Genomic DNA, 144,179 nt, shown 5'->3' with positions numbered 1-144,179 from the left:
CATTGAGATTTCACATCTCATGCTATCGGAAGGGTATCAGGATTGGATTTGGAAGTAGTTGGATATCCCATCTCATGCTATAGGAAGGGTCTCAGGTTGGACTGGGAAGGAGTTGGATATCACATCTCATGTTACAGGAAGGGTCTCAGGATTGGAATGGGAAATACTTCGATATCACATCTCATGCTATAGGAAGGTTCTCAGGTTTGGAAGGGGAAGGAGTTGGATATCACATTTCATGTTAGAGGTAAGATCTCAGGTTTGGTATTAGAGGCATTGAGATATCACATCTCATGCTATCAGAAGGGTCTCAGGATTGGAATGGGAAGGAGTTGGATATCACATCTCACGCTAAAGGGAGGGTCTCAGGTTTGGAAGGGGAAGGATTTGGATATCACATCTCGTGTTATAGGAATGATCTCAGGTTTGGTATTAGAAGCATTGAGATATCACATCTCATGCTATCGGAAGGATCTCAGGTTTGGTATTAGAAGCATTGAGATATCAAATCTCATGCTATAGGAAGGGTCTCAGGATTGGAATGGGGAGGAGTTGGATTTCACATCTCATGCTATAGGAAGGGTCTCAGGATTGGAATGTGAAGGAGTTGGATGTCACATCTCATGCTAAAGGAAGGGTCTCAGTTTTGGTAGAAGCATTGCGATATCACATCTCATGCTATAGGAAGGGTCTCAGGATTGGAATTGGAAGGAGTTGGATATCACATCTCATGCTATAGGAAGGGTCTCAGGTTTGGTGTAAGCATTGAAATATCACATCTCTGCTATCGGAAGGGTCTCAGGATTGGAATGGGAAGGACTTAGATATCAAATCTCATGCTATAGGGAGGGTCTCAGTTTTGATATTAGAAACATTGAGATATCACATCTCATGCTATCTGAAGGGTCTCAGGATTGGAATGGGAGGAGCTGGATATCACATCTCATGCTAAAGGAAGGGTCTCAGGTTTAGAAGGGGAAGGATTTGGATATCACATCTCATGTTATAGGAAGGGTCTCAGGTTTGGTATTAGAAGCATTGTGATATCACTTCTCATGCTATAGGATGTGTCTCAGGATTGGAATGGGAAGGAGTTGGATATCACATCTCATGCTATAGGAAGGGTTTCAGGTTTGGTAGAAGCATTGAGATATCACATCTCATGCTATAGGAAGAGTCTCAGGTTTGGGAAGGGAAGGATTTGGATTTCACATCTCATGTTATAGGATGGTTCTCATGTTTGGTTTTTGAACCATTGAGATATCACATCTCATGCTATCGGAAGGGTCTCAGGTTTGGAATGGGAAGGAGTTTGATATCACATCTCATGTTATAGGAAGGATCTCAGGTTTGGTATTAGAAGCATTGAGATATCACATCTCATGCTATAGGAAGGGTCTCCGGATTGGAATGTGAAGGATTTGGATATCACATCTCATGCTAAAGGAAGGGTCTCAGGTTTGGAATGGGAAGGAGTTGGATATGACATCTCTTGTTATAGGGAGGGTCTCAGGATTTGAATGGCAAGGAGTTGGATATCACATCTCTGCTATCGGAAGGGTCTCAGGATTGGATTGGGAAGGAGTTGGATATCCCTTCTCATGCTATAGGAAGGGTCTCGGGTTGGAATGGGAAGGAGTTGGATATCACATCTCATGTTATAGGAAGGGTCTCAGGATTGGAATGGGAAGGATTTGGATATCACATCTCTTGCTATAGGAAGGGTCTCAGGTTTTTTATTAGAAACATTGAGATACCACATCTCATGCTATAGGAAAGGTTTTAGGATTGGAATGGGAAGTATTTGTATATCACATCTCATGCTAAAGGAAGGGTCTCAGGTTTGGAAGGGGATTGATTTGGATATCATATCTCATGTTATAGGACGGGTCCCAGGTTTGGTATTAGAAGCATTGAGATATCACATCTCATGGTATAGGAAGGGTCTCAGGGTTGGAATGGGAAGGAGTTGGATATCACATCTCATCCAATAGGAAGGGTCTCAGGTTTGGAATGGGAAGGAATTGGATATCACATCTCATGTTATAGGAAGGATCTCAGGTTTGGTATTAGAAGCATTGAGATATCACATCTCATGCTATAGGAAGGGTCTCAGGATTGGAATGTGAAGGATTTGGATATCACATCTCATGCTAAAGGAAGGGTCTCAGGTTTGGTAGAAGCATTGAGATATCACATCTCATGCTATAGGAAGGGTCTCAGGATTTGAATGGCAAGGAGTTGGATATCACATCTCATGCCTTAGGAAGGGTCTCAGGTTTGGTATAAGCATTGCGATATCACATATCTGCTATCGGAAGGGTCTCAGGATTGGATTGGGAAGGAGTTGGATATCACATCTCATGTTATAGGAAGGATCTCAGGTTTGGTATTAGAAGCATTGAGATATCACATCTCATGCTATAGGAAGGGTCTCAGGATTGGAATGTGAAGGATTTGGATATCACATCTCATGCTAAAGGAAGGGTCTCAGGTTTGGTAGAAGCATTGAGATATCACATCTCATGCTATAGGAAGGGTCTCAGGATTTGAATGGCAAGGAGTTGGATATCACATCTCATGCCTTAGGAAGGGTCTCAGGTTTGGTATAAGCATTGCGATATCACATATCTGCTATCGGAAGGGTCTCAGGATTGGATTGGGAAGGAGTTGGATATCCCTTCTCATGCTATAGGAAGTGTCTCAGGTTGGAATGGGAAGGATTTGGATATCACATCTCATGCTATAGGAAGGGTCTCAGGTTTGGTATAAGCATGGAGATATCACTTCTCATGCTATAGGAAGGGTCTCAGGATTGGAATGGGAAGAAGTTGGATATCACATCTCATGCTAAAGGAAGGGTCTCAGGTTTGGTATAAGCATTGAGATATCACATCTCTGCTATCGGAAGGGTCTCAGGATTGGAATGTGAACGATTTGGATATCACATCTCATGCTAAAGGAAGGGTCTCAGGTTTGCTAGAAGCATTGAGATATCACATCTCATACTATAGGAAGGGTCTCAGGATTTGAATGGCAAGGAGTTGGATATCACATCTCATGCCATAGGAAGGGTCTCAGGTTTGGTATAAGCATTGAGATATCACATCTCTGCTATCGGAAGGGTCTCAGGATTGGATTGGGAAGGATTTGGATATCCCTTCTCATGCTATAGGAAGTGTCTCAGGTTGGAATGGGAATGAGTTGGATATCACATCTCATGTTATAGGAAGGGTCTCAGGATTGGAATGGGAAGGATTTGGATATCACATCTCTTGCTATAGGAAGGGTCTCAGGATTGGAATGGGAAGGATTTGGATATCACATCTCATGTCATAGGAAGGATCTCAGGTTTGGTATTAGAAGCATTGATATATCACATCTCATGCTATAGGAATGGTCTCAGGATTGGAATGGGTAGGAGTTGGAAATTACATTCTTGCTATAGGAAGGGTCTCATGTTTGGAATGGGAAGGAGTTGGATATCACATATGCTATAGGAAGTGTCTCAGGTTTGGAACGGGAAGGAGTTGGATATCCCATCTCATGTTATAGGAAGGGTCTCAGGTTTGGTATAAGCATTGAGATATCACATCTCTGCTATCGGAAGTGGCTCAGGATTGGAATGGGAAGGATTTGGATATCCCATCTCATGTTATAGGACGGGTCTCTGGTTTGGTATTAGAATCATTGAGATATCACATTGCATGCTGTAGGAAGGGTCTAAGGATTGGAATGGGAAGGAGTTGGATATCACATCTCGTTATAGGAAGGGTCTCAGGATTGGAATGGGAAGGATTTGGATATCACATCTCTTGCTATAGGAAGAGTCTCAGGTTTTTTATTAGAAACATTGAGATATCACATCTCATGCTATAGGAAGGGTTTCAGGATTGGAATGGGAAGGATTTGGATATCACATCTCATGCTAAAGGAAGGGTCTCAGGTTTGGAAGGGGAAGGATTTGGATATCATATCTCATGTTATAGGACGGGTCCCAGGTTTGGTATTAGAAGCATTGAGATATCACATCTCATGCTATAGGAGGAGTCTCAGGATTGGAATGGGAAGGAGTTGGATATCACGTCTCATGTTATAGGAAGGGTCTCAGGATTGGAATGGCAAGGAGTTGGATATCACATCTCATGCTAAAGGAAGGGTCTCAGGTTCGATAGAAGCATTGAGATATCACATCTCATGCTATAGGAAGGAACTCAGGATTGGAATGGGAAGGAGTTGGATATCACATCTCATGCCATAGGAAGGGTCATCAGGTTTGGTATAAGCATTGAGATATCACATCTCTGCTATCGGAAGGGTCTCAGGATAGGAATGGGAAGGACTTAGATATCACATCTCATACTATAGGGAGGGTCTCAGTTTTGATATTAGAAGCATTGAGCTATCACATCTCATGCTATCGGAAGGGTCTCAGGATTGGAATGGGATGGAGTCGGATATCACATCTCAAGCTATCTCAGGATTGGAATGGGAAGGAGTTTGATATCACATCTCAAGCTATAGGAAGGGTCTCAGGTTTGGAAGGGGAAGGATTTGGATCTCACATCTCATGTTTTAGGACGGGTCTCAAGTTTGGTATTAGAAGCATTGAGATATCACATCTCCTGGTGTAGGAAGGGTCTCAGGATTGGAATGGGAAGGAGTTGGCTATCACATCTCAAGCTATCTCAGGATTGGAATGGGAAGGAGATGATATCACATCTCAAGCTATAGGAAGGGTCTCAGGTTTGGAAAGGGAAGGATTTGGATTTCACATCTCATGTTATAGGATGGTTCTCATGTTTGGTTTTAGTAGCATTGAGATATCACATCTCATGCTATCGGAAGGGTCTCAGGTTTGGAAGGGAAGGATTTGGATTTCACATGTTATAGGATGGTTCTCAGGTTTGGTTTTAGAAGCATTAAGATATAACATCTCATGCTATAGGAAGGGTCTCAGGTTTGGAAAGGGAAGGATTTGGATTTCACATCTCATGTTATAGGATGGTTCTCATGTTTGGTTTTAGTAGCATTGAGATATCACATCTCATGCTATCGGAAGGGTCTCAGGTTTGGAAGGGAAGGATTTGGATTTCACATGTTATAGGATGGTTCTCAGGTTTGGTTTTAGAAGCATTAAGATATAACATCTCATGCTATAGGAAGGGTCTCAGGTTTGGAATGGGAAGGAGTTGGATATCACATCTCATGCTAAAGGAAAGGTCTCAGGTTTGGAAGGGGTAGGATTTGGATCTCACATCTCATGTTTTAGGACGGGTCTCAGGTTTGGTATTAGAAGCTTTGAAATATCACATCTCATGGTATAGGAAGGGTCTCAGGATAGGAATGGGAAGGAGTTGGATATCACATTGAATGGAAAGGAGTTTGATATCACATCTCAAGCTATAGGAAGGGTCTCAGGTTTGGAAAGGGAATGATTTGGATTTCACATCTCATGTTATAGGATGGTTCTCATGTTTGGTTTTAGAAGCATTGAGATATCACATCTCATGCTATCGGAAGGGTCTCAGGTTTGGAATGGGAAGGAGTTTGATATCACATCTCATGTTATAGGAAGGATCTCAGGTTTGGTATTAGAAGCATTGAGATATCACATCTCATGCTATAGGAAGGGTCTCAGGATTGGAATCGGAAGGAGTTGTATATGACATCTCATGCCATAGGAAGGGTCTCAGGTTTGGTATAAGCATTGAGATATCACATCTCTGCTATCGGAAGGGTCTCAGGATTGGAATGGGAAGGAGTTGGATATCCCATCTCGTTATAGGAAGGGTCTCAGGTTTGGTATTAGAAGCATTGAGATATCACATCTCATGCTATAGGAAGGGTCTAAGGTTTGGAAGGGGAAGGATTTGGGTATCACATCTCATGTTATAGGATGGGTCTCAGGTTTGGTATTAGAAGCATTGAGATATCACATCTCATGGTATAGGAAGGGTCTCAGGATTGGAATGGAAAGGAGTTGGCTATCACATCTCAAGCTATCTCAGGATTGGAATGGGAAGGAGTTTGATATCACATCTCAAGCTATAGGAAGGGTCTCAGGTTTGGAAAGGGAAGGATTTGGATTTCACATCTCATGTTATAGGATGGTTCTCATGTTTGGTTTTAGTAGCATTGAGATACCACATCTCATGCTATCGGAAGGGTCTCAGGTTTGGAAAGGGAAGGATTTGGAGTTCACATGTCATAGGATGGTTCTCAGGTTTGGTTTTAGAAGCATTAAGATATAACATCTCATGCTATAGGAAGGGTCTCAGGTTTGGAATGGGAAGGAGTTGGATATCACATCTCATGCTAAAGGAAAGGTCTCAGGTTTGGAAGGGGAAGGATTTGGATCTCACATCTCATGTTTTAGGATGGGTCTCAGGTTTGGTATTAGAAGCATTGAAATATCACATCTCATGGTATAGGAAGGGTCTCAGGATTGGAATGGGAAGGAGTTGGATATCACATTGAATGGGAAGGAGTTTGATATCACATCTCAAGCTATAGGAAGGGTCTCAGGATTGGAATCGGAAGGAGTTGTATAAGACATCTCATGCCATAGGAAGGGTCTCAGGTTTGGTATAAGCATTGAGATATCACATCTCTGCTATCGGAAGGGTCTCAGGATTGGAATGGGAAGGAGTTGGATATCCCATCTCGTTATAGGAAGGGTCTCAGGTTTGGTATTAGAAGCATTGAGATATCACATCTCATGCTATAGGAAGGGTCTAAGGTTTGGAAGGGGAAGGATTTGGGTATCACATCTCATGTTATAGGACCGGTCTCAGGTTTGGTATTAGAAGCATTGAGATATCAAGTCTCATGGTATAGGACGGGTCTCAGAATTGGAATGGGAAGGAGTTGGATATCACATCTCAAGCTATAGGAAGGGTCTCAGGATTGGAATGGGAAGGAGTTTGATATCACATCTCATGCCATGGTATGGGTCTCAGGTTTTGTAGAAGCATTGGGATATCACATCTCATGCTATCGGAAGGGTATCGGGATTGGATTTGGAAGGAGTTGGATATCCCATCTCATGCTATAGGAAGGGTCTAAGGTTGGAATGGGAAGGAGTTGGATATCACATCTCATGTTATAGGAAGGGTCTCAGGATTGGAATGGGAAGGACTTGGATATCACATCTCATTCTATAGGAAGGCTCTCAGGGTTGGAAGGGGAAGGAGTTGGATATCACATTTCATGTTAGAGGTAGGATCTCAGGTTTGGTATTAGAGGCATTGAGATATCACATCTCATGCCATCAGAAGGGTCTCAGGATTGGAATGGGAAGGAGTTGGATATCACATCTCATGCTAAAGGGAGGGTCTAAGGTTTGGAAGGGGAAGGATTTGGACATCACATCTCATGTTATAGGAAGGATCTCAGGTTTGGTATTAGAAGCATTGAGATATCACATCTCATGCTATCGGAAGGGTCTCAGGTTTGGTATAAGCATTGAGATATCACATCTCTGCTATCGGAAGGGTCTCAGGATTGGAATGGGAAGGACTTGGATATCACAATTCATGTTATAGGAAGGGTCTCAGGTTTGGTATTAGAAGCATTGAGATATCACATCTCATGCTATAGGAAGGGTCTCAGGATTGGAATGGGAAGGACTTGGATATCACATCTCATGTTATAGGAAGATTCTCAGGTTTGGTATTAGAAGCATTGAGATATCACATCTCATGCTATAGGAAGGGTGTCAGGAATGGAATGGGAAGGACTTGGATATCACATCTCATGATAAAGGAAGGGTCTAAGGTTTGGAAGGGGGAGGATTTGGATATCACATCTGATGTTATTGGTCCGGTCTCAGGTTTGGTATTAGAAGCATTGAGATATCAAGTCTCATGGTATAGGACGGGAGTTTGATATCACATCTCATGCCATGGTATGGGTCTCAGGTTTTGTAGAAGCATTGGGATATCACATCTCATGCTATCAGAAGGGTATCAGGATTGGATTTGGAAGGAGTTGGATATCCCATCTCATGCTATAGGAAGGGTCTCAGGTTGGAATGGGAAGGAGTTGGATATCACATCTCATGTTATAGGAAGGGTCTCAGGATTGGAATGGGAAGGACTTGGATATCACATCTCATGCTGTAGGAAGGCTCTCAGGTTTGGAAAGTGAAGGAGTTGGATATCACATTTCATGTTAGAGGTAGGATCTCAGGTTTGGTATTAGAGGCATTGAGATATCACATCTCATGCTATCAGAAGGGTATCAGGATTGGAATGGGAAGGAGTTGGATATCACATCTCATGCTAAAGGGAGGGTCTCAGGTTTGGAAGGGGAAGGATTTGGATATCACATCTCATGTTATAGGAAGGATCTCAGGTTTGGTATTAGAAGCATTGAGATATCACATCTCATGCTATCGGAAGGATCTCAGGTTTGGTATTAGAAGCATTGAGATATCACATCTCATGCTATAGGAAGGATCTCAGGTTTGGAATGGGAAGGAGTTGGATATCACATCTCATGCTAAAGGAAGGGTCTCAGGTTTGGTATAAGCATTGAGATATCACATCTCTGCTATCGGAAGGGTCTCAGGATTGGAATGGGAAGGACTTAGATATCACATCTCATGCTATAGGGAGGGTCTAAGTTTTGATATTAGAAGCATTGAGATATCACATCTCATGCTATCGGAAGGGTCTCAGGATTGGAATGGGAGGAGCTGGATATCACATTTCATGCTAAAGGAAGGGTCTCAGGTTTGGAAGGGGAAGGATTTGGATATCACATCTCATGTTATAGGATGGTTCTCATGTTTGGTTTTTGACGCATTGAGATATCACATCTCATGCTATCGGAAGGGTCTCAGGTTTGGAATGGGAAGGAGTTGGATATCACATCTCATGTTATAGGACGGATCTCAGGTTTGGTATTAGAAGCATTGAGATATCACATCTCATGCTATAGGAAGGGTCTCCGGATTGGAATGTGAAGGATTTGGATATCACATCTCATGCTAAAGGAAGGGTCTCAGGTTTGGAATGGGAAGGAGTTGGATATGACATCTCTTGTTATAGGGAGGGTCTCAGGATTTGAATGGCAAGGAGTTGGATATCACATCTCATGCCATAGGAAGGGTCTCAGGTTTGGTATAAGCATTGAGATATCACATCTCTGCTATCGGAAGGGTCTCGGGATTGGATTGGGAAGGAGTTGGATATCCCTCCCTATGCTATAGGAAGGGTCTCAGGTTGGAATGGGAAGGATTTGGATATCACATCTCATGCTAAAGGAAGGGTCTCAGGTTTGGTAGAAGCATTGAGATATCACATCTCATGCTATAGGAAGGGTCTCAGGATTTGAATGGCAAGGAGTTGGATATCACATCTCATGCCATAGGAAGGGTCTCAGGTTTGGTATAAGCATTGAGATATCACATCTCTGCTATCGGAAGGGTCTCAGGATTGGATTGGGAAGGAGTTGGATATCCCTTCTCATGCTATAGGAAGTGTCTCAGGTTGGAATGGGAAGGAGTTGGATATCACATCTCATGTTATAGGAAGGGTCTCAGGATTGTAATGGGAAGGATTTGGATATCACATCTCTTGCTATAGGAAGGGTCTCAGGATTGGAATAGGAAGGATTTGGAAATCACATCTCATGTCATAGGAAGGATCTCAGGTTTGGTATTAGAAGCATTGATATATCACATCTCATGCTATAGGAAGGGTCTCATGTTTGGAATGGGAAGGAGTTGGATATCACATATGCTATAGGAAGTGTCTCAGGTTTGGAACGGGAAGGAGTTGGATATCACATCTCATGTTATAGGAAGGGTCTCAGGTTTGGTATAAGCATTGAGATATCACATCTCTGCTATCGGAAGTGGCTCAGGATTGGAATGGGAAGGAGTTGGATATCCCATCTCATGCTATAGGAAGGGTCTCAGGTTTGGTATAAGCATTGAGATATCACATCTCTGCTATCGGAGGTGTCTCAGGATTGGGATGGGAAGGAGTTGGATATCACATCTCATGCTGTAGGAAGGGTCTCAGGTTTGGAATGGGAAGGAATTGGATATTACATCTCATGTCATTGGAAGTATCTCAGGTTTGATATTAGAAGCATTAAGATATCACATCTCATGCTATAGGAATGGTCTCAGGATTGGAATGGGTAGGAGTTGGATATTACATTCTTGCTATAGGAAGGGTCTCATGTTTGGAATGGGAAGGAGTTGGATATCACATATGCTATAGGAAGGGTCTCAGGTTTGGAACGGGAAGGAGTTGGATATCACATCTCATGTTATAGGACGGGTCTCTGGTTTGGTATTAGAATCATTGAGATATTACATCGCATGCTGTAGGAAGGGCCTAAGGATTGGAATGGGATGGACTTGGATATCACATCTCATGCTATAGGTAGGCTCTCAGGTTTGGTATAAGCATTGAGATATCACATCTCATGCTATAGGAAGGGTCTCAGGATTGGAATGGGAAGGATTTGGATATCACATCTCATGCTATAGGAAGGGTCTCAGGTTTGGTATAAGCATGGAGATATCACTTCTCATGCTATAGGAAGTGTCTCAGGATTGGAATGGGAAGGAGTTGGATATCACATCTCATGTTATAGGAAGGATCTCAGGTTTGGTATTAGAAGCATTGAGACATCACATCTCATGCTATAGGAAGGGTCTCAGGATTGGAATGGGAAGGAGTTGTATATGACATCTCATGCCATAGGAAGGGTCTCAGGTTTGGTATAAGCATTGAGATATCACATCTCTGCAATCGGAAGGGTCTCAGGATTGGAATGGGAAGGAGTTGTATATCCCATCTCATGTTATAGGAAGGGTCTCAGGTTTGGTATTAGAAGCATTGAGATATCACAACTCGTGCTATAGGAAGGGTCTCAGGATTGGAATGGTAAGGACTTGGATATCATATCTCATGCTATAGGGAGGGTGTCAAGTTTGATATCAGAAGCATTGAGATAACAAATCTCATGATATCGGAAGGGTCTCAGGATTGGAATGGGAAGGTGTTGGATATCACATCTCATGATAAAGTAAGGGTCTAAGGTTTGGAAGGGGAAGGATTTGGATATCACATCTCATGTTATAGGAAGGGTCTCAGGATTGGAATGGGAAGGAGTTTGATATTGCATCTCATGCCATAGTATGGGTCTCAGGTTTGGTAGAAGCATTGAGATATCAAGTCTCATGGTATAGGAAGGGTCTCAGAATTGGAAAGGGAAGGAGTTGGATATCACATCTCAAGCTATAGGAAGGGTCTCAGGATTGGAATTTGAAGGAGTTTGATATCAGATCTCATGTCATAGTATGGGTCTCAGGTTTGGTAGAAGCATTGGGATATCACATCTCATGCTATCGGAAGGGTATCAGGATTGGATTTGGAAGGAGTTGGATATCCCATCTCATGCTATAGGAAGGCTCTCAGGTTGGAATCGGAAGGAGTTGGATATCACATCTCATGTTATAGGAAGGGTCTCCGGATTGGAATGAGAAGGACTTGGATATCACATCTCATGGTATAGGAAGGCTCTCAGGTTTGGAAAGGGAAGGAGTTGGATATCACATTTCATGTTAGAGGTAGGATCTCAGGTTTGGTATTAGAGGCATTGAGATATCACATCTCATGCTATCAGAAGGGTCTCAGGATTGGAATGGGAACGAGTTGGATATCAAATCTCATGCTAAAGGGAAGGTCTCAGGTTTGGAAGGGGAAGGATTTGGATATCACATCTCATGTTATAGGAAGGATCTCAGGTTTGGTATTAGAAGCATTGAGATATCACATCTCGTGCTATCGGAAGGATCTCAGGTTTGGTATTAGAGGCATTGAGATATCACATCTCATGCTATCGGAAGGGTCTCAGGATTGGAATGGGAAGGAGTTGGATATCACATCTCATGTTATAGGAAGGGTCTCAGGTTTGGTATTAGAAGCATTGAGATATCACATCACATGCTGTAGGAAGGGTCTCAGGTTTGGAATGGGAAGGAATTGGATATCACATCTCATGTCATAGGAAGGATCTCAGGTTTGGTATTAGAAGCATTGAGATATCACATCTCATGCTATAGGAATGGTCTCAGGATTGGAATGGTAAGGAGTTGGATATTACATTCTTGCTATAGGAAGGGTCTCATGTTTGGAATGGGAAGGAGTTGGATATAACATATGCTATTGGAAGGGTCTCAGGTTTGGAACGGGAAGGAGTTGGATATCACATCTCATGTTATAGGAAGGGTCTCAGGTTTGGTATAAGCATTGAGATATCACATCTCTGCTATCAGAAGTGTCTCAGGATTGAAATGGGAAGGAGTTGGATATCCCATCTCATGTTATAGGACGGGTCTCAGGTTTGGTAATAGAATCATTGAGATATCACATCTCATGCTGTAGGAAGTGTCTAAGGATTGGAATGGGAAGGACTTGGATATCACATCTCACGCTATAGGTAGGCTCTCAGGTTTGGAAAGGGAAGGAGTTGGATATCACATTTCATGTTAGAGGAAGGATCTCAGGTTTGGTATTAGAGGCATTGAGATATCACATCTCATGTTATAGGAAGGGTCTCAGGATTGGAATGGGAAGGAGTTGGATATCACATCTCATGCTATAGGAAGGGTCTCAGGTTTGGTATAAGCATTGAGATATCACATATCATGCTATAGGAAGGGTCTCAGGATTGGAATGGGAAGGAGTTGTATATGACATCTCATGCCATAGGAAGGGTCTCAGGTTTGGTATAAGCATTGAGATATCACATCTCTGCTATCGGAAGGGTCTCAGGATTGGAATGGGAAGGAGTTGGATATCCCATCTTATGTTATAGGAAGGGTCTCAGGTTTGGTATTAGAAGCATTGAGATATCACATCTCATGCTATAGGAAGGGTCTCAGGATTGGAATGGGAAGGACTTGAATATCACATCTCATGCTATATGGAGGCTCTCACGTTTGGAAAGGGAAGGAGTTGGATATCACATTTCATGTTAGAGGTAGGATCTCAGGTTTGGTATTAGAGGCATTAAATATCACATCTCATGCTATCAGAAGGGTCTCAGGATTGGAATGGGAAGGAGTTGGATATCACATCTCATGCTAAAGGGAGGGTCTCAGGTTTGGAAGGGGAAGGATTTGGATATCACATCTCATGTTATAGGAATGATCTCAGGTTTGGTATTAGAAGCATTGAGATATCACATCTCATGATATCGGAAGGATCTCAGGTTTGGTATTAGAAGCATTGAGATATCACATCTCATGCTATAGGAAGGGTCTCAGGATTGGAATGGGAAGGATTTGGATATCACATTTCATGCTATAGGAAGGGTCTCAGGTTTGGTATAAGCATTGAGATATCACATCTCATGCTATAGGAAGGGTCTCAGGATTGGAATGGGAAGGAGTTGGATATCACACCTCATGTTATAGGAAGGATCTCAGATTTGGTATTAGAAGCATTGAGACATCACATCTCATGCTATAGGAAGGGTCTCAGGATTGGAATGGGAAGGAGTTGGATATCACATTTCATGTTAGAGGAAGGATCTCAGGTTTGGTATTAGAGGCATTGAGATATCACATCTCATGTTATAGGAAGGGTCTCAGGATTGGAATGGGAAGGAGTTGGATATCACATCTCATGCTATAGGAAGGGTCTCAGGTTTGGTATAAGCATTGAGATATCACATATCATGCTATAGGAAGGGTCTCAGGATTGGAATGGGAAGGAGTTGTATATGACATCTCATGCCATAGGAAGGGTCTCAGGTTTGGTATAAGCATTGAGATATCACATCTCTGCTATCGGAAGGGTCTCAGGATTGGAATGGGAAGGAGTTGGATATCCCATCTTATGTTATAGGAAGGGTCTCAGGTTTGGTATTAGAAGCATTGAGATATCACATCTCATGCTATAGGAAGGGTCTCAGGATTGGAATGGGAAGGACTTGAATATCACATCTCATGCTATATGGAGGCTCTCACGTTTGGAAAGGGAATGAGTTGGATATCACATTTCATGTTAGAGGTAGGATCTCAGGTTTGGTATTAGAGGCATTAAATATCACATCTCATGCTATCAGAAGGGTCTCAGGATTGGAATGGGAAGGAGTTGGATATCACATCTCATGCTAAAGGGAGGGTCTCAGGTTTGGAAGGGGAAGGATTTGGATATCACATCTCATGTTATAGGAATGATCTCAGGTTTGGTATTAGAAGCATTGAGATATCACATCTCATGATATCGGAAGGATCTCAGGTTTGGTATTAGAAGCATTGAGATATCAGATCTCATGCTATAGGAAGGGTCTCAGGATTGGAATGGGAAGGATTTGGATATCACATTTCATGCTATAGGAAGGGTCTCAGGTTTGGTATAAGCATTGAGATATCACATCTCATGCTATAGGAAGGGTCTCAGGATTGGAATGGGAAGGAGTTGGATATCACACCTCATGTTATAGGAAGGATCTCAGATTTGGTATTAGAAGCATTGAGACATCACATCTCATGCTATAGGAAGGGTCTCAGGATTGGAATGGGAAGGAGTTGGATATCACATTTCATGTTAGAGGAAGGATCTCAGGTTTGGTATTAGAGGCATTGAGATATCACATCTCATGCTATAGGAAGGGTCTCAGGATTGGAATGGGAAGGACTTGGATATCACATCTCATGCTATAGGAAGGGTCTCAGGTTTGGTATAAGCATTGAGATATCACATCTCATGCTACAGGAAGGGTCTCAGGATTGGAATGGGAAGGAGTTGGATATCACATCTCATGTTATAGGAAGGATCTCAGATTTGGTATTAGAAGCATTGAGACATCACATCTCATGCAATAGGAAGGGTCTCAGGATTGGAATGGGAAGGAGTTGGATATCACATCTCATGTTATAGGAAGGGTCTCACGTTTGTTATTAGAAGAATTGAGATATCACATCTCATGCTATCGGAAGGATCTCAGGTTTGGTATTAGAGCGATTGAGATATCACATCTCATGCTATCGGAAGGGTATCAGGATTGGATTTGGAAGTAGTTGGATATCCCATCTCATGCTAAAGGGAGGGTCTCAGGTTTGGAAGGGGAAGGATTTGGATATCACATCTCGTGTTATAGGAAGGATCTCAGGTTTGGTATTAGAAGCATTGAGATATCACATCTCATGCTATCAGAACGGTCTCAGGATTGGAATGGAAAGGAGTTGGATATCACATCTCATGCTAAAGGGAGGGTCTCTGGTTTGGAAGGGGAAGGATTTGGATATCACATCTCATGTCATAGGAAGGATCTCAGGTTTGGTAATAGAAGCATTGAGATATCACATCTCATGCTATAGGAAGGGTCTCAGGTTTGGAATGGGAAGGAATTGGATATCACATCTCATGTCATAGGAAGGATCTCAGGTTTGGTATTAGAAGCATTGAGATATCACATCTCATGCTATAGGAATGGTCTCAGGATTGGAATGGGAAGGAGTTGGATATGACATTCTTGCTATAGAAAGGGTCTCATGTTTGTAATGGGAAGGAGTTGGATATCACATATGCTATAGGAAGGGTCTCAGGTTTGGAACGGGAAGGAGTTGGATATCACATCTCATGTTAGAGGAAGGGTCTCAGGTTTGGAATAAGCATTGAGATATCACATCTCTGCTATCAGAAGTGTCTCAGGATTGAAATGGGAAGGAGTTGGATATCCCATCTCATGTTATAGTGCGGGTCTCAGGTTTGGTATTAGAATCATTGAGATATCACATCTCATGCTGTAGGAAGTGTCTAAGGATTGGAATGGGAAGGACTTGGATATCACATCTCATGATATAGGTAGGCTCTCAGGTTTGGAAAGGGAAGGAGTTGGATATCACATTTCATGTTAGAGGAAGGATCTCAGGTTTGGTATTATAGGCATTGAGATATCACATCTCATGCTATAGGAAGGGTCTCAGGATTGGAATGGGAGGGATTTGGATATCACATCTCATGCTATAGGAAGGGTCTCAGGTTTGGTATAAGCATTGAGATATCACATCTCATGCTATAGGAAGGGTCTCAGGATTGGAATGGGAAGGAGTTGGATATCACATCTCATGCTATAGGTAGGCTCTCAGGTTTGGAAAGGGAAGGATTTGGATATCACATTTCATGTTAGAGGAAGGATATCAGGTTTGGTATTAGAGGCATTGAGATATCACATCTCATGCTATAGGAAGGGTCTCAGGATTGGAATGGGTAGGATTTGGATATCACATCTCGCGCTATAGGAAGGGTCTCAGGTTTGGTATAAGCATTGAGATATCACATCTCATGCTATAGGAAGGGTATCAGGATTGGAATGGGAAGGAGTTGGATATCACATCTCATGTTATAGGAAGGATCTCAGATTTGGTATTAGAAGCATTGAGACATCACATCTCATGCTATAGGAAGGGTCTCAGGATTGGAATGGGAAGGAATTGGATATCACATCTCATGTTATAGGAAGGGTCTCAGGATTGGAATGGGAAGGACTTTGATATCACATCTCATGTTATAGGAAGGCTCCAAGGTTTGGAAGGGGAAGGAGTTGGATATCACATTTCATGTTAGAGGTAGGATCTCAGGTTTGGTATTAGAGGCAATGAGATATAACATCTCATGCTATCAGAAGGGTCCCAGGATTGGAATGGGAAGGAGTTGGATATCACATCTCATGCTAAAGGGAGGGTCTCAGGTTTGTAAGGGGAAGGATTTGGATATCACATCTCGTGTTATAGGAAGGATCTCAGGTTTGGTATTAGAAGAATTGAAATATCACATCTCATGCTATCGGAAGGATCTCAGGTTTGGAATGGGAAGGATTTGGATATCACATCTCATGCTATAGGAAGGGTCTCAGGTTTGGTATAAGCATTGAGATTTCACATCTCATGCTATAGGAAGGGTCTCAGGATTGGAATGGGAAGGACGTGGATATCACATCTCACGCTATAGGTAGGCTCTCAGGTTTGGAAAGGGAAGGAGTTGGATATCACATTTCATGTTAGAGGAAGAATCTCAGGTTTGGTATTAGAGGCATTGAGATATCACATCTCATGTTATAGGAAGGGTCTCAAGATTGGAATGGGAAGGAGCTGGATATCACATCTCATGCTATAGGAAGGGTCTCAGGTTTGGTATAAGCATTGAGATATCACATATCATGCTATAGGAAGGGTCGCAGGATTGGAATGGGAAGGAGTTGTATATGACATCTCATGCCATAGGAAGGGTCTCAGGTTTGGTATAAGCATTGAGATATCACATCTCTGCTATCGGAAGGGTCTCAGGATTGGAATGGGAAGGAGTTGGATATCCCATCTTATGTTATAGGAAGGGTCTCAGGTTTGGTATTAGAAGCATTGGGATATCACATCTCATGCTATAGGAAGGGTCTCAGGATTGGAATGGGAAGGACTTGAATATCACATCTCATGCTATATGGAGGCTCTCACGTTTGGAAAGGGAAGGAGTTGGATATCACATTTCATGTTAGAGGTAGGATCTCAGGTTTGGTATTAGAGGCATTGAATATCACATCTCATGCTATCAGAAGGGTCTCAGGATTGGAATGGGAAGGAGTTGGATATCACATCTCATGCTAAAGGGAGGGTCTCAGGTTTGGAAGGGGAAGGATTTGGATATCACATCTTGTGTTATAGGAATGATCTCAGGTTTGGTATTAGAAGCATTGAGATATCACATCTCATGATATCGGAAGGATCTCAGGTTTGGTATTAGAAGCATTGAGATATCACATCTCATGCTATAGGAAGGGTCTCAGGATTGGAATGGGAAGGATTTGGATATCACATTTCATGCTATAGGAAGGCTCTCAGGTTTGGTATAAGCATTGAGATATCACATCTCATGCTATAGGGAGGGTCTCAGGATTGGAATGGGAAGGAGTTGGATATCACACCTCATGTTATAGGAAGGATCTCAGATTTGGTATTAGAAGCATTGAGACATCACATCTCATGCTATAGGAAGGGTCTCAGGATTGGAATGGGAAGGAGTTGGATATCACATTTCATGTTAGAGGAAGGATCTCAGGTTTGGTATTAGAGGCATTGAGATATCACATCTCATGCTATAGGAAGGGTCTCAGGATTGGAATGGCAAGGACTTGGATATCACATCTCATGCTATAGGAAGGGTCTCAGGTTTGGTATAAGCATTGAGATATCACATCTCATGCTACAGGAAGGGTCTCAGGATTGGAATGGGAAGGAGTTGGATATCACATCTCATGTTATAGGAAGGATCTCAGATTTGGTATTAGAAGCATTGAGACATCACATCTCATGCAATAGGAAGGGTCTCAGGATTGGAATGGGAAGGAGTTGGATATCACATCTCATGTTATAGGAAGGGTCTCAGGATTGGAAGGGGAAGGAGTTGGATATCACATTTCATGTTAGGGGTAGGATCTCAGGTTTGGTATTAGAGGCATTGAGATATAACATCTCATGCTATCAGAAGGGTCTCGGGATTGGAATGGGAAGGAGTTGGATATCACATCTCATGCTAAAGGGAGGGTCTCAGGTTTGGAAGGGGAAGGATTTGGATATCACATCTTGTGTTATAGGAATGATCTCAGGTTTGGTATTAGAAGCATTGAGATATCACATTTCATGCTATAGGAAGGCTCTCAGGTTTGGTATAAGCATTGAGATATCACATCTCATGCTATAGGAAGGGTCTCAGGATTGGAATGGGAAGGAGTTGGATATCACACCTCATGTTATAGGAAGGATCTCAGATTTGGTATTAGAAGCATTGAGACATCACATCTCATGCTATAGGAAGGGTCTCAGGATTGGAATGGGAAGGGGTTGGATATCACATTTCATGTTAGAGGAAGGATCTCAGGTTTGGTATTAGAGGCATTGAGATATCACATCTCATGCTATAGGAAGGGTCTCAGGATTGGAATGGGAAGGACTTGGATATCACATCTCATGCTATAGGAAGGGTCTCAGGTTTGGTATAAGCATTGAGATATCACATCTCATGCTACAGGAAGGGTCTCAGGATTGGAATGGGAAGGAGTTGGATATCACATCTCATGTTATAGGAAGGATCTCAGATTTGGTATTAGAAGCCTTGAGACATCACATCTCATGCAATAGGAAGGGTCTCAGGATTGGAATGGGAAGGAGTTGGATATCACATCTCATGTTATAGGAAGGCTCCCAGGTTTGGAAGGGGAAGGAGTTGGATATCACATTTCATGTTAGAGGTAGGATCTCAGGTTTGGTATTAGAGGCATTGAGATATAACATCTCATGCTATCAGAAGGGTCTCAGGATTGGAATGGGAAGGAGTTGGATATCACATCTCATGCTAAAGGGAGGGTCTCAGGTTTGGAAGGGGAAGGATTTGGATATCACATCTCGTGTTATAGGAAGGATCTCAGGTTTGGTATTAGAAGAATTAAATATCACATCTCATGCTATTGGAAGAATCTCAGGTTTGGTATTAGAAGCATTGAGATATCACATCTCATGCTATCAGAACGGTCTCAGGATTGGAATGGGAAGGAGTTGGATATCACATCTCATGCTAAAGGGAGGGCCTCTGGTTTGGAAGGGGAAGGATTTGGATATCACATCTCATGTTATAGGAAGGATCTCAGGTTTGTTATTAGAAGCATTGAGATATCACATCTCATGCTATAGGAAGGGTCTCAGGATTGGAATGGGAAGGAGTTGGATATCACATCTCATGCTATAGGAAGGGTCTCAGGAATGGAATGGGAAGGAGTTTTATATGACATCTCATGCCATAGAAAGGATCTCAGGTTTGGTATTAGAAGCATTGAGACATCACATCTCATGTTATAGGAAGGGTCTCAGGATTGGAATGGGAAGGAGTTGGATATCACATCTCATGCTATAGGAAGGGTCTCAGGTTTGGTATAAGCATTGAGATATCACATCTCATGCTATAGGAAGGGTCTCAGGATTGGAATGGGAAGGAGTTGGATATCACATCTCATGTTATAGGAAGGATCTCAGATTTGGTATTAGAAGCATTGAGACATCACATCTCATGCTATAGGAAGGGTCTCAGGATTGGATTGGGAAGGAGTTGGATATCACATCTCATGTTATAGGAAGGGTCTCAGGATTGGAATGGGAAGGACTTCGATATCACATCTCATGTTATAGGAAGGCTCCCAGGTTTGGAAGGGGAAGGAGTTGGATATCACATTTCATGTTAGAGGTAGGATCTCAGGTTTGGTATTAGAGGCATTGAGATATAACATCTCATGCTATCAGAAGGGTCTCAGGATTGGACTGGGAAGGAGTTGGATATCACATCTCATGCTAAAGGGAGGGTCTCAGGTTTGGAAGGGGAAGGATTTTGATATCACATCTCATGTTATGGGAAGGATCTCACGTTTGGTATTAGAAGCATTGAGATATCACATCTCATGCTATCGGAAGGATCTAATGTTTGGTATTAGAGGGATTGAGATATCACATCTCATGCTATTGGAAGGGTCTCAGGATTGGATTTGGAAGTAGTTGGATATCCCATCTCATGCTAAAGGGAGGGTCTCAGGTTTGGAAGGGGAAGGATTTGGATATCACATCTCGTGTTATAGGAAGGATCTCAGGTTTGGTATTAGAAGAATTGAAATATCACATCTCATGCTATCGGAAGGATCTCAGGTTTGGTATTAGAAGCATTGAGATATCACATCTCATGCTATCAGAACGGTCTCAGGATTGGAATGGAAAGGAGTTGTATATCACATCTCATGCTAAAGGGAAGGTCTCTGGTTTGGAAGGGGAAGGATTTGGATATCACATCTCATGTTATAGGAAGGATCTCAGGTTTGGTATTAGAAGCATTGAGATATCACATCTCATGCTATAGGAAGGGTCTCAGGTTTGGAATGGGAAGGAATTGGATATCACATCTCATGTCATAGGAAGGATCTCAGGTTTGGTATTAGAAGCATTGAGATATCAAATCTCATGCTATAGGAATGGTCTCAGGATTGGAATGGGAAGGAGTTGGATATTACATTCTTGCTATAGAAAGGGTCTCATGTTTGTAATGGGAAGGAGTTGGATATCACATATGCTATAGGAAGGGTCTCAGGTTTGGAACGGGAAGGAGTTGGATATCACATCTCATGTTAGAGGAAGGGTCTCAGGTTTGGAATAAGCATTGAGATATCACATCTCTGCTATCGGAAGTGTCTCAGGATTGAAATGGGAAGGAGTTGGATATCCCATCTCATGTTATAGGACGGGTCTCAGGTTTGGTATTAGAATCATTCAGATATCACATCTCATGCTGTAGGAAGTGTCTAAGGATTGCAATGGGAAGGACTTGGATATCACATCTCATGCTATAGGTAGGCTCTCAGGTTTGGAAAGGGAAGGAGTTGGATATCACATTTCATGTTAGAGGAAGGATCTCAGGTTTGGTATAAGCATTGAGATATCACATCTCTGCTATCGGAAAGGTCTCAGGATTGGAATGGGAAGAAGTTGGATATCCCATCTTATGTTATAGGAAGGGTCTCAGGTTTGGTATTAGAAGCATTGAGATATCACATCTCATGCTATAGGAAGGGTCTCAGGATTGGAATGGGAAGGACTTGAATATCACATCTCATGCTATATGGAGGCTCTCACGTTTGGAAAGGGAAGGAGTTGGATATCACATTTCATGTTATAGGAAGGATCTCAGATTTGGTATTAGAAGCATTGAGACATCACATCTCATGCTATAGGAAGGGTCTCAGGATTGGAATGGGAAGGAGTTGGATATCACATCTCATGTTATAGGAAGGATCTCAGATTTGGTATTAGAAGCATTGAGACATCACATCTCATGCTATAGGAAGGGTCTCAGGATTGGAATGGGAAGGAGTTGGATATCACATCTCATGTTATAGGAAGGCTCCCAGGTTTGGAAGGGGAAGGAGGTGGATATCACATTTCATGTTAGAGGTAGGATCTCAGGTTTGGTATTAGAGGCATTGAGATATAACATCTCATGCTATCAGAAGGGTCTCAGGATTGGAATGGGAAGGAGTTGGATATCACATCTCATGCTAAAGGGAGGGTCTCAGGTTTGGAAGGGGAAGGATTTGGATATCACATCTCGTGTTATAGGAAGGATCTCAGGTTTGGTATTAGAAGAATTAAATATCACATCTCATGCTATAGGAAGGATCTCAGGTTTGGTATTAGAAGCATTGAGATATCACATCTCATGCTATCAGAACGGTCTCAGGATTGGAATAGGAAGGAGTTGGATATCACATCTCATGCTAAAGGGAGGGTCTCGGGTTTGGAAGGGGAAGGATTTGGATATCACATCTCATGTTATAGGAAGGATCTCAGGTTTGGTATTAGAAGAATTAAATATCACATCTCATGCTATTGGAAGGATCTCAGGTTTGGTATTAGAAGCATTGAGATATCACATCTCATGCTATAGGAAGGGTCTCAGGATTGGAATGGAAAGGAGTTGGATATCACATCTCATGCTATCAGAAGGGTCTCAGGAATGGAATGGGAAGGAGCTTTATATGACATCTCATGCCATAGGAAGGATCTCAGGTTTGGTATTAGAAGCATTGAGACATCACATCTCATGCTATAGGAAGGGTCTCAGGATTGGAATGGGAAGGAGTTGGATATCACATCTCATGTTATAGGAAGGATCTCAGATTTGGTATTAGAAGCATTGAGACATCACATCTCATGCTATAGGAAGGGTCTCAGGATTGGAATGGGAAGGAGTTGGATATCACATCTCATGTTATAGGAAGGCTCCCAGGTTTGGAAGGGGAAGGAGGTGGATATCACATTTCATGTTAGAGGTAGGATCTCAGGTTTGGTATTAGAGGCATTGAGATATAACATCTCATGCTATCAGAAGGGTCTCAGGATTGGAATGGGAAGGAGGTGGATATCACATCTCATGCTAAAGGGAGGGTCTCAGGTTTGGAAGGGGAAGGATTTGGATATCACATCTCGTGTTATAGGAAGGATCTCAGGTTTGGTATTAGAAGAATTAAATATCACATCTCATGCTATAGGAAGGATCTCAGGTTTGGTATTAGAAGCATTGAGATATCACATCTCATGCTATCAGAACGGTCTCAGGATTGGAATGGGAAGGAGTTGGATATCACATCTCATGCTAAAGGGAGGGTCTCTGGTTTGGAAGGGGAAGGATTTGGATATCACATCTCATGTTATAGGAAGGATCTCAGGTTTGGTATTAGAAGAATTAAATATCACATCTCATGCTATTGGAAGGATCTCAGGTTTGGTATTAGAAGCATTGAGATATCACATCTCATGCTATAGGAAGGGTCTCAGGATTGGAATGGAAAGGAGTTGGATATCACATCTCATGCTATCAGAAGGGTCTCAGGAATGGAATGGGAAGGAGCTTTATATGACATCTCATGCCATAGGAAGGATCTCAGGTTTGGTATTAGAAGCATTGAGACATCACATCTCATGTTATAGGTAGGGTCTCAGGATTGGAATGGGAAGAAGTTGGATATCACATCTCATGCTATAGGAAGGATCTCAGGTTTGGTATTAGAAGCATTGAGATATCACATCTCATGCTATCTGAAGGATCTCAGGTTTGGTATTAGAGGGATTGAGATATCACATCTCATGCTATCGGAAGGGTATCAGGATTGGAATGGGAAATACTTCGATATCACATCTCATGCTATAGGAAGGCTCTCAGGTTTGGAAAGGGAAGGAGTTGGATATCAAATTTCATGTTAGAGGTAGGATCTCAGGTTTGGTATTAGAGGCATTGAGATATCACATCTCATGCTATCAGAAGGGTCTCAGGATAGGAATGGGAAGGAGTTGGATATCACATCTCATGCTAAAGGGAGGGTCTCAGGTTTGGAAGGCGAAGGATTTGGATATCACATTTCGTGTTATAGGAATGATCTCAGGTTTGGTATTAGAAGCATTGAGATATCACATCTCATGCTATCGGAAGGATCTCAGGTTTGGTATTAGAAGCATTGAGATATCAAATCTCATGCTATAGGAAGGGTCTCAGGATTGGAATGGGAAGGAGTTGGATATCACATCTCATGCTATAGGAAGGGTCTCAGGATTGGAATGGTAAGGAGTTTTATATGACATCTCATGCCATAGGAAGGATCTCAGGTCTGGTATTAGAAGCATTGAGACATCACATCTCATGTTATAGGAAGGGTCTCAGGATTGGAATGGGAAGAAGTTGGATATCACATCTCATGCTATAGGAAGGGTCTCAGGTTTGGTATAAGCATTGAGATATCACATCTCATACTATAGGAAGGGTCTCAGGATTGGAATGGGAAGGAGTTGTATATGACATCTCATGCCATAGGAAGGGTCTCAGGTTTGGTATAAGCATTGAGATATCACATCTCTGCTATCGGAAGGGTCTCAGGATTGGAACGGGAAGGAGTTGGATATCCCATCTCATGTTATAGGAAGGGTCTCAGGTTTGGTATTAGAAGCATTGAGATATCACATCTCATGCTATAGGAAGGGTCTCAGGATTGGAATGGGAAGGAGTTGGATATCACATCTCATGCTATAGGAAGGTTCTCAGGTTTGCAACGGGAAGGAGTTGGATATCACATCTCATGTTATAGGAAGGGTCTCAGGTTTGGTATAAGAATTGAGATATCACATCTCTGCTATCGAAAGTGTCTCAGTATTGGGATGGGAAGAAGTTGAATATCACATCTCATGCTATAGGAAGGGTCTCAGGTTTGGAACGGGAAGGAGTTGGATATCCCAACTCATGTTATAGGACGGGTCTCAGGTTTGGTATTAGAAGCATTGAGATATCACATCACATGCTGTAGGAAGGGTCTCAGGTTTGGAATGGGAAGGAATTGGATATCACATCTCATGTCATAGGAAGGATCTCAGGTTTGGTATTAGAAGCATTGAGATATCACATCTCATGCTATAGGAATGATCTCAGGATTGGAATGGTAAGGAGTTGGATATTACATTCTTGCTATAGGAAGGGTCTCAGGTTTGGAACGGGAAGGAGTTGGATATCACATCTCATGTTATAGGAAGGGTCTCAGGTTTGGTATAAGCATTGAGATATCACATCTCTGCTATCGGAAGTGTCTCAGGATTGAAATGGGATGGAGTTGGATATCCCATCTCATGTTATAGGACGGGTCTCAGGTTTGGTATTAGAATCATTGAGATATGACATCTCATGCTGTAGGAAGTGTCTAAGGATTGGAATGGGAAGGACTTGGATATAACATCTCATGCTATTGGGAGGCTCTCAGGTTTGGAAAGGGAATGAGTTGGATATCACATTTCATGTTAGAGGAAGGATCTCAGGTTTGGTATTAGAGGGATTGAGATATCACATCTCATGCTATCGGAAGGGTATCAGGATTGGAATGGGAAATACTTCGATATCACATCTCATGCTATAGGAAGGCTCTCAGGTTTGGAAGGGGAAGGAGTTAGATATCACATTTCATGTTAGAGGTAGGATCTCAGGTTTGGTATTAGAGGCATTGAGATATCACATCTCATGCTATCAGAAGGGTCTCAGGATAGGAATGGGAAGGAGTTGGATATCACATCTCATGCTAAAGGGAGGGTCTCAGGTTTGGAAGGCGAAGGATTTGGATATCACATTTCGTGTTATAGGAATGATCTCAGGTTTGGTATTAGAAGCATTGAGATATCACATCTCATGCTATCGGAAGGATCTCAGGTTTGGTATTAGAAGCATTGAGATATCAAATCTCATGCTATAGGAAGGGTCTCAGGATTGGAATGGGAAGGAGTTGGATATCACATCTCATGCTATAGGAAGGGTCTCAGGATTGGAATGGTAAGGAGTTTTATATGACATCTCATGCCATAGGAAGGAGCTCAGGTCTGGTATTAGAAGCATTGAGACATCACATCTCATGTTATAGGAAGGGTCTCAGGATTGGAATGGGAAGAAGTTGGATATCACATCTCATGCTATAGGAAGGGTCTCAGGTTTGGTATAAGCATTGAGATATCACATCTCATACTATAGGAAGGGTCTCAGGATTGGAATGGGAAGGAGTTGTATATGACATCTCATGCCATAGGAAGGGTCTCAGGTTTGGTATAAGCATTGAGATATCACATCTCTGCTATCGGAAGGGTCTCAGGATTGGAACGGGAAGGAGTTGGATATCCCATCTCATGTTATAGGAAGGGTCTCAGGTTTGGTATTAGAAGCATTGAGATATCACATCTCATGCTATAGGAAGGGTCTCAGGATTGGAATGGGAAGGAGTTGGATATCACATCTCATGCTATAGGAAGGTTCTCAGGTTTGCAACGGGAAGGAGTTGGATATCACATCTCATGTTATAGGAAGGGTCTCAGGTTTGGTATAAGAATTGAGATATCACATCTCTGCTATCGAAAGTGTCTCAGTATTGGGATGGGAAGAAGTTGAATATCACATCTCATGCTATAGGAAGGGTCTCAGGTTTGGAACGGGAAGGAGTTGGATATCCCAACTCATGTTATATGACGGGTCTCAGGTTTGGTATTAGAAGCATTGAGATATCACATCACATGCTGTAGGAAGGGTCTCAGGTTTGGAATGGGAAGGAATTGGATATCACATCTCATGTCATAGGAAGGATCTCAGGTTTGGTATTAGAAGCATTGAGATATCACATCTCATGCTATAGGAATGATCTCAGGATTGGAATGGTAAGGAGTTGGATATTACATTCTTGCTATCGGAAGGGCCTCAGGTTTGGAACGGGAAGGAGTTGGATATCACATCTCATGTTATAGGAAGGGTCTCAGGTTTGGTATAAGCATTGAGATATCACATCTCTGCTATCGGAAGTGTCTCAGGATTGAAATGGGATGGAGTTGGATATCCCATCTCATGTTATAGGACGGGTCTCAGGTTTGGTATTAGAATCATTGAGATATGACATCTCATGCTGTAGGAAGTGTCTAAGGATTGGAATGGGAAGGACTTGGATATAACATCTCATGCTATTGGGAGGCTCTCAGGTTTGGAAAGGGAATGAGTTGGATATCACATTTCATGTTAGAGGAAGGATCTCAGGTTTGGTATTAGAGGCATTGAGATATCACATCTCATGCTATAGGAAGGGTCTCAGGATTGGAATGGGAAGGATTTGGATATCACATCTCATGCTATAGGAAGGGTCTCAGGTTTGGTATAAGCTTTGAGATATCACATCTCATGCTATAGGAAGGGTCTCAGGATTGGAATGGGAAGGAGTTGGATATCACATCTCATGCTATAGGTAGGCTCTCAGGTTTGGAAAGGGAAGGAGTTGGATATCACATTTCATGTTAGAGGAAGGATTTCAGGTTTGGTATTAGAGGCATTGAGATATCACATCTCATGCTATAGGAAGGGTCTCAGGATTGGAATGGGAAGGATTTGGATATCACATCTCATGCTATAGGAAGGGTCTCAGGTTTGGTATAAGCATTGAGATATCACATCTCATGCTATAGGAAGGGTCTCAGGATTGGAATGGGAAGGAGTTGGATATCACATCTCATGCCCTAGGAAGGGTCTCAGGTTTGGTATAAGCATTGAGATATCACATCTCTGCAATCGGAAGGGTCTCAGGATTGGAATGGGAAGGAGTTGTATATCCCATCTCATGTTATAGGAAGGGTCTCAGGTTTGGTATTAGAAGCATTGAGATATCACATCTCATGCTATAGGAAGGGTCTCAGGATTGGAATGGTAAGGACTTGGATATCACATCTCATGCTATAGGGAGGGTGTCAAGTTTGATATCAGAAGCATTGAGATAACAAATCTCATGATATCGGAAGGGTCTCAGGATTGGAATGGGAAGGTGTTGGATATCACATCTCATGATAAAGTAAGGGTCTAAGGTTTGGAAGGGGAAGCATTTGGATTTCACATCTCATGTTATAGGAAGGGTCTCAGGATTGGAATGGGAAGGAGTTTGATATCGCATCTCATGCCATAGTATGGGTCTCAGGTTTGGTAGAAGCATTGAGATATCAAGTCTCATGGTATAGGAAGGGTCTCAGAATTGGAAAGGGAAGGAGTTGGATTTCACATCTCAAGCTATAGGAAGGGTCTCAGGATTGGAATGGGATGGAGTTTGATATCAGATCTCATGTCATAGTATGGGTCTCAGGTTTGGTAGAAGCATTGGGATATCACATCTCATGCTATCGGAAGGGTATCAGGATTGGATTTGGAAGGAGTTGGATATCCCATCTCATGCTATAGGAAGGCTCTCAGGTTGGAATCGGAAGGAGTTGGATATCACATCTCATGTTATAGGAAGGGTCTCCGGATTGGAATGAGAAGGAGTTGGATATCACATCTCATGTTATAGGAAGGATCTCAGATTTGGTATTAGAAGCATTGAGACATCACATCTCATGCTATAGGAAGGGTCTCAGGATTGGAATGGGAAGGAATTGGATATCACATCTCATGTTATAGGAAGGGTCTCAGGATTGGAATGGGAAGGACTTTGATATCACATCTCATGTTATAGGAAGGCTCCAAGGTTTGGAAGGGGAAGGAGTTGGATATCACATCTCATGCTAAAGGGAGGGTCTCAGGTTTGTAAGGGGAAGGATTTGGATATCACATCTCGTGTTATAGGAAGGATCTCAGGTTTGGTATTAGAAGAATTGAAATATCACATCTCATGCTATCGGAAGGATCTCAGGTTTGGTATTAGAAGCATTGAGATATCACATCTCATGTTATAAGAACGGTCTCAGGATTGGAATGGGAAGGAGTTGGATATCACATCTCATGCTAAAGGGAGGGTCTCTGGTTTGGAAGGGGAAGCATTTGGATATTCCATCTCATGTTATAGGAAGGATCTCAGGTTTGTTATTAGAAGCATTGAGATATCACATCTCATGCTATTGGAAGGGTCTCAGGATTGGAATGGGAAGGAGTTGGATATCACATCTCATGCTATAGGAACGGTCTCAGGTTTGGTATAAGCATTCAGATATCACATATCATGCTATAGGAAGGGTCTCAGGATTGGAATGGGAAGGAGTTGTATATGACATCCCATGCCATAGGAAGGGTCTCAGGATTGGAATGGGAAGGAGTTGGATATCACATCTCATGTTATAGGAAGGATCTCAGATTTGGTATTAGAAGCATTGAGACATCACATCTCATGCTATAGGAAGGGTCTCAGGATTGGAATGGGAAGGAGTTGGATATCACATCTCATGTTATAGGAAGGCTCCCAGGTTTGGAAGGGGAAGGAGGTGGATATCACATTTCATGTTAGAGGTAGGATCTCAGGTTTGGTATTAGAGGCATTGAGATATAACATCTCATGCTATCAGAAGGGTCTCAGGATTGGAATGGGAAGGAGTTGGATATCACATCTCATGCTAAAGGGAGGGTCTCAGGTTTGGAAGGGGAAGGATTTGGATATCACATCTCGTGTTATAGGAAGGATCTCAGGTTTGGTATTAGAAGAATTAAATATCACATCTCATGCTATTGGAAGGATCTCAGGTTTGGTATTAGAAGCATTGAGATATCACATCTCATGCTATCAGAACGGTCTCAGGATTGGAATGGGAAGGAGTTGGATATCACATCTCATGCTAAAGGGAGGGTCTCTGGTTTGGAAGGGGAAGGATTTGGATATCACATCTCATGTTATAGGAAGGATCTCAGGTTTGGTATTAGAAGAATTAAATATCACATCTCATGCTATTGGAAGGATCTCAGGTTTGGTATTAGAAGCATTGAGATATCACATCTCATGCTATAGGAAGGGTCTCAGGATTGGAATGGAAAGGAGTTGGATATCACATCTCATGCTATCAGAAGGGTCTCAGGAATGGAATGGGAAGGAGTTTTATATGACATCTCATGCCATAGGAAGGATCTCAGGTTTGGTATTAGAAGCATTGAGACATCACATCTCATGTTATAGGAAGGGTCTCAGGATTGGAATGGGAAGAAGTTGGATATCACATCTCATGCTATAGGAAGGATCTCAGGTTTGGTATTAGAAGCATTGAGATATCACATCTCATGCTATCTGAAGGATCTCAGGTTTGGTATTAGAGGGATTGAGATATCACATCTCATGCTATCGGAAGGGTATCAGGATTGGAATGGGAAATACTTCGATATCACATCTCATGCTATAGGAAGGCTCTCAGGTTTGGAAGGGGAAGGAGTTGGATATCACATTTCATGTTAGAGGTAGGATCTCAGGTTTGGTATTAGAGGCATTGAGATATCACATCTCATGCTATCAGAAGGGTCTCAGGATTGGAATGGGAAGGAGTTGGATATCACATCTCATGCTAAAGGGAGGGTCTCAGGTTTGGAAGGCGAAGGATTTGGATATCACATTTCGTGTTATAGGAATGATCTCAGGTTTGGTATTAGAAGCATTGAGATATCACATCTCATGCTATCGGAAGGATCTCAGGATTGGAATGGGAAGGAGTTGGATATCACATCTCATGCTATAGGAAGGGTCTCAGGATTGGAATGGTAAGGAGTTTTATATGACATCTCATGCCATAGGAAGGATCTCAGGTCTGGTATTAGAAGCATTGAGACATCACATCTCATGTTATAGGAAGGGTCTCAGGATTGGAATGGGAAGAAGTTGGATATCACATCTCATGCTATAGGAAGGGTCTCAGGTTTGGTATAAGCATTGAGATATCACATCTCATACTATAGGAAGGGTCTCAGGATTGGAATGGGAAGGAGTTGTATATGACATCTCATGCCATAGGAAGGGTCTCAGGTTTGGTATAAGCATTGAGATATCACATCTCTGCTATCGGAAGGGTCTCAGGATTGGAACGGGAAGGAGTTGGATATCCCATCTCATGTTATAGGAAGGGTCTCAGGTTTGGTATTAGAAGCATTGAGATATCACATCTCATGCTATAGGAAGGGTCTCAGGATTGGAATGGGAAGGAGTTGGATATCACATCTCATGCTATAGGAAGGTTCTCAGGTTTGCAACGGGAAGGAGTTGGATATCACATCTCATGTTATAGGAAGGGTCTCAGGTTTGGTATAAGAATTGAGATATCACATCTCTGCTATCGAAAGTGTCTCAGTATTGGGATGGGAAGAAGTTGAATATCACATCTCATGCTATAGGAAGGGTCTCAGGTTTGGAACGGGAAGGAGTTGGATATCCCAACTCATGTTATAGGACGGGTCTCAGGTTTGGTATTAGAAGCATTGAGATATCACATCACATGCTGTAGGAAGGGTCTCAGGTTTGGAATGGGAAGGAATTGGATATCACATCTCATGTCATAGGAAGGATCTCAGGTTTGGTATTAGAAGCATTGAGATATCACATCTCATGCTATAGGAATGGTCTCAGGATTGGAATGGTAAGGAGTTGGATATTACATTCTTGCTATAGGAAGGGTCTCAGGTTTGGAACGGGAAGGAGTTGGATATCACATCTCATGTCATAGGAAGGGTCTCAGGTTTGGTATAAGCATTGAGATATCACATCTCTGCTATCGGAAGTGTGTCAGGATTGAAATGGGATGGAGTTGGATATCCCATCTCATGTTATAGGACAGGTCTCAGGTTTGGTATTAGAATCATTGAGATATGACATCTCATGCTGTAGGAAGTGTCTAAGGATTGGAATGGGAAGTACTTGGATATAACATCTCATGCTATTGGGAGGCTCTCAGGTTTGGAAAGGGAATGAGTTGGATATCACATTTCATGTTAGAGGAAGGATCTCAGGTTTGGTATTAGAGGCATTGAGATATCACATCTCATGCTATAGGAAGGGTCTCAGGATTGGAATGGGAAGGATTTGGATATCACATCTCATGCTATAGGAAGGGTCTCAGGTTTGGTATAATCATTGAGATATCACATCTCATGCTATAGGAAGGGTCTCAGGTTTGGAAAGGGAAGGAGTTGGATATCACATTTCATGTTAGAGGAAGGATTTCAGGTTTGGTATTAGAGGCATTGAGATATCACATCTCATGCTATAGGAAGGGTCTCAGGATTGGAATGGGAAGGATTTGGATATCACATCTCATGCTATAGGAAGGGTCTCAGGTTTGGTATAAGCATTGAGATATCACATCTCATGCTATAGGAAGGGCCTCAGGATTGGAATGGGAAGGAGTTGTATATGACATCTCATGCCATAGGAAGGGTCTCAGGATTGGAATGGGAAGGAGTTGGATATCACATCTCATGTTATAGGAAGGATCTCAGATTTGGTATTAGAAGCATTGAGACATCACATCTCATGCTATAGGAAGGGTCTCAGGATTGGAATGGGAAGGAGTTGGATATCACATCTCATGTTATAGGAAGGCTCCCAGGTTTGGAAGGGGAAGGAGGTGGATATCACATTTCATGTTAGAGGTAGGATCTCAGGTTTGGTATTAGAGGCATTGAGATATAACATCTCATGCTATCAGAAGGGTCTCAGGATTGGAATGGGAAGGAGTTGGATATCACATCTCATGCTAAAGGGAGGGTCTCAGGTTTGGAAGGGGAAGGATTTGGATATCACATCTCGTGTTATAGGAAGGATCTCAGGTTTGGTATTAGAAGAATTAAATATCACATCTCATGCTATTGGAAGGATCTCAGGTTTGGTATTAGAAGCATTGAGATATCACATCTCATGCTATCAGAACGGTCTCAGGATTGGAATGGGAAGGAGTTGGATATCACATCTCATGCTAAAGGGAGGATCTCTGGTTTGGAAGGGGAAGGATTTGGATATCACATCTCATGTTATAGGAAGGATCTCAGGTTTGGTATTAGAAGAATTAAATATCACATCTCATGCTATTGGAAGGATCTCAGGTTTGGTATTAGAAGCATTGAGATATCACATCTCATGCTATAGGAAGGGTCTCAGGATTGGAATGGAAAGGAGTTGGATATCACATCTCATGCTATCAGAAGGGTCTCAGGAATGGAATGGGAAGGAGTTTTATATGACATCTCATGCCATAGGAAGGATCTCAGGTTTGGTATTAGAAGCATTGAGACATCACATCTCATGTTATAGGAAGGGTCTCAGGATTGGAATGGGAAGAAGTTGGATATCACATCTCATGCTATAGGAAGGATCTCAGGTTTGGTATTAGAAGCATTGAGATATCACATCTCATGCTATCTGAAGGATCTCAGGTTTGGTATTAGAGGGATTGAGATATCACATCTCATGCTATCGGAAGGGTATCAGGATTGGAATGGGAAATACTTCGATATCACATCTCATGCTATAGGAAGGCTCTCAGGTTTGGAAGGGGAAGGAGTTGGATATCACATTTCATGTTAGAGGTAGGATCTAGGTTTGGTATTAGAGGCATTGAGATATCACATCTCATGCTATCAGAAGGGTCTCAGGATTGGAATGGGAAGGAGTTGGATATCACATCTCATGCTAAAGGGAGGGTCTCAGGTTTGGAAGGCGAAGGATTTGGATATCACATTTCGTGTTATAGGAATGATCTCAGGTTTGGTATTAGAAGCATTGAGATATCACATCTCATGCTATCGGAAGGATCTCAGGATTGGAATGGGAAGGAGTTGGATATCACATCTCATGCTATAGGAAGGGTCTCAGGATTGGAATGGTAAGGAGTTTTATATGACATCTCATGCCATAGGAAGGATCTCAGGTCTGGTATTAGAAGCATTGAGACATCACATCTCATGTTATAGGAAGGGTCTCAGGATTGGAATGGGAAGAAGTTGGATATCACATCTCATGCTATAGGAAGGGTCTCAGGTTTGGTATAAGCATTGAGATATCACATCTCATACTATAGGAAGGGTCTCAGGATTGGAATGGGAAGGAGTTGTATATGACATCTCATGCCATAGGAAGGGTCTCAGGTTTGGTATAAGCATTGAGATATCACATCTCTGCTATCGGAAGGGTCTCAGGATTGGAACGGGAAGGAGTTGGATATCCCATCTCATGTTATAGGAAGGGTCTCAGGTTTGGTATTAGAAGCATTGAGATATCACATCTCATGCTATAGGAAGGGTCTCAGGATTGGAATGGGAAGGAGTTGGATATCACATCTCATGCTATAGGAAGGTTCTCAGGTTTGCAACGGGAAGGAGTTGGATATCACATCTCATGTTATAGGAAGGGTCTCAGGTTTGGTATAAGAATTGAGATATCACATCTCTGCTATCGAAAGTGTCTCAGTATTGGGATGGGAAGAAGTTGAATATCACATCTCATGCTATAGGAAGGGTCTCAGGTTTGGAACGGGAAGGAGTTGGATATCCCAACTCATGTTATAGGACGGGTCTCAGGTTTGGTATTAGAAGCATTGAGATATCACATCACATGCTGTAGGAAGGGTCTCAGGTTTGGAATGGGAAGGAATTGGATATCACATCTCATGTCATAGGAAGGATCTCAGGTTTGGTATTAGAAGCATTGAGATATCACATCTCATGCTATAGGAATGGTCTCAGGATTGGAATGGTAAGGAGTTGGATATTACATTCTTGCTATAGGAAGGGTCTCAGGTTTGGAACGGGAAGGAGTTGGATATCACATCTCATGTCATAGGAAGGGTCTCAGGTTTGGTATAAGCATTGAGATATCACATCTCTGCTATCGGAAGTGTGTCAGGATTGAAATGGGATGGAGTTGGATATCCCATCTCATGTTATAGGACAGGTCTCAGGTTTGGTATTAGAATCATTGAGATATGACATCTCATGCTGTAGGAAGTGTCTAAGGATTGGAATGGGAAGGACTTGGATATAACATCTCATGCTATTGGGAGGCTCTCAGGTTTGGAAAGGGAATGAGTTGGATATCACATTTCATGTTAGAGGAAGGATCTCAGGTTTGGTATTAGAGGCATTGAGATATCACATCTCATGCTATAGGAAGGGTCTCAGGATTGGAATGGGAAGGATTTGGATATCACATCTCATGCTATAGGAAGGGTCTCAGGTTTGGTATAATCATTGAGATATCACATCTCATGCTATAGGAAGGGTCTCAGGTTTGGAAAGGGAAGGAGTTGGATATCACATTTCATGTTAGAGGAAGGATTTCAGGTTTGGTATTAGAGGCATTGAGATATCACATCTCATGCTATAGGAAGGGTCTCAGGATTGGAATGGGAAGGATTTGGATATCACATCTCATGCTATAGGAAGGGTCTCAGGTTTGGTATAAGCATTGAGATATCACATCTCATGCTATAGGAAGGGCCTCAGGATTGGAATGGGAAGGAGTTGGATATCACATCTCATGCCCTAGGAAGGGTCTCAGGTTTGGTATAAGCATTGAGATATCACATCTCTGCAATCGGAAGGGTCTCAGGATTGGAATGGGAAGGAGTTGTATATCCCATCTCATGTTATAGGAAGGGTCTCAGGTTTGGTATTAGAAGCATTGAGATATCACATCTCATGCTATAGGAAGGGTCTCAGGATTGGAATGGTAAGGACTTGGATATCACATCTCATGCTATAGGGAGGGTGTCAAGTTTGATATCAGAAGCATTGAGATAACAAATCTCATGATATCGGAAGGGTCTCAGGATTGGAATGGGAAGGTGTTGGATATCACATCTCATGATAAAGTAAGGGTCTAAGGTTTGGAAGGGTAAGGATTTGGATTTCACATCTCATGTTATAGGAAGGGTCTCAGGATTGGAATGGGAAGGAGTTTGATATCACATCTCATGCCATAGTATGGGTCTCAGGTTTGGTAGAAGCATTGAGATATCAAGTCTCATGGTATAGGAAGGGTCTCAGAATTGGAAAGGGAAGGAGTTGGATATCACATCTCAAGCTATAGGAAGGGTCTCAGGATTGGAATGGGAAGGAGTTTGATATCAGATCTCATGTCATAGTATGGGTCTCAGGTTTGGTAGAAGCATTGGGATATCACATCTCATGCTATCGGAAGGGTATCAGGATTGGATTTGGAAGGAGTTGGATATCCCATCTCATGCTATAGGAAGGCTCTCAGGTTGGAATCGGAAGGAGTTGGATATCACATCTCATGTTATAGGAAGGGTCTCCGGATTGGAATGAGAAGGACTTGGATATCACATCTCATGCTATAGGAAGGCTCTCAGGTTTGGAAAGGGCAGGAGTTGGATATCACATTTCATGTTAGAGGTAGGATCTCAGGTTTGGTATTAGAGGCATTGAGATATCACATCTCATGCTATCAGAAGGGTCTCAGGATTGGAAAGGGAACGAGTTGGATATCAAATCTCATGCTAAAGGGAAGGTCTCAGGTTTGGAAGGGGAAGGATTTGGATATCACATCTCATGTTATAGGAAGGATCTCAGGTTTGGTATTAGAAGCAATGAGATATCACATCTCGTGCTATCGGAAGGATCTCAGGTTTGGTATTAGAGGCATTGAGATATCACATCTCATGCTATCGGAAGGGTCTCAGGATTGGAATGGGAAGGATTTGGATATCACATCTCATGCTATAGGAAGGTTCTCAGGTTTGGAACGGGAAGGAGTTGGATATCACATCTCATGTTATAGGAAGGGTCTCAGGTTTGGTATTAGAAGCATTGAGATATCACATCACATGCTGTAGGAAGGGTCTCAGGTTTGGAATGGGAAGGAATTGGATATCACATCTCATGTCATAGGAAGGATCTCAGGTTTGGTATTAGAAGCATTGAGATATCACATCTCATGCTATAGGAATGGTCTCAGGATTGGAATGGTAAGGAGTTGGATATTACATTCTTGCTATAGGAAGGGTCTCATGTTTGGAATGGGAAGGAGTTGGATATAACATATGCTATTGGAAGGGTCTCAGGTTTGGAACGGGAAGGAGTTGGATATCACATCTCATGTTATAGGAAGGGTCTCAGGTTTGGTATAAGCATTGAGATATCACATCTCTGCTATCGGAAGTGTCTCAGGATTGAAATGGGAAGAAGTTGGATATCCCATCTCATGTTATAGGACGGGTCTCAGGTTTGGTATTAGAATCATTGAGATATCACATCTCATGCTGTAGGAAGTGTCTAAGGATTGGAATGGGAAGGACTTGGATATCACATCTCACGCTATAGGTAGGCTCTCAGGTTTGGAAAGGGAAGGAGTTGGATATCACATTTCATGTTAGAGGAAGGATCTCAGGTTTGGTATTAGAGGCATTGAGATATCACATCTCATGTTATAGGAAGGGTCTCAGGATTGGAATGGGAAGGAGTTGGATATCACATCTCATGCTATAGGAAGGGTCTCAGGTTTGGTATAAGCATTGAGATATCACATATCATGCTATAGGAAGGGTCTCAGGATTGGAATGGGAAGGAGTTGTATATGACATCTCATGCCATAGGAAGGGTCTCAGGTTTGGTATAAGCATTGAGATATCACATCTCTGCTATCGGAAGGGTCTCAGGATTGGAATGGGAAGGAGTTGGATATCCCATCTTATGTTATAGGAAGGGTCTCAGGTTTGGTATTAGAAGCATTGAGATATCACATCTCATGCTATAGGAAGGGTCTCAGGATTGGAATGGGAAGGACTTGAATATCACATCTCATGCTATATGGAGGCTCTCACGTTTGGAAAGGGAAGGAGTTGGATATCACATTTCATGTTAGAGGTAGGATCTCAGGTTTGGTATTAGAAGCATTGAATATCACATCTCATGCTATCAGAAGGGTCTCAGGATTGGAATGGGAAGGAGTTGGATATCACATCTCATGCTAAAGGGAGGGTCTCAGGTTTGGAAGGGGAAGGATTTGAATATCACATCTCGTGTTATAGGAATGATCTCAGGTTTGGTATTAGAAGCATTGAGATATCACATCTCATGATATCGGAAGGATCTCAGGTTTGGTATTAGAAGCATTGAGATATCACATCTCATGCTATAGGAAGGGTCTCAGGATTGGAATGGGAAGGATTTCGATATCACATTTCATGCTATAGGAAGGGTCTCAGGTTTGGTATAAGCATTGAGATATCACATCTCATGCTATAGGAAGGGTCTCAGGATTGGAATGGGAAGGAGTTGGATATCACACCTCATGTTATAGGAAGGATCTCAGATTTGGTATTAGAAGCATTGAGACATCACATCTCATGCTATAGGAAGGGTCTCAGGATTGGAATGGGAAGGAGTTGGATATCACATTTCATGTTAGAGGAAGGATCTCAGGTTTGGTATTAGAGGCATTGAGATATCACATCTCATGCTATAGGAAGGGTCTCAGGATTGGAATGGGAAGGACTTGGATATCACATCTCATGCTATAGGAAGGGTCTCAGGTTTGGTATAAGCATTGAGATATCACATCTCATGCTACAGGAAGGGTCTCAGGATTGGAATGGGAAGGAGTTGGATATCACATCTCATGTTATAGGAAGGATCTCAGATTTGGTATTACAAGCATTGAGACATCACATCTCATGCAATAGGAAGGGTCTCAGGATTGGAATGGGAAGGAGTTGGATATCACATCTCATGTTATAGGAAGGGTCTCAGGATTGGAATGGGAAGGACTTCGATATCACATCTCATGCTATAGGAAGGCTCCCAGGTTTGGAAGGGGAAGGAGTTGGATATCACATTTCATGATAGAGGTAGGATCTCAGGTTTGGTATTAGAGGCATTGAGATATAACATCTCATGCTATCAGAAGGGTCTCAGGTTTGGAATGGGAAGGAGTTGGATATCACATCTCATGCTAAAGGGAGGGTCTCAGGTTTGGAAGGGGAAGGATTTGGATATCACATCTCGTGTTATAGGAAGGATCTCAGGTTTGGTATTAGAAGAATTAAATATCACATCTCATGCTATTGGAAGAATCTCAGGTTTGGTATTAGAAGCATTGAGATATCACATCACATGCTATCAGAACGGTCTCAGGATTGGAATGGGAAGGAGTTGGATATCACATCTCATGCTAAAGGGAGGGCCTCTGGTTTGGAAGGGGAAGGATTTGGATATCACATCTCATGTTATAGGAAGGATCTCAGGTTTGTTATTAGAAGCATTGAGATATCACATCTCATGTTATAGGAAGTGTCTCAGGATTGGAATGGGAAGGAGTTGGATATCACATCTCATGCTATAGGAAGGGTCTCAGGTTTGGTATAAGCATTGAGATATCACATCTCATGCTATAGGAAGGGTCTCAGGAATGGAATGGGAAGGAGTTTTATATGACATCTCATGCCATAGGAAGGATCTCAGGTTTGGTATTAGAAGCATTGAGACATCACATCTCATGTTATAGGAAGTGTCTCAGGATTGGAATGGGAAGGAGTTGGATATCACATCTCATGCTATAGGAAGGGTCTCAGGTTTGGTATAAGCATTGAGATATCACATCTCATGCTATAGGAAGGGTCTCAGGATTGGAATGGGAAGGAGTTGGATATCACATCTCATGTTATAGGAAGGATCTCAGATTTGGTATTAGAAGCATTGAGACATCACATCTCATGCTATAGGAAGGGTCTCAGGATTGGAATGGGAAGGAGTTGGATATCACATCTCATGTTATAGGAAGGGTCTCAGGATTGGAATGGGAAGGACTTCGATATCACATCTCATGTTATAGGAAGGCTTTCAGGTTTGGAAGGGGAAGGAGTTGGATATCACATTTCATGTTAGAGGTAGGATCTCAGGTTTGGTATTAGAGGCATTGAGATATAACATCTCATGCTATCAGAAGGGTCTCAGGTTTGGAATGGGAAGGAGTTGGATATCACATCTCATGCTAAAGGGAGGGTCTCAGGTTTGGAAGGGGAAGGATTTGGATATCACATCTCGTGTTATAGGAAGGATCTCAGGTTTGGTATTAGAAGAATTAAATATCACATCTCATGCTATTGGAAGAATCTCAGGTTTGGTATTAGAAGCATTGAGATATCACATCACATGCTATCAGAACGGTCTCAGGATTGGAATGGGAAGGAGTTGGATATCACATCTCATGCTAAAGGGAGGGCCTCTGGTTTGGAAGGGGAAGGATTTGGATATCACATCTCATGCTATAGGAAGGGTCTCAGGATTGGAATGGGAAGGAGTTGGATATCACATCTCATGTTATAGGAAGGGTCTCAGGATTGGAATGGGAAGGACTTCGATATCACATCTCATGTTATAGGAAGGCTCCCAGGTTTGGAATGGGAAGGACTTCGATATCACATCTCATGTTATAGGAAGGCTCCCAGGTTTGGAAGGGGAAGGAGTTGGATATCACATTTCATGTTAGAGGTAGGATCTCAGGTTTGGTATTAGAGGCATTGAGATATAACATCTCATGCTATCAGAAGGGTCTCAGGTTTGGAATGGGAAGGAGTTGGATATCACATCTCATGCTAAAGGGAGGGTCTCAGGTTTGGAAGGGGAAGGATTTGGATATCACATCTCGTGTTATAGGAAGGATCTCAGGTTTGGTATTAGAAGAATTAAATATCACATCTCATGCTATTGGAAGAATCTCAGGTTTGGTATTAGAAGCATTGAGATATCACATCACATGCTATCAGAACGGTCTCAGGATTGGAATGGGAAGGAGTTGGATATCACATCTCATGCTAAAGGGAGGGCCTCTGGTTTGGAAGGGGAAGGATTTGGATATCACATCTCATGTTATAGGAAGGATCTCAGGTTTGTTATTAGAAGCATTGAGATATCACATCTCATGCTATAGGAAGGGTCTCAGGATTGGAATGGGAAGGAGTTCGATATCACATCTCATGCTATAGGAAGGGTCTCAGGAATGGAATGGGAAGGAGTTTTATATGACATCTCATGCCATAGGAAGGATCTCAGGTTTGGTATTAGAAGCATTGAGACATCACATCTCATGTTATAGGAAGTGTCTCAGGATTGGAATGGGAAGGAGTTGGATATCACATCTCATGCTATAGGAAGGGTCTCAGGTTTGGTATAAGCATTGAGATATCACATCTCATGCTATAGGAAGGGTCTCAGGATTGGAATGGGAAGGAGTTGGATATCACATCTCATGTTATAGGAAGGATCTCAGATTTGGTATTAGAAGCATTGAGACATCACATCTCATGCTATAGGAAGGGTCTCAGGATTGGAATGGGAAGGAGTTGGATATCACATCTCATGTTATAGGAAGGGTCTCAGGATTGGAATGGGAAGGACTTCGATATCACATCTCATGTTATAGGAAGGCTCCCAGGTTTGGAAGGGGAAGGAGTTGGATATCACATTTCATGTTAGAGGTAGGATCTCAGGTTTGGTATTAGAGGCATTGAGATATAACATCTCATGCTATCAGAAGGGTCTCAGGATTGGACTGGGAAGGAGTTGGATATCACATCTCATGCTAAAGGGAGGGTCTCAGGTTTGGAAGGGGAAGGATTTTGATATCACATCTCATGTTATGGGAAGGATCTCACGTTTGGTATTAGAAGCATTGAGATATCACATCTCATGCTATCGGAAGGATCTCAGGTTTGGTATTAGAGCGATTGAGATATCACATCTCATGCTATCGGAAGGGTATCAGGATTGGATTTGGAAGTAGTTGGAAATCCCATCTCATGCTAAAGGGAGGGTCTCAGGTTTGGAAGGGGAAGGATTTGGATATCACATCTCGTGTTATAGGAAGGATCTCAGGTTTGGTATTAGAAGAATTGAAATATCACATCTTATGCTATCGGAAGGATCTCAGGTTTGGTATTAGAAGCATTGAGATATCACATCTCATGCTATCAGAACGGTCTCAGGATTTTAATGGAAAGGAGTTGGATATCACATCTCATGCTAAAGGGAAGGTCTCTGGTTTGGAAGGGGAAGGATTTGGATATCACATCTCATGTTGTAGGAAGGATCTCAGGTTTGGTATTAGAAGCATTGAGATATCACATCTCATGCTATAGGAAGGGTCTCAGGTTTGGAATGGGAAGGAATTGGATATCACATCTCATGTCATAGGAAGGATCTCAGGTTTGGTATTAGAAGCATTGAGATATCACATCTCATGCTATAGGAATGGTCTCAGGATTGGAATGGGAAGGAGTTGGATATGACATTCTTGCTATAGAAAGGGTCTCATGTTTGTAATGGGAAGGAGTTGGATATCACATATGCTATAGGAAGGGTCTCAGGTTTGGAACGGGAAGGTGTTGGATATCACATCTCATGTTAGAGGAAGGTTCTCAGGTTTGGAATAAGCATTGAGATATCACATCTCTGCTATCGGAAGTGTCTCAGGATTGAAATGGGAAGGAGTTGGATATCCCATCTCATGTTATAGTGCGGGTCTCAGGTTTGGTATTAGAATCATTGAGATATCACATCTCATGCTGTAGGAAGTGTCTAAGGATTGGAATGGGAAGGACTTGGATATCACATCTCATGCTATAGGTAGGCTCTCAGGTTTGGAAAGGGAAGGAGTTGGATATCACATTTCATGTTAGAGGAAGTATCTTAGGTTTGGTATTATAGGCATTGAGATATCACATCTCATGCTATAGGAAGGGTCTCAGGATTGGAATGGGAGGGATTTGGATATCACATCTCATGCTATAGGAAGGGTCTCAGGTTTGGTATAAGCATTGAGATATCACATCCCATGCTATAGGAAGGGTCTCAGGATTGGAATGGGAAGGAGTTGGATATCACATCTCATGCTATAGGTAGGCTCTCAGGTTTGGAAAGGGAAGGATTTGGATATCACATTTCATGTTAGAGGAAGGATCTCAGGTTTGGTATTAGAGGCATTGAGATATCACATCTCATGCTATAGGAAGGGTCTCAGGATTGGAATGGGAAGGATTTGGATATCACATCTCATGCTATAGGAAGGGTCTCAGGTTTGTTATAAGCATTGAGATATCACATCTCATGCTATAGGAAGGGTCTCAGGATTGGAATGGGAAGGAGTTGGATATCACATCTCATGTTATAGGAAGGATCTCAGATTTGGTATTAGAAGCATTGAGACATCACATCTCATGCTATAGGAAGGGTCTCAGGATTGGAATGGGAAGGAATTGGATATCACATCTCATGTTATATTAAGGGTCTCAGGATTGGAATGGGAAGGACTTTGATATCACATCTCATGTTATAGGAAGGCTCCAAGGTTTGGAAGGGGAAGGAGTTGGATATCACATTTCATGTTAGAGGTAGGATCTCAGGTTTGGTATTAGAGGCATTGAGATATAACATTTCATGCTATCAGAAAGGTCTCAGGATTGGAATGGGAAGGAGTTGGATATCACATCTCATGCTAAAGGGAGGGTCTCAGGTTTGTAAGGGGAAGGATTTGGATATCACATCTCGTGTTATAGGAAGGATCTCAGGTTTGGTATTAGAAGAATTGAAATATCACATCTAATGCTATCGGAAGGATCTCAGGTTTGGAATGGGAAGGATTTGGATATCACATCTCATGCTATAGGAAGGGTCTCAGGTTTGGTATAAGCAATGAGATTTCACATCTCATGCTATAGGAAGGGTCTCAGGATTGGAATGGGAAGGACTTGGATATCACATCTCACGCTATAGGTAGGCTCTCAGGTTTGGAAAGGGAAGGAGTTGAATATCACATTTCATGTTAGAGGCAGGATCTCAGGTTTGGTATTAGAGGCATTGAGATATCACATCTCATGTTATAGGAAGGGTCTCAGGATTGGAATGGGAAGGAGTTGGATATCACATCTCATGCTATAGGAAGGGTCTCAGGTTTGGTATAAGCATTGAGATATCACATATCATGCTATAGGAAGGGTCGCAGGATTGGAATGGGAAGGAGTTGTATATAACATCTCATGCCATAGGAAGGGTCTCAGGTTTGGTATAAGCATTGAGATATAGCATCTCTGCTATCGGAAGGGTCTCAGGATTGGAATGGGAAGGAGTTGGATATCCCATCTTATGTTATAGGAAGGGTCTCAGGTTTGGTATTAGGAGCATTGAGATATCACATCTCATGCTATAGGAAGGGTCTCAGGATTGGAATGGGAAGGAGTTGGATATCACATCTCATGCTATAGGAAGGGTCTCAGGTTTGGTATAAGCATTGAAATATCACATATCATGCTATAGGAAGGGTCGCAGGATTGGAATGGGAAGGAGTTGTATATGACATCTCATGCCATAGGAAGGGTCTCAGGTTTGGTATAAGCATTGAGATATCACATCTCTGCTATCGGAAGGGTCTCAGGATTGGAATGGGAAGGAGTTGGATATCCCATCTTATGTTATAGGAAGGGTCTCAGGTTTGGTATTAGAAGCATTGAGATATCACATCTCATGCTATAGGAAGGGTCTCAGGATTGGAATGGGAAGGACTTGAATATCACATCTCATGCTATATGGAGGCTCTCAAGTTTGGAAAGGGAAGGAGTTGGATATCACATTTCATGTTAGAGGTAGGATCTCGGGTTTGGTATTAGAGGCATTGAATATCACATCTCATGCTATCAGAAGGGTCTCAGGATTGGAATGGGAAGGAGTTGGATATCACATCTCATGCTAAAGGGAGGGTCTCAGGTTTGGAAGGGGAAGGATTTGGATATCACATCTCGTGTTATAGGAATGATCTCAGGTTTGGTATTAGAAGCATTGAGATATCACATCTCATGATATCGGAAGGATCTCAGGTTTGGTATTAGAAGCATTGAGATATCACATCTCATGCTATAGGAAGGGTCTCAGGATTGGAATGGGAAGGATTTGGATATCACATTTCATGCTATAGGAAGGCTCTCAGGTTTGGTATAAGCATTGAGATATCACATCTCATGCTATAGGAAGGGTCTCAGGATTGGAATGGGAAGGAGTTGGATATCACACCTCATGTTATAGGAAGGATCTCAGATTTGGTATTAGAAGCATTGCGACATCACATCTCATGCTATAGGAAGGGTCTCAGGATTGGAATGGGAAGGAGTTGGATATCACATTTCATGTTAGAGGAAGGAAATCAGGTTTGGTATTAGAGGCATTGAGATATCACATCTCATGCTATAGGAAGGGTCTCAGGATTGGAATGGGAAGGACTTGGATATCACATCTCATGCTATAGGAAGGGTCTCAGGTTTGGTATAAGCATTGAGATATCACATCTCATGCTATAGGAAGGGTCTCAGGATTGGAATGGGAAGGAGTTGGATATCACACCTCATGTTATAGGAAGGATCTCAGATTTGGTATTAGAAGCATTGCGACATCACATCTCATGCTATAGGAAGGGTCTCAGGATTGGAATGGGAAGGAGTTGGATATCACATCTCATGTTATAGGAAGGATCTCAGATTTGGTATTAGAAGCATTGAGACATCACATCTCATGCAATAGGAAGGGTCTCAGGATTGGAATGGGAAGGAGTTGGATATCACATCTCATGTTATAGGAAGGGTCTCAGGATTGGAATGGGAAGGACTTCGATATCACATCTCATGTTATAGGAAGGGTCCCAGGTTTGGAAGGGGAAGGAGTTGGATATCACATTTCATGTTAGAGGTAGGATCTCAGGTTTGGTATTAGAGGCATTGAGATATAACATCTCATGCTATCAGAAGGGTCTCAGGATTGGACTGGGAAGGAGTTGGATATCACATCTCATGCTAAAGGGAGGGTCTCAGGTTTGGAAGGGGAAGGATTTTGATATCACATCTCATGTTATGGGAAGGATCTCACGTTTGGTATTAGAAGCATTGAGATATCACATCTCATGCTATCGGAAGGATCTAATGTTTGGTATTAGAGGGATTGAGATATCACATCTCATGCTATCGGAAGGGTTTCAGGATTGGATTTGGAAGTAGTTGGATATCCCATCTCATGCTAAAGGGAGGGTCTCAGGTTTGGAAGGGGAAGGATTTGGATATCACATCTCGTGTTATAGGAAGGATCTCAGGTTTGGTATTAGAAGAATTGAAATATCACATCTCATGCTATCGGAAGGATCTCAGGTTTGGTATTAGAAGCATTGAGATATCACATCTCATGCTATCAGAACTGTCTCAGGATTGGAATGGAAAGGAGTTGGATATCACATCTCATGCTAAAGGGAGGGTCTCTGGTTTGGAAGGGGAAGGATTTGGATATCACATCTCGTGTTATAGAAAGGATCTCAGGTTTGGTATTAGAAGCATTGAGATATCACATCTCATGCTATAGGAAGGGTCTCAGGTTTGGAATGGGAAGGAATTGGATATCACATCTCATGTCATAGGAAGGATCTCAGGTTTGGTATTAGAAGCATTGAGATATCAAATCTCATGCTATAGGAATGGTCTCAGGATTGGAATGGGAAGGAGTTGGATATTACATTCTTGCTATAGAAAGGGTCTCATGTTTGTAATGGGAAGGAGTTGGATATCACATATGCTATAGGAAGGGTCTCAGGTTTGGAACGGGAAGGAGTTGGATATCACATCTAATGTTAGAGGAAGGGTCTCAGGTTTGGAATAAGCATTGAGATATCATATCTCTGCTATCGGAAGTGTCTCAGGATTAAAATGGGAAGGAGTTGGATATCCCATCTCATGTTATAGGACGGGTCTCAGGTTTGGTATTAGAATCATTGAGATATCACATCTCATGCTGTAGGAAGTGTCTAAGGATTGGAATGGGAAGGACTTGGATATCACATCTCATGCTATAGGTAGGCTCTCAGGTTTGGAAAGGGAAGGAGTTGGATATCACATTTCATGTTAGAGGAAGGATCTCAGGTTTGGTATTATAGGCATTGAGATATCACATCTCATGCTATAGGAAGGGTCTCAGGATTGGAATGGGAGGGATTTGGATATCACATCTCATGCTATAGGACGGGTCTCAGGTTTGGTATAAGCATTGAGATTTCACATCTCATGCTATAGGAAGGGTCTCAGGATTGGAATGGGAAGGAGTTGGATATCACATCTCATGCTATAGGTAGGCTCTCAGGTTTGGAAAGAGAAGGATTTGGATATCACATTTCATGTTAGAGGAAGGATCTCAGGTTTGGTATTAGAGGCATTGAGATATCACATCTCATGCTATAGGAAGGGTCTCAGGATTGGAATGGGAAGGATTTGGATATCACATCTCATGCTATAGGAAGGGTCTCAGGTTTGGTATAAGCATTGAGATATCACATCTCATGCTATAGGAAGGGTCTCAGGATTGGAATGGGAAGGATTTGGATATCACATCTCATGCTATAGGAAGGGTCTCAGGTTTGGTATAAGCATTGAGATATCACATCTCATGCTATAGGAAGGGTTTCAGGATTGGAATGGGAAGGAATTGGATATCACATCTCATGTTATAGGAAGGGTCTCAGGATTGGAATGGGAAGGACTTTGATATCACATCTCATGTTATAGGAAGGCTCCAAGGTTTGGAAGGGGAAGGGGTTGGATATCACATTTCATGTTAGAGGTAGGATCTCAGGTTTGGTATTAGAGGTATTGAGATATAACATCTCATGCTATCAGAAGGGTCTCAGGATTGGAATGGGAAGGAGTTGGATATCACATCTCATGCTAAAGGGAGGGTCTCAGGTTTGTAAGGGGAAGGATTTGGATATCACATCTCGTGTTATAGGAAGGATCTCAGGTTTGGTATTAGAAGAATTGAAATATCACATCTCATGCTATAGGAAGGGTCTCAGGATTGGAATGGGAAGGAGTTGGATATCACATCTCATGCTATAGGAAGGGTCTCAGGTTTGGTATAAGCATTGAGATATCACATATCATGCTATAGGAAGGGTCGCAGGATTGGAATGGGAAGGAGTTGGATATCACATCTCATGTTATAGGAAGTGTCTCAGGATTGGAATGGGAAGGAGTTGGATATCACATCTCATGCTATAGGAAGGGTCTCAGGTTTGGTATAAGCATTGAGATATCACATCTCATGCTATAGGAAAGGTCTCAGGATTGGAATGGGAAGGAGTTGGATATCACATCTCATGTTATAGGAAGGATCTCAGATTTGGTATTAGAAGCATTGAGACATCACATCTCATGCTATAGGAAGGGTCTCAGGATTGGAATGGGAAGGAGTTGGATATCACATCTCATGTTATAGGAAGGGTCTCAGGATTGGAATGGGAAGGACTTCGATATCACATCTCATGTTATAGGAAGGCTCCCAGGTTTGGAAGGGGAAGGAATTGGATATCACATTTCATGTTAGAGGTAGGATCTCAGGTTTGGTATTAGAGGCATTGAGATATAACATCTCATGCTATCAGAAGGGTCTCAGGATTGGACTGGGAAGGAGTTGGATATCACATCTCATGCTAAAGGGAGGGTCTCAGGTTTGTTATAAGCATTGAGATATCACATCTCATGCTATAGGAAGGGTCTCAGGATTGGATTTGGAAGTAGTTGGAAATCCCATCTCATGCTAAAGGGAGGGTCTCAGGTTTGGAAGGGGAAGGATTTGGATATCACATCTCGTGTTATAGGAAGGATCTCAGGTTTGGTATTAGAAGAATTGAAATATCACATCTCATGCTATCGGAAGGATCTCAGGTTTGGTATTAGAAGCATTGAGATATCACATCTCATGCTATCAGAACGGTCTCAGGATTTTAATGGAAAGGAGTTGGATATCACATCTCATGCTAAAGGGAGGGTCTCTGGTTTGGAAGGGGAAGGATTTGGATATCACATCTCATGTTATAGGAAGGATCTCAGGTTTGGTATTAGAAGCATTGAGATATCACAACTCATGCTATAGGAAGGGTCTCAGGTTTGGAATGGGAAGGAATTGGATATCACATCTCATGTCATAGGAAGGATCTCAGGTTTGGTTTTAGAAGCATTGAGATATCACATCTCATGCTATAGGAATGGTCTCAGGATTGGAATGGGAAGGAGTTGGATATGACATTCTTCCTATAGAAAGGGTCTCATGTTTGTAATGGGAAGGAGTTGGATATCACATATGCTATAGGAAGGGTCTCAGGTTTGGAACGGGAAGGTGTTGGATATCACATCTCATGTTAGAGGAAGGGTCTCAGGTTTGGAATAAGCATTGAGATATCACATCTCTGCTATCGGAAGTGTCTCAGGATTGAAATGGGAAGGAGTTGGATATCCCATCTCATGTTATAGTGCGGGTCTCAGGTTTGGTATTAGAATCATTGAGATATCACATCTCATGCTGTAGGAAGTGTCTAAGGATTGGAATGGGAAGGACTTGGATATCACATCTCATGCTATAGGTAGGCTCTCAGGTTTGGAAAGGGAAGGAGTTGGATATCACATTTCATGTTAGAGGAAGGATCTCAGGTTTGGTATTATAGGCATTGAGATATCACATCTCATGCTAAAGGAAGGGTCTCGGGATTGGAATGGGAGGGATTTGGATATCACATCTCATGCTATAGGAAGGGTCTCAGGTTTGGTATAAGCATTGAGATATCACATCTCATGCTATAGGAAGGGTCTCAGGATTGGAATGTGAAGGAGTTGGATATCACATCTCATGCTATAGGTAGGCTCTCAGGTTTGTAAAGGGAAGAATTTGGATATCACATTTCATGTTAGAGGAAGGATCTCAGGTTTGGTATTAGAGGCATTGAGATATCACATCTCATGCTATAGGAAGAGTCTCAGGATTGGAATGGGAAGGATTTGGATATCACATCTCATGCTATAGGAAGGGTCTCAGGTTTGTTATAAGCATTGAGATATCACATCTCATGCTATAGGAAGGGTCTCAGGATTGGAATGGGAAGGAGTTGGATATCACATCTCATGTTATAGGAAGGATCTCAGATTTGGTATTAGAAGCATTGAGACATCACATCTCATGCTATAGGAAGGGTCTCAGGATTGGAATGGGAAGGAATTGGATATCACATCTCATGTTATAGGAAGGGTGTCAGGATTGGAATGGGAAGGACTTTGATATCACATCTCATGTTATAGGAAGGCTCCAAGGTTTGGAAGGGGAAGGAGTTGGATATCACATTTCATGTTAGAGGTAGGATCTCAGGTTTGGTATTAGAGGCATTGAGATATAACATCTCATGCTATCAGAAAGGTCTCAGGATTGGAATTGGAAGGAGTTGGATATCACATCTCATGCTAAAGGGAGGGTCTCAGGTTTGTAAGGGGAAGGATTTGGATATCACATCTCGTGTTATAGGAAGGATCTCAGGTTTGGTATTAGAAGAATTGAAATATCACATCTCATGCTATCGGAAGGATCTCAGGTTTGGAATGGGAAGGATTTGGATATCACATCTCATGCTATAGGAAGGGTCTCAGGTTTGGTATAAGCATTGAGATTTCACATCTCATGCTATAGGAAGGGTCTCAGGATTGGAATGGGAAGGACTTGGATATCACATCTCACGCTATAGGTAGGCTCTCAGGTTTGGAAAGGGAAGGAGTTGAATATCACATTTCATGTTAGAGGAAGGATCTCAGGTTTGGTATTAGAGGCATTGAGATATCACATCTCATGTTATAGGAAGGGTCTCAGGATTGGAATGGGAAGGAGTTGGATATCATATCTCATGCTATAGGAAGGGTCTCAGGTTTGGTATAAGCATTGAGATATCACATATCATGCTATAGGAAGGGTCGCAGGATTGGAATGGGAAGGAGTTGTATATGACATCTCATGCCATAGGAAGGGTCTCAGGTTTGGTATAAGCATTGAGATATCACATCTCTGCTATCGGAAGTGTCTCAGGATTGAAATGGGAAGGAGTTGGATATCCCATCTCATGTTATAGTGCGGGTCTCAGGTTTGGTATTAGAATCATTGAGATATCACATCTCATGCTGTAGGAAGTGTCTAAGGATTGGAATGGGAAGGACTTGGATATCACATCTCATGCTATAGGTAGGCTCTCAGGTTTGGAAAGGGAAGGAGTTGGATATCACATTTCATGTTAGAGGAAGGATCTCAGGTTTGGTATTATAGGCATTGAGATATCACATCTCATGCTAAAGGAAGGGTCTCAGGATTGGAATGGGAGGGATTTGGATATCACATCTCATGCTATAGGAAGGGTCTCAGGTTTGGTATAAGCATTGAAATATCACATCTCATGCTATAGGAAGGGTCTCAGGATTGGAATGTGAAGGAGTTGGATATCACATCTCATGCTATAGGTAGGCTCTCAGGTTTGGAAAGGGAAGGATTTGGATATCACATTTCATGTTAGAGGAAGGATCTCAGGTTTGGTATTAGAGGCATTGAGATATCACAGCTCATGCTATAGGAAGAGTCTCAGGATTGGAATGGGAAGGATTTGGATATCACATCTCATGCTATAGGAAGGGTCTCAGGTTTGTTATAAGCATTGAGATATCACATCTCATGCTATAGGAAGGGTCTCAGGATTGGAATGGGAAGGAGTTTGATATCACATCTCATGTTATAGGAAGGATCTCAGATTTGGTATTAGAAGCATTGAGACATCACATCTCATGCTATAGGAAGGGTCTCAGGATTGGAATGGGAAGGAATTGGATATCACATCTCATGTTATAGGAAGGGTGTCAGGATTGGAATGGGAAGGACTTTGATATCACATCTCATGTTATAGGAAGGCTCCAAGGTTTGGAAGGGGAAGGAGTTGGATATCACATTTCATGTTAGAGGTAGGATCTCAGGTTTGGTATTAGAGGCATTGAGATATAACATCTCATGCTATCAGAAAGGTCTCAGGATTGGAATGGGAAGGAGTTGGATATCACATCTCATGCTAAAGGGAGGGTCTCAGGTTTGTAAGGGGAAGGATTTGGATATCACATCTCGTGTTATAGGAAGGATCTCAGGTTTGGTATTAGAAGAATTGAAATATCACATCTCATGCTATCGGAAGGATCTCAGGTTTGGAATGGGAAGGATTTGGATATCACATCTCATGCTATAGGAAGGGTCTCAGGTTTGGTATAAGCATTGAGATTTCACATCTCATGCTATAGGAAGGGTCTCAGGATTGGAATGGGAAGGAGTTGAATATCACATTTCATGTTAGAGGAAGGATCTCAGGTTTGGTATTAGAGGCATTGAGATATCACATCTCATGTTATAGGAAGGGTCTCAGGATTGGAATGGGAAGGAGTTGGATATCATATCTCATGCTATAGGAAGGGTCTCAGGTTTGGTATAAGCATTGAGATATCACATATCATGCTATAGGAAGGGTCGCAGGATTGGAATGGGAAGGAGTTGTATATGACATTTCATGCCATAGGAAGGGTCTCAGGTTTGGTATAAGCATTGAGATATCACATCTCTGCTATCGGAAGGGTCTCAGGATTGGAATGGGAAGGAGTTGGATATCCCATCTTATGTTATAGGAAGGGTCTCAGGTTTGGTATTAGAAGCATTGAGATATCACATCTCATGCTATAGGAAGGGTCTCAGGATTGGAATGGGAAGGAGTTGGATATCACATCTCATGCTATAGGAAGGGTCTCAGGTTTGGTATAAGCATTGAGATATCACATATCATGCTATAGGAAGGGTCGCAGGATTGGAATGGGAAGGAGTTGCATATGACATCTCATGCCATAGGAAGGGTCCAGGTTTGGTATAAGCATTGAGATATCACATCTCTGCTATCGGAAGGGTCTCAGGATTGGAATGGGAAGGAGTTGGATATCCCATCTTATGTTATAGGAAGGGTCTCAGGTTTGGTATTAGAAGCATTGAGATATCACATCTCATGCTATAGGAAGGGTCTCAGGATTGGAATGGGAAGGACTTGAATATCACATCTCATGCTATATGGAGGCTCACACGTTTGGAAAGGGAAGGAGTTGGATATCACATTTCATGTTAGAGGTAGGATCTCAGGTTTGGTATTAGAGGCATTGAATATCAGATCTCATGCTATCAGAAGGGTCTCAGGATTGGAATGGGAAGGAGTTGGATATCACATCTCATGCTAAAGGAGGGTCTCAGGTTTGGAAGGGGAAGGATTTGGATATCACATCTCGTGTTATAGGAATGATCTCAGGTTTGGTATTAGAAGCATTGAGATATCACATCTCATGATATCGGAAGGATCTCAGGTTTGGTATTAGAAGCATTGAGATATCACATCTCATGCTATAGGAAGGGTCTCAGGATTGGAATGGGAAGGATTTGGATATCACATTTCATGCTATAGGAAGGCTCACAGGTTTGGTATAAGCATTGAGATATCACATCTCATGCTATAGGAAGGGTCTCAGGATTGGAATGGGAAGGAGTTGGATATCACACCTCATGTTATAGGAAGGATCTCAGCTTTGGTATTAGAAGCATTGAGACATCACATCTCATGCTATAGGAAGGGTCTCAGGATTGGAATGGGAAGGAGTTGGATATCACATTTCATGTTAGAGGAAGGATCTCAGGTTTGGTATTAGAGGCATTGAGATATCACATCTCATGCTATAGGAAGGGTCTCAGGATTGGAATGGGAAGGACTTGGATATCACATCTCATGCTATAGGAAGGGTCTCAGGTTTGGTATAAGCATTGAGATATCACATCTCATGCTACAGGAAGGGTCTCAGGATTGGAATGGGAAGGAGTTGGATATCACATCTCATGTTATAGGAAGGATCTCAGATTTGGTATTGGAAGCATTGAGACATCACATCTCATGCAATAGGAAGGGTCTCAGGATTGGAATGGGAAGGAGTTGGATATCACATCTCATGTTATAGGAAGGGTCTTAGGATTGGAATGGGAAGGACTTCGATATCACATCTCATGTTATAGGAAGGCTCCCAGGTTTGGAAGGGGAAGGAGTTGGATATCACATTTCATGTTAGAGGTAGGATCTCAGGTTTGGTATTAGAGGCATTGAGATATAACATCTCATGCTATCAGAAGGGTCTCAGGATTGGAATGGGAAGGAGTTTGATATCACACCTCATGCTAAAGGGAGGGTCTCAGGTTTGGAAGGGGAAGGATTTGGATATCACATCTCGTGTTATAGGAAGGATCTCAGGTTTGGTATTAGAAGAATTAAATATCACATCTCATGCTATTGGAAGAATCTCAGGTTTGGTATTAGAAGCATTGAGATATCACATCTCATGCTATCAGAACGGTCTCAGGATTGGAATGGGAAGGAGTTGGATATCACATCTCATGCTAAAGGGAGGGCCTCTGGTTTGGAAGGGGAAGGATTTGGATATCACATCTCATGTTATAGGAAGGATCTCAGGTTTGTTATTAGAAGCATTGAGATATCACATCTCATGCTATAGGAAGGGTCTCAGGATTGGAATGGGAAGGAGTTGGATATCACATCTCATGCTATAGGAAGGGTCTCAGGAATGGAATGGGAAGGAGTTTTATATGACATCTCATGCCATAGGAAGGATCTCAGGTTTGGTATTAGAAGCATTGAGACATCACATCTCATGTTATAGGAAGGGTCTCAGGATTGGAATGGGAAGGAGTTGGATATCACATCTCATGCTATAGGAAGGGTCTCAGGTTTGGTATAAGCATTGAGATATCACATCTCATGCTATAGGAAGGGTCTCAGGATTGGAATGGGAAGGAGTTGGATATCACATCTCATGTTATAGGAAGGATCTCAGATTTGGTATTAGAATCATTGAGACATCACATCTCATGCTATAGGAAGGGTCTCAGGATTGGATTGGGAAGGAGTTGGATATCACATCTCATGTTATAGGAAGGGTCTCAGGATTGGAATGGGAAGGACTTCGATATCACATCTCATGTTATAGGAAGGCTCCCAGGTTTGGAAGGGGAAGGAGTTGGATATCACATTTCATGTTAGAGGTAGGATCTCAGGTTTGGTATTAGAGGCATTGAGATATAACATCTCATGCTATCAGAAGGGTCTCAGGATTGGACTGGGAAGGAGTTGGATATCACATCTCATGCTAAAGGGAGGGTCTCAGGTTTGGAAGGGGAAGGATTTTGATATCACATCTCATGTTATGGGAAGGATCTCACGTTTGGTATTAGAAGCATTGAGATATCACATCTCATGCTATCGGAAGGATCTAATGTTTGGTATTAGAGGGATTGAGATATCACATCTCATGCTATCGGAAGGTTATCAGGATTGGATTTGGAAGTAGTTGGATATCCCATCTCATGCTAAAGGGAGGGTCTCAGGTTTGGAAGGGGAAGGATTTGGATATCACATCTCGTGTTATAGGAAGGATCTCAGGTTTGGTATTAGAAGAATTGAAATATCACATCTCATGCTATCGGAAGGATCTCAGGTTTGGTATTAGAAGCATTGAGATATCACATCTCATGCTATCAGAACGGTCTCAGGATTGGAATGGAAAGGAGTTGGATATCACATCTCATGCTAAAGGGAGGGTCTCTGGTTTGGAAGGGGAAGGATTTGGATATCACATCTCATGTTATAGGAAGGATCTCAGGTTTGGTATTAGAAGCATTGAGATATCACATCTCATGCTATAGGAAGGGTCTCAGGTTTGGAATGGGAAGGAATTGGATATCACATCTCATGTCATAGGAAGGATCTCAGGTTTGGTATTAGAAGCATTGAGATATCAAATCTCATGCTATAGGAATGGTCTCAGGATTGGAATGGGAAGGAGTTGGATATTACATTCTTGCTATAGAAAGGGTCTCATGTTTGTAATGGGAAGGAGTTGGATATCACATATGCTATAGGAAGGGTCTCAGGTTTGGAACGGGAAGGAGTTGGATATCACATCTCATGTTAGAGGAAGGGTCTCAGGTTTGGAATAAGCATTGAGATATCACATCTCTGCTATCAGAAGTGTCTCAGGATTAAAATGGGAAGGAGTTGGATATCCCATCTCATGTTATAGGACGGGTCTCAGGTTTGGTATTAGAATCATTGAGATATCACATCTCATGCTGTAGGAAGTGTCTAAGGATTGGAATGGGAAGGACTTGGATATCACATCTCATGCTATAGGTAGGCTCTCAGGTTTGGAAAGGGAAGGAGTTGGATATCACATTTCATGTTAGAGGAAGGATCTCAGGTTTGGTATTATAGGCATTGAGATATCACATCTCATGCTATAGGAAGGGTCTCAGGATTGGAATGGGAGGGATTTGGATATCACATCTCATGCTATAGGAAGGGTCTCAGGTTTGGTATAAGCATTGAGATATCACATCTCATGCTATAGGAAGGGTCTCAGGATTGGAATGGGAAGGAGTTGGATATCACATCTCATGCTATAGGTAGGCTCTCAGGTTTGGAAAGGGAAGGATTTGGATATCACATTTCATGTTAGAGGAAGGATCTCAGGTTTGGTATTAGAGGCATTGAGATATCACATCTCATGCTATAGGAAGGGTCTCAGGATTGGAATGGGAAGGATTTGGATATCACATCTCATGCTATAGGAAGGGTCTCAGGTTTGGTATAAGCATTGAGATATCACATCTCATGCTATAGGAAGGGTCTCAGGATTGGAATGGGAAGGATTTGGATATCACATCTCATGCTATAGGAAGGGTCTCAGGTTTGGTATAAGCATTGAGATATCACATCTCATGCTATAGGAAGGGTCTCAGGATTGGAATGGGAAGGAATTGGATATCACATCTCATGTTATAGGAAGGGTCTCAGGATTGGAATGGGAAGGACTTTGATATCACATCTCATGTTATAGGAAGGCTCCAAGGTTTGGAAGGGGAAGGAGTTGGATATCACATTTCATGTTAGAGGTAGGATCTCAGGTTTGGTATTAGAGGCATTGAGATATAACATCTCATGCTGTCAGAAGGGTCTCAGGATTGGAATGGGAAGGAGTTGGATATCACATCTCATGCTAAAGGGAGGGTCTCAGGTTTGTAAGGGGAAGGATTTGGATATCACATCTCGTGTTATAAAAGGATCTCAGGTTTGGTATTAGAAGAATTGAAATATCACATCTCATGCTATCGGAAGGATCTCAGGTTTGGTATTAGAAGCATTGAGATATCACATCTCATGCTATAAGAACGGTCTCAGGATTGGAATGGGAAGGAGTTGGATATCACATCTCATGCTAAAGGGAGGGTCTCTGGTTTGGAAGGGGAAGCATTTGGATATCACATCTCATGTTATAGGAAGGATCTCAGGTTTGTTATTAGAAGCATTGAGATATCACATCTCATGCTATTGGAAGGGTCTCAGGATTGGAATGGGAAGGAGTTGGATATCACATCTCATGCTATAGGAAGGGTCTCAGGTTTGGTATAACCATTCAGATATCACATATCATGCTATAGGAAGGGTCTCAGGATTGGAATGGGAAGGAGTTGTATATGACATCTCATGCCATAGGAAGGGTCTCAGGTTTGGTATAAGCATTGAGATATCACATCTCTGCTATCGGAAGGATCTCAGGATTGGAATGGGAAGGAGTTGGCTATCCCATCTTATGTTATAGGAAGGGTCTCAGGTTTGGTATTAGAAGCATTGAGATATCACATCTCATGCTATAGGAAGGGTCTCAGGATTGCAATGGGAAGGACTTGAATATCACATCTCATGCTATATGGAGGCTCTCACATTTGGAAAGGGAAGGAGTTGGATATCACATTTCATGTTATAGGAAGGATCTCAGATTTGGTATTAGAAGCATTGAGACATCACATCTCATGCTATAGGAAGGGTCTCAGGATTGGAATGGGAAGGAGTTGGATATCACATCTCATGTTATAGGAAGGATCTCAGATTTGGTATTAGAAGCATTGAGACATCACATCTCATGCTATAGGAAGGGTCTCAGGATTGGAATGGGAAGGAGTTGGATATCACATCTCATGTTATAGGAAGGGTCTCAGGATTGGAATGGGAAGGACTTCGATATCACATCTCATGTTATAGGAAGGCTCCCAGGTTTGGAAGGGGAAGGAGGTGGATATCACATTTCATGTTAGAGGTAGGATCTCAGGTTTGGTATTAGAGGCATTGAGATATAACATCTCATGCTATCAGAAGGGTCTCAGGATTGGAATGGGAAGGAGTTGGATATCACATCTCATGCTAAAGGGAGGGTCTCAGGTTTGGAAGGGGAAGGATTTAGATATCACATCTCGTGTTATAGGAAGGATCTCAGGTTTGGTATTAGAAGAATTAAATATCACATCTCATGCTATTGGAAGGATCTCAGGTTTGGTATTAGAAGCATTGAGATATCACATCTCATGCTATCAGAACGGTCTCAGGATTGGAATGGGAAGGAGTTGGATATCACATCTCATGCTAAAGGGAGGGTCTCTGGTTTGGAAGGGGAAGGATTTGGATATCACATCTCATGTTATAGGAAGGATCTCAGGTTTGGTATTAGAAGAATTAAATTTCACATCTCATGCTATTGGAAGGATCTCAGGTTTGGTATTAGAAGCATTGAGACATCACATCTCATGTTATAGGAAGGGTCTCAGGATTGGAATGGGAAGAATTTGGATATCACATCTCATGCTATAGGAAGGATCTCAGGTTTGGTATTAGAAGCATTGAGATATCACATCTCATGCTATCTGAAGGATCTCAGGTTTGGTATTAGAGGGATTGAGATATCACATCTCATGCTATCGGAAGGGTATCAGGATTGGAATGGGAAATACTTCGATATCACATCTCATGCTATAGGAAGGCTCTCAGGTTTGGAAGGGGAAGGAGTTGGATATCACATTTCATGTTAGAGGTAGGATCTCAGGTTTGGTATTAGAGGCATTGAGATATCACATCTCATGCTATCAGAAGGGTCTCAGGATTGGAATGGGAAGGAGTTGGATATCACATCTCATGCTAAAGGGAGGGTCTCAGGTTTGGAAGGCGAAGGATTTGGATATCACATTTCGTGTTATAGGAATGATCTCAGGTTTGGTATTAGAAGCATTGAGATATCACATCTCATGCTATCGGAAGGATCTCAGGTTTGGTATTAGAAGCATTGAGATATCAAATCTCATGCTATAGGAAGGGTCTCAGGATTGGAATGGGAAGGAGTTGGATATCACATCTCATGCTATAGGAAGGGTCTCAGGATTGGAATGGTAAGGAGTTTTATATGACATCTCATGCCATAGGAAGGATCTCAGGTCTGGTATTAGAAGCATTGAGACATCACATCTCATGTTATAGGAAGGGTCTCAGGATTGGAATGGGAAGAAGTTGGATATCACATCTCATGCTATAGGAAGGGTCTCAGGTTTGGTATAAGCATTGAGATATCACATCTCATACTATAGGAAGGGTCTCAGGATTGGAATGGGAAGGAGTTGTATATGACATCTCATGCCATAGGAAGGGTCTCAGGTTTGGTATTAGCATTGAGATATCACATCTCTGCTATCGGAAGGGTCTCAGGATTGGAACGGGAAGGAGTTGGATATCCCATCTCATGTTATAGGAAGGGTCTCAGGTTTGGTATTAGAAGCATTCAGATATCTCATCTCATGCTATAGGAAGGGTCTCAGGATGGGAATGGGAAGGAGTTGGATATCACATCTAATGCTATAGGAAGGTTCTCAGGTTTGCAACGGGAAGGAGTTGGATATCACATCTCATGTTATAGGAAGGGTCTCAGGTTTGGTATAAGAATTGAGATATTACATCTCTGCTATCGAAAGTGTCTCAGTATTGGGATGGGAAGAAGTTGAATATCACATCTCATGCTATAGGAAGGGTCTCAGGTTTGGAACGGGAAGGAGTTGGATATCCCAACTCATGTTATAGGACGGGTCTCAGGTTTGGTATTAGAAGCATTGAGATATCACATCACATGCTGCAGGAAGGGTCTCAGGTTTGGAATGGGAAGGAATTGGATATCACATCTCATGTCATAGGAAGGGTCTCAGGTTTGGTATAAGCATTGAGATATCACATCTCTGCTATCGGAAGTGTCTCAGGATTGAAATGGGAAGGAGTTGGATATCCCATCTCATGTTATAGGACGGGTCTCAGGTTTGGTATTAGAATCATTGAGATATGACATCTCATGCTGTAGGAAGTGTCTAAGGATTGGAATGGGAAGGACTTGGATATAACTGTTAGGAAAGATTTCGTAATTGTAGGGAATTTTCCTTCCATGTGGCAACCCCTAAACTTTTTGCTATTGTTTTTAACCTTGTTCTTGACTTTGCCAGGGAAGTACAGCCTTCTGCCGCACTTCTCTGGGCTTTCGCTCCTTTCTTACGGGGAAACTGACATGCCCTTAAGACAGTCAGTACCGGGGAACGCTGTTTCCCGTAGTTTCTTTTATCGTGTTGCAGCGTTAGTGCAACATGACACAAGAGGGCACTGTAAGCTAAGTTACAGCTCTCTTGGGTCTCTAGCCTTCTACAGGCCCTAGATACTCTTTTAGGATGGTATTTGATCGGTGCAAGTCATTCAGGGACTGGAATGGTGGCAGCGATCGTTTTGTATATTTTGAGCTCCTTTTGCCGTTCTGAGCACGTTTTTGCCCTGAACCCAAAATGGTGGCCTGGCTCCCAAAATGGCCAGACCACGAGGCTCCTTTGTCTTGTCCACTGACCGTCTTGCTCCCTTCACCTTCCCCAGGTCGAGGCGACCCGGGGCCTTCCTTATTTGGGCATGTACTTTCCCGCGAAACACGGATGCTTTCGCGGGCTTCTACATGTCGTTTGTGTGCCTCCAGGGTGTGGGCTGGGATGTCTGGTCCCAATACACATCCTGGGTGCCAGAGAGTCTAGGGTGGTGTGAATGCCTGGGACCACCGTGGTCCGTGATTGGTCCACGTATGGTATGTGTGTTGATGAGCGGATCTCCCATTGGCTCCCTTCCGTTTTGGCGCGAAGGGAACCGTGGATAAGAGGGGGCTGGAAACACCACTACCATGTCGATCTCCTGAGTTCTCACGAACGAAGGAATACAGGAGCCAAGTATCCTGCAACCAAGAGGCTGGACCGAGGAATCGCTGGTGACCCGCTGAAGGAATCCTCCTTTGCACTGCTGTCATCCTGTGAGCCACTATCCTCCTTTGATCGAACCAGAAGGCCTGTACTGGTGCTTCGACCTTTGGAATAGCAGGAACAGCTATTCCCGGCATCTACATCATCTCCTGCCAAGTAAGCCTTCGGAAGCGTCTCTGGGCCATCCAGTTGACTGACCAGCTTACAAGGGAGCCCTGCTCTGTAACCGCCGCCAGGTTGTGCAGTATCTCGAGTCCTTGTCACTCTCCCACGCTTCGTGCACTTGGCATTCCCAGGTCTGAAGGGAGGAGTGTACTTTTGACTCAGATACGCACGGCCGCTCCGTTGTCCTGCTGCGGCAACAAAACTGTGCCGGTTTCGTCAATTGGGACGTCTTTTTGCTCTACACGACTACGAGGCGTTCCCTGCTCTTCTGAACCTGCCAGCTGCTGAAACTAACGTGGAGAAGCCTGGGTCTGCTTGCTTCGGGGACTGGTGAGTAGCATAGCTAGGATCTGGTCGCCCTCCTGCAGTAGCCCATTGCTTTTCCCCGCTGTGTAAAAACAGCACCCTTTTCGTCCGTACTCGTGCTTTGCTTCTACTTTCTGTGGAAGCTGCGTTTGAGTTGCGGAACCTGTTCTTCTTCTGCTGTGCACTAACCCGAACTGCCTGACTTCCTCCGAAGAGCTCCTCCTTTTGCCCGTTGGCACCAGCGCGTGCAGGTACTTTGAGCACAAGGCTCCACTCTTCGCAGGGCTCGGACTTCCATCTAGTTAGGTGCCTATGAAGGCGAACTAAGTCTAAAGCATTATCGCACTGCCTGTTTTCCTTCCCTTTCAGGTGGTCTACATATTTCGTGCTGTAAACGCTTATGACTGTGTATTTGTATATATATTGTGTGGATATGGTATGTGTTGGTTTAATATTGTGATATTGTGATTTTCTCGCTACGGTCGTTGTTTTAAAGGCCTTAAAATAAATGTGTTTATATTTTTGATATAACACCTGTTTGGAGTAGTTTGTAAGCGCTCTTGCTTTGTGTGCTCATTGCGGGCTTTCAGTCACCCTCACCCCTCTTGAGACCTAGTCTTGACCGCCGTGATCGCTACCTTGATTGGTCTGGCTCGTCCAGAGGTTACCCTGTTCCAAGTAATTAGGTTGGCCTTCTGAACTTCTGCGCCACCAGGACAGAGTTCAGAAATCCGTCTTAACAAATTGGTGGCAGCAGTGGGATACGACTGAAGGTATCCAGTGTTGCGCAAGAACTAGGGCAATTCAGGTTATTCCAAACAGTACACGTAGTGAATTGTTGTAATATAACTTTAAAAAGGCCATAGTCCTATCACACAGTATGGAAACAAGTACGTTGTTAACTTTAAATGCTTCCAAATCAGAAACGCTGAAAAAGATATGTGCGGAGAGAGGTGTTTCCTCTCAAGGCACAAAATTGGAAATGATCCAGAGAATCGTGGCGTGGCAAGAAGCGCAGCTGGACGCTATAACTTCTGAGGACAGTGCGGAAGGTGGTGTGGCTGCTCTCACTGGTAGAACCGACGGTTCTGCCGCCGCACTGATCCATCGCGACCACGAGGACAGGGAGGACAAGATGTCTAATGTTTCCTCTGCCAGTGCTGATGGGGAGGCTATGCTTGAATTCAAGAAGCAAGAGCTGCGGTTTAGGCAGCAGGAGCTTGAATTCAGCATAGCCAAACTAAAAATCGAACAGGCAGAAAAACAGAAAGACAGGGATCACCAGTTGGAACTGGCCAAGCTTCAGGTTGCAAATGGGTCCACGGGTCCTGGACATGGGTCTGGGGCCTCCTCTCATCCACGGTTTCCAAAAGATCTGCTCAGTGTGTATGAGGAACGGAATGACATTATGGACTGGCTGAATGCGTTTGAGTATGCCTGCGAAGTTCAGAAAGTTGACAATGCTGATAAGATTGCGTGGTTACTCAGCAGACTGCCCCATTCTGGCTGTAGTGCCATTATGGAGATGTCGAAGGCTGAGCGAGCTGATTTCGCAATGTTGAAGCAAACTCTCATTTTAAAGTTTGGGAAGACTCCGGCCCAATATTTAAAACGTTTTAGAGAGTATAAGAAAAAGGAAGGTGGTACTTGGGTATCTTATGTCACTGAATCCTTGAAAAACTTAACTGGCTGGGTCGAAGGCTATAAGGTTTCTACCTTCGCCGGCATGATAAATCTTGTCATGCTGGAACACATTTTTGCTTCTTCTTCCCCGGAGCTTAAGCAGCACTTGGCCGATTCAAAGGAGATAGATCCTAAGAAGCTGGCCATGGCCGCCGACTTATGGGTGTCACATCGAGTGTCCCATAAGGACAAAACTCATCCTGGTAAGCAGGAGGAAGGGAAAAAGTCCAAAGATATGGAGGGTGGAGAATCTGCTAAATCTTCTTCCCATAAGGGCCACAAAAAGAAAAACAAGGGTAAGACACAAGAGAACTCACAGGGTAGTGGAGGTCCGCCTCCGAAACAGAACTCTGGTTACAATAAGCCTCCCTATGTAAACAGACCCATTGGATCTTGTTTTGCTTGTGGAGCAACTGACCATGTGAAGGGGGATCCCCGTTGTAAGGTTAGACCTTTGGGGGTCCACTCCGCTAATCTGGCCTTCTCCTCCTACGAGGAAGAAGAGATTACAGGAGCATCCTTCTCCTCAGACTCATTTCCCAGCAGAATAGAGGCTGAGGTATTTTTCGTGTCCCTGGGTTCCTGGGAGCCTAAAGTCGCAGAGGGGTATGCTAGGATTCCGGTTAATACCAAGCACTACTTTAAAGACAGTGTGCTGATCAATGGAGTAGATACTCCAGCTCTTAGGGATAGTGGGTGCAGTCGCACTGTAGTGGATTCTACCTTGGTAGACTCAGAGGAAGTGGCCAGAGCTACTCTGATGCCCACTAAGTTGGCTGACGGCCCCCTCCGTATGTTTCCCGTGATCCCTGTAAATCTTACTTTAAATGGTACAGCAGTTAGGATTCCAGTGAGCATTCAGAGAAACGTCCCGGGAAAGGTCTTGTTAGGTAATGATCTCAGAGCTTTAGGGCTCGTAGGAGATACTGCCGAAAGACCCTACACACGGTCTCAAGCACGGGCAGCATTGGCCAAGTCCAATACGCCGCCCCCGCCGAAGGGGAAACCCAAGGCGAAAGGAGTCTACAAGTCAAGACGAGGGAAAGAGAATATTCCCCCGAGCTCGCCTACCACTGCGGTGGAGGAAGTTGGTCAATCGCCCGGGCCTGACGAGGAAGTGGCGATGCCTGAAGTATTCGACCCCAACGATCATCCTGAACTAAAAGACTTGTTAGTTGAAGGAGGTCCTGATAGGGACGAATTCAGTAAAGGCCAACGTGAGTGCCCATCTCTGGAAGGCCTAAGGAGACAGGCCTGCTCCCAGCTTGAGGGTGAACCTCCTGGGACGCATAGGATTTATTGGGAAGGTGGACTCCTGTATAGTGAGCCCACAGGGTCTACAGAAGGAGACCATAGGAGGTTGGTGGTTCCCCTTGTTGTTAGGCCCTTCCTCCTGCAGTTGGCGCATGAAGTTCCCCTTGCTGGTCACCTTGGTATGAAGAGGACCAAGCAAAGGTTATCCATGCACTTCTACTGGCCCAAGATGGGGGTGCAAGTAGAAAGTCACTGCAGGAGTTGTGCCTCCTGCCAGTTGTCTGGTAAGGTTGGCGCGACAATCCAAGCTCCGTTGGTACCGCTCCCAGTTGTGGGGGTACCATTTGAAAGGGTAGGGATCGACATCGTCGGTCCCCTTGACCCGCAAACATCCTCAGGCAATAGGTTTATCCTGGTGCTGGTCGACCATGCAACCAGGTATCCTGAGGCCATCCCATTAAAAACTGTAACTGCCAAGTCAGTTGCAAAAGCTTTACTCGGCATATTTACTAGGGTTGGCTTCCCTAAAGAAGTTGTGTCAGATCGTGGCAGCAACTTTATGTCGAAGTATATGCAGGCTATGTGGAAAGAATGTGGGGTCACCTACAAGTTCTCTTCTGCATACCACCCCCAGACCAATGGTCTGGTGGAACGCTTCAACAGAACGTTAAAGAGCATGATTGGGGCTCTGGAGGAGCCCCAGAGAAGAAAATGGGATCTTCTTTTACCATGTTTACTGTTTGCCTACCGAGAGGTACCACAGGAGGGTGTTGGCTTCAGCCCCTTCGAACTTCTGTTCGGTCATCCCGTACGGGGACCCTTAGCCATCGTCAAAGAGGGATGGGAGATGCCCACTCCCCCTGTTACTACCAACGTAGTTGATTATGTGCTAGGGCTCAGAAAACGGATGGTACTTCTGATGGGCTTGGCTAGTGATAAATTGAAGGCAGGGCAAGCGCTGGTGAAACATTGGTACGACCAGAAAGCTTCCCTCATCAACTTTACACCTGGTCAGCAAGTCCTGATCATGAATCCCATAAGGCCTCGAGCTTTACAGGACAAATGGTCAGGCCCTTACACAGTGGTGGAGCCCCTGGGTGAGGTGAACTATTTAGTGGATCTTGGAAGGCCTGGACAGGCCCCAAAAGTGTTCCACGTGAATAGGCTGAAGGCTTTCGTCCCAAGAGTCGAAATCGCAGCACTGCTACTGGCTTCAGACGTTGAGGAAGAGGAGTCTGAACCTCTCCCCGACCTGTTCCAAGGCGGTCCTTCAGATAGCTCCTTTGAGGGTGTCCGTGTGGCCCCTCACCTGACTTCTGATCAGCAAGCTGAGGTGAAAAGTTTGCTTAGGCAGTTTTCCCCCCTGTTTTCACAGTCGCCTGGTTTGACACCTTGGTGCAAACATAACATTGACACAGGAGACAGTGTACCTACCAAAAGTAGGGGATACAGGATGTCGGATAAAGTTCGGTCTTATATTAAGACCGAGGTCAACAAGATGTTAGACCTTGGGGTGATTGAACCCTCTAGTAGTCCTTGGTCCAGCCCTGTGGTTTTGGTTCCAAAGGCAGGCACTTCTGAATTGAGGTTCTGCGTGGATTACAGGGCTCTGAATGCTGTCACCAAGACAGATGCACACCCCTTGCCTCGAACAGATGAGCTGGTGGATACTTTGGGTGCCTCCAAGTACCTCAGCACGTTTGACCTCACTGCTGGCTATTGGCAAATAGCTTTAGCAGAACATGCCAAGGAGAAGACAGCATTTTCTACTCCAGACGGCCTTTACCAATTCCGGGTAATGCCGTTCGGGTTGAAGAATGCACCTGCCACTTTCCAGAGGCTTGTGAATCATGTGTTGAATGGGTTGGACGAATTCTGATTTGCATATCTGGACGATATAGCAGTTTTCAGTGCCACCTGGGAAGACCATGTGAAACACCTCGGGATTGTGCTCCAGGCTCTTCAGAAAGCCCACTTGACCATAAAGGCTAGTAAATGCCAGATTGGACAAGGCTCAGTGGTTTACCTTGGACATGGAGTAGGTGGAGGGAGGATACAGCCTCTACCCAGTAAAGTACAAGCAGTACAAGACTGGCCTACCCCCACTACGCAAACCCAAGTGAGAGCCTTCTTAGGACTCACGGGGTATTATCGGAATTTTATGGCAGACTATGGCACCATAGCTGCTCCTCTGACTGCCCTCACAACTCCGAAGAAACCCAAGAAGGTAACTTGGACCGACGAGTGTGAGAAGGCCTTCAATGGCTTGAAAGACTCCTTGTGCCAGGCCCCTGTCCTCAGGGCCCCTGATTATCAAAGACCTTTTATCGTGCAGACGGACGCCTCTGACACTGGGATAGGAGCTGTACTATCACAAGTAGATGAGAAGGGTAAGGAACACCCTATCGGTTTTATTAGTCGCCAGCTTAAGGACAGAGAGCTCAGATGGTCCACGGTAGAGAAAGAATGTTTCTCTGTTGTGTGGGCCCTAAGGAAGCTGAGGCCCTACCTCTATGGGACCCACTTCACTGTGCAAACTGACCATAAGCCGTTAAAGTGGCTAATGAACATGAAGGGGGAGAATCCAAAGTTGCTTAGGTGGTCCATAAGTCTACAAGGCTTCGACTTCACTATTGAGCATAGGCCAGGTGTCCAACATAGCAATGCTGATGTGTTGTCCAGAATGTTTAACCGACCTGAACAAGAGACTCATCCAGGGGTGGATTAGTTCCCCCTGTCCATAGTCTGGGAGGGGCGAGTGTTAGGAAAGATTTCGTAATTGTAGGGAATTTTCCTTCCATGTGGCAACCCCTAAACTTTTTGCTATTGTTTTTAACCTTGTTCTTGACTTTTCCAGGGAAGTACAGCCTTCTGCCACACTTCTCTGGGCTTTCGCTCCTTTCTTACGGGGAAACTGACATGCCCTTAAGACAGTCAGTACCGGGGAACGCTGTTTCCCGTAGTTTCTTTTATCGTGTTGCAGCGTTAGTGCAACATGACACAAGAGGGCACTGTAAGCTAAGTTACAGCTCTCTTGGGTCTCTAGCCTTCTACAGGCCCTAGATACTCTTTTAGGATGGTATTTGATCGGTGCAAGTCATTCAGGGACTGGAATGGTGGCAGCGATCGTTTTGTATATTTTGAGCTCCTTTTGCCGTTCTGAGCACGTTTTTGCCCTGAACCCAAAATGGTGGCCTGGCTCCCAAAATGGCCAGACCACGAGGCTCCTTTGTCTTGTCCACTGACCGTCTTGCTCCCTTCACCTTCCCCAGGTCGAGGCGACCCGGGGCCTCCCTTATTTGGGCATGTACTTTCCCGCGAAACACGGATGCTTTCGCGGGCTTCTACATGTCGTTTGTGTGCCTCCAGGGTGTGGGCTGGGATGTCTGGTCCCAATACACATCCTGGGTGCCAGAGAGTCTAGGGTGGTGTGAATGCCTGGGACCACCGTGGTCCGTGATTGGTCCACGTATGGTATGTGTGTTGATGAGCGGATCTCCCATTGGCTCCCTTCCGTTTTGGCACGAAGGGAACCGTGGATAAGAGGGGGCTGGAAACACCACTACCATGTCGATCTCCTGAGTTCTCACGAACGAAGGAATACAGGAGCCAAGTATCCTGCAACCAAGAGGCTGGACCGAGGAATCGCTGGTGACCCGCTGAGGGAATCCTCCTTTGCACTGCTGTCGTCCTGTGAGCCACTATCCTCCTTTGATCGAACCAGAAGGCCTGTACTGGTGCTTCGACCTTTGGAATAGCAGGAACAGCTATTCCCGGCATCTACATCATCTCCTGCCAAGTAAGCCTTCGGAAGCGTCTCTGGGCCATCCAGTTGACTGACCAGCTTACAAGGGAGCCCTGCTCTGTAACCGCCGCTAGGTTGTGCAGTATCTCGAGTCCTTGTCACTCTCCCACGCTTCGTGCACTTGGCATTCCCAGGTCTGAAGGGAGGAGTGTACTTTTGACTATGATACGCACGGCCGCTCCGTTGTCCTGCTGCGGCAACAAAACTGTGCCGGTTTCGTCGATTGGGACGTCTTTTTGCTCTACACGACTACGAGGCGTTCCCTGCTCTTCTGAACCTGCCAGCTGCTGAAACTAACGTGGAGAAGCCTGGGTCTGCTTGCTTCGGGGACCGGTGAGTAGCATAGCTAGGATCTGGTCGCCCTCCTGCAGTAGCCCATTGCTTTTCCCCGCTGTGTAAAAACAGCACCCTTTTCGTCCGTACTCGCGCTTTGCTTCTACTTGCTGTGGAAGCTGCGTTTGAGTTGCGGAACCTGTTCTTCTTCTGCTGTGCACTAACCCGAACTGCCTGACTTCCTCCGAAGAGCTCCTCCTTTTGCCCGTTGGCACCAGCGCGTGCAGGTACTTTGAGCACAAGGCTCCACTCTTCGCAGGGCTCGGACTTCCATCTAGTTAAGTGCCTATGAAGGCGAACTAAGTCTAAAGCATTATCGCACTGCCTGCTTTCCTTCCCTTTCAGGTGGTCTACATATTTCGTGCTGTAAACGCTTATGACTGTGTATTTGTATATATATTGTGTGGATATGGTATGTGTTGGTTTAATATTGTGATATTGTGATTTTCTCGCTACGGTCGTTGTTTTAAAGGCCTTAAAATAAATGTGTTTATATTTTTGATATAACACCTGTTTGGAGTAGTTTGTAAGCGCTCTTGCTTTGTGTGCTCATTGCGGGCTTTCAGTCACCCTCACCCCTCTTGAGACCTAGTCTTGACCGCCGCGATCGCTACCTTGATTGGTCTGGCTCGTCCAGAGGTTACCCTGTTCCAAGTAATTAGGTTGGCCTTCTGAACTTCTGCGCCACCAGGACAGAGTTCAGAAATCCGTCTTAACAGTAACATCTCATGCTATTGGGAGGCTCTCAGGTTTGGAAAGGGAAGGAGTTGGATATCACATTTCATGTTAGAGGAAGGATCTCAGGTGTGGTATTAGAAGCATTGAGATATCACATCTCATGCTATAGGAAGGGTCTCAGGATTGGAATGGGAAGGATTTGGATATCACATCTCATGCTATAGGAAGGGTCTCAGGTTTGGTATAAGCATTGAGATATCACATCTTATGCTATAGGAAGGGTCTCAGGATTGGAATGGGAAGGAGTTGGATATCACATCTCATGCTATAGGTAGGCTCTCAGGTTTGGAAAGGGAAGGAGTTGGATATCACATTTCATGTTAGAGGAAGGATTTCAGGTTTGGTATTAGAGGCATTGAGATATCACATCTCATGCTATAGGAAGGGTCTCAGGATTGGAATGGGAAGGATTTGGATATCACATCTCATGCTATAGGAAGGGTCTCAGGTTTGGTATAAGCATTGAGATATCACATCTCATGCTATAGGAAGGGTCTCAGGATTGGAATGGGAAGGAGTTGGATATCACATCTCATGTTATAGGAAGGGTCTCAGGATTGGAATGGGAAGGACTTCGATATCACATCTCATGTTATAGGAAGGCTCCCAGGTTTGGAAGGGGAAGGAGTTGGATATCACATTTCATGTTAGAGGTAGGATTTCAGGTTTGGTATTAGAGGCATTGAGATATAACATCTCATGCTATCAGAAGGGTCTCAGGATTGGAATGGGAAGGAGTTGGATATCACATATCATGCTAAAGGGAGGGTCTCAGGTTTGGAAGGGGAAGGATTTTGATATCACATCTCATGTTATAGGAAGGATCTCACGTTTGGTATTAGAAGCATTGAGATATCACATCTCATGCTATCCGAAGGATCTCAGGTTTGGTATTAGAGGGATTGAGATATCACATCTCATGCTATCGGAAGGGTATCAGGATTGGATTTGGAAGTAGTTGGCTATCCCATCTCATGCTAAACGGAGGGTCTCAGGTTTGGAAGGGGAAGGATTTGGATATCACATCTCATGTTATAGGAAGGATCTCAGGTTTGGTATTAGAAGCATTGAGATATCACATCTCATGCTATAGGAAGGGTCTCAGGATTGGAATGGGAAGGAGTTTTATATGACATCTCATGCCATAGGAAGGATCTCAGGTTTGGTATTAGAAGCATTGAGACATCACATCTCATGTTATAGGAAGGGTCTCAGGATTGGAATGGGAAGGAGTTGGATATCACATCTCGTGCTATAGGAAGGGTCTCAGGTTTGGTATAAGCATTGAGATATCACATCTCATGCTATAGGAAGGGTCTCAGGATTGGAATGGGAAGGAGTTGTATATGACATCTCATGCCATAGGAAGGGTCTCAGGTTTGGTATAAGCATTGAGATATCACATCTCTGCTATCGGAAGGGTCTCAGGATTGGAATGGGAAGGAGTTGGATATCCCATCTTATGTTATAGGAAGGGTCTCAGGTTTGGTAGTAGAAGCATTGAGATATCACATCTCATGCTATAGGAAGGGTCTCAGGATTGGAATGGGAAGGACTTGGATATCACATCTCATGCTATAGGGAGGTTCTCACGTTTGGAAAGGGAAGGAGTTGGATATCACATTTCATGTTAGAGGTAGTATCTCAGGTTTGGTATTAGAGGCATTGAATAGCACATCTCATGCTATCAGAAGGGTCTCAGGATTGGAATGGGAAAGAGTTGGATATCACATCTCATGCTAAAGGGAGGGTCTCAGGTTTGGAAGGGGAAGGATTTTGATATCACATCTCATGTTATAGGAAGGATCTCACGTTTGGTATTAAAAGCAATGAGATATCACATCTCATGCTATCGGAAGGATCTCAGGTTTGGTATTAGAGGGATTGAGATATCACATCTCATGCTATCGGAAGGGTATCAGGATTGGATTTGGAAGTAGTTGGATATCCCATCTCATGCTATAGGAAGGGTCTCAGGTTGGACTGGGAAGGAGTTGGATATCACATCTCATGCTATAGGAAGGTTCTCAGGATTGGAACGGGAAGGAGTTGGATATCACATCTCATGTTACAGGAAGGGTCTCAGGTTTGGTATAAGAATTGAGATATCACATCTCTGCTATCGAAAGTGTCTCAGTATTGGGATGGGAAGGAGTTGAATATCACATCTCATGCTATAGGAAGGGTCTCAGGTTTGGAACGGGAAGGAGTTGGATATCCCAACTCATGTTATAGGACGGGTCTCAGGTTTGGTATTAGAAGCATTGAGATATCACATCACATGCTGTAGGAAGGGTCTCAGGTTTGGAATGGGAAGGAATTGGATATCACATCTCATGTCATAGGAAGGATCTCAGGTTTGCTATTAGAAGCATTGAGATATCACATCTCATGCTATAGGAATGGTCTCAGGATTGGAATGGTAAGGAGTTGGATATTACATTCTTGCTATAGGAAGGGGCTCATGTTTGGAATGGGAAGGAGTTGGATATCACATATGCTATAGGAAGGATCTCAGGTTTGGAACAGGAAGGAGTTGGATATCACATCTCATGTTATAGGAAGGGTATCAGGTTTGGTAAAAGCATTGAGATATCACATCTCTGCTATCGGAAGTGTCTCAGGATTGATATGGGAAGGAGTTGGATATCCCATCTCATGTTATAGGACGGGTCTCAGGTTTGGTATTAGAATCATTGAGATATCACATCTCATGCTGTAGGAAGAGTCTAAGGATTGGAATGGGAAGGACTTGGATATAACATCTCATGCTATAGGTAGGCTCTCAGGTTTGGAAAGGGAAGGAGTTGGATATCACATTTCATGTTAGAGGAAGGATCTCAGGTTTGGTATTAGAGGCATTGAGATATCACATCTCATGCTATAGGAAGGGTCTCAGGATTGGAATGGGAAGGATTTGGATATCACATCTCATGCTATAGGAAGGGTCTCAGGTTTGGTATAAGCATTGAGATATCACATCTCATGCTATAGGAAGGGTCTCAGGATTGGAATGGGAAGGAGTTGGATATCACATCTCATGCTATAGGTAGGCTCTCAGGTTTGGAAAGGGAAGGAGTTGGATATCACATTTCATGTTAGAGGAAGGATTTCAGGTTTGGTATTAGAGGCATTGAGATATCACATCTCATGCTATAGGAAGGGTCTCAGGATTAGAATGGGAAGGATTTGGATATCACATCTCATGCTATAGGAAGGGTCTCAGGTTTGGTATAAGCATTGAGATATCACATCTCATGCTATAGGAAGGGTCTCAGGATTGGAATGGGAAGGAGTTGGATATCACATCTCATGCTATAGGTAGGCTCTCAGGTTTGGAAAGGGAAGGAGTTGGATATCACATTTCATGTTATAGGAAGGATCTCAGATTTGGTATTAGAAGCATTGAGACATCACATCTCATGCTATAGGAAGGGTCTCAGGATTGGAATGGGAAGGAGTTGGATATCACATCTCATGTTATAGGAAGGGTCTCAGGATTGGAATGGGAAGGACTTCGATATCACATCTCATGTTATAGGAAGGCTCCCAGGTTTGGAAGGGGAAGGAGTTGGATATCACATTTCATGTTAGAGGTAGGATCTCAGGTTTGGTATTAGAGTCATTGAGATATCACATCTCATGCTATAGGAAGGGTCTCAGGATTGGAATGGGAAGGATTTGGATATCACATCTCATGCTATAGGAAGGGTCTCAGGTTTGGTATAAGCATTGAGATGTCACATCTCATGCTATAGGAAGGGTCTCAGGATTGGAATGGGAAGGAGTTGGATATCACATCTCATGTTATAGGAAGGATCTCAGATTTGGTATTAGAAGCATTGAGACATCACATCTCATGCTACAGGAAGGGTCTCAGGATTGGAATGGGAAGGAGTTGGATATCACATCTCATGTTATAGGAAGGGTCTTAGGATTGGAATGGGAAGGACTTCGATATCACATCTCATGTTATAGGAAGGCTTCCAGGTTTGGAAGTGGAAGGAGTTGGATATCACATTTCATGTTAGAGGTAGGATCTCAGGTTTGGTATTAGAGGCATTGAGATATAACATCTCATGCTATCAGAAGGGTCTCAGGATTGGAATGGGAAGGAGTTGGATATCACATATCATGCTAAAGGGAGGGTCTCAGGTTTGGAAGGGGAAGGATTTTGATATCACATCTCATGTTATAGGAAGGATCTCACATTTGGTATTAGAAGCATTGAGATATCACATCTCATGCTATCGGAAGGATCTCAGGTTTGGTATTAGAGGGATTGAGATATCACATCTCATGCTATCGGAAGGGTATCAGGATTGGATTTGGAAGTAGTTGGATATCCCATCTCATGCTAAAGGGAGGGTCTCAGGTTTGGAAGGGGAAGGATTTGGATATCACATCTCATTTTATAGGAAGGATCTCAGGTTTGGTATTAGAAGCATTGAGATATCACATCTCATGCTATAGGAAGGTTCTCAGGATTGGATTTGGAAGTAGTTGGATATCCCATCTCATGCTATAGGAAGGGTCTCAGGTTGGACTGGGAAGGAGTTGGATATCACATCTCATGTTACAGGAAGGGTCTCAGGATTGGAATGGGAAATACTTCGATATCACATCTCATGCTATAGGAAGGCTCTCAGGTTTGGAAGGGGAAGGAGTTGGATATCACATTTCATGTTAGAGGTAAGATCTCAGGTTTGGTATTAGAGGCATTGAGATATCACATCTCATGCTATCAGAAGGGTCTCAGGATTGGAATGGGAAGCAGTTGGATATCACATCTCATGCTAAAGGGAGGGTCTCAGGTTTGGAAGGGGAAGGATTTGGATATCACATCTCGTGTTATAGGAATGATCTCAGGTTTGGTATTAGAAGCATTGAGATATCACATCTCATGCTATCGGAAGGATCTCAGGTTTGGTATTAGAAGCATTGAGACATCACATCTCATGTTATAGGAAGGGTCTCAGGATTGGAATGGGAAGAAGTTGGATATCACATCTCATGCTATAGGAAGGGTCTCAGGTTTGGTATAAGAATTGAGATATCACATCTCATGCTATAGGAAGGGTCTCAGGATTGGAATGGGAAGGAGTTGTATATGACATCTCATGCCATAGGAAGGATCTCAGATTTGGTATTAGAAGCATTGAGACATCACATCTCATGCTACAGGAAGGGTCTCAGGATTGGAATGGGAAGGAGTTGGATATCACATCTCATGTTATAGGAAGGGTCTCAGGATTGGAATGGGAAGGACTTTGATATCACATCTCATGTTATAGGAAGGCTCCCAGGTTTGGAATGGGAAGGAGTTGGATATCACATTTCATGTTAGAGGTAGGATCTCAGGTTTGGTATTAGAGGCATTGAGATATAACATCTCATGCTATCAGAAGGGTCTCAGGATTGGAATGGGAAGGAGTTGGATATCAAATATCATGCTAAAGGGAGGGTCTCAGGTTTGGAAGGGGAAGGATTTTGATATCACATCTCATGTTTTAGGAAGGATCTCACGTTTGGTATTAGAAGCATTGAGATATCACATCTCATGCTATCGGAAGGATCTCAGGTTTGGTATTAGAGGGATTGAGATATCACATCTCATGCTATCGGAAGGGTATCAGGATTGGATTTGGAAGTAGTTGGATATCCCATCTCATGCTAAAGGGAGGGTCTCAGGTTTGGAAGGGGAAGGATTTGGATATCACATCTCATGTTATAGGAAGGATCTCAGTTTGGTATTAGAAGCATTGAGATATCACATCTCATGCTATAGGAAGGGTCTCAGGATTGAAATGGGAAGGAGTTGGATATCACATCTCATGCTATAGGAAGGGTCTCAGGAATGGAATGGGAAGGAGTTTTATATGAAATCTCATGCCATAGGAAGGATCTCAGGTTTGGTATTAGAAGCATTGAGACATCACATCTCATGTTATAGGAAGGGTCTCAGGATTGGAATGGGAAGGAGTTGGATATCACATATCATGCTATAGGAAGGGTCTCAGGTTTGGTATAAGCATTGAGATATCACATCTCATGCTATAGGAAGGATCTCAGGATTGGAATGGGAAGGAGTTGTATATGACATCTCATGCCATGGGAAGGGTCTCCGGTTTGGTATAAGCATTGAGATATCACATCTCTGCTATCGGAAGGGTCTCAGAATTGGAATGGGAAGGAGTTGGATATCCCATCTTATGTTATAGGAAGGGTCTCAGGTTTGGTAGTAGAAGCATTGAGATATCACATCTCATGCTATAGGAAGGGTCTCAGGATTGGAATGGGAAGGACTTGGATATCACATCTCATGCTATAGGGAGGGTCTCACGTTTGGAAAGGGAAGGAGTTGGATATCACATTTCATGTTAGAGGTAGGATCTCAGGTTTGGTATTAGAGGCATTGAATATCACATCTCATGCTATCAGAAGGGTCTCAGGATTGGAATGGGAAAGAGTTGGATATCACATCTCATGCTAAAGGGAGGGTCTCAGGTTTGGAAGGGGAAGGATTTTGATATCACATCTCATGTTATAGGAAGGATCTCACGTTTGGTATTAAAAGCAATGAGATATCACATCTCATGCTATCGGAAGGATCTCAGGTTTGGTATTAGAGGGATTGAGATATCACATCTCATGCTATCGGAAGGGTATCAGGATTGGATTTGGAAGTAGTTGGATATCCCATCTCATGCTATAGGAAGGGTCTCAGGTTGGACTGGGAAGGAGTTGGATATCACATCTCATGTTACAGGAAGGGTCTCAGGATTGGAATGGGAAATACTTCGATATCACATCTCATGCTATAGGAAGGCTCTCAGGTTTGGAAGGGGAAGGAGTTGGATATCACATTTCATGTTAGAGGTAAGATCTCAGGTTTGGTATTAGAGGCATTGAGATATCACATCTCATGCTATCAGAAGGGTCTCAGGATTGGAATGGGAAGGAGTTGGATATCACATCTCATGCTAAAGGGAGGGTCTCAGGTTTGGAAGGGGAAGGATTTGGATATTACATCTCGTGTTATAGGAATGATCTCAGGTTTGGTATTAGAAGCATTGAGATATCACATCTCATGCTATCGGAAGGATGTCAGGTTTGGTATTAGAAGCATTGAGATATCAAATCTCATGCTATAGGAAGGGTCTCAGGATTGGAATGGGAAGAAGTTGGATATCACATCTCATGCTATAGGAAGGGTCTCAGGATTGGAATGGGAAGGAGTTTTATATGACATCTCATGCCATAGGAAGGATCTCAGGTTTGGTATTAGAAGCATTGAGACATCACATCTCATGTTATAGGAAGGGTCTCAGGATTGGAATGGGAAGGAGTTGGATATCACATCCCATGCTATAGGAAGGGTCTCAGGTTTGGTATAAGCATTGAGATATCACATCTCATGCTATAGGAATGGTCTCAGGATTGGAATGGGAAGGAGTTGTATATGACATCTCATGCCATAGGAAGGGTCTCAGGTTTGGTATAAGCATTGAGATATCACATCTCTGCTATCGGAAGGGTCTCAGGATTCGAATGGGAAGGAGTTGGATATCCCATCTTATGTTATAGGAAGGGTCTCAGGTTTGGTATTAGAAGCATTGAGATATCACATCTCATGCTATAGGAAGGGTCTCAGGATTGGAATGGGAAGGAGTTGGATATCACATTTCATGTTAGAGGTAAGATCTCAGGTTTGGTATTAGAGGCATTGAGATATCACATCTCATGCTATCATAAGGGTCTCAGGATTGGAATGGGAAGAAGTTGGATATCACATCTCATGCTAAAGGGAGGGTCTCAGGTTTGGAAGGGGAAGGATTTGGATATCACATCTCGTGGTATAGGAATGATCTCAGGTTTGGTATTAGAAGCATTGAGATATCACATCTCATGCTATCGGAAGGATCTCAGGTTTGGTATTAGAAGCATTGAGATATCACATCTCATGCTATAGGAATGGTCTCAGGATTGGAATGGGAAGGAGTTGTATATGACATCTCATTCCATAGGAAGGGTCTCAGGTTTGAGATGTGATATCCAAATCCTTCCCATTCCAATCCTGAAACCCTTCCTATAGCATGAGATGTGATATCTCAATGTTTCTAATAAAAAACCTGAGACCCTTCCTATAGCAAGAGATGTGATATCCAAATCCTTCCCCTTCCAAACCTGAGACCCTTCCTATAGCATGAGATGTGATATCTCAATGTTTCTAATAAAAAACCTGAGACCCTTCCTATAGCAAGAGATGTGATATCCAAATCCTTCCCATTCCAATCCTGAGACCCTTCCTATAACGAGATGTGATATCCAACTCCTTCCCATTCCAACCTGAGACCCTTCCTATAGCATGAGAAGGGATATCCAACTCCTTCCCATTCCAATCCTGAGACCCTTCCTATACCATGAGAGGTGATATCTCAATGCTTCTAATACCAAACCTGGGACCCGTCCTATAACATGAGATATGATATCCAAATCCTTCCCCTTCCAAACCTGAGACCCTTCCTTTAGCATGAGAAGTGATATCCAAATCATTCCCATTCCAATCCTGAGACCCTTCCTATAGCATGAGATGTGATATCTCTATGCTTCTACCAAACCTGAGACTCTTCCTTTAGCATGAGATGTGATATCCAAATTCTTCACATTCCAATCCTGAGACCCTTCCTATAGCATGAGATGTGATATCTCAATGCTTCTAATACCAAACCTGAGACCCTTCCTATAGCATGAGATGTGATATCTCAATGTTTCTAATAAAAAACCCGAGACCCTTCCTATAGCAAGAGATGTGATATCCAAATCCTTCCCATTCCAATCCTGAGACCCTTCCTATAGCATGAGATGTGATATCTCTATGCTTCTACCAAACCTGAGACTCTTCCTTTAGCATGAGATGTGATATCCAAATTCTTCACATTCCAATCCTGAGACCCTTCCTATAGCATGAGATGTGATATCTCAATGCTTCTAATACCAAACCTGAGACCCTTCCTATAGCATGAGATGTGATATCTCAATGTTTCTAATAAAAAACCCGAGACCCTTCCTATAGCAAGAGATGTGATATCCAAATCCTTCCCATTCCAATCCTGAGACCCTTCCTATAGCATGAGATGTGATATATCTATGCTTATACCAAACCTGAGACCCTTCCTATGGCATGAGATGTGATATCCAACTCCTTCCCATTCCAATCCTAACACCCTTCCTATAGCATGAGATGTGATATCTCTATGCTTCTACCAAACCTGAGACCCTTCCTTTAGCATGAGATGTGATATCCAAATCCTTCACATTCCAAACCTGAGACCCTTCCTATAGCATGAGATGTGATATCTCAATGCTTCTAATACCAAACCTGAGATCCTTCCTATAACATGAGATGTGATATCCAACTCCTTCCCATTCCAATCCTGAGACCCTTCCGATAGCATGAGATGTGATATCTCAATGCTTCTAATATCAAAACTGAGACCCTCCCTATAGTATGAGATGTGATATCTAAGTCCTTCCCATTCCTATCCTGAGACCCTTCCAATAGCAGAGATGTGATATCTCAATGCTTATATCAAACCTGATGACCCTTCCTTTGGCATGAGATGTGATATCCAACTCCTTCCCATTCCAATCCTGAGTTCCTTCCTATTGCATGAGATGTGATATCTCAATGCTTCTATCAAACCTGAGACCCTTCCTTTAGCATGAGATGTGATATCCAACTCCTTCCCATTCCAATCCTGAGACCCTTCCTATAACATGAGACGTGATATCCAACTCCTTCCCATTCCAATCCTGAGACTCTTCCTATAGCATGAGATGTGATATCTCAATGCTTCTAATACCAAACCTGGGACCCGTCCTATAACATGAGATATTATATCCAAATCCTTCCCCTTCCAAACCTGAGACCCTTCCTTTACCATGAGATGTGATATGCAAATCCTTCCCATTCCAATCCTGAAACCCTTCCTATAGCATGAGATGTGATATCTCAATGTTTCTAATAAAAAAGCTGAGGTCCTTCCTATAGCAAGAGATGTGATATCCATATCCTTCCCATTCCAATCCTGAGACCCTTCCTATAACGAGATGTGATATCCAACTCCTTCCCATTCCAACCTGAGACCCTTCCTATAGCATGAGAAGGGATATCCAACTCCTTCCCATTCCAATCCTGAGACCCTTCCTATACCATGAGATGTGATATCTCAATGCTTCTAATATCAAAACTGAGACCCTCCCTATAGCATCAGATGTGATATCTAAGTCCTTCCCATTCCAATCCTGAGACCCTTCCGATAGCAGAGATGTGATATCTCAATGCTTATACCAAACCTGAGACCCTTCCTATAGCATGAGATGTGATATCCAACTCCTTCCCATTCCAATCCTGAGACCCTTCCTATAGCATGAGATGTGATATCTCAATGCTTCTACCAAAACTGAGACCCTTCCTTTAGCACGAGATGTGATATCCAACTCCTTCCCATTCCAATCCTGAGACCCTTCCTATAGCATGAGATGTGATATCTCAATGCTTCTAATACCAAACCTGAGATCCTTCCTATAACATGAGATGTGATATCCAACTCCTTCCTATTCCAACCTGAGACCCTTCCTATAGCATGAGAAGGGATATCTAACTCCTTCCCATTCCAATCCTGAGACCCTTCCTTTACCATGAGATGTGATATCTCAATGTTTCTAATAAAAAAAGCCGAGGCCCTTCCTATAGCAAGAGATGTGATATCCATATCCTTCCCATTCCAATCCTGAGACCCTTCCTATAATGAGATGTGATATCCAACTCCTTCCCATTCCAACCTGAGACCCTTCCTATAGCATGAGAAGGGATATCCAACTCCTTCCCATTCCAATCCTGAGACCCTTCCTATACCATGAGATGTGATATCTCAATGCTTCTAATATCAAAACTGAGACCCTCCCTATAGCATCAGATGTGATATCTAAGTCCTTCCCATTCCAATCCTGAGACCCTTCCGATAGCAGAGATGTGATATCTCAATGCTTATACCAAACCTGAGACCCTTCCTATAGCATGAGATGTGATATCCAACTCCTTCCCATTCCAATCCTGAGACCCTTCCTATAGCATGAGATGTGATATCTCAATGCTTCTACCAAAACTGAGACCCTTCCTTTAGCACGAGATGTGATATCCAACTCCTTCCCATTCCAATCCTGAGACCCTTCCTATAGCATGAGATGTGATATCTCAATGCTTCTAATACCAAACCTGAGATCCTTCCTATAACATGAGATGTGATATCCAACTCCTTCCCATTCCAATCCTGAGACCCTTCCTATAGTATGAGATGTGATATCTCAATGCTTCTAATACCAAACCTGAGATCCTTCCTATAACATGAGATGTGATATCCAAATCCTTCCCCTTTAAACGTGAGACCCTCTCTTTAGCATGAGATGTGATATCCAAATCCTTCCCATTCCAATCCTGATACCCTTCTGATAGCATGAGATGTGATATCTCAATGCCTCTAACACCAAACCTGAGATCCTACCTCTAACATGAAATGTGATATCCAACTCCTTCCCTTTCCAAACCTCAGAGCCTTCCTACAGCATGAGATGTGATATCCAAGTCCTTCCCATTCCAATCCTGAGACCCTTCCTATAACATGAGATGTGATATCCAACTCCTTCCCATTCCAACCTGAGACCCTTCCGATAGCATGAGATGTGATATCCCAATGCTTCTACAAAACCTGAGACCCATACCATGGCATGAGATGTGATATCAAACTTCCGTCCTATACCATGAGACTTGATATCTCAATGCTTCTAATACCAAACCTGAGACCGGTCCAATAACATGAGATGTGATATCCAAATCCTTCCCCTTCCAAACTTTAGACCCTTCCTTTATCATGAGATGTGATATCCAAGTCCTTCCCATTCCATTCCTGAGACCCTTCCGATAGCAGAGATGTGATATCTCAATGCTTATACCAAACCTGAGACCCTTCCGATAGCATGAGATGTGATATCTCAATGCCTCTAATACCAAACCTGAGATCCTACCTCTAACATGAAATGTGATATCGAACTCCTTCCCCTTCCAACCCTGAGAGCCTTCCTATAGAATGAGATGTGATATCCAAGTCCTTCCCATTCCAATCCTGAGACCCTTCCTATAACATGAGATGTGATATCCAACTCCTTCCCATTCCAACCTTAGACCCTTCCTATAGCATTAGATGGGATATCCAACTCCTATTCAAATCCAATCCTGATACCCTTCCGATAGCATGAGATGTGATATCCCAATGCCTCTACAAAACCTGAGACCCATACCATGGCATGAGATGTGATATCAAACTTCTTCCCATTCCAATCCTAAGACCCTACCTCTAACATGAAATGTGATATCCAACTCCTTCCCTTTCCAAACCTGAGAGCCTTCCTACAGCATGAGATGTGATATCCAAGTCCTTCCCATTACAATCCTGAGACCCTTCCTATAACATGAGATGTGATATCCAACTCCTTCCCATTCCAACCTGAGACCCTTCCGATAGCATGAGATGGGATATCCACCTCCTTCCAAATCCAATCCTGATACCCTTCCGATAGCATGAGATGTGATATCCCAATGCTTCTACAAAACCTGAGACCCATACCATGGCATGAGATGTGATATCAAACTCCCGTCCTATACCATGAGACTTGATATCTCAATGCTTCTAATACCAAACCTGAGACCGGTCCAATAACATGAGATGTGATATCTAAATCCTTCCCCTTCCAAACCTTAGACCCTTCCTTTATCATGAGATGTGATATCCAAGTCCTTCCCATTCCATTCCTGAGACCCTTCCTATAGCATGAGATGTGATATCTCAATGCTTCTAATACCAAACCTGAGACCCTTCCTATAACATGAATTGTGATATCCAAGTCCTTCCCATTCCAATCCTGAGACCCTTCCGATAGCAGAGATGTGATATCTCAATGCTTATACCAAACCTGAGACCCTTCCGATAGCATGAGATGTGATATCTCAATGCTTCTAATACCAAACCTGAGATCCTTCCTATAACATGAGATGTGATATCCAAATCCTTCCCCTTCCAAACCTTAGACGCTCCCTTTAGTATGAGATGTGATATCCAACTCCTTCCCATTCCAATCCTGAGACCCTTCTGATAGCATGAGATGTGATATCTCAATGCCTCTAATACCAAACCTGAGATCCTACCTCTAACATGAAATGTGATATCCAACTCCTTCCCTTTCCAACCCTGAGAGCCTTCCGAAAGCATGAGATGTGATATCTCAATGCTTCTAATACCAAACCTGAGACCGGTCCTATAACATGAGATGTGATATCCAAATCCTTCCCCTTCCAAACCTTAGACCCTTCCTATAGCATGAGATGTGATATCTCATTGCTTCTAATACCAAACCTGAGACCCTTCCTATAACGAGATGGGATATCCATCTCCTTCCCATTCCAATCCTGAGACCCTTCCGATAGCAGAGATGTGATATCTCAATGCTTATACCAAACCTGTGACCCTTCCTATGGCATGAGATGTCATATACAACTCCTTCCGATTCCAATCCTGAGACCCTTCCTATAGCATGAGATGGGATATCTCAATGCTTATACCAAACCTGAGACCCTTCCTTTAGCGTGATATGTGATATCCAACTCCTTCCCATTCCAATCCTGAGACCCTTCCTATAGCATGAGATGTGATATCTCAATGCTTCTAATACCAAACCTCAGATCCTTCCTATAACATGAGATGTGATATCAAACTCCTTCCCATTACAAACCTTTGCTTCTATCAAACCCGAGACCCTTCCTTTAGCATGAGATGTGATATCCAACTCCTTACCATTCCAATCCTGAGACCCTTCCTATAGCATGACGTGATATCCAACTCCTTCCCATTCCAATCCTGAGACTCTTCCTATAGCATGAGATGTGATATCTCAATGCTTCTAAAACCAAGCATGAGAACCATCCTATAACATGAGATGTGAAATCCAAATCATTCCCTTTCCAAACCTGAGGCCCTTCCTATAGCTTGAGATGTGATATCAAACTCCTTCCCATTCAATGTGATATAAAACTCCTTCCCATTCCAATCCAGAGACCCTTCCTATACCATGAGATGTGATATCTCAATGCTTCCAATACCAAACCTGAGACCCTTCCTAAAACATGAGATGTGAGATCCAAATCCTTCCCCTTCCAAACCTGAGACCTTTCCTTTAGCATGAGATGTGATATCCAACTCCTTCCCATTCCAAACCTGAGACCCTTCCTATAGCATGAGATGTTATATCTTAATGCTTCTAAAACCAAACCTGAGAACCATCCTATAGCATGTGAAATCCAAATCCTTCCCTTTCCAAACCTGAGACCCTTCCGATAGCATGAGATGTGCTATCTCAATGCTTCTAAAACCAAACATGAGAACCATCCTATAACATGAGATGTGAAATCCAAATCCTTCCCTTTCCAATCCTGAGATAGCTTGAGATGTGATATCCAATCCAATCCTGAGACCCTTCCTATACCATGAGATGTGATATCTCAATGCTTCTAATACCAAACCTGAGACCCGTCCTAAAACATGAGATGTGAGATCCAAATCCTTCCCCTTCCAAACCTGAGACCCTTCCTATGGCTTGAGATGTGATATCAAACTCCTTCCCATTCCAATCCTGAGATAGCTTGAGATGTGATATCCAACTCCATCCCATTCCTATCCTGAGACCCTTCCGATAGCAGAGATGTGATATCTCAATGCTTATACCAAACCTGATCACCCTTCCTATGTCATGAGATGTGATATCCAACTCCTTCCCATTCCAATCCTGAGTTCCTTCCTATAGCATGAGATGTGATATATCAATGCTTCTATCAAACCTGAGACCCTTCCTTTAGCATGAGATGTGATATCCAACTCCTTCCCATTCCAATCCTGAGACCCTTCCTATATCAAGAGACGTGATATCCAACTCCTTCCCATTCCAATCCTGAGACTCTTCCTATAGCATGGGATGTGATATCTCAATGCTTCTAATACCAAACGTGGGACCCGTCCTATAACATGAGATATGATATCCAAATCCTTCCCCTTCCAAACCTGAGACCCTTCCTTTAGCATGAGATGTGATATCCAAATCCTTCCCATTCCAATCCTGAAACCCTTCCTATAGCATGAGATGTGATATCTCAATGTTTCTAATAAAAAACCTGAGACCCTTCCTATAGCAAGAGATGTGATATACAAATCCTTCCCCTTCCAAACCTGAGACCCTTCCTTTAGCATGAGATGTGATATCCAAATCCTTCCCATTCCAATCCTGAAACCCTTCCTATAGCATGAGATGTGATATCTCAATGTTTCTAATAAAAAGCCTGAGACCCTTCCTATAGCAAGAGATGTGATATCCAAATCCTTCCCATTCCAATCCTGAGACCCTTCCTATAACGAGATGTGATATCCAACTCCTTCCCATTCCAACCTGAGACCCTTCCTATAGCATGAGAAGGGATATCCAACTCCTTCCCATTCCAATCCTGAGACCCTTCCTATACCATGAGATGGGATATCTCAATGCTTATACCAAACCTGAGACCCTTCCTTTAGCGTGATATGTGATATCCAACTCCTTCCCATTCCAATCCTGAGACCCTTCCTATAGCATGAGATGTGATATCTCAATGCTTCTAATACCAAACCTCAGATCCTTCCTATAACATGAGATGTGATATCAAACTCCTTCCCATTACAAACTTTTGCTTCTATCAAACCTGAGACCCTTCCTTTAGCATGAGATGTGATATCCAACTCCTTACCATTCCAATCCTGAGACCCTTCCTATAGCATGACGTGATATCCAACTCCTTCCCATTCCAATCCTGAGACTCTTCCTATAGCATGAGATGTGATATCTCAATGCTTCTAAAACCAAGCCTGAGAACCATCCTATAACATGAGATGTGAAATCCAAATCATTCCCTTTCCAAACCTGAGGCCCTTCCTATAGCAAGAGATGTGATATCCAAATCCTTCCCATTCCAATCCTGAGATCCTTCCTATAACATGAGATGTGATATCCAATTCCTTCCCATTCCAAACCTGAGACCCTTCCTATTGGATGAGATGTGATATCCAACTCCTTCCCATTCCAATCCTGAGATAGCTTGAGATGTGATATCCAACTCCTTCCCATTCCAATCCTGAGACCCTTCCTATACCATGAGATGTGATATCTCAATGCTTCTAATACCAAACCTGAGATCCGTCCTAAAACATGAGATGTGAGATCCAAATCCTTCCCCTTCCAAACCTGAGACCCTTCCTATAGCTTGAGATGTGATATCAAACTCCTTCCATTCCAATCCTGAGATAGCTTGAGATGTGATATCCAACTCCATCCCATTCCAATCCTGAGACCCTTCCGATAGCATGAGATGTGATATCTCAATACTTCTAATATCAAAACTGAGACCCTCCCTATAGTATGAGATGTGATATCTAAGTCCTTCCCATTCCTATCCTGAGACCCTTCCGATAGCAGAGATGTGATATCTCAATGCTTATACCAAACCTGATAACCCTTCCTATGGCATGAGATGTGATATCCAACTCCTTCCCATTCCAATCCTGAGTTCCTTCCTATAGCATGAGATGTGATATCTCAATGCTTCTATCAAACCTGAGACCCTTCCTTTAGCATGAGATGTGATATCCAACTCCTTCCCATTCCAATCCTGAGACCCTTCCTATAACATGAGACGTGATATCCAACTCCTTCCCATTCCAATCCTGAGACTCTTCCTATAGCATGAGATGTGATATCTCAATGCTTCTAATACCAAACCTGGGACCCGTACTATAACATGAGATATGATATCCAAATCCTTCCCCTTCCAAACCTGAGACCCTTCCTTTACCATGAGATGTGATATCCAAATCCTTCCCATTCCAATCCTGAAACACTTCCTATAGCATGAGATGTGATATCTCAATGTTTCTAATAAAAAACCTGAGACCCTTCCTATAGCAAGAGATGTGATATCCAAATCCTTCCCATTCCAACCTGAGATCCTTCCTATAACGAGATGTGATATCCAACTCCTTCCCATTCCAACCTGAGACCCTTCCTATAGCATGAGAAGGGATATCCAACTCCTTCCCATTCCAATCCTGAGACCCTTCCTATACCATGAGAAGTGATATCTCAATGCTTCTAATAAAAAACCTGAGACCTTTCCTATAGCAAGAGATGTGATATCCAAATCCTTCCCATTCCAATCCTGAGATCCTTCCTATAACATGAGATGTGATATCCAATTCCTTCCCATTCCAAACCTGAGACCCTTCCTATTGGATGAGCTGTAATATCCAACTCCTTCCCATTCCAATCCTGAGACCCTTCCTATACCATGTGAGGTGATATCTCAATGCTTCTAATACCAAACCTGGGACCCGTCCTATAACATGAGATATGATATCCAAATCCTTCCCCTTCCAAACCTGAGACCCTTCCTTTAGCATGAGATGTGATATCCAAATCCTTCCCATTCCAATCCTGAGACCCTTCCTATAACGAGATGTGATATCCAACTCCTTCCCATTCCAACCTGAGACCCTTCCTATAGCATGAGATGTGATATCTCATGTTTCTAATAAAAAACCCGAGACCCTTCCTATAGCAAGAGATGTGATATCCATATCCTTCCCATTCCAATCCTGAGACCCTTCCTATAACGAGATGTGATATCCAACTCCTTCCCATTCCAACCTGAGACCCTTCCTATAGCATGAGAAGGGATATCCAACTCCTTCCCATTCCAATCCTGAGACCCTTCCTATACATGAGATGTGATATCTCAATGCTTCTAATAAAAAACCTGAGACCCTTCCTATTGGATGAGATGTGATATCCAACTCCTTCCCATTCCAATCCTGAGACCCTTCCTATACCATATGTGATATCTCAATGCTTCTAATACCAAACCTGGGACCCGTCCTATAACATGAGATATGATACCCAAATCCTTCCCCTTGCAAACCTGGGACCCTTCCTTTAGCATGAGATGTGATATCCAATTCCTTCCCATTCCAAACCTGAGACCCTTCCTATTGGATGAGATGTGATATCCAACTCCTTCCCATTCCTATCCTGAGACCCTTCCTATACCATGAGATGTGATATCTCAATGCTTCTAATACCAAACCTGGGACCCGTCCTATAACATGAGATATGATATCCAAATCCTTCCCCTTCCAAACCTGAGACCCTTCCTTTAGCATGAGATGTGATATCCAAATCCTTCCCATTCCAATCTTGAAACCCTTCCTATAGCATGAGATGTGATATCTCAATGTTTCTAATAAAAAACCCGAGACCCTTCCTATAGCAAGAGATGTGATATCCAAATCCTTCCCATTCCAATCTTGAGACCCTTACTATAACATGAGATGTGATATCCAACTCCTTCCCATTCCAACCTGAGATCCTTCCTATAGCATGAGAAGGGATATCCAACTCCTTCCCAATCCAATCCTGAGACCCTTCTGATAGCAGAGATGTGATATCTCAATGCTTATACCAAACCTGAGACCATTCCTTTAGCATGAGATGTGATATCCAAATCCTTCACATTCCAATCCTGAGACCCTTCCTATAGCATGAGATGTGATATCTCAATGCTTCTAATACCAAACCTGAGATCCTTCCTATAACATGAGATGTGATATCCAACTCCTTCCCATTCCAAGCCTGAGACCCTTCCGATAGCATGAGATGTGATATCTCAATGCTTCTAAAACCAAACATGAGAACCATCCTATAACATGAGATGTGAAATCCAAATCCTTCCCTTCCCAAACCTGAGACCCTTCCTATAGCTTGAGATGTGATATCAAACTCCTTCCCATTCCAATCCTGAGATAGCTTGAGATGTGATATCCAACTCCGTCCCATTCCAATCCTGAGACCCTTATTATACCATGAGATGTGATATCTCAATGCTTCTAATACCAAACCTGAGACCCGTCCTAAAACATGAGATGTGAGTACCAAATCCTTCCCCTTCCAAACCTGAGACCTTTCCTTTAGCATGAGATGTGATATCCAACTCCTTCCCATTCCAATCCTGAGACCCTTCCGATAGCATGAGATGTGATATCTCAAACCTTCTAATATCAAACCTGAGAACCTCCCTATAGCATGAGATGTGATATCCAACTCCTTCCAATTCCAATACTGAGACCCTTCCAATAGCATATGTGATATCTCAATGCTTCTAATATCAAACTTGAGAACCTCCCTATAGCATGAGATGTGATATCCAACTCCTTCCCATTCCAATCCTGAGACCCTTCCTATAACAGGAGATGTGATATCTCTATGCTTCTAATACCAAACCTGAGGCCCTTCCCGTAGTATATGTGATATCCAACTCCTTCCCATTCCAAACCCGAGACCATTCCCACAGCCTGAGATTTGAAATCTCATTTCTTCCAATACCAAACCCGAGCCCCTTCCGATAGGATGAGATTTACTCTCACTCCTTAAAATACCAAACTCGAGTCCCTTCTTAAAGGATGTGATTTGATATCTCAGTGCTTCTAATACCAAACCTGAGACCCTCCCTATAACAAGAGATGTCATATCCAACTCCTTCCCATTCCAATCCTGAGACTCTTCCGATAGCATGAGATGTGATATCCCAATGCTTTTAATACCAATCCTCAGACCCTTCCTATACGATATCGAACTTCCCATTCCAATCCTGAGACTCAGACCTCCCCGTCTAACCTTCTCACCAATCCTAGCTCCCGGATTGATCATGCACTCCTGCTGTCTCTTCTCTCCCTTCTTCTGCTTCCTTTCCTCTCTCCTTCCTCATCTGCCCTAGGTTAGGCTCCTTCTACACCTCCGCAGGGATTACTGATTTGTACCCCTCCCCACTCTCAACTCTCACTCAGTTTCAAACACTCATCTGACATCTGCCATTTCCTGGAAGAACCCGACCTTGATGTCCTTGGTCTAACCGAGACATGGTTGACGGCCAGCGCTGGCTCGAGCTTTGGCACTTTCCGCCCTGATGACAAGTTCCTCTCCATGCCCAGATCCAAGCGTTCTTGGGGGGGGGGGGGGAGTATCCTTGATTCCTGTAGTAAATTGCTTTCCTTTGCAGGCCGACTCCTCTCACGAATGCCTTGTCTGCATGCATTCTCTCTTTCCTGGCCATTCTCTCACCGTGGCTATTTGCCTACCCCCTTCTTCACTCAGTGGATGGACTTCTCCATCCTAGCCTCCTACCACTCAACTCCGCCTACTTGGAGAATTCAACATGAACCTTTATGCTTCCTGACCTGGACTTTTACGAGATCTGCAACTCTTCATGTCGCTGGCCCTACACACTGCATGGAATACTCAGTATTTTCTGATCTCAGACATCCCCCTCTGTAACCCTCTCAACAATCCTCTCCCGTGGTGATCAAGTTCTCATCTCCAAAGAAGGCTACCAGCTGTTCCTCCTCAGAGGAGTTCTCCCTTTCTGTCCCTGCTCCCTGCACCGTTTCGCGTTGCAAACACTCGCTTCCCAGCTCTCTGGTTTAGACGCGTGTTCCCTGCCTTCTCTCCTCTTCCCGCTGCCTTCAAATCAACAAATGAGCTTTAAAAGATACACGGTGCTCAGAATGCTTTATAACACCCATTATTCCAGATATAGCTGTAACCCGTTAGACGTATTGAAAAGTGGTAAAAACTAGCAAAAATAGCTAGAAAATGTCCTTTCCTCGCGTTTTGGTAAATGCGAATTCTGGTGGATTCCCATCTTGTACTCTGTTCGTGCATTTGTTCAGTCGAATCCTGATGTTTTTAACCACTCGTCACCCATACAAGGGGGGGGGGTCAAAATCTACTGTTCACAGGCTGAATGTATACTGCTGAAATCTTCAATGCATTATCGGGTAATCCGACTGTTCTGGAAAGTGTATATGCCACCTGTTATTCCAGTCAGCATGTTTTCATCGTCCCTTCTTGTTTCAGGGCTGCACTCCCGTGGTGATCACGTTCTCTTTTGGCTTACTGCACAAAAACCCAGACTCATTTAAAAGTGGAAAAGGTCGCTTTAATGTGACAGGCCAAAGCTTACAATCATAACGCATAACTGGCTCCATGGCCTAACAAACTAAATGGCTATTTAAACAATCAATTAAAATAACTTAAACATTTCCCATTTTCCCCCAACAATTAAATAATTAAATAACCCATTTCCTCCCTAATGATCCCTTGGATCCTACCGAGTCCTTGCCCCTTTTCCAGGCGTCCCGCTTTTTCCCCAGGGGCCATGCCCCTCCAGGCTCAATACCTGATCCACCGGGGTGACCTGCTTGTGCAAGCAGCGCCACCCCCTCCTTTCCCGTGTCATTCCCCCATTGTGCTTCCCCCCCCCACATCAAAAGGGGCCATGCCCCCGGCACCCCGGACACCTTTGACCCCTTTAAACTCCCCTCTACACCAAACTCCTCTTCCTGGGACCTGCAGCCAGCCTGACCTGCCACATCAGCAACAATATTACACATAACTTCCCCGATGCCCTGACCTGTCACGCCAAGCTACCAACCCTGCCCTCTTAACTGACCCCCAAACCATAAACCCCCCCCCTTCCTCATCCTCCCCTGCCAAACGACCCCCCCATTACAAATAAATTCCCTAAACAAAATGAAGGGGTGGGAGGGAGGGACAATCGACAAGTCCTAACCGTCGCCTGCCTCCCGAACCTTCCCTGAGCCCTTAAGTACCCCGGGACCAGGCGCTCTACCCCCCACAGCCACTCGCTGGCCGTGTGCAGCGCCAAAATACTCCCCGGGGGGAAACGCTTCGCGTTCCCCCCGGGGCCCCCCTTTTGGCTTACTGCACAAAAACCCAGACTCATTTAAAAGTGGAAAAGGTCGCTTTAATGTGACAGGCCAAAGCTTACAATCATAACGCATAACTGGCTCCATGGCTTAACAAACTAAATGGCTATTTAAACAATCAATTAAAATAACTTAAACATTTCCCATTTTCCCCCAACAATTAAATAATTAAATAACCCATTTCCTCCCTAATGATCCCTTGGATCCTACCGAATCCTTGCCCCTTTTCCAGGCGTCCCGCTTTTTCCCCAGGGGCCATGCCCCTCCAGGCTCAATACCTGATCCACCGGGGTGACCTGCTTGTGCAAGCAGCGCCACCCCCTCCTTTCCCGTGTCATTCCCCCATTGTGCTTCCCCCCCCCACATCAAAAGGGGCCATGCCCCCGGCACCAGAAAAACCCTCCCCTGAGGAGTTCTTTCTGCCCCAAACCCCCCCCCTCTTTCTACCTCAAACTTTTCACCCAGTCTCCCAGCCATGAACTCAAATCCGCCAGGTAGTAACTGTTCCCGTATATGGACAAGTGTACCCCATCCCCTCTAAAAACAAGAAACCCCTCATATGTTATCTCTTTATGGTCCATGACCCTCACTTTCACTGACGCACAAAATGTTTCCATTTCTCTGTTTATCCCCTTCCTAGCCCGCTCTATCGCTCCCTCATTCCTTGCACCCCTCCAAACTCTTCTCGGCAACAACTTCGTCCACACCACCACCGCTTGAGGCCACATATCCCTAACCCAAACTAAGTCCCTCTTCATCTTTCTCAGCAGAGCCACCCCTGTATCCCTAACCAGGTCATTCTCCCCAGCATGCAGCATCACCACTTGAGGAACTCCATATCGCTCTCTCATTCCTGCCAATATGGGCAGCAGCTGATCCCATCTCAGCCCCCCCAAACCATGCCACCTCACCACCACTTCTTTATAACTGCACCCCAGCTGTCTACCAAACACCCTTTTCTCCGCCTCTTTGCCAGCCCACTTCACAATTGAATGCCCAACAATCCAAACTTGCGCCAACTCCCCATCTCTTTGCGCAGCATCTGAAACAAAAATTACACAAATTACTGACAAGACATTTTATTACAAACAAAACACCTCGCCCCCCAGTCCTCCACTAACTGTCTTCAGTAATCCCTTTTCCCGAAATCCCTAACGTAACCCTTGTATTTTCCCGATCTCCACCGCCCCAAACTTTTGACCCGTTCTTCAGAAAAGCCCAGCCTGCTACCCTCAGATGCAGCGCCCATCCTAAAAGAATGAGTCCCAAACTCCTCCCCCTTTTCTCCTACCCTGCACAGCGCCTTACGCAATACTCCCAAAACCTGCGCTGCTGAAACCGGGGATCTATCCGCATGCTGGAAAACCAAACCAGAGTTAAACCCACAGCGCTCCTTCCATACCTTGCCCACCTTAATTGGGCATAGACCCTCGCTCCCTCGACCCAGCCGGACCCAAGAGCCCTTTCCCTTCTGATCCGTCTTTGACTTTTTAATCTTGATGTCTAGACCTTCCTCTGTAATCTGCACATCATCCCACTGCAGCCCCCCTAGCCCCCCTTTTCCCCCTACCAACTCAGAAACCCTAAAGGCCCCAAAAAATAACCATGTAAAACAAGCTGCAAACAATTCCACCTCCCATGCCGACCAGCAAACTCCCCCCAAAACCCCAATCAAACTCTGCAGTAATTCCGCCGATATCGGCCTCCTCCTATCTTTGTCCCTCTTACTCTCCCTTGCCCATCCTTCCAACATCCTACTTGCCATCTCCCCCCCACTTGGTTGAAAACCCCAAAACCATTTTCCGTAAAAGGAGATCCCTGCTAGTTTTCCTGTTATCGTTGCCCTTGACCAGCCCCTGTCAATGCACCTCAGTATGAAATTAATCACGTCATCCCTCCGCTCTTCCGCATCCCATCTACCCCTCCAACTACTGGCTCCTCCTTTAATAAACTCCTCCCAGGCCCTCCTGTATGACTTCTTGGATGCTGCGGCCAATGAACCCTCCACCAGTGCCAGCGCTCTCATCCTCCTATCTTCCACAGCTCCTTCGGAATCTGCCGCCCCTCCCGATCTGCCTCTGGAGCCAATCCACAGAATCTCTGCCATTGAAAACGAGATAATGCATCAGCGATGCCATTATCCTTCCCTGGCACATGTGTTGCTTTAAACACCACATTCCATTCCATGCAACGCAGGACAAATTCTCACATCAACCTTGCCACCCTCTGATCCCTCGCTGACTGCCTGTTCACCACATGGACCACGCACTCGTTGTCTACATTGAAATTCACCTTCTTATTTCGTAGCTCCTTCCCCCACAACTCCAATGCAACTAGTAATGGAAAAAACTCCAAGAACGCTATGCTCCTCCCTTCCTTCAACCATCTCTCCGGCCATTTTTCGGCACACCATTTTCCTCCCCAAAACACTCCAAATTCACCAGCCCCCGCTGCATCCGAGAGAATCTGAACTTCCCAAGTCACTGGATCTCCCTGCAACCACATAGACGTTCCATTGAAATTCTCCAAAAAACGCAACCAAATCCTGCAATCCTCCCGCACTGCCCCTGATATTCTTATCCTGTGATGTGGGCACTTTGCTCCCGCCATGGCCCTTGCCATATTTCTGCAAAACGTCCTCCCCGGGGCCACCACCTTACATGCAAAGTTCAGATGTCCCACCAATCTCTGCATCTCCACCAGCATCATTTTCTTGGCCCCTACTGTCTTTTCCAACAGTACCACCAATTTGCTCACCTTGTCGTGCGGCAAGCGTGAGGTCATGGCCACTGAATCCAACTCAATTCCCAGGAATGTTAACACCACTGCCGGCCCTTCTGTCTTGTCTTCGGCTAATGGTACCCCCAGCTCCTCCATCAAGTCTTGAAACAACTTTAGCATTCTTCTGCACTCCTCCTCCCTTTTTGCCCCACTAATAAACAGAAAGTCATCCAAATAGTGCAACACCCTCTCCCACCCTGAGCTGAATGAGAAAACCCACTGTAAAAAAGAGCTAAATCGTTCAAACAGCGCACAGGAGATTGCACAACCCATAGGCAATGCTTTGTCTATGTAAATACGGTCCTCAAACTGCAACCCCAACAACCAGAAATCCTCTGGGTGCACTGGCAATAATCTAAAGGCCGCTTTGATATCGCACTTGGCCATGAAGGCCCCTCGCCCTTCTTTCCTTATTAGCTCCACCGCCTGGTCTACACTCGCATACACCACCCCACACTCTTCCGGGGCAATGAAGTCATTAACTGACATACCCTCCGGCCAAGACAAGTGATGAATCAGTCTGAACTCTCCTGGGGCTTTCTTGCGCACCACCCCCAGTGGAGATATTACTAAGTCCCCCGGTACTTCATCAAACGGACCCACCATCCTGCCCGCTGCCAATTCCTTGCTCAATTTTTGCCTTACCACTTCCATGTTCTCTCTTGCTGACTTCAGATTTTCCGCCCATCTCCGCACCCTTGGACCCTGATAACCTAATCTAAACCCCTGCCCAAAACCCTCACTCAAAATCTTAGCACCTTCCCTATCCGGGTAGAATTGCAACCAATCCTCCAGCACCTCCACTTTAATTGGAGTAAAAGCTTTTCCCCCAACCCCTCTTCCTGCCCCTCTCCCCCTTCCTCTGTCTCCTTGTTGGAAACACTGCGTGAGAGGGTGTTTCCCCCCACACTTGCTGCACTCATGCTTGAACCTACACATGGTTCTTGCGCAGCTCTCCTTATTGTACCCCCAGCATGCTGCTGAGGATTGGCCCCTGCCTCCTCCCCCCGCCCCCTCATGGGCGGGGCGACCAAGAAAGGGCCGGAAAGGCACTGGCAGCCCGCTCGCCGTGTGTAATGTCGGGGCTGGCCTCGTTGGGGCCATCCATTGCAGCCAAAGATCCATATCTATCTCCCCCCAGACTGCCTGACTGTCCTCCGCCATTCTTGCTCTAAATTCCTCGTCATACCTTACCCAAGCAAAGCCCCCAAAGCTCGTGAAGGCCTTCCTTATTACATCCATGTATTTCAACAGAGCCACGCAACGCTCCGGGAATTTTTCGCAATACACGCTGGCATAAATGATAAAGGCCGACGTCCAATTCTCAATGGTCACCGGGACCCTCGGGCGTGAAGCCAACTCTCTCTCTTCCTCCTTAGACCCCTCTTTCGCTCTCACCTCCCTATGCAGCAACTTGAAGACATCCACAAACTCACCTCCCTGTATCTTCTCCCTGGTTGCTGCCATCAGATGTGCCCCCAATGGCTTTGTTATCCCCATGTATGGCAATTTCTTCTCCTTTCCCTTTACCTCCACCTCTTTATCTTTTCCCGCCTGCACCTCGAGCCCCACTGGCTCCACCACCTTGTCCGTTTGGACCTCCACTGAGCAAATGTTCTTTCCAACCCCTTCAGCTCCAAAAGCCTGCACCCCTACTTCCTTCATCACACCTTGTAGACCACCCCGGTCATCCCCCAACCCCCTATTTGTGACCCCTCTCTGCCATGCAGATGACCATTCCCTTTCCCTCTCACCTCTTTCCACGCCTGCCATCTGCGGCCTGGCCTCCACACCGCTGCTCCTCCTCTCCATTCTCAGAGGGCTCCTGCTGCGGGGACAAAACATGTCAGCACAATCGCCCAGCCAATAATTTCCTCGCCCCGTTTCGCCCCGACCCCCTTGTACTTCCCTTTCCCCGTCCCACCTTGAACTTCTTCTCTCCTCCGCCCTTCCCCTTTCCGCCCTGTAATCCTCAAATTCCCATTGCCCCCCATATTCATCCCAACCAACTTCATCACCCCTTAGATACCATTGAGGATGCGGGCTCCTGCCCGAGATGATTTGCAGAAGTTCCTCCGAGCCCGGGGCGTCCGCCCCGCCACTCCTCTGACGTCTTCTCGGCGGGGCTGTGGGAACCTCTGCCTGGTCCTCTTCTCTTGGGCGAGGCGTTCCGACCTCCACCCTGACATCCTCGTTGCTAGGGGCCGTGCTGTGCCCTCTAGGCTCTCCTTGCTTTGACTGAGGAGGGGCCGTACCAAAACCCTCAACCTCCATCTGCACAGCGGGGGCTGCGCAGCGCCCTCCGCCCCCACTCCTCCTATCCGGGGGGGGCGTTCCGCGCCCCACCCTACCCTCCTCAAGTGACGGGGACCTCTCCCTCCTTCTCCCACCCGCACTCTTCTGTAGGTATTTTCCCCCTCTTCCTCTCTGCCCTGCCACACCCACCTGTCCTCCACCCCTGCCCCCACTGTTGTTCCCTCGGTCTCTACCCTCCCGAGAACTCCCCTCTACCCTGGGGCTATCATACCCTTCTCCCCTTTCTGGCTGATCCCCTGAACTCATTAAACCCCCTTCTGCCCTCCTGTCTATCTCCCTCCTCATCTTCCTGCCCCTAGATTCCCAAATCTCCCCTTTTCCTGCCGTAGGGGTGCAAGCTACCACCGCCGCCAATGCACCGTCTGCCGCCGCTCTGCGCTGCGGCCGGCCCCCACCGCTCCCTTCTTCTCCCGTAACTTCCCCCACCGCACTTTCCAATTGGGCTTTAGTTGCCCTGCTAATGATTTCCAGGGCCTTCTTCAAGGCCCCAGCATCCACCAGCCCCTTCTTGCTCGCCCCCCGGCCTGTCATTGTGCACACTAAAATGTGTGTGCCCAGCCAATACAACCCTCAAAAATTGCCCTAAATAATCTATGCCCCCGAGCCGGGACCTACCCGTGGACTAGCCCCTACCACCTTGTAACCTCAGAAACTCAAAAGGAGCAAAGCGCCCCCAAAAAGAACCCCCAAACACACACGCACCTAGTGTGAAACCTTGAAAATAGCCTCCCTAATAGAGCCAATCAATAACCGGCCACCACTTTAAACTAACCTTCCTTAACTGTATATATATATATTTTTTTTTTTTTAATTTTAATATTCCCCCTGCCCCACTACTACTTAACACCCTGCCCTCCCCTTCCCCACCCCTATTCCCAAAGCGGGAGCCCTACAAAAAACTCACAAAAGAAAGCCCTTGTTAGCACTTGCTAACAGGCAGAACACTGCCACCTGGCTGTGTCCGGAGCGCACCGCACTCCAAACTAACTTGGGCGCGGCTCCTTTAAAACCGCCGCCCAGCCCCTTATATGCGCGAGCGTTGCTGAAAAAACGCCCACGCACGCGGAACGAAACGGAGCGGAGCGGGCGGAGCACCAAGAATCCCCGCGTACCCGCCTCTGCAGATCAGCTGAGGCTCCGCTCCCGCTTTAGCCCAAACGTCGACCCGAAATGAGAATCGGCCGACACGGAGCCCCCCAAGCCTTTCCCCCGCTCGCGGGCCGCCCACCTGAAGGACCCAGAACCTTAAAATGCCGGTAAGCCGAGAGGGGTGTCTTATCTACGGCACCCCTCCTACCCTGCTACCCAAACAACTTAAATTTTTTTTTTATTTTTTTTATTTAAATTACCTACCCTCCTTAAAGCTTCCTCAATCCCCTGCCTCACCTGCACTAACCGACAGCTAGGCCCAAGGACACAGGGAAGGCTCGGGAGCAGGCAACGGGACCTGTGCAATCGACAAGTCCTAACGTCGCCTGCCTCCCGAACCTTCCCTGAGCCCTTAAGTACCCCGGGACCAGGCGCTATACCGCCCACGGCCACTCGCTGGCCGTGTGCAGCGCCAAAATACTCCCCGGGGGGAAACGCTTCGCGTTCCCCCCGGGGCCCCCCTTCTCCAAAGAAGGCTAAAACAGCTGTTCCTCCTCAGATGCTTCTTCCTTTCTGTCCCTGCCACCTGCACCGTTTCGCGTTGCAAACACTCGCTTCCCAGCTCTCTGGTTTAGAAGCGTGTTCCCTGCCTACTCTCCTCGTCCCGCTGCCTTCAAATCAACAAATGAGCTCGAAAAGATACACTGTGCTCAGAATGCTTTATAACACCCATTATTCAACATATAGCCGTAACCCGCTAGACGGATTGAAACGTGCTGTAAACTAGCAAAAATGTCTAGAAAATGTACTTTCCTCGCGTTTTTGTAAATGTGAATTATGATGGGTTCCCATGTATGTACTGTGTCCGTGCGTTTATTGTCGAATCCTGAAGTTTTTAACCACTGTTCTCCCATACAAGGGGGGGTCAACATCTGCTGCTGTTCACAGGCTGAATGTATACGGCTGAAATCTTCAAGGCATTATCAGCTTTCCTGACTGTTTTGGAACGTGTATTTGCCATCTGTTAATGCAGTCGTCCTGTGGTCATCGTCCCTTTTAGTTTACAGGCTGCACTCCTCTGGTGATCACATTCTCCTCTCCAGAGCAGGCTAACTACCAGCTGCTCCTCATAGGCGTTCATCCTTTCTATCCCTGCTCCCTGCACCGTTTCGCGTTGCATGTACTCGCATCCCAGCTCTCTGGTTTAGATGCGTGTTCCCTGCCTTCTCTCCTCTTCCTACAGCCTTCCAATGAGCTCCACAAGATAGTGTTCATAATGCTTTATAACCCCATTATTCAACATATAGCTGTAACCGGTTCGACAACAAACGCAAGGACACAGTACATACATGGGAACCCATCATAATTCGCATTTACAAAAACGCGAGGAAAGTACATTTTCTAGCCATTTTTGCTAGTTTACAGCACGTTTCAATACGTCTAGCGGGTTACGGCTATATGTTGAATAATGGGTGTTATAAAGCATTCTGAGCACAGTGTATCTTTTCGAGCTCATTTGTTGATTTGAAGGCAGCGGGAAGAGGAGAGTAGGCAGGGAACACGCTTCTAAACCAGAGAGCTGGGAAGCGAGTACTTGCAACCCGAAACTGGAAACGCCTATGAGGAGGAGCAGCTGGTAGTTAGCCTTCTCTGGAGAGGAAAATGTGATCACCAGGGGAATGCAGCCTGTAAACTAGAAGGGACGATGACCACAGGGCGACTGCATTAACAGATGGCAAATACACGTTCCAAAACAGTCAGGAAAGCTGATAATGCCTTGAAGATGTCAGCCGTATACAGCAGTAGATGTTGAGCCCGACCTTGTATGGGAGAACAGCGGTTAAAAACTTCAGGATTCTACAACAAACGCACGGACACAGTACATACATGGGAACCCACCAGAATTCGCATTTACAAAAACGCGAGGGAAGTACATTTTCTAGCCATTTTTGCTAGTGTTTAGCACGTTTCAATACGTCTAGCGGGTTACAGCTATATGTTGAATAATGGGGTTATAAAGCATTCTGAACACTGTATCTTGTTGAGCTCATTGGAAGGCTGTAGGAAGAGGAGAGAAGGCAGGGAACACGCATCTAAACCAGAGAGCTGGGAAGCGAGTACATGCAACGCGAAACGGTGCAGGGAGCAGGGATAGAAAGGAGGAACGTCTCTGAAGAGAAGCAGCTGGTAGTTAGCCTGCTCTGGAGAGGAGAATGTGATCACCAGGGGAGTGCATCCCGTAAACTAAAAGGGAGGATGATCACAGGGCGACTGCATTAACAGATGGCAAATACACGTTCCAAAACAGTCAGGAAAGCTGATAATGCCTTGAAGATTTCAGCCGTGTACATTCAGCCTGTGAACAGCAGTAGATGTTGACCCCCACTTGTATGGGAGAACAGTGGTTAAAAACTTCAGGTTTCGACAACAAACGCACGGACACAGTACATACATGGGAACCCATCAGAATTCGCATTTACAAAAACGCGAGGAAAGTACATTTTCTAGCTGGTTTTGCTAGTTTACAGCACGTTTCAATACGTCTAGCGGGTTACGGCTATATGTTGAATAATGGGTGTTATAAAGCATTCTGAGCACTGTGTTTTGAAGGCAGCGGGAAGAGGAGAGAAGGCAGGGAACACGCTTCTAAACCAGAGAGCTGGGAAGCGAGTACTTGCAACCCGAAACTTTGCAGGGTGCAGGGACAGAAAAGAAGAACGCCTCTGAGGAGGAACAGCGTCTAAACCAGAGAGCAGGGAAGCGAGTGCTTGCAACGCGAAACGGTGCAGGGAGCAGGGACAGAAAGGGTGAACTCCTCTGAGGAGGAACAGCTGGGAGTTAGCCTTCTTTGGAGATGAGAACTTGATCACCACGGGAGAGGATTGTTGAGAGGGTTACAGAGGGGCAGGACTGAGATCAGAAAATCCTGAGTATTCCCTGCAGTGTGTAGGGCCAGCGACATGAAGAGTTGCAGATCTCGTAAAAGTCCAGGTCAGGAAGCATAAAGGTTCATGTTGAATTCTCCAAGTAGGCGGAGTTAAGTGGTAGAAGGCTAGGATGGAGAAGTCCATCCACTGAGAGAGGACGGGGGTAGGCAAATAGCCACGGTGAGAGAATGGCCAGGAAAGAGAATGCATGCAGACAAGGCATTCGTGAGAGGAGTCGGCCTGCAAAGGAAAGCAATTTACTACAGGAATCAAGGATACTCCCCCTCAAGAACGCTTGGATCTGGGCATGGAGAGGAACTTGTCATCAGGGAGGAAAGTGTCAAAGCTCGAGACAGCGCTGGCCGTCAACCATGCCTCGGTTAGACCAAGGATATCAAGGTCGGGTTCTTCCAGGAAATGTCAGATGCCAGATGAGTGTTTGAAACTGAGTGAGAGTTGAGAGTGGGGAAGGGTACAAATCAGTAATCCCTGCGGAGGTGTAGAAGCAGCCTGACCTAGGGCAGATGAGGAAGGAGAGGGGAAAGAAAGCAGAAGAAGGGAGAGAAGAGACAGCAGGAGTGCATGATCAATCCGGGAGCTAGGAGTGTTGAGAAGGTTAGACGGGGAGGTCTGAGTCTCAGGATTGGAATGGGAAGTTCGATATCACATGTCATGCTATAGGGAGGGTCTCAGGTTTGGTATTAGAAGCACTGAGATATCAACTCACATCCTTTAGGAAGGGACTCGAGTTTGGTATTTTAAGGAGTGAGATAGTAAATCTCATCCTATCGGAAGGGTCTCGGGTTTGGTATTGGAAGAAATTAGATTTCAAATCTCAGGCTGTGGGAATGGTCTCGGGTTTGGTATTGGCAGGGGTGAGAAATCACATTTCATGCTACAGGAAGGGTCACAAGTTTGGAATGGGAAGGAGTTGGATATCACATATACTACGGGAAGGGCCTCAGGTTTGGTATTAGAAGCATAGAGATATCACATCTCATGTTATAGGAAGGGTCTCAGGATTGGAATGGGAAGGAGTTGGATATCACATCTCGTGCTATAGGGAGGGTCTCAGTTTTGATATTAGAAGCATTGAGATATCACATATGCTATTGGAAGGGTCTCAGTATTGGAATTGGAAGGAGTTGGATATCACATCTCATGCTATAAGGAGGTTCTCAGGTTTGATATTAGAAGCATTGAGATATCACATCTCATGCTATCGGAAGGGTCTCAGGATTGGAATGGGAAGGAGTTGGATATCACATCTCATGCTAAAGGAAAGGTCTCAGGTTTGGAAGGGGAAGGATTTGGATTTCACATCTCATTTTATAGGATGGTTCTCATGTTTGGTTTCAGAAGCATTGAGATATCACATCTCATGCTATCGGGAGGGTCTCAGGTTTGGAAAGGGAAGGAGTTGGATAGCACATATGTTATAGGAAGGATCTCAGGTTTGGTATTAGAAGCATTGAGATATCACATCTCATGCTATAGGAAGGGTCTCAAAATATGAATGTGAAGGATTTGGATATCACATCTCATGCTAAAGGGAGGGTCTCAGGTTTGGAAGAAGCATTGAGATATCACATCTCATGATATAGGAAGGGTCTCAGGATTGGAATGGGAAGGAGTTGGATATCACATCTCATGCCATAGGAAGGTTCTCAGGTTTGTTATAAGCATTGAGATATCACATCTCTGCTATCGGAAGGGTCTCAGGATTGGATTGGGAAGGAGTTGGATATCACTTCTCATGCTATAGGAAGGATTTCAGGTTGGATTGGGAAGGAGTTGGATATCACATCTCATGTTATAGGAAGGGTCTCAAGATTGGAATGGGCAAGATTTGGATATCACATCTCATGTTATAGGAAGGGTCTCAAGTTCTGAATGGGAAGGATTTGGATATCACATCTCTTGCTATAGGAAGGGTCTCGGGTTTTTTATTAGAAACATTGAGATATCACATCTCAGGCTATAGGAAGGGTTTCAGGATTGGAATGTGTAGGATTTGGTTATCACATCTCATGCTAAAGGAAGGGTCTCAGGTTTGGAAGGGGAAGGATTTGGATATCATATCTCATGTTATAGGACGGGTCCCAGGTTTGGTATTAGAAGCATTGAGATATCCCTTCTCATGCTATAGGAAGGGTCTCAGGTTGGGAAGGAGTTGGATATCACATCTCGTTATAGGAAGGGTCTCGGGATTGGAATGGGAAGGATTTGGATATCACATCTCTTGCTATAGGAAGGGTCTCAGGTTTTTTATTAGAAACATTGAGATATCATATCTCATGCTATAGGAAGGGTTTCAGGATTGGAATGGGAAGGAATTGGATATCACATCTCATGCTAAAGGAAGGGTCTCAGGTTTGGAAGGGGAAGGATTTGGATATCATATCTCATGTTATAGGACGGGTCCCAGGTTTGGTATTAGAAGCATTGAGATATCACATCTCATGCTATAGGAAGAGTCTCAGGATTGGAATGGGAAGGAGTTGGATATCACGTCTCCTGCTAAAGGAAGGGTCTCAGGTTTGATAGAAGCATTGAGATATCACATCTCATGCTATAGGAAGGAACTCAGGATTGGAATGGGAAGGAGTTGGATATCACATCTCCTGCTAAAGGAAGGGTCTCAGGTTTGATAGAAGCATTGAGATATCATCTCATGCTATAGGAAGGAACTCAGGATTGGAATGGGAAGGAGTTGGATATCACATCTCATGCCATAGGAAGGGTCATCAGGTTTGGTATAAGCATTGAGATATCACATCTCTGATATCGGAAGGGTCTCAGGATAGGAATGGGAAGGACTTAGATATCACATCTCATACAATAGGGAGGGTCTCAGTTTTGATATTAGAAGCATTGAGATATCACATCTCATGCTATCGGAAGGGTCTCAGGATTGGAATGGGATGGAGTTGGATATCACATCTCAAGCTATCTCAGGATAGGAATGGGAAGGAGTTTGATATCACATTTCAAGCTATAGGAAGGGTCTCAGGTTTGGAAGGGGAAGGATTTGGATCTCACATCTCATGTTTTAGGACAGGTCTCAGGTTTGGTATTAGAAGCATTGAGATATCACATCTCATGGTATAGGAAGGGTCTCAGGATTGGAATGGGAAGGAGTTGGATATCACATCTCAAGCTATCTCAGGATTGGAATGGGAAGGAGTTTGATATCACATCTCAAGCTAGAGGAAGGGTCTCAGGTTTGGAAAGAGAAGGAGTTGGATATCACATATGTTATAAGAAGGATCTCCGGTTTGGTATTAGAAGCATTGAGATATCACATCTCATGCTATAGGAAGGGTCTCAAAATATGAATGTGAAGGATTTGGATATCACATCTCATGCTAAAGGAAGGGTCTCAGGTTTGGAAGAAGCATTGAGATATCACATCTCATGATATAGGAAGGGTCTCAGGATTGGAATGGGAAGGAGTTGATATCACATCTCATGCCATAGGAAGGTTCTCAGGTTTGGTATAAGCATTGAGATATCACATCTCTGCTATCAGAAGGGTCTCAGGATTGGATTGGGAAGGGGTTGGATATCACTTCTCATGCTATAGGAAGGATTTCAGGTTGGATTGGGAAGGAGTTGGATATCACATCTCATGTTATAGGAAGGGTCTCAAGATTGGAATGGGCAAGATTTGGATATCACATCTCATGTTATAGGAAGGGTCTCAAGTTCTGAATGGGAAGGATTTGGATATCACATCTCTTGCTATAGGAAGGGTCTCTGGTTTTTTATTAGAAACATTGAGATATCACATCTCAGGCTATAGGAAGGGTTTCAGGATTGGAATGGGTAGGATTTGGTTATCACATCTCATGCTAAAGGAAGGGTCTCAGGTTTGGAAGGGGAAGGATTTGGATATCATATCTCATGTTATAGGACGGGTCCCAGGTTTGGTATTAGAAGCATTGAGATATCCCTTCTCATGCTATAGGAAGGGTCTCAGGTTGGGAAGGAGTTGGATATCACATCTCGTTATAGGAAGGGTCTCAGGATTGGAATGGGAAGGATTTGGATATCACATCTCTTGCTATAGGAAGGGTCTCAGGTTTTTTATTAGAAACATTGAGATATCATATCTCATGCTATAGGAAGGGTTTCAGGATTGGAATGGGAAGGAATTGGATATCACATCTCATGCTAAAGGAAGGGTCTCAGGTTTGGAAGGGGAAGGATTTGGATATCATATCTCATGTTATAGGACGCGTCCCAGGTTTGGTATTAGAAGCATTGAGATATCACATCTCATGCTATAGGAAGAGTCTCAGGATTGGAATGGGAAGGAGTTGGATATCACATCTCCTGCTAAAGGAAGGGTCTCAGGTTTGATAGAAGCATTGAGATATCATCTCATGCTATAGGAAGGAACTCAGGATTGGAATGGGAAGGAGTTGGATATCACATCTCATGCCATAGGAAGGGTCATCAGGTTTGGTTTGGTATAGCATTGAGATATCACATCTCTGATATCGGAAGGGTCTCAGGATAGGAATGGGAAGGACTTAGATATCACATCTCATACAATAGGGAGGGTCTCAGTTTTGATATTAGAAGCATTGAGTCTCAGGATTGGAATGGGAAGGAGTTGGATATCACGTCTCCTGCTAAAGGAAGGGTCTCAGGTTTGATAGAAGCATTGAGATATCACATCTCATGCTATCAGAAGGGTCTCAGGATTGGAATGGGATGGAGTTGGATATCACATCTCAAGCTATCTCAGGATTGGAATGGGAAGGAGTTTGATATCACATTTCAAGCTATAGGAAGGGTCTCAGGTTTGGAAGGGGAAGGATTTGGATCTCACATCTCATGTTTTAGGACGGGTCTCAGGTTTGGTATTAGAAGCATTGAGATATCACATCTCATGGTATAGGAAGGGTCTCAGGATTGGAATGGGAAGGAGTTGGATATCACATCTCAAGATATCTCAGGATTGGAATGGGAAGGAGTTTGATATCACATCTCAAGCTCGAGGAAGGGTCTCAGGTTTGGAAAGGGAAGGATTTGGATTTCACATCTCATGTTATAGGATCGTTCTCATGTTTGGTTTTAGCAGCATTAAGATATAACATCTCATGCTATAGGAAGGGTCTCAGGTTTGGAATGGGAAGGAGTTGGATATCACATCTCACGCTAAAGGAAAGGTCTCAGGTTTGGAAGGGGAAGGATTTGGATCTCACATCTCATGTTTTAGGACGGGTCTCAGGTTTGGTATTAGAAGCATTGAGATATCACATCTCATGGTATAGGAAGGGTCTCAGGATTGGAATGGGAAGGAGTTGGATATCACATTGAATGGGAAGGAGTTTGATATCACATCTCAAGCTATAGGAAGGGGCTCAAGATTGGAATGGGAAGGAGTTTGATATCCCATCTCATGCCATGGTATGGGTCTCGGGTTTTGTAGAGGCATTGGGATATCACATCTCATGCTATCGGAAGGGTATCAGGATTGGATTTGGAAGGAGTTGGATATCCCATCTCATGCTATAGGAAGGGTCTAAGGTTGGAATGGGAAGGAGTTGGATATCAACTCTCATGTTATAGGAAGGGTCTCAGATTGGAATGGGAAGGACTTGGATATCACATCTCATTATATAGGAAGGCTCTCAGGGTTGGAAGGGGAAGGAGTTGGATATCACATTTCATGTTAGAGGTTGTATCTCAGGTTTGGTATTAGAGGCATTGAGATATCACATCTCATGCTATCAGAAGGGTCTCAGGATTGGAATGGGTAGGAGTTGGATATCACATCTCATGCTAAAGGGAGGGTCTCAGGTTTGGAAAGGGAATGATTTGGATTTCACATCTCATGTTATAGGATGGTTCTCCTGTTTGGTTTTAGAAGCATTGAGATATCACATCTCATGCTATAGGAAGAGTCTCAGGATTGGAATGGGAAGGAGTTGGATATCACGTCATGTTATAGGAAGGGTTTCAGGATTGGAATGGGAAGGAGTTGGATATCACATCTCATGCTAAAGGAAGGGTTTCAGGTTTGATAGAAGCAAAGGTTTGGAATGGGAAGGAGTTGGATATCACATCTCAGGTTTGGTATTAGAAGCAGTGAGATATCACATCTCATTCTATAGGAAGGGTCTCAGGATTGGAATCGGAAGGAGTTGTATATAACATCTCATGCCATAGGAAGGGTCACAGGTTTGGTATAAGCATTGAGATATCACATCTCTGCTATCAGAAGGGTCTCAGGATTGGAATGGGAAGGAGTTGGATATCCCATCTCATTAAAGGAAGGGTCTCAGGTTTGGTATTAGAAGCATTGTAGATATCACATCTCATGCTATAGGAAGGGTCTAAGGTTTGGAAGGGGAAGGATTTGGATATCACATCTCATGTTATAGTCTCAGGTTTGGTATTAGAAGCATTGAGATATCAAGTCTCATGGTATAGGACGGGTCTCAGAATTGGAATGGGAAGGAGTTGGATATCACATCTCAAGCTATAGGAAGGGTCTCAGGATTGGAATGGGAAGGAGTTTGATATCACATCTCATGCCATGGTATGGGTCTCGGGTTTTGTAGAGGCATTGGGATATCACATCTCATGCTATCGGAAGGGTATCAGGATTGGATTTGGAAGGAGTTGGATATCCCATCTCATGCTATAGGAAGGGTCTAAGGTTGGAATGGGAAGGAGTTGGATATCACATCTCATGTTATAGGAAGGGTCTCAGACTGGAATGGGAAGGACTTCGATATCACATCTCATTATATAGGAAGGCTCTCAGGGTTGGAAGGGGAAGGAGTTGGATATCACATTTCATGTTAGAGGTTGTATCTCAGGTTTGGTATTAGAGGCATTGAGATATCACATCTCATGCTATCAGAAGGGTCTCAGGATTGGAATGGGTAGGAGTTGGATATCACATCTCATGCTAAAGGGAGGGTCTAAGGTTTGGAATGGGAAGGAGTTGGATATCACGTCTCATGTTATAGGAAGGGTCTCAGGATTGGAATGGGAAGGAGTTGGATATCACATCTCGTTATAGGAAGGGTCTCAGGATTGGAATGGGAAGGATTTGGATATAACATCTCTTGCTATAGGAAGGGTCTCAGGTTTTTTATTAGAAACATTGAGATATCACATCTCATGCTATAGGAAGGGTTTCAGGATTGGAATGGGAAGGAATAGGATATCACATCTCATGCTAAAGGAAGGGTCTCAGGTTTGGAAGGGGAAGGATTTGGATATCATATCTCATGTTATAGGACGGGTCCCAGGTTTGGTATTAGAAGCATTGAGATATCACATCTCATGCTATAGGAAGAGTCTCAGGATTGGAATGGGAAGGAGTTGGATATCACGTCTCATGTTATAGGAAGGGTCTCAGGATTGGAATGGGAAGGAGTTGGATATCACATCTCCTGCTAAAGGAAGGGTCTCAGGTTTGATAGAAGCATTGAGATATCACATCTCATGCTATAGAAAGGAACTCAGGATTGGAATGGGAAGGAGTTGGATATCACATCTCGTTATAGGAAGGGTCTCAGGATTGGAATGGGAAGGATTTGGATATCACATCTCTTGCTATAGGAAGGGTCTCAGGTTTTTTATTAGAAACATTGAGATATCACATCTCATGCTATAGGAAGGGTTTCAGGATTGGAATGGGAAGGAATAGGATATCACATCTCATGCTAAAGGAAGGGTCTCAGGTTTGGAAGGGGAAGGATTTGGATATCATATCTCTTGTTATAGGACGGGTCCCAGGTTTGGTATTAGAAGCATTGAGATATCACATCTCATGCTATAGGAAGAGTCTCAGGATTGGAATGGGAAGGAGTTGGATATCACGTCTCATGTTATAGGAAGGGTCTCAGGATTGGAATGGGAAGGAGTTGGATATCACATCTCCTGCTAAAGGAAGGGTCTCAGGTTTGATAGAAGCATTGAGATATCACATCTCATGCTATAGGAAGGAACTCAGGATTGGAATGGGAAGGAGTTGGATATCACATCTCATGCCATAGGAAGGGTCATCAGGTTTGGTATAAGCATTGAGATATCACATCTCTGCTATCGGAAGGGTCTCAGGTTAGGAATGGGAAGGACTTAGATATCACATCTCATACTATAGGGAGGGTCTCAGTTTTGATATTAGAAGCATTGAGATATCACATCTCATGCTATCGGAAGGGTCTCAGGATTGGAATGGGATGGAGTTGGATATCACATCTCAAGCTTTCTCAGGATTGGAATGGGAAGGAGTTTGATATCACATTTCAAGCTATAGGAAGGGTCTCAGGTTTGGAAGGGGAAGGATTTGGATCTCACATCTCATGTTTTAGGACGGGTCTCAGGTTTGGTATTAGAAGCATTGAGATATCACATCTCATGGTATAGGAAGGGTCTCAGGATTGGAATGGGAAGGAGTTGGATATCACATCTCAAGCTATCTCAGGATTGGAATGGGAAGGAGTTTGATATCACATCTCAAGCTAGAGGAAGGGTCTCAGGTTTGGAAAGGGAAGGATTTGGATTTCACATCTCATGTTATAGGATCGTTCTCATGTTTGGTTTTAGCAGCATTGAGATATCACATCTCATGCTATCGGAAGGGTCTCAGGTTTGGAAAGGGAAGGATTTGGATTTCACATGTTATAGGATGGTTCTCAGGTTTGGTTTTAGAAGCATTAAGATATAACATCTCATGCTATAGGAAGGGTCTCAGGTTTGGAATGGGAAGGAGTTGGATATCACATCTCATGCTAAAGGAAAGGTCTCAGGTTTGGAAGGGGAAGGATTTGGATCTCACATCTCATGTTTTAGGACGGGTCTCAGGTTTGGTATTAGAAGCATTGAGATATCACATCTCATGGTATAGGAAGGGTCTCAGGATTGGAATGGGAAGGAGTTGGATATCACATTGAATGGGAAGGAGTTTGATATCACATCTCAAGCTATAGGAAGGGTCTCAGTTTTGGAAAGGGAATGATTTGGATTTCACATCTCATGTTATAGGATGGTTCTCCTGTTTGGTTTTAGAAGCATTGAGATATCACATCTCATGCTATAGGAAGAGTCTCAGGATTGGAATGGGAAGGAGTTGGATATCACGTCATGTTATAGGAAGGGTCTCAGGATTGGAATGGGAAGGAGTTGGATATCACATCTCATGCTAAAGGAAGGGTTTCAGGTTTGATAGAAGCAAAGGTTTGGAATGGGAAGGAGTTGGATATCACATCTCAGGTTTGGTATTAGAAGCAGTGAGATATCACATCTCATTCTATAGGAAGGGTCTCAGGATTGGAATCGGAAGGAGTTGTATATGACATCTCATGCCATAGGAAGGGTCACAGGTTTGGTATAAGCATTATGATATCACATCTCTGCTATCAGAAGGGTCTCAGGATTGGAATGGGAAGGAGTTGGATATCCCATCTCGTTAAAGGAAGGTTCTCAGGTTTGGTATTAGAAGCATTGAGATATCACATCTCATGCTATAGGAAGGGTCTAAGGTTTGGAAGGGGAAGGATTTGGATATCACATCTCATGTTATAGGACCGGTCTCAGGTTTGGTATTAGAAGCATTGAGATATCAAGTCTCATGGTATAGGACGGGTCTCAGAATTGGAATGGGAAGGAGTTGGATATCACATCTCAAGCTATAGGAAGGGTCTCAGGATTGGAATGGGAAGGAGTTTGATATCACATCTCATGCCATGGTATGGGTCTCGGGTTTTGGAGAGGCATTGGGATATCACATCTCATGCTATCGGAAGGGTATCAGGATTGGATTTGGAAGGAGTTGGATATCCCATCTCATGCTATAGGAAGGGTCTAAGGTTGGAATGGGAAGGAGTTGGATATCACATCTCATGTTATAGGAAGGGTCTCAGATTGGAATGGGAAGGATTTGGATATCACATCTCATTATATAGGAAGGCTCTCAGGGTTGGAAGGGGAAGGAGTTGGATATCACATTTCATTTTAGAGGTTGTATCTCAGGTTTGGTATTAGAGGCATTGAGATATCACATCTCATGCTATCAGAAGGGTCTTAGGATTGGAATGGGTAGGAGTTGGATATCACATCTCATGCTAAAGGGAGGGTCTAAGGATTGGAAGGGTTAAGGCTTTGGATATCACATCTCATGTTATAGGAAGGATCTCAGGTTTGGTATTAGAAGCATTGAGATATCACATCTCATGCTATCGGAAGGGTCTCAGGTTTGGTATAAGCATTGAGATATCAAATCTCTGCTATCGGAAGGGTCTCAGGATTGGAATGGGAAGGACTTGGATATCACAATTCATGTTATAGGAAGGGTCTCAGGTTTGGTATTAGAAGCATTGAGATATCACATCTCATGCTATAGGAAGGGTCTCAGGATTGGAATGGGAAGGACTTGGATATCACATCTCATGTTATAGGAAGGGTCTCAGGTTTGGTATTAGAAGCATTGAGATATCACATCTCATGCTATAGGAAGGGTCTCAGGAATGGAATGGGAAGGACTTGGATATCACATCTCATGATAAAGGAAGGGTCTAAGGTTTGGAAGGGGAAGGATTTGGATATCACATCTCATGTTATTGGACCGGTCTCAGGTTTGGTATTAGAAGCATTGAGATATCAAGTCTCATGGTATAGGACGGGAGTTTGATATCACATCTCATGCCATGATATGGCTCTCAGGTTTTGTAGAAGCATTGGGATATCACATCTCATGCTATCGGCAGGGTTTCAGGATTGGATTTGGAAGGAGTTGGATATCCCATCTCATGCTATAGGAAGGGTCTCAGGTTGGAATGGGAAGGAGTTGGATATCACATCTCATGTTATAGGAAGGGTCTCAGGATTGGAATGGGAAGGACTTGGATATCACATCTCATGTTGTAGGAAGGCTCGCAGGTTTGGAAAGGCAAGGAGTTGGATATCACATTTCATGTTAGAGGTAGGATCTCAGGTTTGGTATTAGAGGCATTGAGATATCACATCTCATGCTATCAGAAGGGTATCAGGATTGGAATGGGAAGGAGTTGGATATCACATCTCATGCTAAAGGGAGGGTCTCAGGTTTGGAAGGGGAAGGATTTGGATATCACATCTCATGTTATAGGAAGGATCTCAATTTTGGTATTAGAAGCATTGAGATATCACATCTCATGCTATCGGAAGGATCTCAGGTTTGGTATTAGAAGCATTGAGATATCACATCTCATGCTATCGGAAGGATCTCAGGTTTGGTATTAGAAGCATTGAGATATCACATCTCATGTTATAGGAAGGATCTCAGGTTTGGTATTAAAAGCATTGAGATGTCACATCTCATGCTATAGGAAGGGTCTCAGGATTGGAATTGCAAGGAGTTGGATATCACATCTCATGCTAAAGGAAGGGTCTCAGTTTTGGTAGAAGCATTGAGATATCACATCTCATGCTATAGGAAGGGTCTCAGGATTGGAATGGGAAGGAGTTGGATATCACATCTCATGCTATACGAAGGGTCTCAGGTTTTGCATAAGCATTGCGATATCACATCTCTGCTATCGGAAGGGTCTCAGGATTGCAATGGGAAGGACTTAGATATCGCATCTCATGCTATAGGGAGGGTCTCAGTATTGATATTATAAGCATTGAGATATCACATCTCATGCTATCGGAAGGGTCTCAGGATTGGCATGGGAAGGACTTGGATATCACATCTCATGCTGTAGGAAGGCTCGCAGGTTTGGAAAGGCAAGGAGTTGGATATCACATTTCATGTTAGAGGTAGGATCTCAGGTTTGGTATTAGAGGCATTGAGATATCACATCTCATGCTATCAGAAGGGTATCAGGATTGGAATGGGAAGGAGTTGGATATCACATCTCATGCTATACGAAGGGTCTCAGGTTTTGCATAAGCATTAAGATATCACATCTCTGCTATCGGAAGGGTCTCAGGATTGCAATGGGAAGGACTTGGATATCGCATCTCATGCTATCGGAAGGGTCTCAGGTTTGGAATGAGAAGGAGTTGGATATCACATGTCATGTTATAGGAAGGATCTCAGGTTTGGTATTAGAAGCATTGAGATATCACATCTCATGCTAAAGGAAGGGTCTCAGGTTTGGAAGGGGAAGGATTTGGATATCACATCTCATGTTACAGGACGGGTCTCAGGTTTGGTATTAGAAGCATTCAGATATCACATCTCATGCTATAGGAAGTGTCTCAGGATTGGAATGGGAAGGAGTTGGATATCACATCTCATGCTATAGGAAGGGTTTCAGGTTTGGTAGAAGCATTGAGATATCACATCTCATGCTATAGGAAGAGTCTCAGGTTTGGGAAGGGAAGGATTTGGATTTCACATCTCATGTTATAGGATGGTTCTCATGTTTGGTTTTTGAAGCATTGAGATATCACATCTCATGCTATCGGAAGGGTCTCAGGTTTGGAATGGGAAGGAGTTGGATATCATATCTCATGTTATAGGAAGGATCTCAGTTTGGTATTAGAAGCATTGAGATATCACATCTCATGCTATAGGAAGGGTCTCAGGATTGGAATGGGAAGGAGTTGGATATCACATCTCATGCTATAGGGAGGGTCTCAGTTTTGATATTAGAAGCATTGAGATATCACATATGCTATTGGAAGGGTCTCAGTATTGGAATTGGAAGGAGTTGGATATCACATCTCATGCTATAGGAAGGATCTCAGGTTGGAATGGGAAGGAGTTGGATATCACATCTCATGTTATAGGAAGGGTCTCAAGATTGGAATGGGAAGGAGTTGGATATCACATCTCATGCTATAGGAAGGGTTTCAGGTTTGGTAGAAGCATTGAGATATCACATCTCATGCTATAGGAAGAGTCTCAGGTTTGGGAAGGGAAGGATTTGGATTTCACATCTCATGTTATAGGATGGTTCTCATGTTTGGTTTTTGAAGCATTGAGATATCACATCTCATGCTATCGGAAGGGTCTCAGGTTTGGAATGAGAAGGAGTTGGATATCACATGTCATGTTATAGGAAGGATCTCAGGTTTGGTATTAGAAGCATTGAGATATCACATCTAATGCTATAGGAAGGGTCTCAGGATTGGAATGGGAAGGAGTTGGATATCACATCTCATGCTATAGGGAGGGTCTCAGTTTTGATATTAGAAGGATTGAGATATCACATATGCTATTGGAAGGGTCTCAGTATTGGAATTGGAAGGAGTTGGATATCACATCTCATGCTATAGGGAGGTTCTCAGGTTTGAAATTAGAAGCATTGAGATATCACATCTCATGCTATCGGAAGGGTCTCAGGATTGGAATGGGAAGGAGTTGGATATCACATCTCATGCTAAAGGAAAGGTCTCAGGTTTGGAAGGGGAAGGATTTGGATCTCACATCTCATGTTTTAGGACGGGTCTCAGGTTTGGTATTAGAAGCATTGAGATATCACATCTCATGGTATAATAAGGGTCTCAGGATTGGAATGGGAATGAGTTGGATATCACATCTCAAGCTATCTCAGTATTGGAATGGGAAGGAGTTTGATATCACATCTCAAGCTATAGGAAGGGTCTCAGGTTTGGGAAGGGAAGGATTTGGATTTCACATCTCATGTTATAGGATGGTTCTCATGTTCTGTTTTAGAAGCATTGAGATATCACATCTCATGCTATCGGAAGGGTCTCAGGTTTGGAATGGGAAGGAGTTGGATATCACATCTCATGTTATAGGAACGATCTCAGGTTTGGTATTAGAAGCATTGAGATATCACATCTCATGCTATATGAAGGGTCTCAGGATTGGAATGGGAAGGAGTTGGATATCACATCTCATGCCATAGGAAGGGTCTCAGGTTTGGTATAAGAATTGAGATATCACATCTCTGCTATCGGAAGGGTCTCAGGATTGGATTGGGAAGGATTTGGATATCCCTTCTCATGCTATAGGAATTGTCTCAGGTTGGAATGGGAAGGAGTTGGATATCACATCTCATGTTATAGAAAGGGTCTCAAGATTGGAATGGGAAGGATTTGGATATTAAATCTCTTGCTATAGGAAGGGTCTCGGGTTTTTTATTAGAAAAATTGAGATATCACATCTCATGGTATAGGAAGGGTCTCAGGATTGGAATGGGAAGCAGTTGGATATCATATTTCATGTTATAGGACGGGTCCCAGGTTTGGTATTAGAAGCATTGAGATATCACATCTCATGGTATAGGAAGGGTCTCAGGATTGGAATGGGAAGCAGTTGGATATCACATCTCATCCAATAGGAAGGGTCTCAGGTTTGGAATGGGAAGGAATTGGATATCACATCTCATGTTATAGGAAGGATCTCAGGATTGGAATGGGAAGGATTTGGATATCACATCTCTTGCTATAGGAAGGGTCTCAGGTTTTTTATTAGAAACATTGAGATATCACATCTCATGCTATAGGAAGGGTTTCAGGATTGGAATGAGAAGGAGTTGGATATCACGTTTCATGTTATAGGAAGGGTCTCAGGATTGGAATGGGAAGGAGTTGGATATCACATCTCATGCTAAAGGAAGGGTCTCAGGTTTGATAGAAGCATTGAGATATCACATCTCATGCTATAGGAAGGAACTCAGGATTGGAATGGGAAGGAGTTGGATATCACATCTCATGCCATAGGAAGGGTCATCAGGTTTGGTATATGCATTGAGATATCACATCTCTGCTATTGGAAGGGTCTCAGGATAGGAATGGGAAGGACTTAGATATCACATCTCATACTATAGGGAGGGTCTCAGTTTTGATATTAAAAGCATTGAGATATCACATCTCATGCTATCGGAAGGGTCTCAGGATTGGAATGGGATGGAGTTGGATATCACATCTCAAGCTATCTCAGGATTGGAATAGGAAGGAGTTTGATATCACATCTCAAGCTATAGGAAGGGTCTCAGGTTTGGAAGGGGAAGGATTTGGATCTCACATCTCATGTTTTAGGACGGGTCTCAGGTTTGGTATTAGAAGCATTGAGATATCACATCTCATGGTATAAGAAGGGTCTCAGGATTGGAATGGGAAGGAGTTGGATATCACATCTCAAGCATGAGATGTGATATCCAAGTCCTTTCCATTCGAATCCCGAGACCCTTCCTATAACATGAGATGTGATATCCAACTCCTTCCCATTCCAACCTGAGACCCTTCCTATAGCATGAGATGGGATATCCAACTCCTTCCAAATCCAATCCTGAAACCCTTCCGATAGCATGAGATGTGATATCCCAATGCTTCTACAAAACCTGAGACCCATATCATGGCATGAGATGTGATATCAAACTCCCGTCCTATACCATGAGACTTGATATCTCAATGCTTCTAATACCAAACCTGAGACCCTTCCTATAACATGAGATGTGATATCCAAGTCCTTCCCATTCCAATCCTGAGACCCTTCCTATAGCATGAGATGTGATATCTCAATGCTTCTAATACCAAACCTGAGACCCTTCCTATAACATGAATTGTGATATCCAAGTCCTTCCCATTCCAATCCTGAGACCCTTCCGATAGCAGAGATTTGATATCTCAATGCTTATACCAAACCTGAGACCCTTCCGATAGCATGAGATGTGATATCTCAATGCTTCTAATACCAAACCTGAGATCCTTCCTATAACATGAGATGTGATATCCAAATCCTTACCCTTCCAAACCTTAGACCATCCCTTTAGCATGAGATGTGATATCCAACTCCTACCCATTCCAATCCTGAGACCCTTCTGATAGCATGAGATGTGATATCTCAATGCCTCTAATACCAAACCTGAGATACAACCTCTAACATGAAATGTGATATCCAACTCCTTCCCCTTCCAACCCTGAGAGCCTTCCTATATAATGAGATGTGATATCCAACTCCTTCCCATTCCAATCTTAGACCCTTCCTATAGCATGAGATGGGATATCCAACTCCTTCCAAATCCAATCCTGATACCCTTCCGATAGCATGAGATGTGATATCCCAATGCCTCTACAAAACCCGAGACCCATACCATGGCATGAGATGTGATATAAAATTCCTTCCCATACTGATCCTGAGACCCTTCCTATAGCTTGAGATGTGATATCCAACTCCTTCCCATTCCAATTCTGAGACCCGTCCTATACCATGAGACTTGATATCTCAATGCTTCTAATACCAAACCTGAGACCGGTCCTATAACATGAGATGTGATATCCAAATCCTTCCCCTTCCAAACCTTAGACCCTTCCTATAGCATGAGATGTGATATCTCAATGCTTCTAATACCAAACCTGAGACCCTTCCTTTAACGAGATGGGATATCCAACTCCTTCCCATTCCAATCCTGAGACCCTTCTGATAGCAGCGATGTGATATCTCAATGCTTATACTAAACCTGTGACCCTTCCTATGGCATGAGATGTCATATACAACTCCTTCCGATTCCAATCCTGAGACCCTTCCTATAGAATGAGATGTGATATCTCACTGCTTCTAATACCAAACCTGAGATGTGATATCCAACTCCTTCCCATTCCAAACCTTTGCTTCTATCAAACCTGAAACCCTTCCTTTAGCATGAGATGTGATATCCAACTCCTTCCCATTCCAATCCTGAGACCCTTCCTATAACATGACGTGATATCCAACTCCTTCCCATTCCAATCCTGAGACTCTTCCTATAGCATGAGATGTGATATCTCAATGCTTCTAAAACCAAACAGGAAAACCATCCTATAACATGAGATGTGAAATCCAAATCATTCCCTTTCCAAACCTGAGACCCTTCCTATAGCTTGAGATGTGATATCAAACTCCTTCCCATTCAATGTGATATCCAACTCCTTCCCATTCCAATCCTGAGACCCTTCCTATACCATGAGATGTGATATCTCAATGCTTCTAATACCAAACCTGAGACCCGTCCTAAAACATGAGATGTGAGATCCAAATCCTTCCCCTTCCAAACCTGAGACCTTTCCTTTAGCATGAGATGTGATATCCAACTCCTTCCCATTCCAAACCTGAGACCATTCCTATAGCATGAGATGTTATATCTTAATGCTTCTAAAACCAAACCTGAGAACCATCCTATATCATGTGAAATCCAAATCCTTCCCTTTCCAAACCTGAGACCCTTCCGATAGCATGAGATGTGATATCTCAATGCTGCTAAAACCAAACATGAGAACGATCCTATAACATGAGATGTGAAATCCAAATCCTTCCCTTTCCAAACCTGAGACCCTTCCTCTAGCTTGAGATGTGATATCAAACTCCTTCCCATTCCAATCCTGAGATAGCTTGAGATGTGATATCCAACTCCTTCCCATTCCAATCCTGAGACCCTTCCTATACCATGAGATGTGATATCTCAATGCTTCTAATACCAAACCTGAGACCCGTCCTAAAACATGAGATGTGAGATCCAAATCCTTCCCCTTCCAAACCTGAGACCCTTCCTATAGCTTGAAATGTGATATCAAACTCCTTCCCATTCCAATCCGGAGAAAGCTTGAGATGTGATATCCAACTCCATCCCATTCCAATCCTGAGACCCTTCCGATAGCATGAGATGTGATATCTCAATGCTTCTAATATCAAAACTGAGACCCTCCCTATTGTATGAGATGTGATATCTAAGTCCTTCCCATTCCTATCCTGAGACCCTTCCGATAGCAGCGATGTGATATCTCAATGCTTATACCAAACCTGATCACCCTTCCTATGGCATGAGATGTGATATCCAACTCCTTCCCATTCCAATCCTGAGTTCCTTCCTATAGCATGAGATGTGATATCTCAATGCTTCTATCAAACCTGAGACCCTTCCTTTAGCAGGAGATGTGATATCCAACTCCTTCCCATTCCAATCCTGAGACCCTTCCTATAACATGAGACGTGATATCCAACTCCTTCCCATTCCAATCCTGAGACTCTTCCTATAGCATGAGATGTGATATCTCAATGCTTCTAATACCAAACCTGGGACCCGTCCTATAACATGAGATATGATATCCAAATCCTTCCCCTTCCAAACCTGAGACCCTTCCTTTAGCATGAGATGTGATATCCTATTCCTTCCCATTCCAATCCTGAAACCTTCCTATAGCATGAGATGTGATATCTCAATGTTTCTAATAAAAAACCTGAGACCCTTCCTTTAGCATGAGATGTGATATCCAACTCCTTCCCATTCCAATCCTGAGTTCCTTTCTATAGCATGAGATGTGATATCTCAATGCTTCTATCAAACCTGAGACCCTTCATTTAGCAGGAGATGTGATATCCAACTCCTTCCCATTCCAATCCTGAGACCCTTCCTATAACATGAGACGTGATATCCAACTCCTTCCCATTCCAAACCTTAGACCCTCCCTTTAGCATGAGATGTGATATCCAACTCCTACCCATTCCAATCCTGAGACCCTTCTGATAGCATGAGATGTGATATCTCAATGCCTCTAATACCAAACCTGAGATACAACCTCTAACATGAAATGTGATATCCAACTCCTTCCCCTTCCAACCCTGAGAGCCTTCCTATATAATAAGATGTGATATCCAAGTCCTTCCCATTCCAGTCTGAGACCCTTCCTATAACATGAGATGCGATATCCAACTCCTTCCCATTCCAACCTTAGACCCTTCCTATAGCATGAGATGGGATATCCAACTCCTTCCAAATCCAATCCTGATACCCTTCCGATAGCATGAGATGTGATATCCCAATGCCTCTACAAAACCCGAGACCCATACCATGGCATGAAATGTGATATCAAACTCCTTCCCATTCCAATCCTGAGACCCTTCCTATAGCTTGAGATGTGATATCCAACTCCTTCCCATTCCAATTCTGAGACCCGTCCTATACCATGAGACTTGATATCTCAATGCTTCTAATACCAAACCTGAGACCGGTCCTATAACATGAGATGTGATATCCAAATCCTTCCCCTTCCAAACCTTAGACTCTTCCTATAGCATGAGATGTGATATCTCAATGCTTCTAATAACAAACCTGAGACCCTTCCTTTAATGAGATGGGATATCCAACTCCTTCCCATTCCAATCCTGAGACCCTTCTGATAGCAGAGATGTGATATCTCAATGCTTATACCAAACCTGAGACCCTTCCTATGGCATGAGATGTCATATACAACTCCTTCCGATTCCAGTCCTGAGACCCTTCCTATAGAATGAGATGTGATATCTCACTGCTTCTAATACCAAACCTGAGATGTGATATCCAACTCCTTCCCATTCCAAACCTTTGCTTCTATCAAGCCTGAAACCCTTCCTTTAGCATGAGATGTGAGATCCAACTCCTTCCCATTCCAATCCTGAAACCCTTCCTATAACATGACGTGATATCCAACTCCTTCCCATTCCAATCCTGAGACTCTTCCTATAGCATGAGATGTGATATCTCAATGCTTCTAAAACCAAACAGGAGAACCATCCTATAACATGAGATGTGAAATCCAAATCATTCCCTTTCCAAACCTGAGACCCTCCCTTTAGCATGAGATGTGATATCCAACTCCTACCCATTCCAATCCTGAGACCCTTCTGATAGCATGAGATGTGATATCTCAATGCCTCTAATACCAAACCTGAGATACAACCTCTAACATGAAATGTGATATCCAACTCCTTCCCCTTCCAACCCTGAGAGCCTTCCTATATAATGAGATGTGATATCCAAGTCCTTCCCATTCCAATCTGAGACCCTTCCTATAACATGAGATGTGATATCCAACTCCTTCCCATTCCAACCTTAGACCCTTCCTATAGCATGAGATGGGATATCCAACTCCTTCCAAATCCAATCCTGATACCCTTCCGATAGCATGAGATGTGATATCCCAATGCCTCTACAAAACCCGAGACCCATACCATGGCATGAGATGTGATATCAAACTCCTTCCCATTCCAATCCTGAGACCCTTCCTATAGCTTGAGATGTGATATCAAACTCCTTCCCATTCAATGTGATATCCAACTCCTTCCCATTCCAATCCTGAGACCCTTCCTATACCATGAGATGTGATATCTCAATGCTTCTAATACCAAACCTGAGACCCGTCCTAAAACATGAGATGTGAGATCCAAATCCTTCCCCTTCCAAACCTGAGACCTTTCCTTTAGCATGAGATGTGATATCCAACTCCTTCCCATTCCAAACCTGAGACCCTTCCTATAGCATGAGATGTTATATCTTAATGCTGCTAAAACCAAACATTAGAACGATCCTATAACATGAGATGTGAAATCCAAATCCTTCCCTTTCCAAACCTGAGACCCTTCCTCTAGCTTGAGATGTGATATCAAACTCCTTCCCATTCCAATCCTGAGATAGCTTGAGATGTGATATCCAACTCCTTCCCATTCCAATCCTGAGACCCTTCCTATACCATGAGATGTGATATCTCAATGCTTCTAATACCAAACCTGAGACCCGTCCTAAAACATGAGATGTGAGATCCAAATCCTTCCCCTTCCAAACCTGAGACCCTTCCTATAGCTTGAAATGTGATATCAAACTCCTTCCCATTCCAATCCTGATAGCTTGAGATGTGATATCCAACTCCATCCCATTCCAATCCTGAGACCCTTCCGATAGCATGAGATGTGATATCTCAATGCTTCTAATATCAAAACTGAGACCCTCCCTATTGTATGAGATGTGATATCTAAGTCCTTCCCATTCCTATCCTGAGACCCTTCCGATATCAGAGATGTGATATCTCAATGCTTATACCAAACCTGATGACCCTTCATTCCAGAACTTGAGACCCTTCCTATAACATGAGATGTGATATCTAAGTCCTTCCCATTCCTATCCTGAGACCCTTCCGATATCAGAGATGTGATATCTCAATGCTTATACCAAACCTGGGACCCGTCCTATAACATGAGATATGATATCCAAATCCTTCCCCTTCCAAACCTGAGACCCTTCCTTTAGCATGAGATGTGATATCCAATTCCTTCCCATTCCAATCCTGAAACCCTTCCTATAGCATGAGATATGATATCTCAATGTTTCTAATAAAAAACCTGAGACCCTTCCTATAGCAAGAGATGTGATATCCAAATCCTTCCCATTCCAATCCTGAGACCCTTCCTATAACGAGATGTGATATCCAACTCCTTCCCAACCTGAGACCCTTCCTATAGCATGAGAAGGGATATCTCAATGCTTCTAATACCAAGCCTGGGACCCGTCCTATAACATGAGATATGATATCCAAATCCTTCCCCTTCCAAACCTGAGACCCTTCCTTTAGCATGAGATGTGATAACCAAATCCTACCCATTCCAATCCTGAAACCCTTCCTATAGCCTGAGATGTGATATCTCAATGTTTCTAATAAAAAACCCGAGACCCTTCCTATAGCAAGAGATGTGATATCCAAATCCTTCCCATTCAGAACTTGAGACCCTTCCTATAACATGAGATGTGATATCCAAATCTTGCCCATTCCAATCTTGAGACCCTTCCTATAACATGAGATGTGATATCCAACTCCTTCCCAATCCAACCTGAAATCCTTCCTATAGCATGAGAAGTGATATCCAACTCCTTCCCAATCCAATCCTGAGACCCTTCCGATAGCAGAGATGTGATATCTCAATGCTTATACCAAACCTGAGAACCTTCCTATGGCATGAGATGTGATATCCAACTCCTTCCCATTCCAATCCTGAGACCCTTCCTATATCATGAGATGTGATCTCTCAATGCTTCTTCCAAACCTGAGACCCTTCCTTTAGCATGAGATGTGATATCCAAATCCTTCACATTCATATTTTGAGACCCTTCCTATAGCATGAGATGTGATATCTCAATGCTTCTAATACCAAACCTGAGATCCTTCCTATAACATATGTGATATCCAACTCCTTCCCTTTCCAAACCTGAGACCCTTCCGATAGCATGAGATGTGATATCTCAATGCTTATGAAACCAAACATGAGAACCATCCTATAAAATGAGATGTGAAATCCAAATCCTTCCCTTCCCAAACCTGAGACCCTTCCTATAGCTTGAGATGTGATATCAAACTCCTTCCCATTCCAATCCTGAGACCCTTATTATACCATGAGATGTGATATCTCAATGCTTCTATTACCAAACCTGAGACCCGTCCTAAAACATGAGATGTGAGATCCAAATCCTTCCCCTTCCAAACCTGAGACCTTTCCTTTAGCATGAGATGTGATATCCAACTCCTTTCCATTCCAATCCTGAGACCCTTCCGATAGCATGAGATGTGATATCTCAATGCTTCTAATATCAAACCTGAGAACCTCCTTATAGCATGAGATGTGATATCCAACTCCTTCCAATTCCAATACTGAGACCCTTCCAATAGCATATGTGATATCTCAATGCTTCTAATATCAAAACTGAGACCCTCCCTATAGCACGAGATGTGATATCCAACTCCTTCCCATTCCAATCCTGAGACCCTTCCTATAACATGAGATGTGATATCTCTATGCTCCTAATACCAAACCTGAGGCCCTTCCCGTAGTATATGTGATATCCAACTCCTTCCCATTCCAAACTTGTGACCCTTCCTGTAGCATGAAATGTGATTTCTCACCCCTGCCAATACCAAACCCGAGACCATTCCCACAGCCTGAGATTTGAAATCTAATTTCTTCCAATACCAAACCCGAGACCCTTCCGATAGGATGAGATTTACTATCTCACTCCTTAAAATACCAAACTCGAGTCCCTTCCTAAAGGATGTGAGTTGATATCTCAGTGCTTCTAATACCAAACCTGAGACCCTCCCTATAGCATGATATGTGATGTCGAACTTCCCATTCCAATCCTGAGACTCAGACCTCCCCGTCTAACCTTCTCACCACTCCTAGCTCCCGGATTGATCATGCACTCCTGCTGTCTCTTCTATCCCTTCTTCTGCTTCCTTTCCCCTCTCCTTCCTCATCTGCCCTAGGTCAGGCTCTTCTACACCTCCGCAGGGATTACTGATTTGTACCCTTCCCCACTCTCAACTCTCACTGTTTCAAACACTCATCTGGCATCTGACATTTCCTGGAAGAACCCGACCTTGATGTCCTTGGTCTAACCGAGGCATGGTTGACGGCCAGCGCTGTCTCGAGCTTTGACACTTTCCTCCCTGATGACAAGTTCCTCTCCATGCCCAGATCCAAGCGTTCTTGAGGGGGAGTATCCTTGATTCCTGTAGTAAATTGCTTTCCTTTGCAGGCCGACTCCTCTCACGAATGCCTTGTCTGCATGCATTCTCTTTCCTGGCCATTCTCTCACCGTGGCTATTTGCCTACCCCCGTCCTCTCTCAGTGGATGGACTTCTCCATCCTAGCCTCCTACCACTCAACTCCGCCTACTTGGAGAATTCAACATGAACCTTTATGCTTCCTGACCTGGACTTTTACGAGATCTGCAACTCTTCATGTCGCTGGCCCTACACACTGCAGGGAATACTCAGGATTTTCTGATCTCAGTCCTGCCCCTCTGTAACCCTCTCAACAATCCTCTCCCGTGGTGATCAAGTTCTCATCTCCAAAGAAGACTAACTCCCAGCTGTTCCTCCTCAGAGGAGTTCACCCTTTCTGTCCCTGCTCCCTGCACCGTTTCGCGTTGCAAACACTCGCTTCCCTGCTCTCTGGTTTAGACGCGTGTTCCCTGCCTTCTCTCCTCTTCCCGCTGCCTTCAAATCAACAAATGAGCTTTAAAAGATACACGGTGCTCAGAATGCTTTATAACACCCATTATTCCAGATATAGCTGTAACCCGTTAGACGTATTGAAAAGTGGCAAAAATAGCTAGAAAATGTCCTTTCCTCGCGTTTTGGTAAATGCGAATTCTGGTGGATTCCCATCTTGTACTCTGTTCGTGCATTTGTTCAGTCGAATCCTGATGTTTTTAACCACTCGTCACCCATACAAGGGGGGGGGGGTCAAAATCTACTGTTCACAGGCTGAATGTATACTGCTGAAATCTTCAATGCATTATCGGGTAATCCGACTGTTCTGGAAAGTGTATATGCCACCTGTTATTCCAGTCAGAATGTTTTCATCGTCCCTTCTTGTTTCAGGGCTGCACTCCCGTGGTGATCACGTTCTCTTCTCCAAAGAAGGCTAAAACAGCTGTTCCTCCTCAGATGCTTCTTCCTTTCTGTCCCTGCCACCTGCACCGTTTCGCGTTGCAAACACTCGCTTCCCTGCTCTCTGGTTTAGACGCTGTTCCTCCTCAGAGGCGTTCTTTTCTGTCCCTGCTCCCTGCGCAGTTTCGCGTTGCAAGTACTCGCTTCCCAGCTCTCTGGTTTAGAAGCGTGTTCCCTGCCTACTCTCCTCTTCCCGGCCCCCCGCTGCTTTCAAATCAACAAATGAGCTCGAAAAGATACACTGTGCTCAGAATGCTTTATAACACCCATTATTAAACATATAGCCGTAACCCGCTAGACGTATTGAAACGTGCTGTAAACTAGCAAAAATGGCTAGAAAATGTACTTTCCTCGCGTTTTTGTAAATGCGAATTATGATGGGTTCCCATGTATGTACTGTGTCCGTGCGTTTGTTGTCGAATCCTGAGAGGAGTCGGCCTGCAAAGGAAAGCAATTTACTACAGGAATCAAGGATACTCCCCCCCCCCAAGAACGCTTGGATCTGGGCATGGAGAGGAACTTGTCATCAGGGAGGAAAGTGCCAAAGCTCGAGCCAGCGCTGGCCGTCAACCATGTCTCGGTTAGACCAAGGACATCAAGGTCGGGTTCTTCCAGGAAATGGCAGATGTCAGATGAGTGTTTGAAACTTGAGTGAGAGTTGAGAGTGGGGAGGGGTACAAATCAGTAATCTCTGCGGAGGTGTAGAAGGAGCCTAACCTAGGGCAGATGAGGAAGGAGAGAGGAAAGGAAGCAGAAGAAGGGAGAGAAGAGACAGCAGGAGTGCATGATCAATCCGGGAGCTAGGATTGGTGAGAAGGTTAGACGGGGAGGTCTGAGTCTCAGGATTGGAATGGGAAGTTCGATATCGTATAGGAAGGGTCTGAGGATTGGTATTAAAAGCATTGGGATATCACATCTCATGCTATCGGAAGAGTCTCAGGATTGGAATGGGAAGGAGTTGGATATGACATCTCTTGTTATAGGGAGGGTCTCAGGTTTGGTATTAGAAGCAGTGAGATATCAAATCACATCCTTTAAGAAGGGACTCGAGTTTGGTATTTTAAGGAGTGAGAGTAAATCTCATCCTATCGGAAGGGGCTCGGGTTTGGTATTGGAAGAAATGAGATTTCAAATCTCAGGCTGTGGGAATGGTCATGGGTTTGGAATGGGAAGGAGTTGGATATCACATATACTACGGGAAGGGCCTCAGGTTTGGTATTAGAAGCATAGAGATGTCACATCTCCTGTTATAGGAAGGGTCTCAGGATTGGAATGGGAAGGAGTTGGATATCACATCTCATGCTATAGGGAGGTTCTCAAGTTTGATATTAGAAGCATTGAGATATCACATATGCTATTGGAAGGGTCTCAGTATTGGAATTGGAAGGAGTTGGATATCACATCTCATGCTATAGGGAGGTTCTCAGGTTTGATATTAGAAGGTTTGAGATATCACATCTCATGCTATCGGAAGGGTCTCAGGATTGGAATGGGAAGGAGTTGGATATCACATCTCATGCTAAAGGAAAGGTCTCAGGTTTGGAAGGGGAAGGATTTGGTACTCACATCTCATGTTTTAGGACGGGTCTCAGGTTTGGTATTAGAAGCATTGAGATATCACATCTCATGGTATAATAAGGGTCTCAGGATTGGAATGGGACGGAGTTGGATATCACATCTCAAGCTATAGGAAGGATCTCAGGTTTGGGAAGGGAAGGATTTGGATTTCACATCTCATGTTATAGGATGGTTCTCATGTTTGGTTTTAGAAGCATTGAGATATCACATCTCATGCTATCGGAAGGGTCTCAGGCTTGGAATGGGAAGGAGTTGGATATCACATCTCATGTTATAGGAAGGATCTCAGGATTGGAATGTGAAGGATTTGGATATCACATCTCATGCTAAAGGAAGGGTCTCAGGTTTGGTAGAAGCATAGATATATCACATCTTATGCTATAGGAAGGGTCTCAGGATTGGAATGGGAAGGAGTTGGATATCACATCTCATGCCATAGGAAGGGTCTCAGGTTTGGTATAAGCATTGAGATATCACATCTCTGCTATCAGAAGGGTCTCAGGATTGGATTGGGAAGGAGTTGGATATCCCTTCTCATGCTATAGGAAGGATCTCAGATTGGAATGGGAAGGAGTTGGATATCACATCTCATGTTATAGGAAGGGTCTCAAGATTGGAATGGGAAGGATTTGGATATCACATCTCATGATATAGGAAGGGTCTCAGGATTGGAATGGGAAGGAGTTGGATATCACATCTCATGCTAAAGGAAGGGTCTCAGGTTTGATAGAAGCATTGATATATCACATCTCATGCTATAGGAAGGAACTCAGGATTGGAATGGGAAGGAGTTGGATATCACATCTAATGCCATAGGAAGGGTGATCAGGTTTGGTATAAGCATTGAGATATCACATCTCTGCTATCGGAAGGGTCTCAGGATAGGAATGGGATGGAGTTGGATATCACATCTCAAGCTATCTCAGGATTGGAATGGGAAGGAGTTTGATATCACATCTCAAGCCATAGGAAGGGTCTCAGGTTTGGAAGGGGAAGGATTTGGATCTCACATCTCATGTTATAGGACGGGTCCCAGGTTTGGTATTAGAAGCATTGAGATATCACATCTCATGGTATAGGAAGGGTCTCAGGATAGGAATGGGAAGGAGTTGGATATCACATCTCATCCAATAGGAAGGGTCTCAGGTTTGGAATGGGAAGGAATTGGATATCACATCTCATGTTATAGGAAGGATCTCAGGATTGGAATGGGAAGGATATGGATATCACATCTCATGCTAAAGGAATGGTCTCAGGTTTGGAAGGGGAAGGATTTGGGTATCATATCTCATGTTATAGGACGGGTCCCAGGTTTGGTATTAGAAGCATTGAGATATCACATATGGTATAGGAAGGGTCTCAGGATTGGAATGGGAAGGAGTTGGATATCACATCTCATCCAATAGGAAGGGTCTCAGGTTTTTTATTAGAAGCATTGAGATATCACATCTCATGGTATAGGAAGGGTCTCAGGATTGGAATGGGAAGGAGTTGGATATCCCTTCTCATGCTATAGGAAGGGTCTCAGGTTGGAATGGGAAGGAGTTGGATATCACATCTCGTTATAGGAAGGGTCTCAGGATTGGAATGGGAAGGATATGGATATCACATCTCTTGCTATAGGAAGGGTCTCGGGTTTTTTATTAGAAACATGAGATATCACATCTCATGCTATAGGAAGGGTCTCAGGTTGGAATGGGAAGGAGTTGGATATCACATCTCGTTATAGGAAGGGTCTCAGGATTGGAATGGGAAGGATTTGGATATCACATCTCATGCTAAAGGAAGGGTCTCAGGTTTGGAAGGGGAAGGATTTGGATATCATATCTCATGTTATAGGACGGGTCCCAGGTTTGGTATTAGAAGCATTGATATATCACATCTCATGCTATAGGAAGGAACTCAGGATTGGAATGGGAAGGAGTTGGATATCACATCTAATGCCATAGGAAGGGTGATCAGGTTTGGTATAAGCATTGAGATATCACATCTCTGCTATCGGAAGGGTCTCAGGATAGGAATGGGATGGAGTTGGATATCACATCTCAAGCTATCTCAGGATTGGAATGGGAAGGAGTTTGATATCACATCTCAAGCCATAGGAAGGGTCTCAGGTTTGGAAGGGGAAGGATTTGGATCTCACATCTCATGTTATAGGACGGGTCCCAGGTTTGGTATTAGAAGCATTGAGATATCACATCTCATGGTATAGGAAGGGTCTCAGGATAGGAATGGGAAGGAGTTGGATATCACATCTCATCCAATAGGAAGGGTCTCAGGTTTGGAATGGGAAGGAATTGGATATCACATCTCATGTTATAGGAAGGATCTCAGGATTGGAATGGGAAGGATATGGATATCACATCTCATGCTAAAGGAATGGTCTCAGGTTTGGAAGGGGAAGGATTTGGGTATCATATCTCATGTTATAGGACGGGTCCCAGGTTTGGTATTAGAAGCATTGAGATATCACATATGGTATAGGAAGGGTCTCAGGATTGGAATGGGAAGGAGTTGGATATCACATCTCATCCAATAGGAAGGGTCTCAGGTTTTTTATTAGAAGCATGGAGATATCACATCTCATGGTATAGGAAGGGTCTCAGGATTGGAATGGGAAGGAGTTGGATATCCCTTCTCATGCTATAGGAAGGGTCTCAGGTTGGAATGGGAAGGAGTTGGATATCACATCTCGTTATAGGAAGGGTCTCAGGATTGGAATGGGAAGGATATGGATATCACATCTCTTGCTATAGGAAGGGTCTCGGGTTTTTTATTAGAAACATGAGATATCACATCTCATGCTATAGGAAGGGTCTCAGGTTGGAATGGGAAGGAGTTGGATATCACATCTCGTTATAGGAAGGGTCTCAGGATTGGAATGGGAAGGATTTGGATATCACATCTCATGCTAAAGGAAGGGTCTCAGGTTTGGAAGGGGAAGGATTTGGATATCATATCTCATGTTATAGGACGGGTCCCAGGTTTGGTATTAGAAGCATTGAGATATCACCTCTCATGGTATAGGAAGGGTCTCAGGATTGGAATGGGAAAGAGTTGGATATCACATCTCATCCAATAGGAAGGGTCTCAGGTTTGGAATGGGAAGGAATTGGATATCACATCTCATGTTATAGGAAGGATCTTAGGATTGGAATGGGAAGGATTTGGATATCACATCTCTTGCTATAGGAAAGGTCTCAGGTTTTTTATTAGAAGCGTTGAGATATCACATCTCATGGTATAGGAAGGGTCTCAGGATTGGAATGGGAAGGAGTTGGATATCCCTTCTCATGCTATAGGAAGGGTCTCAGGTTGGAATGGGAAGGAGTTGGATATCACATCTCGTTATAGGAAGAGTCTCAGGATTGGAATGGGAAGGATTTGGATATCACATCTCTTGCTATAGGAAGGGTCTCAGGTTTTTTATTAGAAACATTGAGATATCACATCTCATGCTATAGGAAGGGTTTCAGGATTGGAATGGGAAGGATTTGGATATCACATCTCATGGTAAAGGAAGGGTCTCAGGTTTGGAAGGGGAAGGATTTGGATATCATATCTCATGTTATAGTACGGGTCCCAGGTTTGGTATTAGAAGCATTGAGATATCACATCTCATGCTATAGGAAGAGTCTCAGGATTGGAATGGGAAGGAGTTGGATATCACGTCTCATGTTATAGGAAGGGTCTCAGGATTGGAATGGGAAGGAGTTGGATATCACATCTCATGCTAAAGGAAGGGTCTCAGGTTTGATAGAAGCATTGAGATATCACATCTCATGCTATAGGAAGGAACTCAGGATTGGAATGGGAAGGAGTTGGATATCACATCTCATGCCATAGGAAGGGTCATCAGGTTTGGTATAAGCATTGAGATATCACATCTCTGCTATCGGAAGGGTCTCAGGATAGGAATGGGAAGGACTTAGATATCACATCTCATACTATAGGGAGGGTCTCAGTTTTGATATTAGAAGCATTGAGATATCACATCTCATGCTATCGGAAGGGTCTCAGGATTGGAATGGGATGGAGTTGGATATCACATCTCAAGCTATCAAAGGATTGGAATGGGAAGGAGTTTGATATCACATCTCAAGCTATAGGAAGGGTCTCAGGTTTGGAAGGGGAAGGATTTGGATCTCACATCTCATGTTTTAGGACGGGTCTCAGGTTTGGTATTAGAAGCATTGAGATATCACATCTCATGGTATAGGAAGGGTCTCAGGATTGGAATGGGAAGGAGTTGGATATCACATCTCAAGCTATCTCAGGATTGGAATGGGAAGGAGTTGGATATCACATCTCATCCAATAGGAAGGGTTTCAGGTTTGGAATGGGAAGGAATTGGATATCACATCTCATGTTATAGGAAGGATCTCAGGATTGGAATGGGAAGGATTTGGATATCACATCTCTTGCTATAGGAAGGGCCTCAGGTTTGGAAAGGGAATGATTTGGATTTCACATCTCATGTTATAGGATGGTTCTCAGGCTTGGTTTTAGAAGCATTGAGATATCACATCTCATGCTATAGGAAGAGTCTCAGGATTGGAATGGGAAGGAGTTGGACATCACGTCATGTTATAGGAAGGGTCTCAGGATTGGAATGGTAAGGAGTTGGATATCACATCTCATGCTAAAGGAAGGGTCTCAGGTTTGATAGAAGCAAAGGTTTGTAATGGGAAGGAGTTTGATATCACATCTCATGTTATAGGAAGGATCTGAGGTTTGGTATTAGAAGCATTGAGATATCACATCTCATGCTATAGGACGGGTCTCAGGATTGGAATGGGAAGGAGTTGGATATCACATATCACGCTAAAGGAAGGGTCTCAGGTTTGGTATAAGCATTGAGATATCCCATCTCATGGTATAGGAAGGGTCTCAGGATTGGAATGGGAAGGAGTTGGATATCACATCTCATGCTAAAGGAAAGGTCTCAGGTTTGGAAGGGGAAGGATTTGGTACTCACATCTCATGTTTTAGGACGGGTCTCAGGTTTGGTATTAGAAGCATTGAGATATCACATCTCATGGTATAATAAGGGTCTCAGGATTGGAATGGGACGGAGTTGGATATCACATCTCAAGCTATAGGAAGGGTCTCAGGTTTGGGAAGGGAAGGATTTGGATTTCACATATCATGTTATAGGATGGTTCTCATGTTTGGTTTTAGAAGCATTGAGATATCACATCTCATGCTATCGGAAGGGTCTCAGGCTTGGAATGGGAAGGAGTTGGATATCACATCTCATGTTATAGGAAGGATCTCAGGATTGGAATGTGAAGGATTTGGATATCACATCTCATGCTAAAGGAAGGGTCTCAGGTTTGGTAGAAGCATAGATATATCACATCTTATGCTATAGGAAGGGTCTCAGGATTGGAATGGGAAGGAGTTGGATATCACATCTCATGCCATAGGAAGGGTCTCAGGTTTGGTATAAGCATTGAGATATCACATCTCTGCTATCAGAAGGGTCTCAGGATTGGATTGGGAAGGAGTTGGATATCCCTTCTCATGCTATAGGAAGGATCTCAGATTGGAATGGGAAGGAGTTGGATATCACATCTCATGTTATAGGAAGGGTCTCAAGATTGGAATGGGAAGGATTTGGATATCACATCTCATGATATAGGAAGGGTCTCAGGATTGGAATGGGAAGGAGTTGGATATCACATCTCATGCTAAAGGAAGGGTCTCAGGTTTGATAGAAGCATTGATATATCACATCTCATGCTATAGGAAGGAACTCAGGATTGGAATGGGAAGGAGTTGGATATCACATCTAATGCCATAGGAAGGGTGATCAGGTTTGGTATAAGCATTGAGATATCACATCTCTGTTATCGGAAGGGTCTCAGGATAGGAATGGGATGGAGTTGGATATCACATCTCAAGCTATCTCAGGATTGGAATGGGAAGGAGTTTGATATCACATCTCAAGCCATAGGAAGGGTCTCAGGTTTGGAAGGGGAAGGATTTGGATCTCACATCTCATGTTATAGGACGGGTCCCAGGTTTGGTATTAGAAGCATTGAGATATCACATCTCATGGTATAGGAAGGGTCTCAGGATAGGAATGGGAAGGAGTTGGATATCACATCTCATCCAATAGGAAGGGTCTCAGGTTTGGAATGGGAAGGAATTGGATATCACATCTCATGTTATAGGAAGGATCTCAGGATTGGAATGGGAAGGATATGGATATCACATCTCATGCTAAAGGAATGGTCTCAAATTGGAAGGGGAAGGATTTGGGTATCATATCTCATGTTATAGGACGGGTCCCAGGTTTGGTATTAGAAGCATTGAGATATCACATGTGGTATAGGAAGGGTCTCAGGATTGGAATGGGAAGGAGTTGGATATCACATCTCATCCAATAGGAAGGGTCTCAGGTTTTTTATTAGAAGCATTGAGATATCACGTCTCATGGTATAGGAAGGGTCTCAGGATTGGAATGGGAAGGAGTTGGATATCCCTTCTCATGCTATAGGAAGGGTCTCAGGTTGGAATGGGAAGGAGTTGGATATCACATCTCGTTATAGGAAGGGTCTCAGGATTGGAATGGGAAGGATATGGATATCACATCTCTTGCTATAGGAAGGGTCTCGGGTTTTTTATTAGAAACATGAGATATCACATCTCATGCTATAGGAAGGGTCTCAGGTTGGAATGGGAAGGAGTTGGATATCACATCTCGTTATAGGAAGGGTCTCAGGATTGGAATGGGAAGGATTTGGATATCACATCTCATGCTAAAGGAAGGGTCTCAGGTTTGGAAGGGGAAGGATTTGGATATCATATCTCATGTTATAGGACGGGTCCCAGGTTTGGTATTAGAAGCATTGAGATATCACCTCTCATGGTATAGGAAGGGTCTCAGGATTGGAATGGGAAGGAGTTGGATATCACATCTCATCCAATAGGAAGGGTCTCAGGTTTGGAATGGGAAGGAATTGGATATCACATCTCATGTTATAGGAAGGATCTCAGGATTGGAATGGGAAGGATTTGGATATCACATCTCTTGCTATAGGAAAGGTCTCAGGTTTTTTATTAGAAGCGTTGAGATATCACATCTCATGGTATAGGAAGGGTCTCAGGATTGGAATGGGAAGGAGTTGGATATCCCTTCTCATGCTATAGGAAGGGTCTCAGGTTGGAATGGGAAGGAGTTGGATATCACATCTCGTTATAGGAAGAGTCTCAGGATTGGAATGGGAAGGATTTGGATATCACATCTCTTGCTATAGGAAGGGTCTCAGGTTTTTTATTAGAAACATTGAGATATCACATCTCATGCTATAGGAAGGGTTTCAGGATTGGAATGGGAAGGATTTGGATATCACATCTCATGGTAAAGGAAGGGTCTCAGGTTTGGAAGGGGAAGGATTTGGATATCATATCTCATGTTATAGTACGGGTCCCAGGTTTGGTATTAGAAGCATTGAGATATCACATCTCATGCTATAGGAAGAGTCTCAGGATTGGAATGGGAAGGAGTTGGATATCACGTCTCATGTTATAGGAAGGGTCTCAGGATTGGAATGGGAAGGAGTTGGATATCACATCTCATGCTAAAGGAAGGGTCTCAGGTTTGATAGAAGCATTGAGATATCACATCTCATGCTATAGGAAGGAACTCAGGATTGGAATGGGAAGGAGTTGGATATCACATCTCATGCCATAGGAAGGGTCATCAGGTTTGGTATAAGCATTGAGATATCACATCTCTGCTATCGGAAGGGTCTCAGGATAGGAATGGGAAGGACTTAGATATCACATCTCATACTATAGGGAGGGTCTCAGTTTTGATATTAGAAGCATTGAGATATCACATCTCATGCTATCAGAAGGGTCTCAGGATTGGAATGGGATGGAGTTGGATATCACATCTCAAGCTATCTCAGGATTGGAATGGGAAGGAGTTTGATATCACATCTCAAGCTATAGGAAGGGTCTCAGGTTTGGAAGGGGAAGGATTTGGATCTCACATCTCATGTTTTAGGACGGGTCTCAGGTTTGGTATTAGAAGCATTGAGATATCACATCTCATGGTATAGGAAGGGTCTCAGGATTGGAATGGGAAGGAGTTGGATATCACATCTCAAGCTATCTCAGGATTGGAATGGGAAGGAGTTGGATATCACATCTCATCCAATAGGAAGGGTTTCAGGTTTGGAATGGGAAGGAATTGGATATCACATCTCATGTTATAGGAAGGATCTCAGGATTGGAATGGGAAGGATTTGGATATCACATCTCTTGCTATAGGAAGGGCCTCAGGTTTGGAAAGGGAATGATTTGGATTTCACATCTCATGTTATAGGATGGTTCTCAGGCTTGGTTTTAGAAGCATTGAGATATCACATCTCATGCTATAGGAAGAGTCTCAGGATTGGAATGGGAAGGAGTTGGATATCACGTCATGCTATAGGAAGGGTCTCAGGATTGGAATGGTAAGGAGTTGGATATCGCATCTCATGCTAAAGGAAGGGTCTCAGGTTTGATAGAAGCAAAGGTTTGTAATGGGAAGGAGTTTGATATCACATCTCATGTTATAGGAAGGATCTGAGGTTTGGTATTAGAAGCATTGAGATATCACATCTCATGCTATAGGTCGGGTCTCAGGATTGGAATGGGAAGGAGTTGGATATCACATATCACGCTAAAGGAAGGGTCTCAGGTTTGGTATAAGCATTGAGATATCCCATCTCATGGTATAGGAAGGGTCTCAGGATTGGAATGGGAAGGAGTTGGATATCCCTTCTCATGCTATAGGATGGGTCTCAGGTTGGAATGGGAAGGAATTGGATATCACATCTCATGCTAAAGGAAGGGTCTCAGGTTTGGAAGGGGAAGGATTTGTATATCACATCTCTTGCTATAGGAAGGGTCTCAGGTTTTTTATTAGAAACGTTGAGATATCACATCTCATGCTATAGGAAGGGTTTCAGGATTGGAATGGGAAGGATTTGGATATCACATCTCATGCTAAAGGAAGGGTCTCAGGTTTGGAAGGGGAAGGATTTGGATATCATATCTCATGTTATAGGACGGGTCCCACGTTTGGTATTAGAAGCATTGAGATATCACATCCCATGCTATAGGAAGAGTCTCAGGATTGGAATGGGAAGGAGTTGGATATCACATCTCATGATATAGGAAGGGTCTCAGGATTGGAATGGGAAGGAGTTGGATATCACATCTCAAGCTATAGGAAGGGTCTCAGGTTTGGGAAGGGAAGGATTTGGATTTCACATATCATGTTATAGGATGGTTCTCATGTTTGGTTTTAGAAGCATTGAGATATCACATCTCATGCTATCGGAAGGGTCTCAGGCTTGGAATGGGAAGGAGTTGGATATCACATCTCATGTTATAGGAAGGATCTCAGGATTGGAATGTGAAGGATTTGGATATCACATCTCATGCTAAAGGAAGGGTCTCAGGTTTGGTAGAAGCATAGATATATCACATCTTATGCTATAGGAAGGGTCTCAGGATTGGAATGGGAAGGAGTTGGATATCACATCTCATGCCATAGGAAGGGTCTCAGGTTTGGTATAAGCATTGAGATATCACATCTCTGCTATCAGAAGGGTCTCAGGATTGGATTGGGAAGGAGTTGGATATCCCTTCTCATGCTATAGGAAGGATCTCAGATTGGAATGGGAAGGAGTTGGATATCACATCTCATGTTATAGGAAGGGTCTCAAGATTGGAATGGGAAGGATTTGGATATCACATCTCATGATATAGGAAGGGTCTCAGGATTGGAATGGGAAGGAGTTGGATATCACATCTCATGCTAAAGGAAGGGTCTCAGGTTTGATAGAAGCATTGATATATCACATCTCATGCTATAGGAAGGAACTCAGGATTGGAATGGGAAGGAGTTGGATATCACATCTAATGCCATAGGAAGGGTGATCAGGTTTGGTATAAGCATTGAGATATCACATCTCTGTTATCGGAAGGGTCTCAGGATAGGAATGGGATGGAGTTGGATATCACATCTCAAGCTATCTCAGGATTGGAATGGGAAGGAGTTTGATATCACATCTCAAGCCATAGGAAGGGTCTCAGGTTTGGAAGGGGAAGGATTTGGATCTCACATCTCATGTTATAGGACGGGTCCCAGGTTTGGTATTAGAAGCATTGAGATATCACATCTCATGGTATAGGAAGGGTCTCAGGATAGGAATGGGAAGGAGTTGGATATCACATCTCATCCAATAGGAAGGGTCTCAGGTTTGGAATGGGAAGGAATTGGATATCACATCTCATGTTATAGGAAGGATCTCAGGATTGGAATGGGAAGGATATGGATATCACATCTCATGCTAAAGGAATGGTCTCAAATTGGAAGGGGAAGGATTTGGGTATCATATCTCATGTTATAGGACGGGTCCCAGGTTTGGTATTAGAAGCATTGAGATATCACATGTGGTATAGGAAGGGTCTCAGGATTGGAATGGGAAGGAGTTGGATATCACATCTCATCCAATAGGAAGGGTCTCAGGTTTTTTATTAGAAGCATTGAGATATCACGTCTCATGGTATAGGAAGGGTCTCAGGATTGGAATGGGAAGGAGTTGGATATCCCTTCTCATGCTATAGGAAGGGTCTCAGGTTGGAATGGGAAGGAGTTGGATATCACATCTCGTTATAGGAAGGGTCTCAGGATTGGAATGGGAAGGATATGGATATCACATCTCTTGCTATAGGAAGGGTCTCGGGTTTTTTATTAGAAACATGAGATATCACATCTCATGCTATAGGAAGGGTCTCAGGTTGGAATGGGAAGGAGTTGGATATCACATCTCGTTATAGGAAGGGTCTCAGGATTGGAATGGGAAGGATTTGGATATCACATCTCATGCTAAAGGAAGGGTCTCAGGTTTGGAAGGGGAAGGATTTGGATATCATATCTCATGTTATAGGACGGGTCCCAGGTTTGGTATTAGAAGCATTGAGATATCACCTCTCATGGTATAGGAAGGGTCTCAGGATTGGAATGGGAAGGAGTTGGATATCACATCTCATCCAATAGGAAGGGTCTCAGGTTTGGAATGGGAAGGAATTGGATATCACATCTCATGTTATAGGAAGGATCTCAGGATTGGAATGGGAAGGATTTGGATATCACATCTCTTGCTATAGGAAAGGTCTCAGGTTTTTTATTAGAAGCGTTGAGATATCACATCTCATGGTATAGGAAGGGTCTCAGGATTGGAATGGGAAGGAGTTGGATATCCCTTCTCATGCTATAGGAAGGGTCTCAGGTTGGAATGGGAAGGAGTTGGATATCACATCTCGTTATAGGAAGAGTCTCAGGATTGGAATGGGAAGGATTTGGATATCACATCTCTTGCTATAGGAAGGGTCTCAGGTTTTTTATTAGAAACATTGAGATATCACATCTCATGCTATAGGAAGGGTTTCAGGATTGGAATGGGAAGGATTTGGATATCACATCTCATGGTAAAGGAAGGGTCTCAGGTTTGGAAGGGGAAGGATTTGGATATCATATCTCATGTTATAGTACGGGTCCCAGGTTTGGTATTAGAAGCATTGAGATATCACATCTCATGCTATAGGAAGAGTCTCAGGATTGGAATGGGAAGGAGTTGGATATCACGTCTCATGTTATAGGAAGGGTCTCAGGATTGGAATGGGAAGGAGTTGGATATCACATCTCATGCTAAAGGAAGGGTCTCAGGTTTGATAGAAGCATTGAGATATCACATCTCATGCTATAGGAAGGAACTCAGGATTGGAATGGGAAGGAGTTGGATATCACATCTCATGCCATAGGAAGGGTCATCAGGTTTGGTATAAGCATTGAGATATCACATCTCTGCTATCGGAAGGGTCTCAGGATAGGAATGGGAAGGACTTAGATATCACATCTCATACTATAGGGAGGGTCTCAGTTTTGATATTAGAAGCATTGAGATATCACATCTCATGCTATCAGAAGGGTCTCAGGATTGGAATGGGATGGAGTTGGATATCACATCTCAAGCTATCTCAGGATTGGAATGGGAAGGAGTTTGATATCACATCTCAAGCTATAGGAAGGGTCTCAGGTTTGGAAGGGGAAGGATTTGGATCTCACATCTCATGTTTTAGGACGGGTCTCAGGTTTGGTATTAGAAGCATTGAGATATCACATCTCATGGTATAGGAAGGGTCTCAGGATTGGAATGGGAAGGAGTTGGATATCACATCTCAAGCTATCTCAGGATTGGAATGGGAAGGAGTTGGATATCACATCTCATCCAATAGGAAGGGTTTCAGGTTTGGAATGGGAAGGAATTGGATATCACATCTCATGTTATAGGAAGGATCTCAGGATTGGAATGGGAAGGATTTGGATATCACATCTCTTGCTATAGGAAGGGCCTCAGGTTTGGAAAGGGAATGATTTGGATTTCACATCTCATGTTATAGGATGGTTCTCAGGCTTGGTTTTAGAAGCATTGAGATATCACATCTCATGCTATAGGAAGAGTCTCAGGATTGGAATGGGAAGGAGTTGGATATCACGTCATGCTATAGGAAGGGTCTCAGGATTGGAATGGTAAGGAGTTGGATATCACATCTCATGCTAAAGGAAGGGTCTCAGGTTTGATAGAAGCAAAGGTTTGTAATGGGAAGGAGTTTGATATCACATCTCATGTTATAGGAAGGATCTGAGGTTTGGTATTAGAAGCATTGAGATATCACATCTCATGCTATAGGTCGGGTCTCAGGATTGGAATGGGAAGGAGTTGGATATCACATATCACGCTAAAGGAAGGGTCTCAGGTTTGGTATAAGCATTGAGATATCCCATCTCATGGTATAGGAAGGGTCTCAGGATTGGAATGGGAAGGAGTTGGATATCCCTTCTCATGCTATAGGATGGGTCTCAGGTTGGAATGGGAAGGAATTGGATATCACATCTCATGCTAAAGGAAGGGTCTCAGGTTTGGAAGGGGAAGGATTTGTATATCACATCTCTTGCTATAGGAAGGGTCTCAGGTTTTTTATTAGAAACGTTGAGATATCACATCTCATGCTATAGGAAGGGTTTCAGGATTGGAATGGGAAGGATTTGGATATCACATCTCATGCTAAAGGAAGGGTCTCAGGTTTGGAAGGGGAAGGATTTGGATATCATATCTCATGTTATAGGACGGGTCCCACGTTTGGTATTAGAAGCATTGAGATATCACATCCCATGCTATAGGAAGAGTCTCAGGATTGGAATGGGAAGGAGTTGGATATCACATCTCATGATATAGGAAGGGTCTCAGGATTGGAATGGGAAGGAGTTGGATATCACATCTCATGCTAAAGGAAGGGTCTCAGGTTTGATAGATGCATTGATATATCACATCTCATGCTATAGGAAGGAACTCAGGATTGGAATGGGAAGGAGTTGGATATCACATCTAATGCCATAGGAAGGGTGATCAGGTTTGGTATAAGCATTGAGATATCACATCTCTCCTATCGGAAGGGTCTCAGGATAGAAATGGGATGGAGTTGGATATCACATCTCAAGCTATCTCAGGATTGGAATGGGAAGGAGTTTGATATCACATCTCAAGCAATGGGAAGGGTCTCAGGTTTGGAAGGGGAAGGATTTGGATCTCACATCTCATGTTATAGGACGGGTCCCAGGTTTGGTATTAGAAGCATTAAGATATCACATCTCATGGTATAGGAAGAGTCTCAGGATTGGAATGGGAAGGAGTTGGATATCACATCTCAAGCTATCTCAGGATTGGAATGGGAAGGAGTTTGATATCACATCTCAAGCTATAGGAAGGGTCTCAGGTTTGGAAAGGGAAGGATTTGGATTTCACATCTCATGTTATAGGTTTGGAAGGGGAAGGATTTGGATATCATATCTCATGTTATAGGAAGGATCTCAGGTTTGGTATTAGAAGTATTGAGATATCACATCTCATGCTATAGGAAGGGTCTCAGGATTGGAATGGGAAGGAGTTGGATATCACATCTCATGCTATAAGAAGGGTCTCAGGAATGGAATGGGAAGGAGTTTTATATGACATCTCATGCCATAGGAAGGATCTCAGGTTTGGTATTAGTAGCATTGAGACATCACATCTCATGTTATAGGAAGGGTCTCAGGGTTGGAATGGAAAGGAGTTGGATATCACATCTCATGCTATAGGAAGGGTCTCAGGTTTGGTATAAGCATTGAGATATCACATCTCATGCTATAGGAAGGGTCTCAGGATTGGAATGGGAAGGAGTTGTATATGACATCTCATGCCATAGGAAGGGTCTCAGGTTTGGTATAAGCATTGAGATATCACATCTCTGCTATCGGAAGGGTCTCAGGATTGGAATGGGAAGGAGTTGGATATCCCATCTTATGTTATAGGAAGGGTCTCAGGTTTGGTAGTAGAAGCATTGAGATATCACATCTCATGCTATAGGAAGGGTCTCAGGATTGGAATGGGAAGGACTTGGATTTCACATCTCATGCTATAGGGAGGGTCTCATGTTTGGAAAGGGAAGGAGTTGGATATCACATTTCATGTTAGAGGTAGGATCTCAGGTTTGGTATTAGAGGCATTGAATATCACATCTCATGCTATCAGAAGGGTCTCAGGATTGGAATGGGAAGGAGTTGGATATCACATCTCACGCGAAAGGGAGGGTCTCAGGTTTGGAAGGGGAAGGATTTTGATATCACATCTCATGTTATAGGAAGGATCTCACGTTTGGTATTAAAAGCATTGAGATTTCACATCTCATGCTATCGGAAGGATCTCAGGTTTGGTATTAGAGGGATTGAGATATCACATCTCATGCTATCGGAAGGGTATCAGGATTGGATTTGGAAGTAGTTGGATATCCCATCTCATGCTATAGGAAGGGTCTCAGGTTGGACTGGGAAGGAGTTGGATATCACATCTCATGTTACAGGAAGGGTCTCAGGATTGGAATGGGAAATACTTCGATATCACATCTCATGCTATAGGAAGGCTCTCAGGTTTGGAAGGGGAAGGAGTTGGATATCACATTTCATGTTAGAGGTAAGATCTCAGGTTTGGTATTAGAGGCATTGAGATATCACATCTCATGCTATCAGAAGGGTCTCAGGATTGGAATGGGAAGGAGTTGGATATCACATCTCACGCGAAAGGGAGGGTCTCAGGTTTGGAAGGGGAAGGATTTGGATATCACATCTCGTGTTATAGGAATGATCTCAGGTTTGGTGTTAGAAGCATTGAGATATCACATCTCATGCTATCGGAAGGATCTCAGGTTTGGTATTAGAAGCATTGAGATATCAAATCTCATGCTATAGGAAGGGTCTCAGGATTGGAATGGGGAGGAGTTGGATTTCACATCTCATGCTATAGGAAGGGTCTCAGGATTGGAATGGGAAGGAGTTTTATATGACATCTCATGCCATAGGAAGGATCTCAGGGGTTTGGTATTAGAAGCATTGAGATATCACATCTCATGCTATAGGAAGGGTCTCAGGATTGGAATGTGAAGGAGTTGGATATCACATCTCATGCTAAAGGAAGGGTCTCAGTTTTGGTAGAAGCATTGCGATATCACATCTCATGCTATAGGAAGGGTCTCAGGATTGGAATCGGAAGGAGTTGGATATCACATCTCATGCTATAGGAAGGGTCTCAGGTTTGGTGTAAGCATTGAAATATCACATCTCTGCTATCGGAAGGGTCTCAGGATTGGAATGGGAAGGACTTAGATATAAAATCTCATGCTATAGGGAGGGTCTCAGTTTTGATATTAGAAGCATTGAGATATCACATCTCATGCTATCGGAAGGGTCTCAGGATTGGAATGGGAGGAGCTGGATATCACATCTCATGCTAAAGGAAGGGTCTCAGGTTTGGAAGGGGAAGGATTTGGATATCACATCTCATGTTATAGGAAGGGTCTCAGGTTTGGTATTAGAAGCATTGTGATATCACATCTCATGCTATAGGATGTGTCTCAGGATTGGAATGGGAAGGAGTTGGATATCACATCTCATGCTATAGGAAGGGTTTCAGGTTTGGTAGAAGCATTGAGATATCACATCTCATGCTATAGGAAGAGTCTCAGGTTTGGGAAGTGAAGGATTTGGATTTCACATCTCATGTTATAGGATGGTTCTCATGTTTGGTTTTTGAAGCATTGAGATATCACATCTCATGCTATCGGAAGGGTCTCAGGTTTGGAATGGGAAGGAGTTGGATATCACATCTCATGTTATAGGAAGGATCTCAGGTTTGGTATTAGAAGCATTGAGATATCACATCTCATGCTATAGGAAGGGTCTCCGGATTGGAATGTGAAGGATTTGGATATCACATCTCATGCTAAAGGAAGGGTCTCAGGTTTGGAATGGGAAGGAGTTGGATATGACATCTCTTGTTATAGGGAGGGTCTCAGGATTTAAATGGCAAGGAGTTGGATATCACATCTCTGCTATCGGAAGGGTCTCAGGATTGGATTGGGAAGGAGTTGGATATCCCTTCTCATGCTATAGGAAGGGTCTCGGGTTGGAATGGGAAGGAGTTGGATATCACATCTCATGTTATAGGAAGGGTCTCAGGATTGGAATGGGAAGGATTTGGATATCACATCTCTTGCTATAGGAAGGGTCTCAGGTTTTTTATTAGAAACATTGAGATATCACATCTCATGCTATAGGAAAGGTTTTAGGATTGGAATGGGAAGTATTTGGATATCACATCTCATGCTAAAGGAAGGGTCTCAGGTTTGGAAGGGAATTGATTTGGATATCATATCTCATGTTATAGGACGGGTCCCAGGTTTGGTATTAGAAGCATTGAGATATCACATCTCATGGTATAGGAAGGGTCTCAGGGTTGGAATGGGAAGGAGTTGGATATCACATCTCATCCAAAAGGAAGGGTCTCAGGTTTGGAATGGGAAGGAATTGGATATCACATCTCATGTTATAGGAAGGATCTCAGGGTTGGTATTAGAAGCATTGAGATATCACATCTCATGCTATAGGAAGGGTCTCAGTATTGGAATGTGAAGGATTTGGATATCACATCTCATGCTAAAGGAAGGGTCTCAGGTTTGGTAGAAGCATTGAGATATCACATCTCATGCTATAGGAAGGGTCTCAGGATTTGAATGGCAAGGAGTTGGATATCACATCTCATGCCATAGGAAGGGTCTCAGGTTTGGTATAAGCATTGAGATATCACATCTCTGCTATCGGAAGGGTCTCAGGATTGGATTGGGAAGGAGTTGGATATCCCTTCTCATGCTATAGGAAGTGTCTCAGGTTGGAATGGGAAGGAGTTGGATATCACATCTCATGCTATAGGTAGGCTCTCAGGTTTGGTATAAGCATTGAGATAGCACATCTCATGCTATAGGAAGGGTCTCAGGTTTGGTATAAGCATGGAGATATCACTTCTCATGCTATAGGAAGGGTCTCAGGATTGGAATGGGAAGAAGTTGGATATCACATCTCATGCTATAGGAAGGGTCTCAGGATTGGAATGTGAAGGATTTGGATATCACATCTCATGCTAAAGGAAGGGTCTCAGGTTTGGTATAAGCATTGAGATATCACATCTCTGCTATCGGAAGGGTCTCAGGATTGGAATGTGAACGATTTGGATATCACATCTCATGCTAAAGGAAGGGTCTCAGGTTTGCTAGAAGCATTGAGATATCACATCCCATGCTATAGGAAGGGTCTCAGGATTTCAATGGCAAGGAGTTGGATATCACATCTCATGCCATAGGAAGGGTCTCAGGTTTGGTATAAGCATTGAGATATCACATCTCTGCTATCGGAAGGGTCTCAGGATTTGATTGGGAAGGATTTGGATATCCCTTCTCATGCTATAGGAAAGGTCTCAGGTTGGAATGGGAAGGAGTTGGATATCACATCTCATGTTATAGGAAGGGTCTCAGGATTGGAATGGGAAGGATTTGGATATCACATCTCTTGCTATAGGAAGGGTCTCAGGATTGGAATGGGAAGGATTTGGATATCACATCTCATGTCATAGGAAGGATCTCAGGTTTGGTATTAGAAGCATTGATATATCACATCTCA

The sequence above is a fragment of the Ambystoma mexicanum genome, unplaced genomic scaffold (genome assembly GCF_040938575.1).
Source record: "Ambystoma mexicanum isolate Mex_15411 unplaced genomic scaffold, UKY_AmexF1_1 Mex_scaf3, whole genome shotgun sequence".
In the NCBI taxonomy this organism is placed as follows: domain Eukaryota; kingdom Metazoa; phylum Chordata; class Amphibia; order Caudata; family Ambystomatidae; genus Ambystoma; species Ambystoma mexicanum.
This window is presented reverse-complemented; position numbering follows the sequence as displayed.